The 144,179-nt window shown below is 42.1% G+C and overlaps 2 protein-coding genes, 1 long non-coding RNA gene and 1 pseudogene across 8 annotated transcripts in view; all 4 read left to right on the top strand.

Annotated features, from left to right (window-relative positions):
* The window catches only part of LOC119243780 (uncharacterized), a 6,297-nt gene extending 6,136 nt beyond the window's left edge, over window positions 1-161 (top strand). For both annotated transcript variants that reach the window (XR_008551349.1, XR_005124817.1), the window contains one exon: window positions 1-161. This exon is cut by the window's left edge and continues 429 nt beyond it. This is a non-coding gene — a long non-coding RNA (uncharacterized LOC119243780).
* Window positions 162-3,419: 3,258 nt separating this feature from the next.
* ELAC1 (elaC ribonuclease Z 1) lies at window positions 3,420-27,320 on the top strand. Of its 2 annotated transcripts, none has more exons than XM_037508500.2 (4): window positions 3,420-3,482; window positions 8,690-8,854; window positions 13,042-13,509; window positions 15,623-27,320. In XM_037508500.2, exons 2-4 carry the CDS (start codon window positions 8,698-8,700, stop codon window positions 16,087-16,089), a joined length of 1,092 nt encoding a protein of 363 aa, XP_037364397.1. In that variant the 5' UTR covers window positions 3,420-3,482; window positions 8,690-8,697; the 3' UTR covers window positions 16,090-27,320. The 2 variants fall into 2 exon arrangements, with proteins under 2 accessions (XP_037364397.1, XP_037364396.1); XM_037508499.2 differs by lacking the exon at window positions 3,420-3,482 and adding an exon at window positions 3,848-4,042.
* Window positions 27,321-56,706: 29,386 nt separating this feature from the next.
* On the top strand, window positions 56,707-107,644 carry SMAD4 (SMAD family member 4). 3 transcript variants are annotated; one of them, XR_005124617.2, is made up of 13 exons: window positions 56,707-57,079; window positions 70,343-70,721; window positions 71,850-72,024; window positions 72,437-72,466; window positions 77,368-77,580; window positions 80,511-80,630; window positions 80,727-80,846; window positions 82,234-82,284; window positions 91,113-91,296; window positions 92,673-92,841; window positions 98,519-98,657; window positions 99,186-99,298; window positions 100,125-100,143. XR_005124617.2 is itself a non-coding variant. In XM_037508497.2 (12 exons), exons 2-12 carry the CDS (start codon window positions 70,473-70,475, stop codon window positions 100,334-100,336), a joined length of 1,662 nt encoding a protein of 553 aa, XP_037364394.1. In that variant the 5' UTR covers window positions 56,707-57,079; window positions 70,343-70,472; the 3' UTR covers window positions 100,337-107,644. The 3 variants fall into 3 exon arrangements, 2 of the variants coding, with proteins under 2 accessions (XP_037364394.1, XP_037364395.1); XM_037508497.2 differs by lacking the exon at window positions 99,186-99,298 and having other exon boundaries at window positions 100,125-107,644; XM_037508498.2 differs by lacking the exons at window positions 56,707-57,079; window positions 99,186-99,298 and adding an exon at window positions 57,647-57,700 and having other exon boundaries at window positions 100,125-107,644.
* A 9,205-nt stretch (window positions 107,645-116,849) lies between these two features.
* Window positions 116,850-117,456, top strand: LOC119243779 (60S ribosomal protein L12-like; annotated as a pseudogene). Its single transcript, XR_005124816.2, has one exon. The product of XR_005124816.2 is annotated as a 60S ribosomal protein L12-like (transcript).
* Window positions 117,457-144,179: the final 26,723 nt, after the last annotated feature.

Genomic DNA, 144,179 nt, shown 5'->3' with positions numbered 1-144,179 from the left:
AAAGTGTGTGGAAATAAAACAGGAAGATAAGTTCCTAATGATTAAAAAAGACTTAAGGAGCAAATCAACCAAATACAGTGTGTGAACATTATTTGCATCCTGATTTGTACAAACCAACTATAAGAAGGTGTTTTTTGAGGAATCCTGAGAAAGCCAAATATGGACTGGATATTGAAATATGTTATTATTGTTTATTCTTCTATATTTGATAATGGCATTGTGGTAAGACTTTTTAAATGATCAATATCAAAAAATTAAAATGTATTCATAATGCAACAAAGAAACAAATCTTAATGGTTACTCCTGATAAATAAAGACAAACAAACTTGATATATTAAAAAATTATTGCTAGCTTTTTCAAGTGAAACAGTAGTTAAGTGTTTAAAGAGACATTGTTTTCATTTTTTTAGTTTTCTGATTGAAGAAATCAGTTTCAAAAATTATGAAGGGACCAGGAAAATTTGAAAAATGTGAACAGTGACTGCATATATGAAAATGTTAAGGAATTATTGTCTTCACCATTATTTTATGGTTGCATATTTTTTAGTACTTATCTTTCATATTTGTATACTGAACTGAACTACCCACCATACCACGTTATGGGTATATGCAAAATGAGAGTTTTAAAAAGAAAGAATCCTTAAATACTTATATAAGTATGAATAAAAAGAAATTGTGCCTTGAATTTGATTTGAAATAACCCAGGGTTTTGTTGCTGCTTTTCGGAGAGAATAAGATTATAAGTGAAACAAGATGAACCAGATGTTGCTAACTATTGAAGGTGAGTGATAATTATACACAAAGGATCATGAAACATGTTCTCAACTTTTGCATAAATTTAAAAATTCTCATAAGGGAAAAAATTTTATATGAACAGAAAGTTATATCCACACTTCTTTAAAGATGTAACTGCCTCTGAGAAAAGAAGTTATAGGAAACTCTCTGATGGGTGGGGAAGAACAAGCCATGAAATTCTGGAGGGGATGGGTCTTTCTGACTGCAACAGCATTGTTAATTTAGCCCCTGAACCACCACAGGTTCTTGTCCCAGGAAGCGGTCAAAAGGAATTTGCAGACATTTTAGATAAGTAAGCAGAGAGAAACAAACTTCGTTTAAGAAAATAAAGAAAATTTTATTTAAAGGAAGAAAGTAAGGACTCCCAAGTACAGGGCAAGGAAGCCATTGTGGGCCTGTGTCTAGGGGTATTTAAACATTTTCTCCCCCTCTATTCTAAAATCTCATCACATTGTTTTGTGATTGGCTCTTTGTCCCAGTGGCTATACTCCTCCAGGCAGACGTGCCCATTTTCCCAGCCCTCTTTTTTTTTTTAGAGTTTCTCTTTTTCTTCCTGTCCAAGGTCTCCTAAAATTTACTGTTCCAATTAACCTCAAATTTCTCTATTCCTATCTTAGAAGCCCTCTCTTAACTCTCCCAAAGTCCCTGACGGCACTGTCCCTGACACTGCCTAATTAACCCTAACTTGCCTGAGACTCATTTGGAGGGTATAATGGGGGTTGGGGGGCAGAGAAGGGAGGATTCCTGTAAGGGCAGGAATGGACCAGTGCAGGTTTTCTGATCCCATGCAGACCGAGTAAAGGAGGAGTCAGAGTCCTCAGTGGCTTTTTGCAGGCTTTTATTGGGGTTTACCAGGTACACAGCAGGCAGGGGTACTGGGGGGCCAGAAGGCTGGCAGGCCTCCCAGCCCTCAGCAAGTCTTCACTCTATCTGGGCTCTCCGGCGTTCTCTCTCTCTGCTTCTGCTGCTGCTTTCTCAGCTTCTCTTTTGACTTCTGCTGGCATCCCCGTGATGCTGCCCTTTAAAAAAGCCCAGTCTTAGCCCAGGTGAATCCCATCTACCTATGCCCACACCCTATACCAGGTGCCCGCCATCAGGCATGCATTCAGGACCGCAAGGATCCATCATCTATCCCGATGGTGGGAGGGCAGAAAAGCCTGACATTTTTTCCTTACCCTACAATTCCTTTGCTGAGCTGTGCCCCAGATCTAGCTGTAGGTCAGTATGTGTCTTCATAAGCAGGCAAATGTCAGGATAAATACAGTTCAAGTTCTAGTGTTTAATACTTTGCCAAATCAGACTCCGCTTGACCAAATCCACTGTATTTTCCTAAGTCTAAGTCTCAACTATCCTACAAGACCCAGCCCAACTCCTGCAGTTCTTGCTTTATCTCAGGGCTAGTGATTCCCCCTGCTTCCCATGTTCTTATCATTCACCTTGCCTTCCCAATTGCTCCCTCCTCTGTTATCTGATCCATTTTTTTCTGCTCCTTAAAACCAGAAACCAAACATATTTTAAAAATTCTCTTAGCATCAAAAATAATACGAACCACAGAGTTGGAGATCAATTAATATTTCAATAAATAAAGTCTTCGCAGAGGCCCCAAAGTAGAGTATTTCATGCTATATTGAACAAAGGGGTGGAGCTGGGTGGCATGGGAAGCGTTCTTCGTTGGTTCTCCTGGTGCTTGCGAACCACCCTCCTACCCACAGCTCATCAATCCCTGTTGCGAAGCTGCAGGATACTTGACCACCTCAAGAGAAAATCAGGGCACCTGGCACTGCATAGGAGCTTGAAATTCTTTTTTTTTTCCCAGTTGCAATTTATTTTTTAAGATTTATTTATACAAGAGCTGGGGTACAGGCCAGAGGCGCGGGAGGGTAAGAGGATTCACCAGAGTGGGGAAAAGAACAGACTGACTGAAACACACTGCTGAGGGGAGCAGCGGGCGAGCCAGGAGAGGTCTGCCGCGCCATGTGGGTATCTCCCTGGCCTGCCGGGAATCGAACCCGCGCTGCAGCGGCAGCGGACAGCTTCACAGTGCTGCCCTGCTGTTGCAATTTAAACGGAATGAATCCTCTCCCTCGGGTTAGTGAGAACCACGTGCATCTTCTGCAGGCAGCAGCGGGCCTGGGCTCCGGGTCCGGTGGGCCGCGCGGTGCCCTGAGCGTGGACCTAGGGGGCTCGAAGCCCAATCCCTAAATGGAAAGTGGGTCTGGAAAGACACTCCTGCTGTACAGCAGCAGCGATGCGGACGCTGATGAAAGGCACAGGGCACAGCATCCTTTTCCCCTTAAGACACCGCAAGGTTGAACAGGTCAAAGCCTCCTCCAGAAAGACTAGAAAGGACACAAATCTGTGCAAGAGCCAAGCAGCCCTCTCCCTGGAAAGCAGCGCAAGGAAAACAAGAAACAGAGCCGTAAACGCGGGCCCTCCGGGCGTTCCGCGCCTCGCGGGGTCCCGTCCCCCAGTGCCCCAGCGAGGCGGCGCGGGCGGTGGAAGGGAAGGTGCGGGCGGCCGGGAGGTGGCTCCGCGGGCCACCGAGCGCGGCCTCCGGGCGTCCTAGAGCGGCCACGGCGGCCACGCCGGCGGCTCACTTCCGCCCGCGCCCGGCGCCGCCCGCAGACGGCTGGGCCTCGGCGCCGGCCTGCGCCTCGCTCGGCTCCTGCCGCGGGCTCGGGGAGTGGGTGAGTGGGGCCGGGCGCGCCGGCGGGGCGGGCCGGGCTGGCCGCCGCGGCCTGAGTCGCGCGGGCGGGCGCCGCGGACCCAGGCCCGGACGGCGAGCGGGAGCGAGGACGCGCGAGTCCCAGGCCCGGCGCCGGCCGCGGCCCCCCGCCCTTCGGGAGACCCGCGCGGCCTGGCGGGAGCGGGGCTCGCCGCGGCCCGGAGACCCGGAGACCCGGCCCTCGGGGAGCTGCCTGACCGCGCCCCGGCCCCTCCCGGGCTGCAGTCAGCCCTGGAATGGAGGGTGCTCGCAGCTGCCCCTCCTGCCCCGCTGGGTGCTCGCAGGGGCTGCTCGGCCCCGCAGCCTCAGTCCTCGGGAACCCCCCAGTGCAGGCCCCGGGCTTGCCAGGGAGTTGGGGTGCCCGGCCAGGACCGAGAACCGCCGGCCCGGGGTGTCAGTGATGCGCTGCGATCCTGTGCTGTGCTGTGTTCTCCACCGAAATGTGCACTTTGACCAGGGCGGAGCACAGCCCAAGGAAAGCCAGCAGAGGTCTTTGCCCAAGAAGAGGGACGACCGAATCTGGTTTGGTCATTTTTAATTCCTAGTGTCTACAACGGTGCATGGCATCCGACTTGCGCCATTGGTTTCATAAATTAACTCGGGATGGCTTCCTGACCCAGTGAAGGGTTTTGATTATTCGGCTTCTTTTTAAACATAAAATAGGGTCGTGTGCTGAGTTCCCAACTCATGAGCAGTCTGTTTCATCTGTTACCCCCACCAGCACTGCATTGTTTTAGAGCAAATCTGAAATGTGCCATTTCATCCCTTGAATACTTTTTTTATGTTTGTAAAACACAAGATGAAGCCATTACCGATGTAATAAGCTTTTCATCTATCCAGGCATTGTTTACATTTCCCCAGTTGTCTTTTTCAGATTCCAAACAAGCCACACATTACATTTGGTTGACCTCTCTTTTTTAAATCTCCTTTAACCTCCTTATCTCTTCCAACTTTATTTTTTCCCCCTTGTTATACTTGTTCAAGACACCAAGTCATTTGTTCTGTAAGTTTCTGGCAATACTGGATTTTACTGTTTTCATCCCTGTGGTGTCTTTTAATAAACTAGTATTTAGATTATAGCCTTTTCCAAATTAGTTTCTACTTTTGGGCAAAAAAAAACCTCCCAGGACTTCATGTTGCATCACATTGGGAGATAGATAAGATCTTGTCTCCGTGGTGTTAAGATTGATCAGTAGACCTTTCATAGATTGCACAGCAGGAAAGTAAAATAATTGACCTGGGAATTGCAGAAGGATGCCAGCTAATAACTGCAGATGGAATGAAAGACTATCACCTTCTGGCAACCCTTAATGAAGTAATGGATCCTGGCAATGATCATTAGCAACTGTTAACATCAGAAAAAGAGAGACAGCCAGGCAGCATGTACTTCCTGATAGAAGTATCCAATACCACTTACCAAGTATTCTTGGATCAATACTTAACAAGTATTCTCTGGTAGTGGGTGGAGGACATCGATGAAAACAGATGGGCCTTGAGTTGATAATTGTTGCAGCTTGGTGATGGGTATGTGACAATGTGTTGCACCAGTCTCAACTTTTGTATGGTTTGAAATTTTTTTTTTCTTTTTAAGATTGGCTAGTTAACTAGTAAATTCTGGTCAGCCTGATCCATCCATTAGCCTTTCACTAAGTGGTTCTCATGTTAGAGTCACAGGGGAAGAATTTTTTCTTTATATAAAACACATGTCTCACTTGCAGAACTTCCTGTTTAATTCTTCTGGGAAGGAGCCCAATAATTTTTTAAAAACTCTCCAGGTGACTCTAATGTGTTCCAGGGTTATGTACCCCTCACCCAGATCCATTATTTGTTAGGGATTGCAAAGTGGTCATATTCTACTATTCCTTCTGTATTTATTAGCTAATTTAAAAAAAAAAAACAACTTTCCACATTCTCACTGCTCTTATAAACTTCAATTGAATAGGAAGACCTCTGCAAACTAAACTGCTTATCAAAAGAAGGCTTGATCTTGAAAGTGAAAATGTGTAGTAACACACAGGACACTAGCAGTAAGCTCAAGGCTTGTGCTTGGGTGGAGAGGTAGCCGTCTTAGGTATGTATGAGGCGTGTGAGGCCATGGGGACAGGGGACAAACATCCAAATGGAAAAGAAGAGCTGGATGATTGTGTCATTAGAAAAGCATGCTGAGCCTTATGACACTTAAAAAATAAATTAACTGTAAAATCGATAAATGCTGCTCATTGACACCAAAAGCAAGCCAAGTGTTTAAAAGTTCATAGTTCCCCTACCATCACCGTTTTAATCACCTCTGAGATAAACCACTTTGAACAGTATGGTGTGTGTCCTTTCTACTGGCCTTTCTCTATCTTACGTATATGTAGGGGTTTACAGTATTGCTAGAAAAATGAGATTTATGCCATAGTGATGGATAACTTTTCTCATTATCATCCCTCCAGGACAAGAGTCTTAGCTGCAGACAATAAACATTCAGCTATTTCCCTATTGACATATTTTCATATTGTTTCCATATTTAGCCACAATAGAAGTACCATGATAAACATTGTAACATAGATCCTTTATTTCCTAGATTCCCAAAGATGGGTTTGCTGGGATGAAGTTTCCTCTAACTACCTTAGACATTGGCTACTTTTCTTGCTTATTGGCTGTTTGAATTTCTTCTCTAAATTTTCTGTATTTTTCCACTGCTTATTGGTCTATCAGATTTTTTCCTTTGCTTTTTCTGGTGCACCTGCATGAACTTTTTCTTAGAGGCATTGACTATCATATAGTACAAACAGTTCACTCCACTTTGTTTTCGTTCTTTGACTTTGAGTTTTTGATATGTATAAGTTTGTAGAAGAAAAACTGTAGAAGAAAAAATGTCTTTTTATAATTCCTGGGTTCCCTATCTTGCCAATAAGGACTTTCCCATCCCCAGTTATATATATTCTCCTAATTTTTTAATATATTTGATTGGATCTTCTACAATTAAATTTCTAGCATTTACAGAATAAATTTTTATGTATAATGCATAGTGAGAATGCTTTACTTTTTTTCTACACGAGTAGCCAGTTATGTCAGTGTTGTTCATTAAATAAGCCACACTTTTTTTTAAAGATTTATTTATTTATTTATTTATTTATTTATTCATTTATTTATTTATTTATTTATTTATTTATACAAGTACTGGGTACAGTCAGAAGTGCGGGAGGGTGAGAGAATTCCCCAGAGCCAGAGCCGGAGCAGAGCAGGCAGAAGGACCGAAGTACACTGCTGAAGGGAGCAGCGGGCGGCAGGAGAGGTCTGAGCGCCATGCGGGACCCTCCTCTGGTGGCTGGGGAGCAGCCGGGGATCGAACCGGCGCCACGGAGGCTTGGGGCAGCTTCGCAACCCAGTGCTCAACTGCTGCGCCACCGGGGAGGCCCATAAGCCATGCTTTTTATACTTTTGTTTTATCTTCGTTTCTATATATACTTGGGTTTATTGCTGGGCTGTTCATTCTCCACATCTATTTTTGTGCCAGTATTGTTCTCTTTTAATTATATCTGATTATTATAGTAGTAATACCTAGAAATACAAATCACTACTCACTACTTTGCATACTTTTCTTGTCCATTCTCAGACATTTTTTCCCCGCCATGTGATCTTTGGATTTTTTTGTTTCAAGATAAATCCTATTAGAAATCTGATAGCATTTGCAGTAGATATACCTATATTATGTAAAGAGTAACATTTCTGTGGTAGAGACTCTTCCTCTCAGGGAACATAATGTGTCTCCCCATTTATTTGGGTCTTTCAGGGTCTATTTCCTGTCAAATTTACTTCTAGTTATTTTTAAGGTGATTTTTCTTTTTTTGCTTTTGTGAATGAAATCCCCCCCCCCATTTCTATTTTTATTTGGTTATGCTTGAATTGAGAAGTTATTGATGGCTTTGTGTGTTTATCCGGCTGTCTAGTTTTCATATTTTAGCAGTTGTTGTTAAAATTACTTATATGTTTGTTTTTCCTCCCTGCCATCAATGTGGGTAATTTGTAACTGGTTATAAGTTTAAGTTCATTCTAATTCTATTTGCTGCACATCTCCTATGACAGAAGTTTTCAGAGATGGCAGGTACCCAGAAATAGTGAAAGGATAAGGAGAGATGCCAGGAGTTGGCAGAAATCTACACATCCAATAGGTTATTGCTGATAACTTATAATAGCAGAAACCCAAGTCCTAACCATTCACGCCCCTTGCCATTTTGAGGAGTTAGACATCCACTCAGCATTAACTTGCGGTATCAGCACTACTGTAAAGTGTTTTAGAGCATTGGTATTATTTATGGTCACTAAGGGAAAGGGCAGCTCACCTTGAGCCCCAGAGATGTCATTTAACAGCATAATTACATCCCATCTCTTTTTTGTTGTTGTTGAAGTTTTTTTTATATATATATTTTTTACATCATTTTTCATTTTTGCACAGTGTATACATTTTCATCTTGGTTATATTCCCCATACAATTCCCACCCCCTTTATTTTGACCCTAATCCCTCCTCTCTTCCTCCCTCCTCCCCAGTGTGTCTCTGGTTTACAGTTGCTTGTTACAGCCCATCTCTTGCCCAGAACCTCAGCTAGAAATTTTTCATTTATTAGAATTTTTTTAATTAATAAAAAGTACAGAGACTACTCAACCCCCACTTTCCCCTGTTATTAACATCTCACATTAGTTATTAACTAAAGTTTACATTAGGGCTCGTGCACCCTTTGTGTTTTACATTCTAGGCATTTTGACCAATGTATAATGAATTATGTCTGTCCTTACTGTAGCATACAGAATGGTTTCACTGCCCCCAAAATCCTGTGTTCCACCGATTCGTCCTTTGCCCCTTCACCCCAAACCTGGCAACCACTGATCTTTGCCTTTTTCGGAAAGTCATAGGTTGGAATTCAACTATAGTTTTTAATTTACTGGGTTTGGCTGTTTGTTTTTTTTGTATGTGAGCAATCATAGAAGGTTTGATGACTTGTGGTTTTAACTGATTAAGAATTAGTAGAATCTTATTTTGGATTCCTGTGGAAAATTATTGATAACAGGAATCCAGACTGTTCTGAATAACTAAAGACATAAATGGCAGTAAATCTCACAGCAACCTGTTTTTGGTGATTTTGAACAGTGATGGGTAATAATCTCTGGTGATCTTTCCATTGCAGGGTGGAAGATGTCAATGGATGTGACATTTCTGGGGACTGGCGCAGCATACCCATCCCCAACCCGGGGGGCCTCTGCTCTGGTCCTTCGGTGTGAGGGCGAGTGCTGGCTCTTTGACTGTGGAGAGGGGACTCAGACACAGCTTATGAAAAGCCAACTTAAAGCAGGTCAGTTTACATTCAACTGCCTCATTAAGACTCTCTAGTGCAGCTTCATTTTCTTGGCTTGCCTTGGGCCTTTGCTCAGGTGTCTTGCACTTTAATGCAGAGCCTTGGCAAGACTTGGAACACCCTCAGTCAAATGGCCATGCCCACGGGACTTCATTTATCTATTTACTTTTCACTCTTGTAAATGTTGATAGTAAGGAGTTCTGTTGCCGTAGGGGTGGTGGATGGAGCCGTGTGTATCGGCTTGCCAGATGGACACTGCCCAAGCAAAGGCATGCACACATGCTTACTTCCACCAGAAGGCGTTTGTATCATGAGAGGATACAGAGAGCAGCAGATGCTGGAAGAGGGAGACAGCCCTTCCTACTGGCGGTTATCAGAGTGAACATCTCAGAAAAAGTGACCTGTGGTTTGTGGAAGGAGGAGAAGGAATTCTCTGGTCTGGGGTGAAGGGCATTCCAGCCAGAGGACATGAGCAGCAAAGGCCCCAGCACCAGAGAGACTGAGGAGAATAGTGGTGAAAAACCTTAATGCAAATCTTTTACAGCTTGAGGTAGCAGCCTGACTAAAAGAGAAACTATTGAGTATGGATTCTAGAAATTTGGGTTAGGGCTGTCTACTTTGTATTGAACACCTGTTATTCGTTATCTAAAGCTATATAATAGATTACAAATATTGTGATATTTTCATTTTTTTCTCTCATAGTTTATCTTACAGTTCATAGCTCAGGATGTTCGGGCCTGGCTTACCTGGTTTTCCCACTTCAGGGTCTTACTAGTATGCAATCCCGTTATTAGCATCAGAGGTTCAACTTGAGAAGAATCTGCTTTGGAGCTCACTCAGGATGTTGGCAAATCCTACAGTTGTTGGATTGAGGCCTCCCATGGTGCCTAGTCACATGTGTTTCTGCTTAGTGATAGTTTCCTTACTGCCAGAGAGGGAAAAAGAGACTCACTGGTAAGTCAGCTAGCAAGCAGGAGTGTTAGAACGTAACATAATTACACTGACCCCTGCTGCCCTATTATACTGGTTAGAAGCAGGTCAGAGTCCTACCCAAGCTCAAGGGGAGAGAGTTACAGAAGAATGTGAATGCGAGAGGCAGTGACTGTGGATACCACCTTGAGTCTTATCTACCACAGTACATTTCTCTACTATATCTTATAGCTATTTTACATATGTAAGTAAACAGTTTGTAAAACTAAGCCTGGCCTAAAAGAAAAAAAACAACAAAACAAGTAAGGTAAAATCTAAGGGAACCTTTAGCTTACTAAATTTATACTGATATAAACAAAAAATTCCTGGCCTCAGAACGGAGGATGAGATGATGATCCTGGAACCTGGTGACACTGTCACACTTCAAACTCCCCCAGTGTCAACTTCAGTACACCTTGGAGTCTCTCAGCCTAGTGTGACCTACCATTATTTGATTCATTGAGACCTTTTCATTTTGTGTTACCTTCCGGGGTAATAATATGTTTTGTTTTCATAAGGAAATACTTTTTGATTATCCAAAATATACTGCTTTCAAGTTTCCATGGACCTAACATGCAAGCATCTGATTAACAAGTATAAATTTGCCGTGTTCATTTCTTCAAAAAAATTTTTTAAAAGATTTATTTATTTTTTTGCACAGAGGAACTGAGGTGTAGGCCAGAGGTGTGGAGGTGAAAGGATTCACCAGAGACAGAATTGGGAGCAGAACAGTTAAATTTACTGAAATACACTGCCAAGGGGAGCAGCAGGTGAGATAGGAGAGGCCTGCTGAGGTGCCAGATGTGGGTCAGCTTCCTGGCTGGGGATAAAACTCAGGCCGTAGTGGTGATGGCACTGAGCCTTAACCTACAGGCCACCAGGGAGGCCCCATTTCTTCAAATTTTGAAGATGATCTTTAGTCTTCTCAAGTCTTTTTTTCTGTGAAAAAATTACTTAAAATGTATCACCAAAATATAATTTAAAAAATGATTATAAAATGTATACAAGCTGGGCCTCCCCTGGTGGCACAGGCGATTGAGCGCAGTGAGTGAAGCTGTCTGCAGCCTCTGCAGCACCGGTTTGATCCCTGCTGGCCAGCGAGGGTCCCACATGGTGCACCAGACCTTTCCTGTCTCGCCCGCTGTGCCCCTCAGCAGTGTATTTCGTCAGTCTGCCTGTCCTGTTCCCCACCTCTGTCTCTGGTGAATCCTCTCACCCACCCACGCATCTGGTCTGTACCCTGGTTCTTATATAAATAAATAAATAAATCTTAAAAAACAAATAAAAAAACTTAAAAAAATTTATACAAGGTCTCTGTAAAAATTTAAATAAAGCAGAAAATATAAGAAAAGCCTAAAAAAGCCTAAATATCCTGCCTCATATGTAAATTTTCTGTATGGTAAGGGTGTGTGTGTAGCATAAATGGAATCACACTATACTTAGTGTAACTGTTTTTTCTGACTGCACAATATACATGAGCAATATATTACAGACCTTTTCCTATGACTATAAACAGAACTGCATCATTGTTTACAGGATACTTGATTTTCCACTTTTGTCAAGTGAATGAGAACGCATGCATTTTTCTTTCTTCATCCCATACCGTCCTCTTACCTTTGATGACAGTGGCTGTCATTCCTTTCATTCTGAAATCAAGTTTCTTGAAAAATGAAATGTCTGTTTCCCCGAAGCTGTGATAACTGTGGAAGCAAGTTTTTACCTACTCAATTTGTCTCACTTCTTTGAGCTCACAGGTTGTTTTGATGTTAGGTTTTGGCTTTGTTTTGTAGTAGAAAGGGAGGAGGCTTAGAAAGACTGATTTGGCAGTTTTGAGGTCAACAGGAGATGTGCTCTGCAACCACCTTGTAGTTTTTTTATCTGCAGTGGCCTTGAGTCACTCTCGGGGGTGCCGTGGCAGCCCAGACAAAAGGAAGAAGGAAATAAAGGATTCTAGGAATTTTTAAAAAATGATAAAAAAACAAGTATCAAAAAGAGAAAACAAAAAAGCACATATTGAAGAAACTTCTATAGTGCCTGCTGGGAATCTCAAGGTCTAATATCAGTCTCTTTCCTATCGTCTTCTGCTACAGGGACAAAGGTTTTGTGTAGGACAAAGGTTTAGTTGTAGGACAAAGGAAGACTCCCTTGGAGAACACTTTTGCCTTGATGTCATAGGATAAATCATATTATAATAAACTACTTGTTCTTTTATGGTATCATTAAATGCTTCCTGTTCTTTCATGGTATCAGATGTTTGAAATAGGTGGGCCATGACCTAGTATTGAAAGCCTCTGTTACACTAAAAGTGTGTTCATTGTGATTGTTACTTTAAAAACGCCTTATGGTACATCTTAGAAAAATGCTGATGTGGCTTCCTGCCACATATCATCAGTAAATTCCGTTTACCGTTGGCTAAATCAAGTTACAAGCTAAACCAGTATGTGCTGAATACTCTGGCGTGTTAGTCCAGACTGAAAGGAAGAGATGGGCTTGGGTAATATTACCCATCATCAGAGGGATCCACCCTCTGATCTGCATCCTGGCGCCTAGCGCTCACCTCAGCCCTCTCAGTTCTTGACCTCCGTCCCCCCCTACCTCCCTTTCCTGCCCTATTCTCATTTCTCTTTTTCTCCTCTCTTTCCTCTCCCTCACGCATCCCTCTTTCTTCACCTCCTCTCCCTTCAAACTTCCCCAGACATGCAGCCTCTGACTTGGCTAGTTAATCTCTGTTCAGAGTAGAGAGTCCTTAAAAGGCAGTGTTAGGTTCAGGCACAGGTCCAATCTGTTGGAGTCAGGGGAACTTTTGTTTTGTTGGAATTTCTTATTTGCTATTCTCAGAAGGAGCAGTAGGGGGCAGTGTAGGAGCCAGATGCTTTTGACATTTGAGGGGTCTCCAGTTACCTAAGTGAATTATTTTGGTATGCTTTGTGTGTGTGTGTAAGAGGATCTGTAGGAAAATATTCTCAAAACTGTAACAAGGTAATTTGAAGCTGTTTTATGAAAAAGGTTGTGTCTTTTTAAAACTAGTAAAATAAAGCCTGTCTTTTAGGAATCATGTAGAAAAATGTAAAGAAATAAGCTTAGGATAATAAGTAGAACTCCTAAATGCTTTAAACTGCTTTCTATGTAAACTATTGCGTAATGTTTTAGGTACCTCTGTGTGGGCTTTTCTTTCTGAAAAATTCCCAATTTTATTTCTCTGCCTCAATCAAAAGGGAGAATTACCAAGATCTTCATCACACATCTTCATGGAGACCATTTCTTTGGCCTCCCTGGCCTCCTCTGCACAATTAGCCTGCAGAGTGGCTCCACGGTCACCAAACAGCCTATCGAAATCTTTGGCCCTGCAGGGCTTCGGGACTTTATCTGGCGAACCATGGAACTCTCTCACACAGAGCTGGTCTTCCCTTACGTGGTCCACGAGCTGGTGCCCACAGCAGATCAGTGTCCTCCAGAAGAACTGAAAGAATGCGCACATGTGAATAGAGCGGACAGCTCTCCCAAAGAGGGACAAGGAAGAACCATCCTATTAGACTCAGAAGAAAACTCCTACCTTCTGGTTGATGATGAACAGTTCATTGTAAAAGCATTTCGCCTCTTTCACCGGATTCCCTCCTTTGGGTTTTCAGTCGTCGAAAAGAAACGCCCAGGCAAACTCAATGCACAGAAACTGAAAGACCTTGGTAAGTGGGTTTTTTCCCCTTCTTTCCAATCTAGCTGTTGTTATCGTAATAATTTTCCTGCCTCCCGTGTTTAAAAGTGACATTCTCTTCACTAATTTGCTTTGCCCAAAGTTTGCCTAGGAAAGGAACTTCTTAGGAGCAAAAGATGGTCTTCAGAGTAAAATCCAGTTGTATATTTGAATCCTTCTCCATCTCCCTGCATACACATTCTTAGTCTGTATTTTTGGGTGGGTTTTTTTTTCTTCCTTTTGAAGTATGTTTTCATTAATACCTTTTGACTGAGAATTTTTGCCCTAATTCTTCACCTTGCAACTGCTACTATTTCCTTTAGGGTTTTCCTTCTCTATCGAGGTTGCCTACTTGTTCAACCTTGATTAATTTGGTGTTCAGAACACTGTGCCAGTTTTACATGCCTGGTTAATCACACTTGGAAGTAAGCACAAGAAGATGGGCTGGGGGGCCTCCCCGGTGGCGCAGCGGTTGAGCGCTGGGTTGCGAAGCTGCCCGCGGCCTCTGCGGCTCCGGTTCGATCCCCGGCTGCTCCCCGGCCACCAGAGGAGGGTCCCACATGGCGCGCAGACCTCTCCTGCCGCCCGCTGCTCCCCTCAGCAGTGTACTTCGGTCCTTCTGCCTGCTCTGCTCCCCGCTCTGGCTCTGGTGAATTCTCTCACCCTCCGGCGCTTCTGACTGTGCCCAGTGCTTGTATAAACAAATAAATAAATCTTTAAAAAAAAAAAAAAAAAAGAGGAAAAAAAAAAAAGAAGAAGATGGGCTGGGGGCCCACCCAAGGCTATATACCTCCTCTGTGCCAGGCCGTTGTACGTAAGGGGTCTTTAGTATCTCTAAAGTCGCTGCCCAGATCCATTGTACCTCCAGCATCACCACCTTGCTTGGCATGGTGTCGTGGCAGGATGGCCACAGAACAGGTTTTCTCTGATCCTATGCAGATGGGGTAAAGGAGAGTCCTGGAGCCCTTGGTGGGTTTCTCAGGTTTTTATTGAACTTTTACATGTACAGCAGCAACCAGGTACACCGCAGGCAGGGGTGCCATGGGGCCGGGAGTAAGTAAGGCCTCCAAGCCCCCGGCAGGACTCCAACCCCTGGCAAGTCTTCACCCTGGGCTTCTTTTTCCCCTTCTCTCTCCTGCCTCTGCTTCTCTTGGCCAGCATCTCACTAGGGAGCCATGGCCCAGAAGTAAATAACACATCTTACAACAATGTAACAATTGCAGGTACCCATCAGGCAGGGCAATCCTAATGGTGGGAGGCCAGAAAAGCCTGAAAACCATTTACCCTACCCATGGCTGTGGCAGAGCCTGTAAAAAGCACATGGTATTCTTTGCATGTGTGTTTCTCTGTGGAGTCTCTTTTTTGCTGCTTCAATGAATACGAAATGCTAAATAATGAGGGAAAGTGACTTAAGCCAAAGTTTTTTTTAATTATTGAAAAACTTGTGGAAATACTGTTACATTTGGAAACTTAAACACAATCTGTGTTGGAATTAGTGCTCACACCATATTGTCCAGGTATTTGCAAGTGTTGTCCAAAGTGGTGATCAGGCATTATTCTAGATTTACATGCAATTTAAGCCAGTTTGGTAAATATGGAACTGTCCCCATCTACTAGGAAGATTGATTATGTATAATTACCTGAGATTCTTCATGATCTTGTGATCCAGACAATCCCTTCCAACAGTTTTTTACTGTTTATAGGTAACTAGTCATTATTTAAAGACTCTTTAATTTTACATAAAGATGAGCTTGTTAAATAAAGCAGCTCAGAAAACAGTGTTTCCATGCACAGCAGAGAGTCAAGACTGTTATCCTGACTATAATAAGGTCTTAGTGAGATATAGGAGACATAGCATTTAAATCCCATCTGATACGTGTACTTGTGAAATGTAGTGCTAGGGTATTGCTAATATTAATAGCCAACAATGGACTTTTAAAAATGTATAAATATTCTAATTTTCCACAAGTAGTAAAATATTTATAACAATTCTGAAAAGAATTGACTGCCTTTTCCATTTGCTATTTGCTGTACTATTAAAACAGACTCTCTGAAAGTCATAAATTCCATCCACATGATGTGGTGTTATCTGCCTCCATCATTAGGTGTTCCGCCAGGTCCTGCCTATGGGAAGCTGAAAAATGGAATTTCTGTTGTTCTGGAAAATGGAGTTACAATTTCTCCCCAAGATGTCTTAAAAAAGCCTATTGTTGGAAGGAAAATCTGCATTTTGGGGGACTGTTCCGGGATCGTGGGTGATGGAGGAATGAAGCTGTGCTCTGAAGCAGACCTGTTGATCCATGAAGCGACCTTGGATGACACCCAGATGGACAAAGCCAAGGAGCACGGCCACAGCACACCACAGATGGCTGCAGCGTTTGCAAAGTTGTGCCAAGCAAAGAGGCTGGTTCTGACTCACTTCAGTCAGAGGTACAAACCAATTGCCTTGGCCAAAGAAGGAGAAACAGATGGGACTGTAGAACTGAAAAGGCAAGCTGAATCGGTGTTAGATCTGCAGGAAGTAACTCTAGCAGAAGATTTTATGGTGATTGGCATCCCAATCAAGAAATGAAACCAGAATTCCTGACTGTGTACTGATCTATCGGTGAATATGTTTCTGAACCAACAGTCCAGTTTGTTGTTATTTTGGATCTAAAATTATTGGGGCCTAATAATCCTAAATCGGATGGAGCTGCACTGTTGAAGTGGCTCATTAGTGAGAGGGAGCAAGCTTTTTGATAATAAATCATATTTTAAAAAACCCAGCATCCTTCTTAAAATTCAAATTTGACAAAATGATAGCTTATTCAGGTATACTTCTTGATTTGTGGCTGCTGCTTCAGATATAAGCCAAAGCCAATACCCGATGAGATTCTGGACTTAGCTTCTGCCCGGTATTGTTGCTGTTCTTGGCAAAGTACACAGGGCTTGGCCCTCTTGGCTAAAAGTGGTATTTTGGCAGTTTGTGTTAAATCTGTTCATGTTATTAACAGGATGGGGAGAAATGTAATGAGACATCAGACATGCAGGATTGAAACTGGCATGTTAAATCTTGAATTTTTGCTGGAATATTGAATGCAAGGTTGAGCTAGGTATTTTATCTTTTAATATTTTATTGAACTTTATTGTTTACTTTAAATCTGTCACTATCAGCTGCTGCCACTCCCCTAGAGTAAGTTTTGGAATTGTGGGTATGTTTTCTTGTCACAGTGATGGGGGTTGGGAGCATGCTGGTCTTTAGTCAGCAGGGGCCAGGAATGCTAGATCCTACAAGGTCTGGGTCCTTCCTGTAAAATGAAGAGTTGTCTCATCCCAAGGTGCACAGTCCAGGTCTGTTGAGAAACACAGCAAGTTAAAAGTTAATTGCCCAATGTGAGTTTACTTTTATAAAAATTAGTGACATAATGAGTTCAACTACTAGATAAGTCAAATTCCACAAATCCTAAAGAACTAGTTAAGTGAATATATTGGAATTGGAATGTCATATCAAGTATGTTATTTGACAGAAATGACCCATGAGCTGGAGCTTGTGAATCTACAGGCGTAAAGAAATACCTGTTAAACTGAGCTCTAGTTTACATGTCCCTATTAATAATTCTTTGAGTACACTTATTAAATGTTCCTTCTCAAATACCTGTTCCTTCTCAGCTGCCTTTCACTTCCATTCTGTCTGCCATGGGGTATCTCTGACTCATTTGCCCCATGATATTCCTCAAAATGCATTGCATGGAACTAGTTCAAGTTCTGATTCCTTCCAAAGGGTTTCCTAATCAAGGCAATTTGGGAACCCCTGAATACTGTGTGTTCCTCTGGGAACATTCTAGTGCCGTCAACACTATAAACAGTGCTGATTGAATGGTCATAACTCAGCTCTTGGTGCCAGAAAGACCTTTCAGAGCCCTATTCTGTACTTTATGATGGTACCTGTGTGGTCGGGAACAGATTACTTACTCTCTCTGAGCTTCAGCTTGCTCATCTCTAAAATGGACTGTTGTGAAGATGAGATGAGACAATACCTGCAAGGAGCAAGTTCATTGCTTAAAGGCATTGAGAAGCCCTACAGCACAGAGACCTTTGACTCCCTTTCTTGGTCCTATTTATTAATATCTGAAGAACTTATAGAGTTTTATAGGACACATATTTAGAAACATCGTTATGGTGTATACTATTAAATTCCTTTGGATTCTGAGACTTTTCTGGTAAATAATTTTAATACCTAGATGATTCTAGAGTCTAGCGGTGGTCAAGATGGCTCCTGTCACTCAAGATATCAGTTGTTCTGAAGCCGTTCTAGAATGGTCTGATGCTGCCTGCTGTGTTCTAGGATCTTGGTCCCCAAAGTACCAAAGTTTAACCAGACCTAGCGTATGTATTTTGATTTCAATTCAATCAGACAATGATTAAATATCTATTTTATGCCCAAACTGTATAAGAGACTGGTAAGTATTAGTACTTATGCATGTTAAGGATAAAGACTTCATCTTAATAACATCTACATTTTTGGAAATGCCCCCATAGTAAGTGCTCAGAATGTTAATCGAACAAAATGAGCCTTTGATATTGTGAAACTTTAGGACCTAAAGTTTAAGATCTAAAAAATTTAAACTACCTAGTTGGTGGTGCTCCATTCACTGAGTGCCAACTAAAGTGCCATCCTTTATTGTGTTGGGATATGTAAATAAATATAAGACAAAATTCCAGGCACAAGCACAGTCTGAGTGGTAGAGACCAATAAGTAAATACACAGTTGCTTTGAATGTTACTTTAATTGTATAGCATGGTACAAAGTTTTCCTTTCCCTGAGCATTGCTGGTAGCTGCCTTGAGCTGTGCCCTTAGATTCAGGCTCTATTAATATATGTGGACTAAGCCCTCAGAGACGATGGGAATGTGGGAACAAATTGATACGTTGGATCAAGTGTGCTGTATCGGTCCTTGGTGACATTCTTTCTTGGACTCGCTTCTGACCTAGAATTTGTTCTTAATGGCAGGACACTCTAAGAATTTGTAGAGCTAAAATTAAGAATGAAGCTTATGTTGGACTTCCCAGAGCTTATAATCTGCTCGTGGTTGTATGAATCAGAGGAGATTAGAATATGTGTTACTTGATTACTGAATTCTCTTTTTGCCAAGGAATATCTTGGAACACTAAGAAATGATATTCCTTAGCACATCTCAAAATGATTGTATTTTTTACCGGCACAAGTTATTAAGGTAATGAATTCCATAGCTGCACTTGTTACCTAGTATCTTCTTTGTCCTAAACTGATTCATTTGTCAGGCATCCAAAGATACCTACTTATTTTAAATAAAATATTAGGACTTTCCACTTCTCAAAAAGATGTTTAGACTTGCTCAAATAGACCCTAAATCATCCTCTGTTTTCTAATATTTATGCTTTAGTAATATACTTTCAAATGAAATTTTAATCATAAAATTAGTGTGTGCTTCTTAGAGAATTTTCTTTAAAGATTCAAGACAATTAGAGCTACTGATCCAGTGGCCCTCTATTTTGACGTGTGAGTCAATAATGCTCAAGGTAGTGCGTAAGTGGACAAGAGTGCTTATGGAGACAGATGTCCAGGCTCTGCTTCCAAGGACTCTGAGTCTGTCTCCAGTGGAACCCAAGGATTTGCATCTTAACACGTTATCAAGGCTATTCAGAAGTATGAGTGCTGGATCACGCTGGGAGTTCGTTCATGTACCTAAAACAATGGGATGTGTATAGATATTTTATATATGTTTAAACATGTCTAATGTCAGTGTATATTGTACTCAAGCAGACATGCCTATTTTTACATAGAGGTTAACCTCCTCAACTGTTTTTCTCATTCATTTTTCCATGGCATTAAATGTTCTTCATGTATTTTAATGATCTTCTTATTACTTCATTCTAGGAGGTGATAATATTTAACCATTTTCCTACTTTCAGGGGCATTTTCAATTATTGTGAATAATACTATGATGAATAATCATGGATGTTAAACTTTGTATTTGAGTCTATTTCCTTAGGATTGATTTATCTGAAAGTCAAATATCTGATTTTTTTTTTTTTTACACTTGACTGGAATTGCCCATGTGTTTTCTAGCTCACACTCTGCAGCAGGAGGTAGGCCCCTTCTGCTGCCCCATCCAGCCAAAGACCTTTCTAACACTTTACTTTCAAGGCACTTCTTTTGCAAAGATTATTTTTGCCTCCTACTGCAAATAATTCTATTGTGTCTTTTAATTTGCATAGATAATTAAACTGTGATTTCCCTGAATACTCCCAGACCAGCTTTAAAACCTGGCAGTTTTTTTCTTTTAATGGGGTAAAAATCCGTACTGTTTCAAGTATGCTCATGACAGATATGCAGTGAAGGTTCTTTTGTCTTCACAAAGGCATGAATTTATAGTGAAATGTACTGGTTCTGTCCTTATTGATTGATGGATTTTTCGGGTACTGAATGAGTCAGAGCATTTTTTTATATATATATGGGAAGGATAAAGAAGAAACGCTGGCAGTTCTTTGAATGTTCACTCTTTGTAGGATAAGAATAAAGTTTAAGGGGGTGGGGTGGGATGTGAGGCAAAAATCAAGAAATACCTGCTTTCCAAAGTAGAAAGTAATATTTAAAACTGAAAAATAATAGTGCTTTAGGCATATTGTGTTTGAAAAAAAAGTGGAAGCCGTAGGGAGTGAACACCAGGGAGAGTTACCAGTGGAGGAGGGGACCCTAGTGGAAGGGGCGAAGAGAAAGGAGAGGGATGGCCGGGGGATTCTGCTTGGAACCCTCATCTGCTGGACATATTTGATATTTTTAACGGTGTGTTTTTCTTCTTAGTTAAAAACTGAAAGCAGGTGAGCACCTGTTCTGGACCATCCTGTCCATTGCTGTCTACACGTGGGCACTCCAGGCAGATGACAATTCCTCTCATGGCTTCTTAACTTTCCCCACTGTTCTCCATACAGCAAGGTGATTTTTTACAAAATGCACATTTTTTTCAAAATGCACTACTTGAACATTTTTTTTCAAGATTTATTCATTTATTTATAAAGAACTGGGGTACGGGCCAGATGCGCGGGAGGGTGAGAGCATTCACCAGAGACAGAGTGGGGAACAGAACAGGCAGACTGACAAATTACACTGCTGAGGGGAGCAGCGGGCGAGACAGGAGAGGTCTGTCGTGCCATGTGGGACCCTCGCTGCCTGGCCGGGATCAAGGGGGCACTGCAGAGGCCGCAGACAGCTTCACAGCGCTGTGCTCAACCGCCTGCGCCACCAGGGGAGGCCCTACTTGAACATTTTTAATGACCATGCCTAACCCACCTTTCCAACCTAATCTTACTCCACAATGCCACTCATTTTGGGGACCCAGCCACATGGGCCTTCTTTTCATCCTTTGTCAGGTTTCCATTGCAGCAGCCATTGCTCCCTTGGCCTGGAATGTGCTTTCTCCTTTCCCCTGCTGAGCCAGATCACAACTCTGGAGTTACATCCTCATGATGCCTTCCTAAATATTCCCACTAGGTCACTCCTGTGCTTGTTACTTCATGTTTTCACTTGCTTGTGTGAGCGTGTGATCGTTGCTTCTCATTTCTTCTAACACTGTAAGCTGCATAAGAGCAGAGCTGGGCCTGCTTTTATTTCCCTTTGTACCTGGCTCCTAGCTCAGTGCCTGAAACATACCAGACACTTGATAAATAGTGGTGACTGGCTTAATTTTCCTTGCCATCTTGCTATTATGCTAAGATCCCTTCTTCTTCTAAGGATTGTTCTGATTAATATTATAAACAAACAAAAATCCCCACCCTTGATTATAAACTAAAACTAAGGGAGGAAAAAGAAAACGGTTGCCTGTGAATTTAATGAGGCAAATTCTTAGACATGCAGACAGATACCCAGAGTCAGGTAAAGGACAGGGAAAAGGGTTTCTCTGCCTAAGAAATCAGGACATTGGCTTTTGTTAAGGTCAGAACAAACTTAATAAAAAATAAGGGGAGAAGGCCAAGCCCATGCAGGAGTCTGGAGTCCCATGCAAGGTGGGGAAATAGTGGGAAAATCTTAAGAACACCAATAGTGGATATTTTTTATTGTTGCTTTATTGCTTGGAAATAAATCCCCCCAATGCCCCCAGACTTTCTTTGAAGTATGCTAGACACAGAGGATTTGGGGATCCCTCCTCTAACCTGCATACCACCAAATGAGACCAAGTTCCAAGAGAACAAATTCTGTGACAGGGTTGTCCTAGATAGAAAGAGGGCAGGAAGGCGGAAAAGTGAGACAACCTGAGACTAATACAGTTGACAAGAGCTGGAATCAGAGGTGACAAGGAATTTTCAGAAAGTTGTAAATAGAGCATTGACCTTTACATTATTCGCTGAGTGGAGAGGTAGGAGAAGGGTGAAGCTACTTCATGTATATCTTAAAGGACGTGGTAACTCTAGTTGACATCTGGACACAGGTATTTCTGCATCCTCAGCAGACATAGACGAAGGTTTAAAAAGCTGTCATATGCAGAATAATAAGGAAGTTGAGGAGAGTGCCTAAGTTTATCCAAAGTAAAAAATATTTCCACTCCTAAATAAAGGTGGCAGAGAAACACTGTTGCTCAGATGTCAGCATGCTAATTATATACTCAGCAGACATGGCAGGTACAAAGATCAAATTCACCCACGAAAAAGAAGTAAAAGGGGAAAGGCGAGGGATCAAGTTTCCCAGCTGTATAAATCCCACTGTAACTGCCAGAAACTGTTCAGGCAGCCTCTGGGAGAATTAAGCAACATTTAGTTCACTGTCACCAAGGGAAGCCAAGGTTATTTTGTCTAGGTTATTCTCTACATTGCTGTGGCTGCCAATGATCACAGGCTTATCCCAATGAGACCATATCTCTCTCAAACATCCTGGACTGGAGCTGACCTTGTAGAAGTACCCATGTCTGAGTCAGCACCTCAGATGCTGATCCTAACTTGCTTACAGAGGGCTTTGCCATTGAATACATCTTCACATAGTTAGTAGATACTGCAACGTGATTGATTTCCTCCTCCACATGCCTATCTAAGAGGCCTACTTACCGCAGTACTCTTCAAACTAGGGTATTTGTGCCACCAGGAATATGCCATGACTTTTCTAACAGTAAATAGGCATACTTTCATATAACATATCCTTTTATATAAAATATTTCCTAAAATTGATTTTCTAGACAACTAGTTTAGGCAATGTGTCTGTACAATGCTCCAGGGTGAAATTTTGGGGGAACCAAAGTAAGGGATAGTTGAAATATTGCTGGGGATTGAAATATTTGGTAACATTGTTTTACAAGTTAGGTAGTTTCCAATTTGTTACTTTGAAAAAAATTAAATCCAGAATCTAATCTGTGCAATGACAGGTTTTTAGAAGTTTTGAGATATAACTCACATACCATAAAATTCAATTTGGTTTTGGTCTTTTTTTACATTTGTTTGAACTTTGCCCTATTCTTAGTCAAGAAGGAGAGGTTCAGGACATGGGAATAAACTGCTTACAGTGAGAAGTCATAGAGGACTATACCCCAAAACTCTTTTTTTGGAACCAGAAAGAGCTTATCTTTGGCCACCTTCACACGGACACTCACTGCATCTAGGTACACAGCCACTCCTTCATTCAGCTAGAGAGGTGGTTCCCAGCCACAGGACCCAGATTCCATTAGATTTCACTTTATGGGTAATGAAGGTCTGATCTTCCCTGAATAGTTCAGATGTGAGGGGAAGTTTTGACTGAGCCATTAGGTGAGAAAGACATAGGCATTGATAGTAGTTTGAATTCTATCCCTCTTGGGTCTTCTAGGCAGATCTCAGAGAGATATAATTCTCCAAAATGTAATAAAGTATCCTGCAGGTAAAGGTTTACAATAAAGTGACCCAACATGCAAAAAATAAAAATTCATTTGTCTTCATATATTCACAGAGCTGTGTGACCATCACTGCTGTCAATTTTAGAACATTTTCATTATCTCCATAACCCTTTGGCAATCATGCCCACTTTCTTCCCAAATTCCCTAATCCTAAATTGTAATCTACCACTCATTTACTCTCTAACCACTAATCTACTTTCTGATTGTATAGATTTACCTATTCTAGATATTTTAGATAAACTGAATTGCACAATATGTGGTCCTTTGGGACTGCCTCCTTTCATTTTGCATAGTATTTTGAGATCTATCCATGTTATAACTTATATCAGTACTTCATCCCTTTGTATGGCAAAATAGTATTCCCATGTGTGGACACCACATTTGTTGCCATTCAACAGTTGGCCCAAAGATATATTAAAAATAGGTTTTATGATAGACCTATAATAGCAATGAAAAGGAGATCTCCCTACAGATCTCACAAATATTAAAAAGTTAAAGAAGATATTATAAATAACTTTAATTTTGAATAAAATTACTAAATTCCCTTCCTTTAGAAAACATCATTTTCCAGAATGGACATGAGAAGAAGTACTGGACTGTTCAGACTTCCTATTTATTAAAGAAGTTGAGTTTGTGATTAAAAGCCTTCTTATAAAAATATCTTCAAGCCCACATGGTTTTGCTAGTGATTCATTCTAAACAATTAAGGAATACACTTTCCTTTCACAAATACTTCCAAAAAAAACAATTAAAAAAAAAAAGAGGGAACACTTCCCAACCTTATGAGGTCAGCATAACCTTGATGCCAAAACTTAAGTACATTAAAAGAAAGGAAAATTACAGGCAAATCCCTCTCCTAAAAACCCTAAAGAGAATAATTGGCTAATTGAATTCAGTGACATATAAAAAGAATAAGACATCTTGATAGGGGGAGTTTGCTCTAGGAATGGAAGGCTTGTTTAATATTTGAAAATCAATATTACCACATTAACAAAATAAATGGGAGAAAAGTGTAAGATGATCTCTATAGATACAAACTTTTTTTTGATAACATTTAATACTCATTTTGTGACAAGAACTCTTAGCATACTAAGAGTAGGATGGAAAGCCCTTAAATAATATCTGCAAAAAAATACAGTATTACCCTTAGTAATAAAATATTGAAAGCTTTCCCCCTTGGATGAGAAACAGGCAAAGATGCTCACTTCATACCATTTCTATACATTACTGCTTTGAAGGTCTTGGCCACAACAAGGCAAGAAAAATGAATGAAATGTTTAAAAATTGGAAGGAAGAAATAAAACTGTCACTGCTAGCAGATATGATAATGTACATAGGAAATCCAAAAGAATAAGCAGAAAAACCTGTTAGATTACTAAGTAAATTAGGAAGACACTGATATTAATCAATATAAAGAAAATTTGCTTCTATATTCTAACAACAGACTAAAATTTTTTAAATAACAATTTACGGGATCATCAGAAAACTAGGAATTAATTTAATGAAAGGTGTGCAAAACCTCTCCGCTGAAAACCACAAACCATTATTGAGATATGGTAAAGAAGACTCAAGGATACAGAAAAGTTACATTTCATGTTAATGAATTGAAGATTCACTACAGCAATTTATCTGTGGTTTCAAAGCAATGCTAATTGAAAACTCTGAAGGTTTATGTAGATACAAGGAAATTGAGAAGCTATTTTAAAGTTTATGCAGTCATGCAAAGGACCAAGAATCACCAGGAGAGCCTTAAAACAGAGCAAACTAGAAGATTTACACTACTAGATATCAACACTAATAGGAAAACTGCAATCATTAAACTACCATATGATATTGTTGCAAGGAGGGCAAATAAATAGAGTAGAACAGTCTGGGAAGAAGCCCACACACATATATAACTTTATTTATGACAAATGTGAAATTCCTATGCAATGGGAAAAGGACAGTCTTTTCAATAAATGGAGGGCCAAACAGACATCCATAATGAAAAATAATTATTTTGGTTCCTATCTTAAAAAATACACAAAAATAAATTTCAGATGGATTTTATATGTAAATGTGAAGATAACATAGAATAGCTCCTTAACTTGGGGTAGGCAAAGATTTCTTATACAGAATAAACAGACAAGCTATAAGGGAAAGACTGTTAAATTATGTATTGAAATTAGGAACTTTTTTACATAAAAGATAGTGCCAAGTGTAAAAAGGCAAACCACAGAGTGGTAGAATGTCTATGTAATACCTGTAGCTGATAAAGGGTTTGGATCCAGAATTTAACAGTAGCTATCTATTGCTATTTAAAAAATTGCCCCCAAACATTATGATTTATGATCTCAGTCTTGGTAGGTAAGGGTTCTGGATACACCTTAGCTAGGTACTTCTGATTCTCATAAGGTTGAAGTCAGGATGCCAGCTAGGGTTGTGGATTCATCTGATGTTTCAACTGAGGGGTCTATGTCAAGTTTTCGTATTGTTGCCAGACTTTGGACCCTTGCCACAGAGACCTCTGTCCTGGGCTGCCTCAATGACATGGCAGCTGGTTTATGACAGAGCAAGCAAATTGTGAGAAAGTGAGCACCCAAAACAGGAGTCAGTCTTTCTGTATCTTACCCTTGAAGGTGACATCCCATTGATTTTTCTACTTTCTATTCAAAGCAAATCAATAAATCCAGCTCATAATCAAGGGAAAGAGGTTATACAAGGAATAAATACCGGGAGGCAGGGGTCCTTGGGGATCCTATTCTCTTTATCCTGCTTTACTTCTCTCCCAAAATGTGTATCCCTTGCTGACTTAGTATACATTTACATTCATTTGTTGATTCTCTGTGCCCCTCTTTGAGAATGGAAAATTCAGGAGAACGGGGACTTTGTTTTGTTTCCGATAGGTGTCCCCAGCGTCTGGGCCAGTGCCTGGACCCTATTACACTCACAAAATAGTTGTAGAATGAATATCAGTGGAATTTTGGAGAAATCTTGTCATTTTTCAACATGGGTCAATTTACTTGACACCTCCAATCAGTATCCTCAATCACCATTACTTAGGACCTTGTGGATGTGTGGTGGCTATTGTTTTTGACTACCTGGCATGCTTATGCATCATCCCCTCTCTCACTCCCACATTTAGCTTCTGCTCAGAGGCTCACTTCCCAGACTCCAGGTACAAGCACACATTAAGCTTGGCCAGTGCAAGTGCTCCAGTGACTGGATAGAGTGAGCCCGTGACCTAAACTCTGCCAATTCATGCTTCCCTCATGATCATTCTCACTGGAGATGGCGAGGAGGCAGTGCCTGGACTGTTGTGTGACATAGGTCAGCCTGAAGGCTGTGAATTTAGGGTGCTAGGGCAGAGGAAGAGATGGGTTGAAAGAAAGGGAGTACCAGCGTGATAGAGCCTCAGATCCAGCCTCCAGAGTTCTGCTGCTTCTATAGCTCTTGTTCTTCCTCTTCCTCCAACCCAGGGCTCCTCCAGCATCCTTCCGACTCATCTCTTTCTGCTGTAACAAATGCCAGTTGGGCTTCTGTCACTTGCAATTAAATCTCCTCGCAGACACTGGCTGGTTGCTGAGGATGCAAAGATGATTTGGACACTATCCTTGATTTTAAGGAGCTTATAGTCTGCAGGAAAAGACAAAGAGGAAAAAATACTTGCAAGGCAGTAATGAACTAATGTAATGGGCCTGGGACTGGTCAGAATTCAAGGTTCTGATATATCATTCACAGTATTAGTGAGTTTCTTTAAGTTCTTCTGAGGATTTTATAGTCACAGTACCCAAAATAACATTGCCCTTGATAAAATCAATAAACACGAACTGTGCACCTACTATGTGCAGGCCTTAGTGTTCAACACTACAATACAGACCTATAGAGCATTCTCAGAGGGGTAGATTTACTTAAAAAATAATAAATATATGGCACATATGAAATGAAGTCAAAGGACAGTCTGTTTCTTCCTGTTTGTATCTTACTAGAAGAGCAGTTTAGTGTGGTGGCTGAGAGCATGGGCTTTAGAATCTCAGCTCTCTCACTAACCAGGTGGCCTTGGGTCGTTACTTAATCTCTGTGAGATTCAGTGCCCTCTTCTGTAAACTGGATAATGGAACACTAACAATCTCACAGGGTTGTTGTGAAGATTAAATGAATTGGTATGAGTAAAACACTTAGAACAGTGTGTGATGCATAGTAAATCCTCGATAAATGCTAGCACAAAATACCATGTCTAGATTCTTTAGATTATAAATTCCCCCATTAACAGGAGATCTTGATTTCTCTGTAGTGCAGCTGACATGTAGAGACCACTCTAGGTTTTCACTTGCTTGGCTTGGCTGTATTAATTTATTAGCAGATGCAGGCATTGTCTTACTTGCTGGTTTCTCCATCTGCTCTAAATTTAGTACTAAATAAAGACAGTTGTGGGGGTGGAGGAGGTTTTAGCAATCTCTGGTTCAAATCCATTTGGTTTTTTGTTTTGTTTGAAAGCTGTAATCTAGAAAGAGCTTGGAAGCATCTGCTGAAGACCATTTTTAGGCATGTTTTGCAGAAATTCGTAGCGTTTATTTACATTGTTATGTGTCAACCATTTGCATATAGTAACTGATGTTCCAAATATGATGCTACTCTATATGTGAGCATGAATAATTTCTAACTCATTATAATGTATAGATATTAAATAAATTGATTTATGAGAATAAATTTACCTTTTCAATCTTGATAAGTAGACCAGTCACAACCCCAGAGTCCCAGGTTTGAATAAAGATATATGAATAGGGTATCATGGTTATACCTTACATTTGTGCAAGGCATACTAGTATCTTACATTTGTATACTTTGCTTAATGCTTATAACCACTGAGTGAAGTAGGTAGCTAAGGAGTATCATGAGTTCTATTTTATAGATGAAGAAATTAGAATCAAATGCTAACTGATTTGCTTAATTACTCTAAATGGTAGTAATTGGCAGAGTCATATATTCAGGTTTCAGACTACTTAGCCAGTGCTCTCTCCACTCCATTAGAGAAGAGGAAAATTAGGAATTCCTATATTCTTCCACCAAGGCCCTGAGGGTACTTGCCAATGATGGTCTATGTGTGAGCTCTCAGCAATGGCCAGGACTACTTTGGTCAATCCCACTTTGTAAATACTCTTGGCCCAAACTCCTGGTCATGGTGAATCATACCAGGGAAATATTGTAGATAATAGTATTTAACTGCACTTATATCTAGAACTGAGAAACTTTGGAATAGAAAGATCACAAACAACTGTTGATGAAATAACTTGAATAATGGGAGGGAGAATTTTCTAGTTAACACTCAACTTCTTTGCTCCTCACTTCAATCTAAAGATGCCTCTAAAATTCCACATAATGTGGAAGCAGAAGGTATTTTGTAAATTGAATTTTAAACAAAAACAATCATTTCTTATAGAGTTTTCAGAGTTTGTTTTCACTGGAAGAGAGCAACCATCCCAGAATTTCTTGAAGGATGGAGAAGGATTAAAAAGTAGGTCTCACTCATAGCAGGAACCTAGAGAACTTAAATAAGGGACCAGGAAAATGAATAACTATAAGAAAGTGAAAATCAAAATCAACAAAAAACTATGAACCAGAGACAGTTTTGGGGGAGTGGGGGGCGGGAGGGGAGGGATTGGGGTCAGAATGGGGGGGTTGTAAATGTATGGGGAATAAAAAATAAAATTATTTAAAAAAAAAAGTAGAAGCTTGAACTGGAACTTTTAGTTGTTGAGGACTGACTCTATGGCTGAGACATAAAACATTTACAAATACATATATGTTTATACAGGAGTTAACATGAATGGTAGAGAGAGAATTACTAAAATCTCTATGTAATATGTATATAAATTCTGTCCAGACAAGTGTAAACTGACATAGACAAGTATAAAGCATTTGGTGCTGGACATAGAAATAGGTGAGGAGAAAGTCAGACAATGTAAAGGACTCATTCCACATATCACCTCAGTATGATAGTTAGGAGTTTATATTTCAAGGGACTGAAAACCAGTTGAATGAGCTTGAACAATAATAGAACTGGTTGATTTCCCTTAAGTCAAAAGAACAGGAAGGATGCCAATAGCATATGCAACTGGAACCAGATTTCAAAGGATATCAGGCTTTCCTCCCTTCTCCTTCAGACTTGTAACTCTGTCCCACTCTGTTTATTCTCCTCTTTTCCGCTGTTGATGGACTTCCTTCATGCAGTGAGAGAAGATAGCTACTCGCAATGGCAGGCTGATGCCCCATGCTTACATAATAATCCTGGCCCCCCAAAACAACTTGGCTTCCATGTGTAAATGCCCAGAGAATTGTGATAAGCCAATGTGATTCCTATGTTCAGCTATGGACCAGTTTCAATCTCTGGAGCAAATGTGTGCCAGGATTGGTCACTCCTGGGTGACCACATTCAAAGTCAAAGCAGATGGAGTCTGTTAACAGAAAAGTAATGTTGACTGGGCTATCACAGTCCATGACAGTGATAGTTCCCAAATCTATCTGAAGACAAAAATCTCCTAGACACTTATTAAAAAAAAAAAAACAAGATTTCTGGGCTCTCCACTTAAACCTACGGAATCAGAATTTAAGGGGGAAAGGATGGTGATTTGTATGTTTAACAAACACATCAAGTGTATTAGTGTCCCATTGCTGCTATAACAAATTACTAACAACTTGGGCCTCCCCGGTGGCGCAGCGGTTGAGCGCTGGGCTGCAAAGCTACCCACAGCCTCTGCAGCACGGGTTCAATCCCCGGCTGCTCCCCGGCCAACGGAGGAGGGTCCCACATGGCGCGCAGACTTCTCCTGCCGCCCGCTGCTCCCCTCAGCAGTGTACCTCAGTCTGCCTGCTTTGCTCCCCGCTCTGGCTCTGGTGAATTCTCTCACCCTCCCGCGCTTCTGACTGTATCCAGTGCTTGTGTAAATAAATAAAAATAAATCTTTAAAAAAAAAATTACTAACAACTTGACATGAATTTGTTATAGTTCTAGGAAACAGAAGTCCAAATTCACTTTCACTGGGCTGATGACAGGACTGATTTCTTCTTGAAACTGTCAGGGAAGGGCCTTCCTGGTGGTGTAAGGGGTTAAGCACCGCACTATGAAGCAATCTGCAGCCTCTGCAGCATGAGTTCAATCCCCAGCCAGCCAGGGAGCAAACCACACGGCACAGCAGACCTCTCTCTCCTGTCTTGCCTGCTGCTCCCCTCAGCAGTGTATTTCGGTCAATCTGCCTGTTCTGTTTCCCACTCTGTCTCTGGTGAGTCCTCTCACCCTCCGCACCTCTGGCGTGTACCCCAGCACTTGTGTGCATAAATAAATAAATCTTTGAGAAAAAAGGAGAAACTGTCAGGGAAGAATTCATTTATTTGCCCTTTCCAGCTACCAGTGGCTGCCTGTATTCTTTGTGTTGTGACTCCTTCCTCCACCTTCAAAGTGCATCACTCCAATCTCTGCTTCCAATATCACATAATTTTCTCATCTATCTCTGACTTCTCCTGTGTCCCTCTCATGACCACCGTGATTACATCAGGCCCACGCAGAAAGTCCAGTATCCCTTCCTTAACATCTACAATTTGATCAGTTGGGGTATAAGCCAGAGGTGCAGTGGGAGTGAGAGGAGTCCCCAGAGACAGAGTGGGGAGCAGAACAGGCAGATCTGCTACAATACAGCGGGTGAGTCAGAAGAGGTGTGCTGCGCCATGTGGGTCAACTCCCTGGCTAGGGATTGAACTTGTGCTGCAGTGGCTGCTGATAGCTTCATAGTGCTAAGACTTAACCCCTTGCGCCACCAGGAAGGCCCTTAAACCATTTTAGTATATAATATTTACAAGTTCCAGCTACTGGGTCATGGACATATTCAACCATTAGTCAGCCTCCCACACCGGGTAATTCTTAACAGGCGATTTTGAGAAACACCATTCAGAATGGTAAGTTCTCTCTAGAATTGCAACATAAATATTCCAAACTCTGAATATTATTTTACCCATTTATAGATGCCCAAAGTGGATGGCCCTACCACTATGTTTTTGTAGATATCAACAATTGAGTCCATTGTATTGTTGTGTGATATACTAACACAACCTGTTAATATATTCACATACTAACACTAACCTGTTAATATGTTAGTATAACATTTGGGTTATTTCCAGTATTTGGTTTTTCTGAATGAACATTTGTGTACAAGTCTTGGTGAAGACATCTGTTTTCACTTTCAGGGGGTTCTCAAAATGATTGTACCATTTAACACTCCTACTAGTATTCCAGGTGCTCCACATTCTTGCCAACATTTGTACAGCCAATCTCTTCTAGAAGGCACAAAAAAGTTATGGTTTTAATTTGCATGTCACCAAATGACTGTTGCTATTGAACCTCTTTTTACATGTGTGTTCAGCCATTTCTATGTCTTCTTCAGGCATTTCTTTTTCTTTTTACTATTTCACTCCATCATGTATTTGTGATTTTATTTATTTATTTTTTTTTTTTGGAGATCCCACTAATAATGCAAATGCCCTTGAAACAGCAGTGGCAGCTTCATTCCTGGTGGTTTCTGCTAAGTGGGGCCTGAGAAAGGAGAGATGACGGTAGAAGAGATTGGGGAAGCAAGGGTGGGGCAGGAGGGGGCGGTTAATGCGCAGGGCAGTGTGAGATGGAGCAAGGAAATACTGCAAATCAGAAAAAGTCATGACAAGAGCAGTTGTAATTTGATAGAAATGAAAGCCTTCCCCACCGCCTCTGGCTTTCCTCCCATCTTAGTTGCTCTGTTGAAGTTTTATTATTTGTAACTACAAAGGAGTAATAATTACTATAACCTAACAAGTCACTGTGCTCCCTAACCACTTGGTCAGATATCAACTCTGACAATCCTGGGTAGTGCTGTAAGACTTCTTTGGATTTTTATCTTCCGAATTTCTATCTGGTATAAAAATTAGTTAATGTCACTTTCCTCACTATTTAAGATTTCTTAGGTGGCTGAAATGAGGTCACACATGCAAACATGCTTATTAACCAATTGTTTTGGGACCCCAAGGGTGTAAAATGTAGTTGCTCTTTAATTGTTAACCTGGAAGTGATTGATAACAGGGATAGCACTGGTAACTCGTCAGCTGTGAAACAGTATTCCATTTCTAGATCCCTTTTGTCAATGTCTCTATTTCCATGTGAGAAAGTCTGAGAGTCACTTGGAAATAAGTTTGCCAAGAAAGGGATTTTATGTAAGGACTAGGATTGACTGATTGCTGAATATAATCCATTTGATTCACAAAACCCGATTTTTCTTTTGAGGATAAGTTCAGGAGTGGAGCTGATTGGTTTTAGGGCTACTGTTTCGTGAAACAATGCTGACTGCTGTCCTAAGTGGCTGCCAGGTTATATTTCCATCAACAGAGTGCATCTTAGCCATCCTCCCACCCTGGGGCACTGCCAGCAGTTAATGGTGTCTGATTTTCTTTCCTCCAATCTGCGAGGTGTAAAATGGCATTTAGTTTTAGTTTACATTTCACTGATTACTAATGACGTTAAACATCTCTTCATAGACTTAGCAGTCATCCAGGTTTCTCCTTACGTGAATTGCCTCATCATATCCTATGCTCATTTTGTTTTGTTAGATTTCCTGTCTTAGTTAACTTGAAGCTTTTGAATATTACAAACTTTTGTGTTGATTTTGAATGTTACAAATAAATTTTCCCATTTTATTACCTGTTAATTCTGTTTATGATGGCCTCCATAGGACAGAAATACTGACTTTATGACTTTTTCGCCCCTTAAAACTTGCACACTTTGGGTCTTTTCAAAAAAAATTCCCACCCACACACAACAATATTATCCTACGTTTCCTTCTAATGGCTTCATAATTTTGCTTTTCAAATTTAGGGTTTTCATGTGCTTCAAGTTTTTTTTTTTTTCCCTATGTTGTAAGAGTCAACTTAATTTCTCCCCTGAGAATGAAACAATTTTCTTGACCATTTACTAAATAATTCATCCATTTCCCACTGATGAGTGATGTCTTTCTATTCCAAGTTCACCATTTTAACAAGGGCTTGCTTCTGACCTCCTTTGTTTCGCTGCTCTGCTGTTTTTTATTTATTTATTTATTTATTTATTTATTTATTTTTAAGATTTATTTATTTATACAAGCACTGGGTACAGTCAGAAGCGTGGGAGGGTGAGAGAATTCACCAGAGCCAGAGCGGAAAACAGAACAGGCAGACCAACAAAGCACACTGCTGAGGGGAGCAGCGAGGAGCAGGAGAGGTCTGTAGCGCCATATTGGACCCCCACCAGCTTCGAACCGGCGCTGCAAAGGCTGAGGCTACCTTCGCAGCCCAGCACTCAACCCGCTGCGCCACCAGGGAGGCCCTCTGCTGTTTTTTATGCTAGTGGCATATTCTGATTTTTCTAGGCTTGCAACATGTCTTATCATTGTAGGGTGTATTCCCCCATCTTGTTCTCCTTTTGAGAATTGTCTTAACTATTTGTGGATGTATTATTCCATATACGTTTTAGAATCAAATTATCTCTAACTATGCTTTTGAGGCAATTACATTCAACTTATAAATTAATATTAGGAGAATTGCTATTTTTATAATATTCAGCTCTTTTACAAATGAACATGGAATGTTCTCATTTATTCAGGCTTTCTTTTATGCCTCTTAATAGAGTTTTACATTTTTATCCAGATAGTTTCTGTGCCTTCTATGATAAGTTAATTTGTTTACATTTTATAGTTTAATGATTACCGTAAGTGGTATCTTATTTACTGGGCTTTAATGGTGTAGAGAACTACTATTAATTTTTGTGTGTTGCCCTTCTTTATGGCAATGTTTCTGAACTTGTATTAGATCTAATGATGTGTTCATTCTCTTGGGTTTTCATGTAAATGCCAATAAGAAGTTTATCTCTTCCCCTTCAATCCTTCATCTCTTTCCTTCTCAGGGTATGACACTGGTTGGTCCTCTGTTAAGTAGCAGAGGTAGTGGCAAGTCTCTTGGTTTTGCTTCTGAATTCGAAGAGATCACACCTAAGAGTTCACCTGAATCTCTGACTTCTAGAACCTTTTTTTAAAGATCCACCTGATTAGGATAGTCGCCCTTTTGATTAACGTAAAACCAACTGATTAGGAAATTTAATTATATCTGCAAAATCCTTTCATATCCCCTTACCACATAATGTGACCCTAACCACAAGAGTGACATCTCATCAAATTCACAGGTTCAGCCCACACTCAAGGGCAGGAGATTGACTCAATGGATTTGACACAATGGGAATCATCTTAGAATCCTGCCTACCATACAGTTTTAACTCGTATTAGGACCTGTAACCTCATCTATCTGACATCTTATCTCTTTTTTGTCACTTCAAAAAAATCTCACTTCTCAATAATACCAAGACAATTACTTATTTGCTTTATCCTGCAAAAACACTAACAGTTTCAGAATAATAATACCATGACTCCGCCACCAATGTGATTATAAAAAATAGTTTTAAAGATTTTATATGAAAGTATGTGTATGCATTGCAGTTCCTTTGTCCTTAGGGTATGTCCCAGAGGGATGTAAATTCAAATAATTTGTTCTAAGCTACTTGGAATAGTCTCTCTGTGTGTCACTTACCTGATAGGGAGATAGGTTCATTTATTTCATTTTCGTTCCACTTTTTAGGCATTGCTTTTTAATTTTTGCTCCATAATTATGTTACTTATATCATTTTACAGTAAAATCCCCAGAACAAGGCATATTTAGAGAATTCTGGTTCCTCTATTCTTGCCTCTTACCTCTTTATAAGTAGCTTTTCAAAGTTTATGATTTAGTTTCCCTTTTTTTTTTTAAAAGGCATGTATATTTATTTATTTATTTTTTGTTTATTTGTTTGTTTATACATGCACTGGGTACAGTCAGAAGTGCGGGAGGGTGAGAAAATTCACCAGAGCCAGAGCAGGGAGCAGAGCAGGCAGAAGGACCGAAGTACACTGCTGAGGGGAGCAGCGTGCGGCAGGAGAGGTCTGCGCGCCATGTGGGACCCTCCTCTGGTGGCCGGGGAGCAGCCGGGGATCGAACCGGAGCGGCAGAGGCCGCGGGCAGCTTTGCAACCCAGCGCTCAACCGCTGCGCCACTGGGGAGGCCCCCATTGTTTTTTAATATAAGCAAACATGGTAGTATCTGATGGGGTAAGGGGATCTCATTTCTATTTCAAAAATTTTAATCGTTGTATTTGAAATTTGTTTCTTCTGTGTCATTAGGTGTTTTATATTTTTCTATGTGTTACTTTCATCTAGGTTTTCAACTGTACTGGCATAGAGTAGTTCATAAATGTTTTAAAATGCGTATTTTAATCTAAAAAATATTTCCTGGGCCTCCCTGGTGGCTCAGGGGTTAAGACGAAACCTATGGGGCAATCCGCAGCCACTGCGAGCCAGAGAGAAACCCACATGGCAGGACAGACCTCTCCTGTCTCGCCCACTGCTCCCCTCAGCAGTGTATTTCAGTCAGTCTGCCTGTTCTGTTCCCTGCTCTGTCTCTGGTGAATCCTCTCACCCCCTACATCTCTGGCCTGTACCCCAATTCTTGTATAAAAATGTATAAAAATTTTTTATTTTAAAAAAATAAAAAATATTTCCTCTCTTTTATTTTGTGTTGTGTGTATCTGCCTATCTTCCTTTTACTTGCCAGTGGTTGGTCAATTTCAGCAGTCTTCTCAACACTCATCTTTGATTTTGTTATTCATATTTATTGCTTTCTTCCCTCTCCCCCCACCTCCCACCACCTCATGTCAATGATTTTTACCCTAATCTTGATTATTTCCTGCCAGTTTATTTCTTCAGAGTTTTTGCTCTTAGCTCATTTTGTTCGGATATTTTTCATCTGTGAACACATGATATACATGGGTCAAGTACTACCTTATATACATTCTGACACATGGCGCTTTCATTGTCTCTTAATTTCCCTTATAATGTCTCTTTCCTAGTATTTAATAGTTGTGTGGTTTGTTTGTTTTTACATTCCTAGACCTTTAGGAATTTTCAGCTATTCTGTTGTAGATTTCCAAGTTTTCTGTATTGTGGTCAGAGAATAAGCTAAATGATACTGATGCTTTGGAATTTATTGAGGCACACGACTAGGGCATGATTGAGCTTTGTGACTGTTAAAGCCATCCTTGAAAAGTGTTTATATTCTTGTATTCTTTATTTGTTGGGTATAAAGCTCTCAGACTGAGCATTCTAATTGAGTCATTCAAATATATTTTATCTTTACTAAAAAAACTGACATCAGTTTCTCTATAATATTACAGTTGTTGATTTTTCTGTGAGTTTATATATATATTTTTAGAGATTTATTCATTTATACATACAAGAGCTAGGGTACAGGCCAGAGATGAAGGGGGTGAGAGGATCCACCAGAGACAGAGTGAGGAACAGAACAGGTAGACTGACTGAAACACACTGCTGAGGGGAGCAGCAGGCGAGACAGGAGAGGTCTGCTGTGCCATGTGGGTTGCTCCCTGGCCGGGGATCAAACTTGTGCTGTAGAGGCTTCAGATTACTTCATAGTGCTGTGCTTAACCCCTTGTGCCACCAGGGAGGCCAATATTTTGACGTTATATTGTTAAGTACAGATCATTTATAATCTCTATAATTTTCAGATCTTTACACCAACTTTTCCTAGATTTTTTATACAGCTTATCCTGTATATATAAAGTCCTTTTTATTCCTTAGGGTGTTTCCCACCATAAGGCTTATTTTGTGTATATTTAAATTGCTGCTCTGGTTTTGGTTCTATTTGATTAGTATCTTTTAATATTCAAATAGTGATTTACTGGCTCTTTCCCCGGAAGTGTTGTTCAATAGCATGGCAGGGGGCAGATACCCACGAACCTCTATCCACACCTCAGGTTGCAGTAGGTGGTCTCAGCTATCTGATCCTGTCACTACAGCTTGCTCATTTTCTTGTCCCCACAACGAAGTCCTATTTCAATCTTGTTCATTATGTTATTATGGCCCCACCTTGTAGCACAGCCTGTGGTAGGCACTTGGTAACTTCCTCAGCAGATGGATGTGCTTTTTTTTTAAAAGATTTATTTATTTTTATACAAGTGCTAGGGTACAGACCAGAGGCATGGGAGGGTGAGAGGATTCACCAGAGACAGATCAAGGAGCAGAACAGGCAGACGACAGAAACACACTGCTGAGGGCAGCAGCGGGCACGACAGGAGAGGTCTGCCACACCATGTGGGATTCTCGCCAGCCGGCGGGGATCGAACCGGCACTGCAGAGGCTGTGGACAGCTTCATAGTGCAGCGCTCAACCTGCTGGGCCACCAGGGAGGCTCAAATGTATGTGCTTAAAGAGCATGTGGTTAGGAAAATGACACCTTTTTAATAATAGTTATCATCTGGAGTGCTTACGCCACACTAAGTCCCTGCCACACATGTCACCTGATCTTATCTCTTACCCTGCCCCAGCTGTACTCCTCTCACTCCTGCATGTGCACACTCTAAGCTCATTTTTCTTCAGTTTTGCTTCAGGGGCTTAACACTAACGGTCTCCAAGTTTTTGCTAAGCTCACTCTTGCTAATTCTACTTCTCTTGATATTCTCACCACATCTGCAGTTACTTCCTCCACTGGCCTGGACTCTTCACGCCATTTATGAGGGTTGGAATGACCTGCTTCTCAGCTCCTGTTAATGGTGATTATTTTGACCCCTTCCATGAATCACAATGTTCTTTTTTTTTTTTTTTTTTCTTCATCAAGGTCAGACTTTATTTTTTTTTTTCCTGTTCTTTTTTTTTTTTTTTAATCTTAAATTTTATTTTTATATTCCCCCATACAATTGCAAACGCCCCATTCTGACCCCAATCCTTCCCCTCCCACCCCCCACCCCCCAAAAAGTGTCTCTGGTTCATAGTTTTTTGTTGATTTTGATTTTCACTTTCTTATATTCATTTTCCTGGTCCCTTATTTAAGTTTTCTAGATTCCTGCTATGAGTGAGACCATCCGGTATTTTTTTTTTCTTTTTGGCTTATTTCGCTGAGCATGATCCCTTCCAGCGCCATCCATGTTGCTGCAAATTGCATGTGTTTATCTTTTTTGAATGCTGAGTAATATTCCATGGTATATATGTACCACATCTTCTTGATCCAGTCATCTACTTTTGGGCATTTGGGTGTTTCCAAAGCTTAGCTATTGTAAACAGTGCTGCTATAAACATAGGGGTGCAGGTGCTCTTTGGAATTGATGTTTCTGTGTCCTTTGGGTAAATACCTAGGAGTGGAATTGCTGGATCATATGGAAGCTCTATGTTTAGTAGGTCCAGAAATCTCCACACAGCTCTCCATAGTGTTGGACCAGTTTGCACTCCCACCAACAGTGCAGAAGAGTTCCTTTTTCTCCACATCCTCGCCAACATTTGTTGTTGCTAGTTTTTTTAATATGTGCCATTCTCACTGGTGTGAGATGGTATCTCATGGTAGTTTTGATTTGCATTTCCCTGATTGCAAGTGATGTTGAACATTTTTCATATGTCTGTTGGCCATTTGCATTTCCTCTTCAGAGAAGTTTCTTTTTAGCTCTTCTGCCCATTTTTTGACTGGATTATTTTCTTTGTTGTTGCTGAGTCTCATCAGCTCTTTGCAGATTTTTGTGATCAGTCCTTTATCATTAGTGTTGGGTGCAAAAATGTTCTCCCAGTTGGTGGGGTTTCTCTTTGTTTTTGTTATTGTCTCTTTTGCTGTGCAGAAGCTCTTTAATTTGATGTAGTCCCAGCTGTTTATCTTTGCCTTCACTATCACTGCTTTGGGTGATGTGTCTGTAAAGATGTCTTTGATGTGCAAATCCCGTAGTGTTTCGCCTATATTTCCTTCTATGTATTTTATGGTTTCAGGTCTTATGTCTAGTTCTTTAATCCATTTTGAGTTTGATTTTGTGTATGGTGAGGTAGTGGTCAAGCTTCATTCTTTTGCATGTAGCGACCAATTTTCCCAGCACCATTTATTGAACAAACTTCTTTGCTCCAATGCATAGTCTTTGCTCCTTTGTCAAAGATTAGTTGACCATAAATCTGTGGGTTATTTTCTGGATTTTCTATTCAATTCCATTGTTCTGTGTGTCTGTTTTTGTACCAATACCATGCAGTTTTGATGATTATGGCTTTTGTAGTATAGTTTGAAGTGGGAGTTGTTTGCCTCCATTTCCTTTTTTTTTTCAGTAGAGCTTTGGCTATTCGCGGTTTTTGGTGATTCCATATGAATTTCATCAATAATTGTTCTATTTCTTTGAAGAATGCCATTGAGATTTTGATTGGAATAGCATTGAATCTGTATATTGCTTTGGTAGGATGGCCATTTAAATAATGTTTATTCTTCCAATCCATGAGCAGGGGATGTCTTTCCATTTCTTGTGTCTTCTTCTATTTCTTTTAACAGTGTTTTATAGTTTTCTTTGTATAGGTCCTTTACCTCTTTTGTTAGATTTATCCCAAATATTTGATTTTTTTTGTTTCAATAATAAAAGGTGGTTTTTTTGATTTCTTCTTCTTCAGATTTATTGTTTGTGTATAGGAAGGCTACTGACTTTTGCATGTTGATTTTGTATCCTGCCACTTTACTGAACTGACCGATGAGTTGAATTAGTTTTCTGTGGAGATTTTGGGGTTCTCTATGTATATATCATATCATCTGCAAAATAGTGATAGTTTGACTTCTTCTTTTCTATTTGGATTCCTTGGATGTCTTTCTCTTGTCTTATTACTCTGGCTAGGACTTCCAGTATTATATTGAAAAGCAGTGGTGAGAGTGGACATCCTTGTCTTGTTCCAGATCTTAATGGAATTGCTTTCAGCTTTTCACCATTGAGAATGATACTGGCTGTTGGCTTGTCATAGATGGCCTTTATGATGTTGAGGTATGTTCCTTGTATCCCAAGAATTCAAGGGCTTTTATCATGAATGGGTGTTGCACTTTGTCGAAAGCTTTCTCAGCATCTATTGATATTATCATATGGTTTTTATATTTCTTTTTGTTGATGTGTTGGATAACGTTGTTGATTTCGGATGTTAAACCATCCTTGTGCCCCTGGAATGAATCCAACTTGGTCGTGGTGAATTATCTTATGGATACATTGTTGGATTCTGATAGCTAAAATTTTATTGAGGATTTTTGCATCAGTGTTCATTAGGGAGATTGGCCTATAGTTTTCCCTTTTTGTGTTGTCCTTATTCGGTTTTGGTATTAGTGTAATATTGGCTTCATAGAACGTGTTTGGTATTGTCCCTCCTTCTCAATTTTTGGAAGAGTTTGTGAAGGATAGGCACTAATTCGTCTCTGAATGTTTGGTAGAATTCATTTGTAAATCCATCAGGTCCTGGGCTTTTGTTTTTGGGGAGGTTTTTGATTACCATTTCAATTTCGCTGCTTGTAATTGGTCTGTTTAGGTGTTCTATTTCTTCTTTATCTAGCTTTGGGTGATTGTAGAGTTGTAGGAATTTGTCCATCTCCTCTAGATTGTTGAACTTGTTTCCATATAACTGTTCATAGTAGTTACTGATTATTCTTTTGATTTCTGCTGTGTCCGTTGTGATTTCTCCTCTTTCATTTATGATCCTGTGTATTTGTGCTTTCTCCCTTTTTTCCTTTGTGAGCCTGGCTAGGGGTTTGTCTATTTTATTTATTTTTTCAAAGAACCAGCTCTTGGTTTCATTGATCTTTTGGATGTTTTTTAGTTTCAATTTCATTTATTTCTGCTTTGTTTTTATTATTTCTTTTCTTCTACTGGATTTGGGGTTTTTTTGTTGTTCTTTTTCTAGATCTTTGAGCTTCGAGATTAGGTTGTTTCTTTGAGTTCTTTCTTGTTTTTTGATGTGAGCTTCTATTGCTATATATTTTCCTCTTATTACTGCTTTTGCTGCATCCCATACATTTAGGATATTGGTGTCCTCCTTGTCATTCAATTCAAAGAATTTTTAATTTCTTCTTTGATCTCCTCGTTAGTCCAGTGGTCTTCCAGTAGTGTGGCTTTTAATCTCCATGAGGTAGGATAGTTCCTTGCCTTCTTTTTATGATTTATTTCTAGTTTGATGCCTTCGTGGTCAGAAAAGATGGTTGGTATGATTTCAATCTTGGTGTATCTGTTGATGTTTGTCTTGTGCCCCAGTATGTGATCGATCCTGGAGAATGATCGTGTGCGCTTGAGAAAAATGTGTACTCCGTTTTTTTTGGGTTTAGTGTTCTATAGATGTCTGTTAAGCCCAAATGCTCTAGGTCCTTATTTAGAGCTTTAGTTTCTTTACTTATTTTTGTCTTGTTGATCTATCCATTGTTGATAGTGGTGTGTTGAAGTCTCTCCACTATGTATGTGTTTCTCTGATGTCTGTTTTCAGAGAGGACAACAGTTGTCTGATATATTTTGGTGCTCTTTCGTTTGGTGAGTATATGTTAATGAGTGTTATTTCTTCTTGAAGTATTGTCCCCTTAATCATAATGTAGTGACCATTGGGGTCTCTTTTTATTTTTTTGAGTTTGAAGTCTGTTTTATCTGATATAAGTATAGCTGTTCCTGCTTTCTTTTTTGGCCCATTTGCTTGTAGGATTGTTTTCCATCCTTTGACTTTGAGCCTATTTTTATCTTTTGTAGCTAAATGTGTTTCCTGGAGACAGCAGAAGGTTGGGTTTTGTTTCTTAATCCAGGCTGCAACTCTGTGTCTTTTTATTGAAGAGTTTAGTCCATTTACATTTAGAGTTAATATTGTGAATCACAATGTTCTTAATGGCATCTAGAATGGCGACTCCTTTCCTGGAGGTTTTTAATTGACTTTGCCCAGATCCATCAGCAGAATCACTGTATATGGCAGCTAGAGCCTTACAAATGATATTTCTTAAATAAATAATAAAACTTAGAAGTCAAAATCACTCCTTGATCCACTGCAGAATGGATGTTGTGTTGGCAGGCTTGAAGGCAACATTAGTCTCCTGGTACACCTCCACCAGTGCTCTTGGATGATCAGGTACATTGTCCATGCAATATTTTGGAAAGATTTTTTTTCCCCGAACAGTGGGTCTTAACAGTGGGATTAAAATATTCAGTAAACCATGTTGTCAAGAGAGATGTTGTTCCATTTATAGAGTACAAGCAGAGTAGATTTATCGTAATTCTCAAGGGTCCTAAGATTTTTGAAATGGTAAAAGAAAAAAGGCTTCAACTTAAAGTCACCAGCTGCAGTAGTCCATAACAAGGCTCAGCCTGTCCTTTGAAACTTTGCGGCCAGGCATTGACTTCTCTCTAGCTGTAGAGATTCTAGATGGCATCTTCTCCCAATATAAACTATTTCATTTACACTGAAAATCTGTTGCATTGTATAGCCACTTTTATCAATGATTTTAGACCTTCTGGATAATTTACTGCAGCTTCTACATCAGTGCTTGCTGCTTCACCTTGCACTTTTACGTTCTGGAAAAAGCTTTCCTTAAGCCTCATGAGCCAACCTCTGCTAGCACGAAACTTTTCGTCTCTACCTTCCTTTCCTCTCCCAGCTTTCTTAGAATTGAAGAGAGCTAGGACCTTGGTCTGAATTAGGCTTTGGCTGAAGGGAATGTTGTGGCTGGTTTGATCTTCTACCCAGACCACTCAAATTGTCTCCATTATCAACAATAAATCTATTTCTCAGCAATAAATCCGTTTCACTTGCCTATAAATGGTGAGCTCACTGGAGTAGCACTTGCCATTTCCGTTAAGAATTTTTCCTTTGTAAAATAATCCAGTCAAAACATGGGCAGAAGAGCTAAAAAGAAACTTCTCCAGAGAGGAAATGCAAATGGCCAACAGGCATATGAAAAAATGTTCAACATCACTTGTAATCAGGGAAATGCAAATCAAAACTACAATGAGATGCCATCTCACAGCAGTGAGAATAACTAGCAACAACAAACGTTGGAGAGGTTGTGGAGAAAAAGGAATTCTCTCGCACTGCTGGTGGGAGTACAAACTGGTCCAACCACTATGGAGAGGAGTGTGGCGATTCCTCAACCTGCTAAAGATAGAGCTTCCATATGATCCAGCAATTCCACTTCTAGGTATTTACACAAAGAACACAGAAACATTAATTCCAAAGGGCAACTGCATCCCTATGTTTATAGCAGCACTATTTACAATAGCTAAGCTTTGGAAACAGCCCAAATGCCCAAAAATAGATGACTGGATCAAGAAGATGTGGTACATATACACCATGGAATATTACTCAGCATTCAAAAAAGATAAACACATGCAGTTTACAGCAACATGGATGGAGCTAGAAGGGATCATGCTCAGCGAAATAAGTCAGAAAGAAAAAGAAAAATACCGGATGGTCTCATGCATAGCAGGAATTTAGAAAACCTAAATAAGGGACCAGGAAAAAGACTAATTAATACAAAGTAAAAATCAAAATCAACAAACAACTATAAACCAGAGACACACTACTTGGGAGGGGGAGGGTGGAAGGATTAGGGTCAAAATAAGGGGGGGGTTGCAATTGTATGGGGAATATAACCAAAATGAAAATGCATACATTGTGCAAAAATGAAAAATGATGTAATAGTTATATAAAATAAAATATATTAAAAAAAGAATTTTTCCTTTGTATTCACAACCTGGCTAACTGTTTGGTACAAGAGGTCTGGTTTTCAGCCTTAGTTTTCAATATGCCTTCCTCACTAAGTTTAATCATTTTTAGCTTTTGAGTTAAAGTGAGAGATGCTCAACTCTCCCTTCTACCTGAATACTTAAGAGGCCTTTACAGGAATATTCATCGGCCTAATCTCAATATTGTTATGTCTCAGGGAGTAGAGAGGACCAAAGAGAGGGAGAGCAGTTGGGGGAACAGCAATTGATAGAACTGTCATAATACCTACATTTATCAATTAAGTTCTCACCTACTGAGGCATGATTGTGGCACCCCTAAACAATTATGACAGTAACATCAAAGATCACAGACCACGGGTTACCTGTATGGGGAGTACATGCTACTGGAAAAATGATACCACCACACTTGCCCTATTCAGGGTTGCCACTAGCTTCAGTCTGTACAAAACACAGTATCTATGAAGTGCATAAAGGGAAGCAGAATAGAAATGAGACACACCTCATTCCCCTCAGGGAAAGAATTTTTAAACAATCGTGAGGAGACCTACTTTTATAGATGAAGTTACTTAAACCAAGAAGGATTTGGTAAGTAGCCCAGGTGCACACAGAGATGGCGAGAGGATTTGAACACTCATCCGTGTGCTCCAGAGCCCCTCTATCATCTCCATCTTTTTGCAACTGCCTCCTAATAAATTCCAGTGTGAGACACAAGATGGGTAAACAAGGGCCAGAGGACGACCTGTGGCTTCCTGGATAAGATCAATGAGATGGAGTCTCTCGTAAGAGAAGGGCTGGACCTCACAGATGAGGGCCACTTGGAAAGATGGGGGCGGGGTGGGGTGCACACCTTGAGCCTGGGCCTGGGATTGTGTACTGTGGCCTTTTCCCTGGCTCAAGAATCTGTTCCTTTGCCCCTGGGGGAACAATGTGAGAATGGAGAGCAGGCTGCAGGGGAGGATGGCTGTAAGCCTGCATTCCTGGGAACTTTGGGTCAAACCCTCTAACAAAGAACCCTTTCCAAAAAGCCTTTGTGGACTGTGGTCCTAACCAGGAGTCAGGATCCGCATTGTAACGAGTCAGGGTAGTCGCAGGCAAGTTCAGACTAGCTCTGTGTGCTGAGGAAGGACCTCCAGGCTAGAGAGGAGCTTCTGAGCCAGGGCATCTTTCTGAGGGAGGATGGTCTTCTCAGCACTAGCAGTTGAGGTGGGAATCAGCCTCTTGGAGGAGGAGGGAGGGAAAAGGCTACTGCCTTCAGGGGCCTCCAGGCTGTTGAGTTCTCATTTCCTTTCTGATAAAAGATGTGAGCCTGGATGCCCAAGTGGGGACCCTGGCTTCCCTCCCCCACTGGGATCAGAGTGCAGCAGGAGCTCTGAAATAGGAAGGGCGCCTGAAGGGCAGGAAGGATGGGGACAGTTAAAAGGCAGCAGCTTGGTGCAGCCTATTAGAAGTGCCTGGGAAGTGAAAGTCACTGAGGGGCAGGAAAGGGGAAGAAGCAAAAGCAGAGAGGCAGTAGCAGTCACTGGGAGAAAGGGTGAGAAAAACCTCAGAGGGACATGAGTTCTGGAAGCCTCAGAGAGGCAAGGGTGCTGCTGGCTGCCTTTCCCTGCAGGCTGGGAGGGGAGGTTGGGAGAGGGAGTGGGGGCGGGGGCGGTGGTTGTGGGGGATTGGTGCTGAAAGACTGAGTCTTGGAACCAGTCAACGTTCTCCTTCACTCCTTCCTGAGGAGCAAGCGTGAGGTGTGCACTACAGAGCCTCCTCCACAAAACCTCATTCATCCTTTAAAAGGTGGCACTTGATTATCTCTGAGGCTTTCAAAATAAATCAATGGTCATTTTGATCCAAAGTAAAGTTAGTTATTTCCTCAAGTTTATCTCCTTAGAAAAACACTTTTAAAAATAAGAAGATTTTGGGCCTCCCCTGGTGGCGCAGCGGTTGAGTGCTGGGCTGTGAAGCTGTCCCGCAGCCTCTGCAGCGCCAGTTCGATCCCCAGCCACCTGCGAGAGTCCCACATGGCCCGCAGACCCCTCCTGCCGCCCGCTGCTCCCCTCAGCAGTGTACTTCGTCAGTCTGCCGGTTCTGCTCCCCGCTCTGGCTCAGATGAATTCTCTCACCCTCCCGTGCTTCTGACTGTACCCAGTGCTTGTATAAATAAATAAATAAATCTTTAAAAAAAAAATAAGAAAAGATTTTGGCAATATTAAGGTTAGATATTTTCTCTCAGACTTGAAAGCTAAAAACCCATCTCACAAATACTCATTTTAAGATTTTTTTTTTTTTTTTTTACTAAAATGATGCCACAGCACAAATATAAACTCTTCTTTAAAAAAAGGTTTTGTTTTTGCTTGGGATGAAATCATTCTCAGCACTCCCTGCCTGCAAGATTCTATCTTGTGCCTGTGACCCTGAGACTGTTAGATGCCAAGTTTACTTTTCAGACTAAAAACTGTGTTGGAGTCTCCTAAGTAAACTGTAGCTGTTTCAGTGACTGTTAGCACCATTCAATTCCTCTGTCTAAAGGATGCCGGCCAGGTGGCCCTCCTCTGCCTGGCTGCAGGTAACAGCTGTCTGGCTCACAGGACAATGCACACTGGGGAGACAGCACAGGGTTCAGATTCCACCTCTCCTGCTAAAGGAGCTTCATCAAATGGACAAGTAACTTGCAGATTTAAAAAAAAAAAATCAGTCTTACAGAAACTTGCAAAAATAGTCCAAATAAGTTCTGAATAAATACCCTTTACCCAGACTCACCAATTCTTTACATTTTGCCACATGTGCTTTGCCATTTTCTTGATGTATATATTATAGTTATTTCCAAACGATCAGAGCCTTAGTTGCATAATAGATATGCCTTTCCCCTTAACACTTCAGTGTGCACATCCTACAAAAAAGGACTTTCTCTCTTTCACCACACCTCCAGAGCAGATCAGGGGGAGGTGAGCGAGGCCTTGAGAGTGAGTGAAACTCAGAAAGTCACCTTACGTTCTGTACCCTGGCAGCTGTGCTTGCTGAGCACTACTGCTGGAGGTTGTCAAACTGCAGTTTAATAACTGCAGTTATCAAAATCTGGAAATCTAATACCAACTCAATACTATTATCTAATCTATAGTCCACATACCAATTTTGCGAATTATCCCAATAATTATATATATTTTCCATGCCCATTTCAGGATCATGCATCCCCTATAATTGGCAAGTCTATCGAGACAAATTCCTTCAGTCTGGAACAATATGTCAGTCTTTCATGACACTGACATTTTTGAAAAACAGAACAGTTATTTTGTAGAATTTCTCTCACCATGGGGGCAAGTTATTTTTAATTCTCCACCTATAGATTGAGAATAGTTCCTGCTTCATGTTGTTCATGTTCCTGCTTCATCAAATAAGTTAAGACACCTCTCAGGTTTGACATATGGTAGGTGTAGGTGAATTAAACAAGCAACAAATACAGATTAGTCTTGCATTAGTACTTGTGCTTTACATGCATTATATCATGTGGTACTCCCCACAGCTCTGTGACAGGAACTCTATTTTTTTTTTATCCCATTTCACAATTTCACAGATGAAAAAATGGAGACTTTAAACAATGTGTCCAAGGTCTCATAGGGTGTAAGGAATGAAACGGGGCAGACTAAATCAGTCTGCCTCCAAAGATAATTCACTTAGTAACCACACCACTGATGTTTACCTAAACTTTAACATAAAATTCACCATTTTAACTATTTTATTGGATCATTTAATACAATTATATATTGCAAAATGATTTTTGCAATAATGTTAGCTGACCCCGCCATCACCTCAGATAATTACAATAATTTTTGTGAGGTGAGAACAGTTCAGCAATTTTCAAATGTATGACACTCTATCGTCATCATGCTGTAGGTCAGGCCCCAGCACTTAGTCATCTTATAAAAGTGGGAATGTGTACCCTATGAACAACATCTCCCATTTCCCCCAAACCTCAGCCTTTAGCAGCAACCATTCTATTCTCTGACTATGAGTTTTAGCCATTTAAAAGTATATAATTCAGTGTCTTTTAGTATGCTGACAATGTGGTACAGCCATCAGCACTATCTAAATTCCAGAACATTTCCATCACACCCAAGAGACTCCATATCTACCAATTGCCTCTTCCTGTCCCCCAACAACCTTTAGCCTATTTATCTCCTTTCTGTCTTTATGGATTGATATATAGTAGACAATGAAATAGTACCGAATAATAAAAAGGAACCAAATATGGATACTTAAAAAAGCATTTCTGGATTTCAAAAATATGCTGAGTGGAGGAATCCAGATTAAAAAAAAAATTGTATACTGTAAGAATTCCATTTGTATGAAATTCTAGAAAAAGAAAAACCTTGGCATCAGGGAGCAAGTCAGTGTTTTCCTGGAATTAGGAGTACAGGAGTGGGGGTTGACCACAGGGGCACAGGGAACACTAGGAGTGATGGGAGTGCTGTAAAACCTGATATTGGTTGTGGTTACATGACATATACTTTGCCCAAATTCCTCAAAATCCTGAACCTTTAAAAATTTATACATGTAAATTAGACCTCAATATAATTGTATATAAAAAGGCAAACCAAATATCCCTGCCCCCTAATGAGTTCAACTCATCAGATGTCTTCCTTCATAGTCTGGCCCCACCTCTGTCTTCCCGGGCTCACCTCCTGCCGCTCTCCTCTGTGCTTTCACTCAACTAACATACTCTGATACTTGCTGTGTGGAAGTGCCTAGGACTAGGTGCTCTGAGAAAATAAGGAAAAAGAAACTGTCTACAGGAAACTCACCTGGGAAGAGAAAGAATAGGCACCCAAACTTGACAAAGATCCTGCATGATCACCCAGCCTTTTTTTAGTAAATATTTATTTATGTATGCATACAAGAGCTGGGGCACAGGCCAGAGGCTGGGGTGTGGAGGGGGGTGTGGGTTTGAGACCATTCACCAGAGACAGAGCGGGGAACAGAACAGGCAGATTGACCAAAGTACACTGCTGAGGGGAGCAGTGGGTGAGTCAGGAGAGGTCTGCTGTGCCATGTGGGTTGCTCCCTGGCTGGCCCGGAATCGAACTCGTGCTGCAGTGGCTGCAGACAGCTTCATAGATTGCGTCTTAACCCTTGCGCCACCAGGGAGACTGATCACCCAGTCTTAAAGGAGAGAAAAAGGTATTTATATTCCAGTCATTTTGAACGTCAAGTTGGAATCAAATTTCAATTTAATCTTTCCCTATAGATACAGTGAAAATTTTACCCTATTTTACAGTTGTGACAGTCACCTATTGCTAAGCATCTGAGTTATTTCCAAAGGTCTCATTTGATAAGCAATGCAGTAAGGGGTAACTTCTTCTAAGTGATGTTTTATGTTTTGTTTTGTTTTGTATGTGGCAAACATATCTGTAGATACATATTGAAAAATTTTAAAACTTCCACAAACACACCAAACCACTTTCATGTCTCAAGGCTATTTTCTCTGCCTTGAAAGACCCTATTCCTTTTATATTGACAAGCTCCTACTTGATCTCAAGATCCAGTTCAAATGCATTTACTTATGATGTCTTCTGAACCCCCTCATGCAAGATTAGGTTGCTACTTCTGGTTTCTTTCTCATATCATCAGAAATGTCTATTAACACTCACTCTTCCCTGATGAGACTGGGAGCTATTCAAGGGTATGTGCTACTGTATATTTATCTCTGGATCCCTTAGGACTTGGACCTGAGAGATATTGCATGAACTGTTCTTTGTGGGAGTGGTTTAGGGCTGATCAATTTGCAAAGGACTGCTCTTGCCCGCACTTTCAGCTGCCTGCCAATGTCTGTTAATACATAGACCACCGGGCCTCCCCGGTGGCGCAGCGGTTGAGCGCTGGGTTGCGAAGCTGCCCGCAGCCTCTGCGGCGCCGGTTCGATCCCCGGCTGCTCCCCGGCCACCGGAGGAGGGTCCCACATGGCGCGCAGACCTCTCCTGCCGCCCGCTGCTCCCCTCAGCAGTGTACTTCGGTCCTTCTGCCTGCTCTGCTCCCTGCTCTGGCTCTGGTGAATTCTCTCACCCTCCTGCGCTTCTGACTATACCCAGTGCTTGTCTAAATAAATAAATAAATAAAATCTTGAAAAAAAAAAAAATACAAGAAAAAAAAAAAATACATAGACCACCACCAAAGGTGGGTTGAAATTTCCCTTCCCTTCCTACTAATTCCTCTCACCTACCTCTGTTACCGCCCTCCTTTGAGACTCTATCCACAGCTGCCCTTGTGGCCCTCGCTGAATCCAACATGGATAAAAGTTATTACAGTTTTTTGAAAACAAACAGATCGTTGGTTATATCAGTCTTCACTTTCCTCAACTCTTCAGTCCCCCCTAAAACAAAAAGAACAAATCACTTCATAGTCAAGTGTACATCAGTCACCCTCAAACATAACTTCTTATGTTTTAAACAGAATGAGATGACTGATTTTACTATAAGTGTCTTTGGATTGTGAGAGACACAGTGTTTGGGTTAATCAATAATAAGTGATTTTCAAGGGCAACTTGGATTTTTTTTTTTTTTTGAAAGATTTATTTATTTATTTATACATGTGAGAAGCGCGGGAGGGTGAGAGAACTTACCAGAGCCAGTTCGGGAAGCAGAACAGGCAGACTGACGAAGTACACTGCTGAGGGGAGCAGCGGGCGGCAGGAGAGGTCTGTGCACCATGTGGGGCCCTCCCCGGTGCCCGGGCATCAAACTAGCGCTGCAGAGGCTGTGGGCACCTTCACACCCCAGCGCTCAACCGTTGCACCACGGGGGAGGCCCGGATTATTTTTCTTAAAACACTGAGTTAACTCTAAAGTGTTATGATGCTAATGGATGCTTGGAGTTATTAACTGCTAGGTCATTTTCACGTTAATATTTCATTAAATTCTTTTCTAGGTGTGCAGAGCTGGAGGTAAGAGCTCTCTGTCTTCCTGGAGGTGAAGGGCTGAAAGCTCTGTATTCTCATGCTTGGGAAGCTCTAATTCATAGGTGGTAGAGACATCAAAGAAAACAAAAGGAAAAGAAAGCTTTCAAGCTTTTGCCTGCTCAGATCAGAGAAGGGTAAGGGAACTGAGATATTTCACCTAGAGAAATCTCAGGAAAGGTGGTGCTTTGGGGTTGTGGCTTTCAAAATTTCTTGCTTGCTCACCTACTAAAGGAAATTTGAGAAATGATGCTTCTCTTTGTACTTTTAAAGGTCATATCTAAAATGTTTCATCTTAAGGTTAAATAGTGGCAAAGTTTGTTATTTCTGGCATACTATACGTATTGGAATTTTAAAATAAGATTGTTACATCATTCTTTAAGTGTATCCAAGGGAATCTAAATATCATAATGCAACTATCATCCATTTAAAAATACATGAACAAGCTTTTTTTTTTAAAGATTTATTTATTTATACAAGAACTGGGGTACAGGCCAGATGTGCAGGAGGTGAGAGGATTCACCAGAGACAGAGCAGGGAGCAGGAGAACAGGCAGATGACGGAAACACACTGCTGAGGGGAACAGTGGGCGCGGCAGGAGAGGTCTGCTGCACCGAGTGGGATTTTCGCTGGCCAGCCTGGATCGAACCTGCGCTGTAGAGGCTGTGGACAGCTTCACAGTGAGGCGCTCAACTGCCTGTGTCACCAGGGAGGCCCAACAAGCTTTTTTTAAAAAGTAATTTTATAGCACTCTTTTTATCTTTTTTTAAAAATAAACTTGTGCTAGAACATTTTAAGATAATATTTTAGCTTGGAAAGTGTATTTCATTGATCAGTCTTTCATATTTCCATACAAAATATTTTCAAAAGCTTTCACTGAGTCTCTAAGTTTAAAAAATATTATCTTGATTGTATTATTAGTACAATGCCTAATTGATCTAACAACATACAATATTGCAGATTTTGATAAACTACTAAAAGTAATGTTGGGATTTTTTTTTTGCAGAATGAAATAGGGTTTAGAGTCTACTCTTCCTAGTTTTCATTTTTATGCATAGAAGCATGAGACATGTTATTCATGCATTCAACAAATCCTTATTGAACAGCTCTATGTGTCAGTAGCTACTCTAGGCACTTGGAACACATTAATAAACACCTTGGATAAATCTCTGCTCTCGTGGAGCTTACATTCTAGTGGAGTTGATAGATAATAAGCAATAAACTTAACACATAAGTAAATTATACAAAATGTTGTATGAGCTATAGGAAACTAGAACAAGGTAAGGAAGTTGGGGTATAGAGTAAGGGCTCAGAATGGTTGCAATTTTTACAAAGTGTGTGTGTGTGGGGCTCACTGAGATGATATTTGACTAAAGTAAGTGAGGAAATTAGTGATGCAGGTATCTGGGGGCAATGTGAAATAGGCAGAGGGAATAGCCAGTACAAAGTCCTAACTTAAGAACAAAAGTGTCATAGCTACAATAAAGTCCAGGAGGAGAATAGCAGGAGATGAGATTAGAGAGGTAATGGTCAGGTTTGGGATGGTGGTGCAGAACTTATAGAACTTTGTAGACTACTGTATATAGCCTTCAAGGACAAGTATATAGCCTTCAAGGACAATGAAGAGTTACTGCAGAGATTTAAGCAAAGGAGTGACGTGATCTGATTTATGTTTAGAATGATCACTCTAGCTATTATATTGAGAATAAATTATCAGGAGAGCATGAGAGCAGGGAGAACTTTTAAAGGATGAATGGTGAGATGATGGTGGCTCTGACCACATGGTAGTAGGGAAGAAGGCAGGAGATTCTTTGGATTAAACGTGGGAGGTAGAAAAAAGAGGGGAACCCGGCATGATTTGGGTTTTCAGTCTGAGCAACTTGAAGGAAACACTTATAAGCAACTGAGATTGAAAAGTTGGTAGGTTGAATAGGTTTGAAGCAGAATACTTATTCAGGTTGTAGCATGTTAAATTTGTGAATGCAGTAGACTGCTGAGTATCAGAATCTGGAGTTCAGAGAAGACATCTGAGCTGAAGATATAAATTTGGGAGTTGTCATCATATATGATGATATCATAAACATTGAAAGTCAGGAGACTTGGTGAGATCATCAATGAAAGGAACAAGAAATCCAAGGAGTCAGCCTCGTCCTATTGCAAGATTATGAGATCTGGGAGAAGAAATAGAATCAACAAAGAACAGAGACAGGGATGGAGGGATCAGCGATGAAAGAGGAAAACTGTGGCTAAAAAGGAACAGTGAATCAGAGATTAGTTGTGTCAGTTGTCCCAGATGGGTCATTTAAGATGAGAACTGAAAATAGATCATCAGACTTAGGCAAAGCGAAGGCGATTGCTGACCTTTGATAGAGTAATAAGGATGCATGGAGTGAGTTTAAGAGAGGTTGGGAGACCCTCTTGGGTGAAAACCTGAAATATGCCACATATGTAATCTCACGTGTTCTATTATAGATGTATGTAGTCTTAATATACACAAGGTATTTGACATGTTTTGACACTTATTTAAATTGTATCATATGGCACATATTCTACTGCTAAAAATGGGAGAACAGCTAGAGACCAAAGGATAGAAAAGTTTTTTAGAAGTTTTGTTGCAAAGGAAGCAAGAAATGGGACAGTAGCTGACAGTGGAAGTGGGTCAAAGAGAAGAGTCTCTATGAAATAATAGCTGCTTATAAAATTGTAGGAATGACCCAGTAGAGAGGGAGCATTGATAACAGAGAGAAGGGGGTAATTGGTGGAGTGATGGTGGTGATCTTGATTGGGAAAGGTGAGATTGGGGCTTATTGCCCCAGCAGGACCGGCTTTCGCTAGAAGCATGGAAAATTCATCTATGTGAATTGGAAAGATGGTTACAAATGTTGGTATGTAGCTATAGGTATGGAGCTAGTGGGAGTCTGCGGAAGTTTTCTCAGTGAGACAGGATACAAGGTTATTAAAAGAGGATGAAGAGGCTAGTGAGGGAGATATTTGTTAGAGGACAGAGAAGGTATGGCATTTAGGAGAGCGGAGGAGGTAAGTAAGATTTTTCTGCAACACAAAGGGCCCATGTAAGGTTCATGGTGATGGAATTAAAGTGAACTAGTCAGTATAATTGTGTTTTTCCCTCGCTACCTTCAGATGGTGGGTGCTGGCATGGAGCAGGTGGCGATCTGGCTTGAATCGCATTGTAGTTTTACCTAGTAAGTATAACAAAAGAGAAGTGTAAGAGGTTGAGGAGTGAATGTAAAGACTGTCCATGGTTAAACTGGGTAAGGATGGGAGAGAGCAGACTTGTGGGTTGAAGAATTGTTGGAGATAGAGCACTCGCAGGGAAATAAGTGGTGTTCAGTGTGAGATGTTTGTACTTTTGGTTATGAAGTTGCAGGATTTGACAAGGACCCACAATTATACCCATGGGAGTGAATGGTTGAGTTAGGATAGGACAAGACCCTTTGAGGTGATGTCAAGAGAGTTCAGGGTGCTGGAAAGATCATCTGAGTACATATTATAACCACTTGGGATCAAGACAAAAGTTGTACTGGAGAGACTGACAGGAGCAAATGGTGACAGGGGGAATGAAGGGCAAAGAGGGTAACAATGAGGGGTAACAAAATTTAAAGCTGCAAGTTAATTGGGAGGAGAGAGGGGAATGCTCTTGACACAGTGTTGAGGAGCAAGGATACTACCTCACCCTCAGGCACAATCTAAGAGGTTAGTGGTTGAGAGGGGCAATGGGAAGACCAGGAGAAAGTCAGGTTTCCCTCATGCAAGAAATTGAAGGGAACATGAAGAGAAGTTCTGAGGAGGTTGAGATTATAGAGATTGTCATTTGCATAAATAGATGGTATGAGCCCATATGATTCTTGCCTGGTGTTCATGCCATTATGTGGTTTCCTTCCCTACAGTAGGGGTGGTTCTTGTGTTTTTTTTTCTAGCCAATAATGTATGGCTAATGTGAAAGGATGTATGTGATTTATGTGTAAACGATTATAACCAATGTTTTCCTGGCTCCTCCTTGCTGGCTTTGAAAAGGCAAACTGCCATATTGTGAGTTTCCCTATGGAGAAGGCCACAGGTCAGGAACTGAGAGGGCCGCCAGTGGACAGCTAGCAAGAGACAAAGGCATTTTTTAGTCTACAGGAAACTGAATGATGCCTACAGCCACAGGAGCTTGGAAGCAGATCCTTTCCCAGTCAAGTCTCACATTGCCATCTTGCTGAGGACCCAGATAAGCCATGGCTAGACTCCTGACCCGTTAAAACTGTGAGCCAGTAAGTTACTTCAAACTGCTAAATTGTGGTAACATTTTATATAGCAGTAGCTAACAAATACAGATGGCAATGGAAGTTTAGTTACAGCAAAGTTTCCAATTCTTTCAGCTCCTTCTTAAGTATATTACCTAAGAATCACAGATTGAACTATGATCAAATCACCTCCTTAGCATTTCCCTCAATTTTGTTGATAGCAAAAAACTAGAAACCACTTGACTTGCAAAAGAATTTATGACCCATTCACTTGGCTCACTTTCTCAGCACAGCCCCCAGTTTCTGAATTATCCATTTGAATTGCCCTGGAGGTTTTTACATCTTGTGTCGATGCACCTTAGTAATGGGTAAGAGTTTTGACTTTCTATTGCAAGATGTTTTGAAAGGGGATGCTGTGTCCCCAGGTGCTTTCTCATGCTGAGCACTTTTAGATAAAAGTACATGTGGCAGAGGAAGATCTGGAAATGAATTCCCTTAAAACCAGTTTTGGAACGTCTTCATGTGCAACGGTAAGTTGAACACCAGCTTAACGCCAGCACTTGTAGAGGGTTTCTGATAAAATTGGGGAGAGTCCAGTCGGTGGTGACTACCAGAAGGTCTACATGGGATTCTGGGCTGGGACACTGTGTGAAAGGTAAGGGACTGGTGAGTTTCTGGGCCACACGACTTAACCAGTAACTTCAGGACTTTCTTAAAATTAATTCTGGTGGGACCCCAAGTGGAAATATTTCCCAATTGGTGAAAAAAAAAAAAAGGGCATACAATTGTTTTCTGAAACTTCTTTAATTATAAAAGCAATCTGTCTTACATTTTCAAATAAAAGAAGTATAAATTCAAGGTTTATACTTCCCTCCCCAACAGGTAACCTCGCCAGCAGGTGCGTGGTGGGACCTGTAAGTCCCGGGACCTCTGCGGCTCAATGAGACCCTCCCCCGGCACACCGGGCCGGGCTCGCAACGTGGGATTCCCGGGCAGGGCGCGCACCCCTCCACCCACGGGGCAGCCTCGCGAGTTAAACACCCGCGGATCTGGTGGCCCGGGGCCGGCGGGAAGGGAAGGGGGCGCGGCCCCTGTCAGCTTCTTCCCAGGAAAACCGCTACGACGCTCTGCCCGGAGCCAGCTCTGCGGTCTGAGTCCTGTGCCCACCAGGTCCTCGGACCCCGGCGACGGGCCAGGGGCTTCGCCCCTCCTCCCCCGCGCTCTCCCGCGAGGCTCGGGTGTTTTCCGCCGCGGGGCGCCAGCTCCTCGGACGACCACACCCTCCGCGCAGCGCCCGCCCGCCGCGGGGCCGCGTCCTCCGCCGGGGCCGGACCCAGCCGGGCGCCCGGCCGCGGCCGCCGCGGGCCCCGGTAGCGCCTGCGCAGAGCGCCCCCGGCGCACGGGCGGGAGGCGGGGCCGCGGGCGAGCGGCGAGCTGCGTGCCGGGGGTGTGTGCGGGGGCGGGGTGGGGGGGGTGTTTGGGGGCGGAAAAGGGCCAAACCCTGAAATTACCCGGATGTGGTCTCGCGCGCGCATGCTCAGTGGCCTCCCGACAAGTTGGCAGCAACAACACGGCCCTGGTCGTCGCCGCCGCTGCGGTAACGGAGCGGCTCGGGCGGCGGAGCCCGCGCGCCCCCGGCGCCCCCCCCCCCCGCCCGTCGCCTCCGCGGCCGCCCGGGGGGCGGGAGCCGGCGAGGGGAGCCGGGCGCCCCGCGAGAGAGGCCCCGCGGCGGGGCGACCCGGAGCTCGAGGCGCCGGCCCGCGCGGGAGCGGCGCGCGAGGAGGGGCGGCCGGGCCCGGGCGCCGCGGGCCGGTCGGAGGAGCGCCCCGGCCCCGGGGGGCGCGGCCCGGCGCCCCGGCAGCCGCGGCGGGAGAGCGGGCTCCCCTCGCCACCGCCCGAGCCCAGGTAACGCGCCATGTCCCTCCCCTTCGGCCCGGGCCGCGCGCCCCGCCCGCGGCTTCCCCGCCCCGGGGCGGGCTCGGCGGGGCGGGCGGGGGCCGGCGGGGCCGCCCGCGGGGAGCGCGGCCGGGACGGGCCCGGCCGGGCCGCGGGGCCCGGCATCCCCCGGCCCGGACGCCCCGCGGGGCGAGTCGGGGGTCCGGGCGGCGTCGGGGCCCCGCGGCCGGCTCCCCTTTGTTGCCCCGGGGAGGCCCCGGCCCGGCCGGGCGCGCGCGGCGCTCGCGTCAAAGTTGTGGCTGCCCCGTCCTCGCGGCTCCTCCCGAGCGGATTTTTGTTTTCTCTTTGTTTCTTCCCGGTCGTGCGTCCCGGCCGCGCCTCTCGCTGGGGTCCGTGGACTCGCAGAGCCCCGCGAGCGCCGGCGGCGGGGGGGACGCGCCCCCCGGACCTGCCGCCCCCCGCCCCGCCCCGCCCGGCGCCGCGCGGGAGCAGGCGAGGGGGTCCCGGCGAGGGGGTCCCGGCGCCCGGGCCGCGAGTGCGGGGGCAACACGGATGCACGGTGGAGGGCGGCGGCTCCATCACATGCCCGGCTGCTGTTAGGATTTCTCAAGCTAGATTTTCGAAGAATGGGTGTGTTTAGTTAACTTGAAGGGTTTCTTTTCGGGTATAGAGACTAAAAAAAAAGGAAAAAAAAAACCCTATTGAAGAATAATGGCTGTTTATGAAAGCCCCACTAGAATTAAAAGCACGAACACACTCCCAATTTATTTATTTTGAAATTCTTCATACCTTTAGTTTTTGCATTGTAGTTTGAGGTGAAACGACTGGTTTTTTTTTTCCTTTTTTTTAAGGAATGGGAAAATCATGGGGCATCATTTTAATTAGTTTGAATTGATTTTCTAAAGGCATGGCGTCTTGGCTGATACTTGTTAACAGTATTTGACTTTTGCCAGAATTGACATCCGTTTAGTCTCAGTAGCAGCTTGATTATTTGGGTGTTTATAAAGCAAGTAGGTTCAGTACTTTTTCCTGGCAGAAACCACTTAGTCTTTCTAACAGAAAATTCAGAAATGCATCCTTCATAAAGCAGTTAGATTTAGAACATTGTATATGAATAATTTTTAGTGCAGATTTCACAAGTTTCATTTGCTTTGTTGTTCTGCGTGTAATTGATGTCAGTTGAAATATAACACAGGAAGTTGTAAAGTGTAACTTCTTTTTGGTCTAAAGACTCATTCTCTGTATTGGAAGGTTCTGATACGGTTAGTACGTGTAATCTCGAGTTGTAAATGGTTGCTGTAATTAATATTTTAAAGTACAATTTCTCATTAATGTTTCTTCCATAACGTCGTGATTTTGTTCCTTTAAGTGTGTTTGTTATAGCTATAATATAGACAGGCCCAAGCATTTCAGATTTGGCGTATCTTTAGGTGAGTGGATTATGTAGGTTTAAGTTGTTGGACTTAAAACTAAAAACTTCTCTAGAAAAAATTGATTTTGTGAGTCTTAATGGAAGTGGCTTTTTATTTGCTTTTCAGGTTTTTGGGTGAGACTGCTTTAAGGAAGTATAGCATGTTAATTTTATTTTTGCAGCAGGAGTGCCTAAGGAGAAATTTCTCTGTCCAAGTAACTTCATTGTAAATCTTGAGCTTAGGGAAAAACTGCGGAATGAAGTTTGTGTTGAGAAAGTCACTTTGAAATTTTTCTGAATGTTTCATATGGGTCATTGACATTTTCTGATGACTGTGCTGCTTGAAGCATTTCTGCTTATATTAGGAAGGAGCAAATCTTATTTCTAAAAAACTATGCTTCCCTGAAACTACATTTTTATTCGGTTATTTCTGTTTGTATTCTTTTTTCTGTATTCTTTAGAATTTTCCCCCCTCAAATTTAAGAGCAAGTATTAGACTAATTTATGCTGCCCAGTCACACTACAGCTCTCCAACTTGGAAACTGTTTTTATCTGATTGAGCCGGTGTTATAGTAACATCATTAGACACTATTCTAATTGAGCTGTGAATTGCTGAGGCCTCTGCTTGAGCAGTTAACCCTCTGTGATCTGCCTCATTCGGTCCATTTAAGATGCGTGTTTGTTGTGTCTGTTTTGCCTATTTTGGTGAGTACATAATCATTTTTCTTACATTATGCTTAAACTTACTTCACTTATACTTGGCTCCCCTCTAGTACATACCTAACTTTTTTTTTCATTTATCATTTCATTTTTAATTTGTCATTCAGTCATTTAAGAGTGGATGGTTCTGGGCCTCCCCGGTGGCGCAGCGGTTGAGCGCTGGGTTGCGAAGCTGCCCGCAGCCTCTGCAGCACCGGTTCCATCCCTGGCTGCTCCCCGGCCACCAGAGGAGGGTCCCGCATGGGCATGGCGCGCAGAGACCTCTCCTGCCGCCCCGCTGCTCCCCTAGGCAGTGTACTTCAGTCCTTCTGCCTGCTCTGCTCCCCGCTCTGGCTCTGGTGAATTCTCTCACCCTCCCCCGCTTCTGACTGTACCCAGTGCTAGTATAAATAAATAAATAAATAAAGAGTGGATGGTTCTTTAAACATATGAACCATTTTAATGGTCATTGTACATACTTTCCTCTTTTTCTAAAAGTTTGTTTAATTATTGTGTAAAAATATTCTTTTGTTTAAGTGATGAGTAAAGGTGACTTCTGAGATGATGCTTAATGTATAAAACTAAGTTCCTGACTAAAACGCTTCATTGATTTCACTGTTTTCTACATTAAATGAGAGTTACGGGAGTTAGATCAACATAACATAGAATTTAGTACAGTTTTGTTAAATTATCAAATTTTGGGCTTTCTGCTCAATAATTGATAAAATTTTAATTTTAATTTTTAAAATGAGAAATTCAGAGCAACTACAAATCTGTCTAGGTATCATTCACTTGAGCCACTTTCAGTGTGATACTGTCTGCATCATTGTATGCCAAAACATATACTTGATAATGAGTCATATTTGTTAGAACTTTTGGATTTTTTTCTCATTATGAAATGTGTAATTTTGGTGATGGGAAATGTGGCTCAATTCCAGTTTCTCAGGAACAAGGTATTTTAAGTTGTGTCATCTTAACACTATTATATGGTGTGATTGGCATCTGGGAAAACATTTTAGCCATGAGAGAGGATAAAACACTAGGGTGGTGCTTACCTGTATAAAACTAAGACGATGGTTAGAATCTAATAATGTAAGTCCTGATTATTTGGTACTGCAAATTATATGATAGGTCAGCTAGATACCTACTAGAGACAGATTATTATTACACCTTACTCAATTTAAAGTTGGTGATAATTGTAAATACTTTTAAGTTCAAGGTCTGTACGTCATTATTTACATTTTAATGAGTTTTTTTGTAATTTGGAAAACATAACTTTCGGGGATCATCTTTTTATTGCCTTTTTGCTACCAAGGTTAAGGGCAATGATTCTCAACTGTGGCTGCACTTTGAAATCTCTCTGGGAGCTTTACAAAATTCCTATGACTGATCCCACCCCCCAGAAACTGGTTTACTTGTTCTGGTTTGTAGCCAGATTGGAGTTCTGAAGTGGTTGAGCTGCTTGGGTCCTCTAATTTATTTTAGAACTCTTTCACTTGTGTCAACTTTGCATTCTTTACTATGGCCTATGCAGGAGCACAATATAATCACCTTACATCTAACTTAACGGGCCCATTGACGCACTCTCCTCCTCGCCCCCTTTCTGTCCTCTTCTCTTTGTTTTAAATTCATTTGAACTATCTGGTAGCACATTTTGGGAAGCTGTATTTCCAGTGCTCTGTTGGTATATTATCACCTTCTAAATAGGAAGTTGACCTTTCAGAGTACTCTACTATGATTACTTTAAGAGACTGACTTTGTTTAGGTGCCAAAATTAGCACCTAAACTTCTGTGGAATTTGGTCTTATGAGGGGTTAATCTGTTTGGACACTATAACGTTTTGTAGCTACTATTATTAACTGGTCCCTTCTTTTATTCCTGAGGGGCTGGTTTCACTGATTTCACTTTTACTGTCAGGTGTTAACTTACACAATGAGATTGTGGCTCACTAAGTCCAACTAGTTAGCAGTTCTCTAGATATTGTGTAGGAGATGCCGTCAGTCTCTCACTTACAACACCTGTAGTATAACAGTTCTCCCATGCTGGTTGAAAAGTAATGGTATCTCTGGGGCCTCCCCTGGTGGCGCAGTAGCTGAGCGCTGGGCTGAGAGGGCCCCCGCAGCCTCTGCAGCGCCGTTCGGCCGCTGGCGAGGGTCCCACCCAAAAAAAAAAAAAAAACAACAAAAACCCAAAATATTCTTTCTTGTCCTCTTGGCCTACACACACACACACTCCACTTCAGAATGGGAAGGGAGAGAGGATGCATGGAAATGATAATAAAAGTACCTCTTGATTTTAAAGACTTCGTATATTTAAGAATTCTTATCCTTATCTCTTCATTTGTTTTAACACAGCATAGGCTTTACTTTGCAATCATTGAGCTGTGGAGTAATTTACTTAAAATCTGTCAAATCCTAATTTGCATGTTTAGAATTCAAACCTTAAGATTTTTTTTTAAAAAAAGACTGCTACTGAATACTTGTCTTTTCAAGTCAAAATGTATTTCTAAATGTCAAACTGAATTAAAGGTATTTATCAGTTATATTCACTGGTGAATTCCAGAGCATTTGATATCAGTAGATGACCAGTCATTGTAATAGTTGAATCATTTGGTAAAAGAATGACCAGAAGTACTATGTAGTTAGTAGGGTAAGATAAGCCAGGAATCATAATGCATAAACACACTAGATCTATCTGTAGCACAGATATCTCCCACTGGAATTAGTTGAATGAAGCATTTTATGTGTATAGATGTTAAAATTAAGCAGCTGGCTAATAGCAAAGAAAACTGATGTAACTTCTACGCAATTAGTTTTTTTAATTAGTTGCATATTTTCATGATATTGCAGTTTGTTTCACTGTCTTCTTGGTAATTTATAAAGGGAAGCATGCAGATGAGGTCAGTACTTTGTAAAATTGCTAACACTTCTGACTTTAGAATGCCTTTTATTTTTTTAAAAAGATTTATTTATTTATTTATTTATACAAGTACTGGGTACAGTCAGAAGCGTGGGAGGGTGAGAGAATTCACCAGAGCCAGAGTGGGGAACAGAACAAGCAGACTGATGAAATACATTGCCGAGGGGAGCAGCGGGTGCGGCAGGAGAGGTCTGTGCGCTATGTGGGACCCTCGCTGGCGGCCGGGGATCGAACCCGCGGGCAGCCTCGCAGCCCAGCGCTCAACCGTTGTGCCACCAGGGGAGGCCCTTTTTTTTTTTCTTTAAAGATTTATTTATTTTTATACAAGAACTGGGGTACTGGGGTACAAGCCAGATGCACGGGAGGGTGAGAGGATTCACTGGAGACAGAGTGGGGAACAGAACAGGCAGACTGAAGAAATACACTGCTGAGGGGAGCAACAGGCGAGACAGGAGAAGTCTGCTTCACCATGTGGGACCCTCACCGGCCGGCTGGGATCGAACCCACGCTGCAGAGGCTGCGGGCAGCTTCACAGTGCGGCGCTCAACTGCCTGAGCCACCAGGGAGGCCCTCGAATGCCTTTTAAAACTAGGGCCTCACTCTTGATATCAGGGGATCCTGATATATCCCCTTTGGAAAGAATTAACTAGAAGACTTGAGAGTTGCCTTCATTTAAAAGGTTTCAAGAAATTAATTTTCAGTTATCAGTTATTAAAATTCACCTTAGTTTTCAATCTTTTAAAACAGCGTTTACCAAACAGATTCCTGGGAGTCCCCAAACCTTTTTCTTTTAGGGGGTTCATAAAGTCAAAATTATTTTTTCTCACTTAAAAAATAATTATTTAAAATTATTGAATATCTGGGCATGTTTACATTTTCCCAATTTTCTTATAACTGGTTCTCTAAACAGTTTGTTTAAGTTTGGATCCAAATAAGGTTCATACAATATGGTTGGTTGATATATCTTAAATCTCAAAGTCATAGTAAAACTCAGACATTATTTGCCCTATAATTGTGTTGACATTTGCACTTTGCAAATATAAATATTTGTTATATATTTTATGTTCATAATTTTTTGCATCTTATATAATAGATATTATGTATTAACTGTTTATAAATACCTATTTACAGAATATAAGGAAATGTGTCAGCATTTGGGAGATCTGTATAACTCATTGAGCCAATATTTTTTGCAAATGACCAGTGTGTCATATTATAAGATCTTTCATGGGTAGGAGAGCCACACAAAATATACAGACCAATGGATTTTTTAAAAACAGAGCCAAAAAGTTTATTGATAATGGTTTCAGATTTCACATTGCAGTTAACCTTTAAAAATTGCCATTTGTTGAGTTTTGGTATTCAATAAAAGATGCATATATACTATTATCTAAGGAGGCTATTGGGCTATTAAAACACTCCTTTTCCAATAACTTACCTGTGTGAGGCACATTTCTTCATATACTTAATCCAGAATAACATATCACAATATATTCAATACAGAAGCAGTGGCCTCCCTGGTGGCGCAAAGGGTTAAGCACTGCACTATGAAGCAATCCACAACCTCTGCAGCACCAGTTCCATCCCTGGCCGGCCAGAGAGAAAAGCACATGGCGAAGCAGACCTATCCTGTCTCGCCCACTGCTCCCCTCAGCAGTGTATTTCAGTCAGTCTGCCTGTTCTGTTCCTCACTTCCTCTCTGGTGAATTCTCTCACCCCCTGCATCTCTGGCATACACTACCCAGCTCTTGTATGCATAAATAAATAAATCTTCAAAAAAAATGAATACAGAAGCAGATATGAGAATCCAGCTGTTTTCTGTTAAACTAGACACTGAAGACATTTGCAGAAATGGAAACAATGTTGTTCTGATACTGACTTTTTATGTTATGAAAAAGTTATTTTTGTAAACAGTTATGTTAATGCAGAATGGGTTTATTATTATTTTAAAAGAATTTAATAAAACAAATATTAAACATTTCTTAGTTTTAATTTATAATATATTCAGTGTCAATAGATTAACATATCCGGATGCTATTTGGAATTCTCAGTATTTAAGAATGTAAGTAGAAGACTTGATGCCAGAGAGTTTAATAGGCTTTTTCAAAATTGCTAGTTATTTGTGTTATTGACTAGATTACGGATTGGTTCCATTGTTTATGTGGTTCATATTGTATCCCTGCTATTTCGGAGAAATTAATTCAATTTTTGTTCAGTTATTATATACAGGGAAACATACAGTGGTCAAACTTAACGTTAAAAGGACAATTCATTGACTTGTTCTGGAAATAGAGCTGACTTCACAGTGCTGTCTCTGGAGTTACAACTTTTGTCATTGCTATTCCAGCTCTTGATTTTGCTTTCCTTCATTAGTTTTAGTCTCAGGTAGCTTAACTAATCTCAGCTTTAAGTCACTCAGAGACCTTTTTTTCCTCTGCAGTTCCAGCAGAAATCCTGGAGCTGTGTCATGGACTTGACTGGGGTTTTTGCTTATCTTTGAAACAACTGGTATGGCTAGTTAGGCTGGCTGCTGTATCACCTCCCCAGATGGAGAGATTCTCATTGCAGAGCCAGAGTGATGTTACAGAGGGGGAAGTACATTCTGGCAGGCAAACACCAGGTGTGAATTAGAGGATTTTGCTGATTTTTCTAACAACCTCTATTCATCCGAACGAACGTTAACTATGTTCTAAATAAGATTACTTAAGGAGAAGCTGGTGTACTAATATGACAGCTACATTTAAGGTGAATTCAGTATTCATCTTTATTGATGAAGTCAGTAATTAATGAATTCAGTATTCATTAACTAAAGTTTATGAATTTCCATGAAATCTTCTCAGGAAAGAGAATCTTAATTAATCAGTGGTTATCTGGTGTTGATAGTTCACAGATGTGCTGTTAGATCCGTGGTCAGCATCAGGTGATAGCTTGTGATTAATATTGCAAGACTGGAGACAAAGACACAATAGAACAAACCTTTGGTGACTTAACCCTGTTACCATGGGATGGTTGGTTCTATTACAGTGATTTCATTTAACACCTATATTAAAGACTTTCACATAGGCCTGACTTCTCTGCTGCACCCTTCAAATGCAAATAAAATTGAATTTGTTACTTAATTACTTTTAAATCTTTTATATATTTTTCAGCATTTAGATAACCTGTGTAGGAAATGTGTCATGTTTTGATTGTCTCTTTTTTTCACTACATGTGTTTAATTGGTTAAAAAGTCCAGTCTGTTTTATCTAGAAATATCTTATGGTTCACTCTCCATTTCTATAATCTAGGCCTTTATCAGTCTCCTAACTAGTTTTCTCTTTCCATCCCAGTGCTTTTCTTCATGCTCTCACTGTAGTGTTCTTTCTAACAAACATTTAATGGTGTTATTTCTTCTCTTCTTTCCTATCATGAACCTGCTCTAGATAAAACATCTGTACTTTTATGCCTTTGCACTCATGCCTTTGCTTTTCCCTGTGATTTTCTTCAACTGGCAATTCTAGTTACATGTGGTAGTCATTAGTGCTATTCACCAATACTCTGATGACTCTTCCCTGGCACATGGCATTATTGCACTTCTGTCTCTTTCCCCCAGCTTGAAATTAAGCATGACCCAGGATTCCTCACCCTCAGAACTATTGACATTTTGCTAGATACTTTTTTTTTTTTTTTGGTGGGACCCTCTCCTGCAGCGGGGGAACGAACCGGTGCTGCAGAGGCTGCGGGCAACCTCGCAGCCCAGCGCTCAACTGCTGCGCAACCAGGGGAGGCCCTGCTAAATAAATTTTTGTTGTGGGGGATTGTCCTGTGCTTTACAGAATATTTGGCAGCAGTCTTGGCCTTTACCCACCAGATACCCAGTGGTGCTCTTTCCACTTCTCCATTCCTATGTGACAATCAAAAATGTCTCTGGATATTGACAAATGTCCCTGGGGGCACAGTTGTCTTAGTTCAGAACAGTGCCATGGCCATATGACTTTGGTCAATCAGAGGAGAGCAGAAGTGATAGTTAGCCTTTAAAGAACAGTGCATGAGTGTCCTGTCGCTTCGCCTTTCTTTTAAGGGTGTATGTGCTACGGAGCCTTTGTTATCATAATCTCTGTGAGGTAACAGTGAAAGTGCTCCCATTTTGTCTATATTGGACATATAATTTAAGCAGGAAATAAGCTGTTTTAAGCTACTGATATCTAGGAGGGTGGTTGTCCCTGCACCGTCACCTAATCTATCCTGACTAATACATTGTGTTAAGATTTAGCTTACCTGTTGACTTTCTATACTTTCTCAGTTGCAGAACCAAGTCACTTATTAATACCTACTTTTTTTCTTTTTTAAATAAAGCGCAAGAGGACAAAGCCATTCTTATTGGCTTTTCAGTAAGTTTAAATCCTTGAAGGTATTTAAAACTTACTGCATCATGTGGATTAAACTTACTGCATCATGTGGATTCTGTGTCCAGTGACACAGAATTTAAAAAAAAACTTATACTAAATAATATATTTGGCTTTTCTAGATCAGTGATTCTCAATGGAGTAAGTACTGCTTTTTATTATTTATTTATTTATAAAGATTTATTTATTTATTTATATAAGCACTGGGTACAGTCAGAAGCACGGGAGGGTGAGAGAATTCACCAGACACAGAGCGGAGAGCAGAAGAGGCAGACTGACGAAATACACTGCTGAGGGGAGCAGCGGGCGCAGGAGTGGTCTGCGCGCCATGTGGGACCCTGGGGATCGAACTGGAGCTGCAGTGGTTGCGGGCAGCTTCGCAACCCAGCACTCACTGCTGCACCATCGGGGAGGCCCAATACTGCTTTTTAAAGGATATTGTGAAATTAGTGGGAAGCTCATTGTTGAATGGGATCCCAAGGGTGCCATCTTGCAAAATGAGGGACTGATGCCATCTTACATCCCACACACCTTCAAATTCACCAGAAATTTATGTAGAAGGAAAACCTGTAATTAGCCCAGAACCTAGTTCTATCGTTATGTATACTCAATTTTTCAGCAGTTAGTTTCTTTTAATTCAGTTTCTTTCTTTTTAAAAAAAATTATTTTTGTGTAGGAGAGCTGGGGTGTAGGCCAGCTGGTGGTGGTGGTGGTGAGAGGATTCACCAGAGACAGAGCTGGGAGCATAGCAGGTAGATTTACTGAAATACACTGCCAAGGGGAGCAGTGGGCCAGACAGGAGAGGTTTGCTGTGCAGATCTGTGGGTTAGGTCCCTGGCTGGGAACTAAGGCCATCGTGGTTATAGCGCTGAGACTTAACCCTTAGGCCACCAGGGAGACCCTTAATCCAGTTTCCTAATTGAAGTTGTCATGTTTGAAATTTTATCATGTGTTCACCATTTTGCCATCATGTTCTTTGAGTTACCAAGCAACACACCTGCCTTGGAAGGTCTGAATTTGTGGTCATCATATTTATGATGATTCTGCATATAAGTGCAAGCATCTAACTACTGTACTTTCTAAATTTGTTGATGTGTCTGAGCACTCTTATTGAAATATACATTTTTTATGTTAATCTTTTGTATTATGTTAATCTTTTTTAATTAGGGCATTAAAACTTTTAAGTTTATAGGTAGGTTGGAACTTTGCTTCAGGATACTTAATATAAATTATTACAAAATAGGATGTGCTCTGATAGCATTGAGAAGCACTTTCTGATTATGTACTACTTGTCTTCCTATCTGGAATACTTGTACATATTTGATACAGTGTTTGTTAAATTAGTCAATTTATGGCTTTTCTGTTGCCTTTATGTACACTGTTGCATTTGGTTACCACAGTAAGTTTGTAAAGTTGGCAAGGCAGATGTTGTTGCCACTTTATAGATGGGAGAATTGGAAGAGACATTAACTTGCCCAGTTACTCTGCTGGAGCTTTAATTAGAACATGATTTTTTTTTCCGTGAGTTTGATGTCTTTGTCTGCTACCATTCCCATACCACTCTTTAAAAAAATTGTAATCTAGGGCCTCCTCTGGTGGCGCAGTGGTTGAGTGCTAGGCTGCGAAGCTGCCTGCAGCCTCTGCAGCGCTGGTTTGATCCCTAGCTGCCAGCAAGGTTCCCACATGGCGCACAGACCTCTCCTGCCGAGCCCGCTGCTCCTGTCAGCAGTGTACTTCGTCAGTCTGCCTGTTCTGTTGCCCACTCTGGCTCTGGTGAATTCTCTCACCCTCCCACTCTTCTGACTGTACCTAGTGCTTGTATAATAAATAAATAAATTGAAAAAAATTGTAATCTAGAACTATTTAGCATAGGAGAACATTTAAATACCCCTGCTGATACTATATTTATATACAAGGAATTTTAAAATTCCTTTTCAGGTATTTGTAGTCATAGGAATAAAACTGACAAGTTATGAGAAAATGGTGCTTTAAAAAAACAAGGGCATTATCATTAGTTTTCAAAAAAATTTGCAATTGAAACAACTGAGATAACAATGGACTCAAAAAAAGCTTAAATTTTAGAATTGATAATATCTGGTGGTGAGATTGTGTTGAAGTAGTTATATTCAAACACTTAATTACATTTTAAATTGGTGCAGATCTTTTTTGTAACACAAGAAATTAGTTTAGACACAAAAATATATATTTACATGTTTCAAAATTGCAAGGAAATCCCATAGAATAAAAAAAGCTATAGTCATTTTACAGGCATTGCTTGTATATGTCAAAAACTGCATGGTAATGGGAACTTCTAAGATGAGAAAGTGTTATTTTCTGGAACTTCTAGATTTGTGGCTACAGAGTGTGTGACAAATACATAATCAAATAACTATAATATAATGTGTTGACTTGTAATGGGGTGTGTTTTAATTTTGGGGGGAGATGTCAAGTAACATACCAGAGAATCCACAGTATAGAAGGGAAGTAATTTACCTTCAGGATGAACGAAGGAGAACAGTGAGGTGGGGGAAACTTTTGGTGAATTGAGCATTTTAGATGTACTTTGAAACATCACTAGGACTTTACTGGCTGAATAAAATGGGACTGGTTGTTTTACACAAAAGTCCTAGCAGCATGAATCTGAAAGTATATACAAAAACTTGTTCATTTGACAACAAGGAGTGTTTACATGCCCAAGGAATAGGACATTTAATGATAAGTACAACCATGTTCACTTACAGTATTTAGTTTAAAAATTAAAATTGTGAGCTTTGCCTTCAGAGACTTCAAAGTGGTGGTTCTATTAGACTAGATTTGAATTGAAGGTGTGTCTTATTTTGGTACACACAGTGATTTCTCCCTCTTCTTTCCTATTCCCACAAATAAGTTGCCAGTACTTAAAAAAAGCGATTTCACATGTAAACAGTGGACCAGCATTCTCAAAGTGCAGTTTTCACCAGCAGTGAGTAGTGACTGTTTACTGTAGCCGGGCTTGCACTTGTTCTCCTCAGTTCTTTTCTTTTCCCTGACTCCTGTAGAATATGCCTTTGAGTTACGAGTCTTGGGTGAATGATTTGTTTCTGTCCCATGCCTTATTTTTTTTTGGGGGGGGGGGCAAATTTCAAAAGGAGAAAATGCACTAAAGTACATAATGTCTTTTAGGAAAATCTTCTCTTAAAAAACAACTAAAACAAAAATTTTAATGTTAAGATAAATGACTGAGGTAAAGCATCAAGTGACTTTGTGAGAGAATAAGGGACTAGTGAGAGAATGGGATGTCAAAGTTAATTTACCAAATTCTCCAGTTTTGTAATTGGATGAAAGCTGTATTCCTGAAATTTAAAAATACTATAAACCAATAAGTCACTAAACAGACTGATTGACTGAAATACACTGCTGAGGGGAGCAGTGTGCCAGACAGAAGAGGTCTTCTACACCATGTGGGCTAGCTCCCTGCAGCGGCTGCTGGCTTCACAGTGCTGAGATTTAACCCCTTGCGCCACCAGGGAGGCCCTGCTGGTGAATTTTTCATGTGTGTTAGTGATAGACATGAAAGTATTAGCTATTTTAGAGTAATTGTCTTTAAGTATTAGCTTACATATTTGTTATTGTAAAGTGAGTGTCTTCCTAAGAAATCTTTAACAGTACCATTACTGATACTTGATTGAGCATAGTGATCAGAAGGCTTAACTTTACTAGTTTTGGAATGTTAAGGACAGCAGCATTTTAATTAAGTCATTTTAAACTCTTAGTGCTAAATTTGAATTCTGTGCATTGGATCTTTGACTTAACTGGAACAGTTCCATCTTCAAAGTAAATGTTTTCTAATATCTCCCTCTCTCTCTCTCTCTTTCTCAGGTTATCCTGAATACCACATGTCTAACATTTTGCCTTGCAACATTAGCCATTGTTTTCTACTGCCTCCAAAAAATCAAAATTGCTCTGGAAATTGGAGACACACTTGATTTAAAAGAAATAACTTTAGCAAATGGACAATATGTCTATTACGAATACACCAACCAGTAATGATGCCTGTCTGAGCATTGTACATAGTTTGATGTGCCATAGACAAGGTGGAGAGAGTGAAACATTTGCAAAAAGAGCAATTGAAAGTTTGGTAAAGAAGCTGAAGGAGAAAAAAGATGAATTGGATTCTTTAATAACAGCTATAACTACAAATGGAGCTCATCCTAGCAAATGTGTTACCATACAGAGAACATTGGATGGAAGGCTTCAGGTTAGTCCTGTACTGGTTCTGTCACTATAGATTAAATCCAATTCTTGTTTCCTCTTAAGTTATGATGGTGTAATTTAATGTTTGCCTTCTCTCTTCAGATATGATAGATCCTGTACTAGTATGCATGATGTGAATATATGGAAGACTGTGTTATGAAGATATATATTAATTTTTTTAATATTTTGCCTTTAAAAAGTTCAATGTAGAAAAAAACAAAAAACCTCACACCTTTGGTGCTTTAGCATTTAGTATTTTTTTTTTTTTTTTAATTTTCTAGAGGCATGTCTTATTTATTTATTTATTTATTGTTTGTTTGTTTGATACATGCACTGGGTACAGTCAGAAGCGTGGGAGGGTGAGAGAATTCACCAGAGCCAGAGCGGGGAGCAGAGCAGGCAGAAGGACCGAAGTACACTGCTGAGGGGGGCAGCGGGCGGCAGGAGGGGTCTGCGCGTCATGTGGGACCCTCCTCTGGTGGCCGGGGAGCAGCTGGGGATCGAACCGGCTGCAGAGGCTGCAGGCAGCTTCGCAACCCAGCGCTCAACCGCTGCGCCACCGGGGAGGCCCCTAGCATTTAGTATTTATTTAGTATTTAGTGCTTGTTGCCACATTATTTCTCTTTTGGTATTGCGTGCTCATTAAAAAGCTGAGTTGTACCTGATTCTTTTACAATTGAAGAATCAGATATTGTATGTTTGATAATTTTTTTATATGAAAAACAATTTAAAAGAATTCAAATTTTAAAGTTAAAGCTTATACTTAACAGTTTTTCTTTTCATTCTCACTGATCACATTTTGCATGTAGAACTAATTAGGACATCTCCAGTGCTTAATATTTTTAAAGAAAAGTATGGGAATCTGTGTCATTGTATTTAAAATTTTTATTTCTAGATTTTAAGCATGGTATTTGCATTTTTACAATCTGAGTACTGGCCTTGAATTTGTACCTAGTTTCACTGCTTTGTGGCCATGGCCAAGTAAGTTATTTTGAACTTTAGTTTCCTCATTTATGAAATGGGAATTTTAATACTTGTAGGGTTGTGAGTATTAAATGAGGACACAGAACAATGCCTTGTATTATGTGTGATGCATAACTGATGCTCATGAATAGTCATTCATTTTTCCTAGGTGGCTGGTCGAAAAGGATTTCCTCATGTGATCTATGCCCGTCTCTGGAGGTGGCCTGATCTTCACAAAAATGAACTAAAACATGTTAAATATTGTCAGTATGCGTTTGACTTAAAATGTGATAGTGTCTGTGTGAATCCATATCACTATGAGCGAGTTGTATCACCTGGAATTGGTAAGTAGTCTTTGCTTTTATCCTAGGAACACAAAGGAAAAATATCTCAATTTTAATTTTTCTAAGTTGTAAATTTGCAGATAGCCCAGGATTTCAAATAAGGTTAGAGAATTAGACATTTGTAATAAAATAGAACTTTTAAAATTTGAACTTGGGCGCAAACATGTATTTTGACTGCTAAAACTAAGTGTCGTTAGTTTTTGCTGATGATATTTTGCTTAGAACATTGCTTTTGAAAAATAAGATGGAAAGCATTATAGACTTGAATACTTTGTATATTATCAGATATGAAATAATTTATGAAGTTTTGAATCTCTGGCTTAAATTTACATTCTAAAATTTTAAATATAATGGAAAATCTTTTCCTGGTAATGATTAATGTTTCATTTTCTTTTCCCTTTTAAAATTTAAGATCTCTCAGGATTAACACTGCAAAGTAATGGTAGGTAATCTGTTTCTTTTAACTTTATTTTATCCTGTTCTCTCCATTTTTTTTAATTGACCTAGAGTTAGTATGGGTACTGGTAACATTAACAGGGAAAAAACCTGCTTTGGAATTGTAGAGTCTCTCTCTTTTCTTTTTTTGGATATTCATTAGCATTTAAAACTGAATTTAGATAGCCTGCCAGCTCTTTGGATTTGAATTGCTATTGTAAACCAAAGTAGTCTAAAAAATATGTTAGGGAAATATACCAGAACTATAGAATATATAAAGGAGGAATATTTTCAAAATGATAAATCATCAGCTTTTGGGGAAGAAAATCTAACAGAACCAGATAAAATGGGCACAAATTGCTGTAATGTTTGGTAATTTAGAATCACATATAACTTATTCTTTAAAATCAGTATTCTCATTTTTCTTCATTTCAGCCTAACTGACATTTATGAACGATAGATAATTTTAGTAGTAGTTTAAAACTACATGTATCAGTTTTTTTCAGACTTGTTATATTTTGAATATAACAAAGCTGCTTTAAAGTATATGCTGATCACAGTTGATCCAGTCCTATATTTAAGCGGAACTACTGTTTGAAGTAGGGAAATGAAACATAGTTGGGGGAGGGGGGGATGTGTTTTTGTTTCTTTTTTTTTTAGTGTAATATTTCAGAACAGATCTACTAAAATACTGACTTTGTTACTTAGAACATGTTAATGAACTAAAATTTCTGTAAGAACTAATTTATCTCCAGAGAAATAAGTGCCATTATTACTTAGAAAGGTGTACACTTGTTTTGGAGGGAATTCAGTGGCTTAGCATCTCTTTTGAATCCTAGAGGTGGGTCAAAAATACCACCTGATCTTAATCAAAATTTAGGGTAAGTGTAAACGTCTACCTGTTTTTTGTTTTTTTTTTTTAAAGATTTATTCAATCATCCATACAAGCACTGGGCACAGTCAGAAGCGCGGGAGGGTGAGAGGATTCACCAGAGCCATAGCGGGGGAACAGAACAGGCAGACTGACGAAATACACTGCTGAGGGGAGCAGCGGGTGCGGCAGGAGAGGTCTGCGCCAGTCCGGGGGCTGGAGGCTGGGGATTGAACCGGCGCTGCAGAGGCTGTGGGCAGCATCGCAGCCCAGCGCTCAACTGCTGCACCACCAGGGGAGGCCCTACGTCTACCTGTTTTTATTCTCTACCTTTCTTCCAAGTTACTAATACTAGAGAAAGACTAGTGCCTTGTGGTACTTGTTGATTAATGGTTAGTAGGTTTCTGAGAATAGTGGGTTGGTAATGGGAGCTGTTGTGGTGGTCTGGGAAGGTAGTTTTAAAACCCTGCCTCTTTACCATACCAACATTGGTATCGTGTCATTTTTCTTTGAAAGTAAGGAAACACCCTTTAGATCTTTAGCCCTGTTTCTGGAGTGAAAGCATTTAACTCAGTAGGAGTTATGGGTTGGGAGACTTCAGAGACAACCTTATCAGAATCTCAAGGGAAGTTGGTATGAGGAGGTTCAATTCTGAAGACTCGTCACACTCCTCCCCTATCTCAGAGTACTGCTGTTCTAAACAACTGTTGTTGATGGGGTTGTGTGGTTAACAGCCACTTTTTCATGACTCTAGGGCTGTATTCAGCCTTGTGGATCCCCCTAGTGGTGGTTATATAAGGCCCCTTTCAGAAACTCGTATTCTCAGAAAACAGGTGTTCTCACAGCTCCTTCTAGATTTGGACAAAGCAATAATACAAGGCCAGATAATTAAAGATTTTAAAAAATGGGATAATTCTTTCACCTCTAAGTTGTGATTTTGGTGGTAATCATTTCCAGCCTTTCTCATCTCTTTCACAAAACTTTCCAAGACCACATCAATCTGTATTCATTTTAGCAAATATTTAATGAACATGTATTGCCTGGTACTGTGTTGTGTTCCAGGGATGATAAAATAAATAAGGTATGTTTTCTCCACCCCTGGGGAACTTAGTTTACTTGAGGAAAGAAAAGGTAAATAAGACAGTGACAGTACAGTCAGACAGTGCCGTGGGCCTAAAGAGTGCAGACCTTGGATGACTGAACTGTGGCTTCTGCTTTTCTGTCCCTTGTACTTTTCTTAACTATCATACAATAGTTTCCAATCACTATGACATGCATGATCACTGTAAGAGTATGGTGTTTTGTGTAAGGCACTGGGCTAGATGATTTACAAGTACTGTATATTTATTCTTGTAATACCTCTGCATGGTATGTGACATTATCCACACTTTATTGGTCAGGAACCTGCCTGAGATTAGATAGCAAGGAAGAGCTAGAGTAATGTGTGCTCACAATTGGATATTTAAACAGTAGAAAAATATAAAAGACAGTGAACTCTATCTGGGCAGAAGTCTTTCTTTTGTTTGTTGATGTATTCCAAAGCGCTAGAACAGTACCTGGAACATAGGTGCTCAATAAATATTTTTCAGTGAGTAAATTTATTGAATGTTAGTCCATAGAGAGAAATACTTAGCAGTTTAGTATATGTTTTCTGGACTTTCATTTTATTTTTTTTGAATAGGCAATACATGGTCCATAAATCACAATACTATGAAAAGGTATACAGAGAAAGGAGTGCTCCCACCCCTGTCCCTATTCCCCCCCCCCCCCAGTTACAGGTAATCACTTCTATTAGTTTCTGGTGTTTCCTTCTAGGGATTCTTTGTGCAAGAATACATATATTATTTCCCTCCTTTCTAACACAAAAAGGCAAATTGTGCTCTCTTCTGCACCTTGCTTTTAATTTTTTTACACTTTATGATTTTTTAAACATACATGCAATCAATGTATAATTTCTTTTCTAATATGCCTTTTTTCCCTTGACAAAAATATATAGTAGACACCTATTTTTGTTAATACTTAAAATTTTACCCATGATACATACATGTTTTAAATTATTTGGTTAAAGAGATCTGTAGACTGGTAAGAGTCCTAAACTAATTTTTGGGAAGGTTTAACCAACGTATTAGACAAGATAAAGTTGTAAGGTGTAACTAAGAGCAGAATTCACTTGTTACGATTACCAGTTGAGCCGAGGAGTCAATAAAACGCAGAAGCAATGAGTATTAGGTTGATGTGCTGTAGCCTAAGCTCAATAACTTTATCCTTATATAGACTTTTATGTACTAGCAATACCTATGTAGTAGTAAAAAGATCCCACTCACTCTAAGAAAATCCTAAAATGTTCAATAATTAAATGGAAATGTCAAGATTTATATGAAGAAAATCAGAACTTTGTTGAAGAATGTGATAAAAAAATTGAATATATATGGTCATGTTTTTTATGCACAATGTTTACTTTATATTTTAATAAGTTGGCTAACATTAGTGATGAAAGGTTGGGTCCAATTTTTTACTGATTTATACTGATGTTAAGCATCCTTTGGTTAGCTTCCCCCCTCCCCCCCATAAAATTTTCTAAAGAGAAACTCCTCAGAATAGAATTGGTGGGTCTTAAAAATATCGCTATCTTCATGACTTTAGAGATTATACATAGAAATTTGAACATTGAATGATTCTTATCATTTTGAAATGTTATCAATTTAATAAGAAATACTCTTGTACCTAATTGGTTTTTGTATGTAATAGTTTTTTATTTTTATTTATTTATTTACACAAAAACTGTGGTACAGGCCAGATTTGCGGGAGGGTGAGAGGATTCACCAGAGACAGAGCAGGGAACAGAACAGGCAGACTGACTGAAATACACTGCTGAAGGGAGCAGCAGGCGAGACTGGAGAGGTCTGCCACACCATGTGGGACCCTCGCCTGCCGGCCGGGATCAAACTCACACTACAGAGGCTGTGGGCAGCTTCACAGTGTGGCATTCAATCGCCTGCACCACGAAGGGAGGCCCTGTAATAGATTTTTTCAGAGATTGACATTAGGAAAGATAGGGAACACTGTTTGCTGATTCTCACTGAGAGAGAGTGTCTTTGTGGACTATTAATTAACTGTTCTAAGAAGAGAAGCTATTATTAGAGCTCACTGGATTGTAAAATTCTGGGATAGTGTTAGTTCAGAAGCAGTGAAGTGTTGTTTGCTAAAGATAAAAAGCAAACCCTGAAACAGTCACCCCAAAACAAATGGTCAGGTTTTGGACAGAGAACTCTTGACGTTATAAATGTAGTTTCAGTTTTGTTTTTTTCTCACAACAAAGCAAATTGTTCCCTGATTTGTTAAAGGAAAGGTATTATATTGTATCAGTTAGTGTTTAACTATGTTTATTAAGGTGTAACCACATAGGTGAAATATGTTGCTTATTGAGTTTTTCATACCACTTATTTATCAAACATCTCTTTGGATTGCATATCTAGAAGGAAATTTGACAACCATTTAGGATCTTTCTGTTTTGCATTAACCCTTGCAATATAAACTTCACTTTCAAAGTATATGTTACTTGATAATTCTTGATCCTGGAATTGGGTAGTATCAGACTACTCATTTCTCTATCGTATGAAAAAAAAAAAAAAGTAGTGTATTTCAAATTGGACTAAACAATTGGTCTTCTCAGGATAAACCTTCTCCCTAGCCATATGGTCTTCATCTACCTCATATATTTCAGGTGATTATTACTTCTTTGTTAATCAAGAAACTAAGGAATACCTCTTTAGGACCATTACTGGAGGTTGTTAGAATATAGTCTAGCTTCAGATTTCAAGGAGTCAGTCAGATTGATTGATAAAATATATCTTATGCATTATCAATAAGTAAATAGCTTTTACTGAAAAAGTAGTATGTTTTCAGAATTATAGGGGAAAAATATGAATGAGTTAGGTATACTGTAGTTGAATTTAGGTATTGTTACAATACTTAAAAGATTTTTTTCTTGGGAATAAAAACTTACAAGATTTTAAAATGTTTAATTTTCTATACAGCTCCACCAAGTATGTTGGTGAAGGATGAATATGTTCATGACTTTGAGGGACAGTCATCGTTATCCACTGAGGGGCATTCAATTCAAACCATTCAGCATCCACCAAGTAATCGGGCATCTACGGAGACATACAGCACCCCAGCTCTGTTAGCGCCATCTGAGTCTAATGCTACCAGCACCACCAACTTTCCCAACATTCCTGTGGCTTCCACAAGTGAGTTACAGAATCAGATGTAGTCAACAAGTTGAATTTCCCTAACCATTGTATGCCACTAGGCAAAAACTCCAAGTAAATAAAGTATTGAAAGTACTATAGAATCTTTCATAGGTAAATAAGTATAAATAGGTTTTTGGGTTGGTCCTGGAAAAAATGGTGTTTGTAATTTATTTAAGGTTCTTATATTGATGCTTAGTTGCTGGAATTTAAGTAATGACTTCGATTATAATAATATTAATTTAAATAATGACCTGATTTGTCCTTTACTATTACATGCAGAAGTAAGAAACCTCTTTAGCTTTCAGATATATTTAGAGAAATACATAAGTAGTAGTTTTGAATTAAGATGTTTGTCAAAATTTGTGTTCATGGATTTACAAACCTTCCTTTAATCAATGTTCTTACATGTTGTACCTGGCAGAATATTACTTTATATTATTCATTCAGTTTCCCATTATGCAAACTTAGAAAAGGGGATCTTAACAAAAGTGTTTCTAAGTCCTTCAAGATAGATACTGAGTATTTTAGTCAATTTTGATATAAAGCTATGTTCTTTTACCTGACTATTTTTAAATAAGAAGTCTTCCAAAAACCATTCATGATGTTGGTACCACATTCTCTTGTCATGTCATGGAATAGAGAGCTGCTAAGTTCACCTTTTCTTTGGTTTTGATCGAGACATTGACATACTGCTTTTTATTTTCACCAAAGGTTGAACAGTATACTGCTTGGCAAGTAGAGTAGCTTCCTTTTTTATTAATCACAGAGCTGGCATGTGTATGGTGTTATTTGTACCTCCTTGCTAACAGGAATATATCTAAGCACACCATTTAGCTTGTTGATAGATCAGAACTGATACTTTGTTAACTGCTACCAAAGGGGGCCTTATTCTCTAACATCAGATCACATTTGCTCTTTGGAATATATGAAGGATTGTTTTCTGTAATTTGAGTTTTTAAGCATAGTATAGCAAATTTCCTTTTCTTTAGTTCATTTTATCTCTTCAAAGCAGTATCTTTTGCATTTGGTACATGAAATAAGTATTTCACCATGTAAGCATATTTTAACTGGGTTGTACGGATTAAGCATATACTTTAGGGCCTGGACTCTTAGTCAGTGTTTCTGTTTTCTGAATATTATTTATGTACCACTTTGGAAATGTTGACAAATAGAATGGGTAGTGATGGAGACTAAAGAAGATATGTAATGGCCAGTTGAGTATAAATTAGTGCTAGAGCACAGTGAGTTACCTCTGTTTATATTATCTGGAGATGGAAAATTTATATGCCTTTGTTGATGCCTACTAAAGTGACTTCATTTGAACTTCTGGAGACTGAGTCCCATTTGAAGAGCAAAAATGTGAAATAAATTAAATGCAGATAATTTTGTCTTGGTATTTTTGGGGTATACTCTCACAACTGAATGGGTTTTAGAACTTAAAATGTTTTCATGAGAGCTCAAAAAAGTATGATATAATTAAAAGAAAATGAAGTAGGGGAATTATAAGACTTATACATGAACTGACTTAGATTGTTTGATTTCATCTCACTTACTGGAAGTATTCAGTAAAGATAACTACAGTGGGCTGCCTTACAGTTTATGTTCATTTGGCACCTCATATCTTCTGGTATTTTTCTAAATATCTGTAAACAAAAATCATTATTTTCTCCTGTTTGGTGACCATGTTTGTAAGTAAAACGAGTACATAGCATGTACAATAGCAAAAGTAAGAGTATAATTGTAATTAACCTTTAAAGTTAATTTGTGAAAAATTCTGGGAAAGAATAGGAAAAGAGGTTGCTAAAAACATATTTAAAAATAAATAATTTGGGCAGTATTGAAATTTTCTTTAGCTTTAAATTTTACAGTTTTGCAGGAAATGTGGTATGTAGAGAGGAGAAAAATGCTCCCTTTCTTAAATGTAGAAAAATGTTCCTTTTCTACATTTGTAAGGGGGAGAAAAATGTTCCTTTTCGTAATACATTGAGTATTATTTACTATCTTCTGTCTGATTATGTTTCCATTGAAATGAGAAAAGAATGAGCTGATAAATAACAATTATGAAATTTCAGTGCTTTCCAAATGAGATAAAAAAGTGACTTAATTAAAAGCTTGCTTTAAGAAATCAAGCTTTTTCCACTTAAAGCCTTAACAATATAAACCAGTAAACAATATCATCGGATGGTTTCAAATAGAATAGAAGCCAAAGGAAGCTTAGTTCTTCCCATTATATTACATATAGAGAGGGCAACTAATTTCCTATAAATCCAGGAATAAGAAATAATCTTAAAAAGAAGTGATACTTGGTCTCTAAAGTACATGGAAAATATTTTAAGTAGTCTGATAGTTTTTTTGTTTTTTATTAGCTAATGCTATGATGATTGGACAGTGGAGCTATATCTTTTTTTAACTTCCTCACCTTACCCATCACATTCCATTTAAATTATTTGCCTGCTCTGCTTTTCTTTTATCAAACCCTAGCATTCTGCCATTACCAGTACCCATGCTGATAATAATGAACTTTTCGGTTTTCAACATTTTCTTGAGCCTGGACTTTTGGAGTCCTAATCAGAAAGGTCCAGAGCTGGATGGAGTGGCCAGGGGTGAGCTAATGTACTTCTGAAGAAGTTGTAATATGCTAGACATAGAGTGGGATTTTGCTGACATTTTTGTAGACTATTTGCGATACAAGAGGCCACTAAAATGAGCTAGATATAACTTAAGGTAGAATGAATTTGAACTTCAAGTTAAGGTTTGTCTCTAATGGATGACTTTAGGTTTTTTAATTGATAGACCATGGGTGAGGTCCACTTTTTGTACATCTTTAGAGTTTCGATGATCAGATAAAATTGGTCCTTCATTTGCTGTATAAAACTATAGGATTGCATCTGTAAATGTACCATATTAATGTCTTCTTGTTCCTCTAGGTCAGCCTGCCAGTATATTGGCAGGCAGCCATAGTGAAGGATTGTTGCAGATAGCTTCAGGGCCTCAGCCAGGACAGCAGCAGAATGGATTTACTGGTCAGCCAGCTACTTACCATCATAGTATGTACATACTTTTTAAAATCTTTTAAGTAGTTGAGAAAAAATAGGCAGACTTTATATAAAAGCAAATTAATCCATGTGGGCCTTAATTTTTAGACAGCACTACCACCTGGACTGGAAGTAGGACCGCACCATACACACCTAATTTGCCTCACCACCAAAACGGCCATCTTCAGCACCACCCGCCTATGCCGCCCCCACATCCCGGACATTACTGTAAGCTCTTGGTTTTGTTGTAAGGGCCTTTTCTTTTTGAGGACTTTGTTTTTTATTTTTCAAAAAGCACTTTTTTCATCTTTAGTCATCTTACAATTTAGTTTCATTAAATGATGAGTGCTTGTCACTTTTTTTGGTAAATGTTAGTATCTTTCATAGTCATCATACCTTTGTTTTAGAGGAGTGATATTTATTAAATGCATTTATTTCTCTGTTGCTAATGTTTCACTACATCACATTGATTTCCATTCATTTGTTTGTTTGCTTTATATATGTTTTTAGAACTCATATTTCTGTATATCCACCCAAAGTGGATTGAAACCCCTTGAGTGTCAAAATCTCAAGGTTTCCCTCACCATATTACTCAGCATCCTGTAGACACTCAAATGTTGAATCTCTAATACTCTGTGCAGCCTGATTGGGAGGGATAACCATACTGATAACCATAGCTTATAGTTTCAGGCAGAATAGGAACCTTGCTCCTTTGGCTTAGTAAAATCAGGAGTATAAAATCTTGCATAGATACTAAATTCCTTTTCCTTTGCTATAAGATTAATAGTACTAAAGAAAACTTGGAAAATATAGAAAACTTTAAATAAGACAATGAAAATTATCCAGAATCCTACTACTCATAGATATCCAGTTCTAATACTTTGTCATATTTTTCCTTCCAGTCATATATAAATGAATATATAAAACTTTGGTGGGGGGGGAGTGTGAAAGGAATCATACTGTGTATATATTGTTGTATCCTGCTTTTTTCCAGCTACGTTACTATTTTTCTGTGTCTTAAGAGAATATAATTGTTAATGCCTGCCAAGGCCAGCATAGTGGTTAAGGGTACTGAGTTGGGACACTTCACTGGTTTTGTAGCCATTGGCAAGTTATTTAACCATCCTGTTTTAAGGGTAGTGAAGTAAATGTAATAATTTAGGTGTTTAGCACAATGTCTTAACACGTAATAATTTCAATTATGTTAGCTATTCTTCCATTATGTAAATATCCTGAATTTAATAAACCATAAACTTAATTTTAGAATGAGCCTAACAATTTTAATTATTTTCATATGTTGCATTGTAAATTGTACTGTATGATGTTATGTGAATAATACACATAATTTACATTAAATTGTGTGTGTACAACTGTTGTAAATTGATTAACAGCACTTGGCACATTGCACTGAAGTGTTAGCTGTTAAATAGCTAGTAGGAAAATAAATGAGTTTTTACTTGCTATAATTATAATCTAAATTAAGCTTTTAAGTTCTTAGACATTGCATAACAACTCCAAAGGTACAATAGTTAAATTTAAGTAAGGCTTATTAAAAGTTTTAGCATTAGAAAACTTTTAATAAATAAAAATGGGATTTTTATTGTTTTTTCTTTAGGGCCAGTTCACAATGAACTTGCATTCCAGCCTCCCATTTCCAATCATCCTGGTAAGTGTATTTTAGAATTGATTCCCTGTATTAGATTTTTCTTTATGGAAGTTGAAACATCTTTCTCTTTCTTCTTACACAAACACACACACACACACACACACACACACGCATACGCGCGCGCGCATGCATGCACACACAGGTTTTAATAAAATAGAGAGTAACTTAGCTTTTCAGATAGGTACAATATTCTATTTTGGCATTAGTTAATTATCAGTTTACATGTAGCTCATATAGTCACACATAAACTGTATTTGATTATTTTCAAGTGTTTCCAAGAGAAAAGACAAGAACTGTGTTTTACACAGCAGCAGAAAACTGGGTTTCAAAATAGAGCAGCTATAAGGCTATAGCTTTGAAAGCCAGGGAAGAATCTTAAGTAGATGCTGAAAAGAAAAATAACTTACTGTGTCTGTCTTCAAAGTGTGATTCAGGAACCTCTGGCTAACTGGAATTTTAAAAATATTTGATTAAACTATGTTGAAAGGAGTAATTAGCTAAGTAGAGTTCATCAATGCAAAATTTGAATATAATTTGAAACTCTAAGGATAAAAGCAAAAAAATTGGAAATAAAAAATACCAAAGACTTTTTAAACATAGGATTTTGTTTTTTTCCCCTTTCCCTCCATCCCTTTGTATCAGTTTTTGTTAACTTTTCATGACATATTTTTTCTGTTTTTCAAGCAAAAATACAACATGACTTTTTCAACAACCCAGTACATAATTCAACTAATCACCTTAATTTTTCCCCCAATTAAACAATTTTATTTTGAAGAATCTCAAATCCCAAAACAGCATAGGAACCCCACTCATTGTACTCAGTCCTCACTGATGGCCAATCTTACTTCATTCACACCATCCTCTACTTGTTTCATTCATAACCTCACCTCACCTATTATTTTGAAGGAAATCCTATATAATTTTTTTATATGTAAATATCTCAGTATACATTTCTAGTAAAGATTTTTTAAAATACTGGTAACTACAGTAACTATGATATCAATTTTAACGGATAACGTACAGTTCATCAAACTGGTCTACCTAATTTTCTTAGTGTTCTCATTTTTGATTGTTTATGTTGATTCTAGTTTTTCTTTTTTTTTTTTTTAAAGATTTATTTTATTTATACAAGCATTGGGTACATTCAGAAGCGCGGGAGGGTGAGAGAATTCACCAGAGCCAGAGAGGGGAACAGAACAGGCAGACTGATGAAATACACCGCTGAGGGGAGCAGTGGGCAGCAGGAGAGGTCTGCATGCCGTGTGGGACCCTCGCCGGCGGCCGGTGATCAAACCGCTGCTGCAGAGGGTGTGGGCAGCTTTGCAGCCCAGCGCTCAACCGCTGCGCCACCACAGGAGGCCCGATTCTAGTTTTTCTTTTAGCTGTTAAAAAAACATTGAAGGGGGCCTCCCCTGGTGGCGCAGCAGTTGAGCGCTGGGCTGTGAAGCTGCCCACAGCCTCTGCAGCGCCGGTTCGATCCCTGGCCACCAGCGAGAGTCCCACATGGCGTGGAGACCTCTCCTGTTGCGCCCACTGCTCCTCTCAGCAGTGTATTTCGTCACGCTGCCTGTTCTGTTCCCTGCTCTGGCTCTGGTGAATCCTCTCACCCTTCCGCGCTTCTGACTGTACCCAGTGCTTATATAAATAAATAAATTAATTAAATTAATAAATGAATCTTTAAAAAAAAACACTGAAGGGAAGGTCTTTATGAGAAGATCTTCTCATGTTTTAGTATAAGAGATTTAAAGTGTTTTTGGACCTAGAGCCAAATTGCTTTACAGTGATCACATTAGAGTAAGAGAACCAGTTTTCTAGTAAAAGACATGATAATTTAACCTTTTGCTGATTTAGGAGGTAAATAATTGTTTGATTAGGAGAAAAATGCTGCTGGGGAGAGAAAGGTATCTTTTTTTTTAAAGATTTATTTATTTATTTATGCATACAAGAGCTGGGGTACAGGCCAGAGATGCAGGGGTGGGTGAGAGGATTCACCAGAGACAGAATGGGGAACAGAACAGGCAGACTGATTAAAATACACTGCTGAGGGGAGCAGCAGGTGAGACAGGAGAGATCTGCGCCATGTGGGTTTCTCTCTGGCCGGCCAGGGATCAAACTTGTGCTGCAGAGGCTGCGGATTGCTTCATAGTGCTTCTGCTTAACCCCTTGAGCCACCAGGGAAGCCCGAGAAAGGTATTTTTTAGTTATACATACTTGCTAGTTATTCTCTTTCATGTGTTTCCTGTGTTATTTATGTATTGTGATTTTAAACATTTTTGTGGGTCAAAGGGTCTTGCCTTTTTAGAAATTTTTTTTTGAGAAATGTGATATACAGAAAAATACACAAAACAAATACACATCAGTCTAATGAATAGCATTAAATACTAACACCTGTGTAACTATCACCTAGATTGAGACCTAAAACATTGCAGCACCCCTAGAAACCTTCCTAGTCCATGTATTTTTTTTTTTTAAGATTTATTTATGCATACAAGAACTGGGGTATAGGCCAGAGGTGCAGGAGGATGAGAGGATTCACCAGAGACAGAGTGGGGAACAGAACTAGGCAGACTGACTGAAATACACTGCTGAGGGGAGCAGTGGTAGAGACAGAAGTCTGCTGGGCCATGTGGGTAGCTCCCTTGCTGGCTGGGGATTGAACTCATGCTGCAGAGGCTGCAGAGGTTGCAGATAGCTGTGCTTAACCCTTTGTGCCACTAGGGAGGCCCCTACTCCATGTATTTTGTCTCAGTCAAACTTTTCTCCTCCAGGGAACCAATTGTCCCACATTTTAGGGACATTATTTTTTGCTCCTTGAAAGTGACTAATGAAGCCCCAAACATCTAGTTTAGTAGTTTGGTTATACTTATTTTCGAAATTATATAAAGGAATTCATGAAATCATTTTTCATTTGTATGTGAATTAATATATTCAGGTAAGAACTGGAAAATCTAGAGTCCCAAAAATGGTAGTGCTTGCTGACCCAGGTCAGCACCTTGTGTGTTAGTAGTGGCCCCTGGCAACTTGGGTCTCAGTATTCTTATAGCTTAGTGGAAGGTGGCCTGCAGAGTGATCATAGTCAGGGCTCAGGAAAGGTCTACCCTGGATGGAATGATGGCGTGGGCATGGGAGTGGTGGCATTTAGCTAGTCATTTGGACTCAGTTTTGGATTCAGCAGTTGCTTTTGGCCTCTTGATAGTTTTACTTCATTTTTATCATTGATATTGAGGCCCAACAGCAGCTGGTGGTTTTGGAAATAGCATTAACTAGTTATGAGGATGTGCATGTATGGCACTGTACATTGGCATTGAGGTCTGTCTTTGAGTAGAACAGAAGTGACTTAATGGTAAGGATGATCCTGAAAATGGCTTTGTCTTAGCACTTGCAGGAGGAGTTCGCTCTATGCATACACCTCTAATGGAAATCACTTGATCAGACCCAGATGACTGAACTCTTTGGCTGTGAATATGAATGGGCCTCAGAGGAGTATTCTCTCACAATTGTTCATTTCTCCTCTTTTACTTCTAAAAGAATATTCTAACTGGTCTCCCTGTTAGGAGAGTTTTTAGTCATAGTGCCCTTTTCCCCATCATTTACTTTCTGCTGCTACTCAATATTTCTTTTAAAACTTTGTAATTATTTCTCTGCTGAAGAATTTGCATTGATTCCTCTGTTCATTGCTTGCTCCTAGAAGAAAGTCCAAATTCCTTAGCTAGGTGCAAGAGAGTCTCTAATCCTGGTCTCTACAAACTTACCTAGCTTCATCTTCTTATACTTTATTCATCGTGAACTGCTTACTCAAGTTTCTAGACTGTTTCATCCCTCTGTGCTTTTTTGGTATATGTTATTCTCAGTCTGATTTGTTTGATACTCAGGCTTAGTCAAAGTACTCCAAAACTTAGCACATTGAAATAGCAATAGCATTTTGTTATCTTTCTTAGTTTCTATGGACCAGGGATCCATGAATGGCTTAGCAAGGTTTGATTGACTTTGTCTCATGAGGGTGTTGTCAGGTTGTTGGATCAGGCATAATTTGAAAGCTTTCCTGAGACTGGAGGATTCACTTTCAGGATGGTTTGCCTACATACCTGGCCAGTTAATGTTATTGTCAAGAAACCCGTTTCCCTTTGCGTGGATCTCTCTACTGAGCTCTTGGGAGTCTTCATCTGACAGCTAACTTCCCCCAGAGATATTGATCAGGAAAGAGCAAGATGGAGCTTCAAAATTTTTAAGGACTTGGCCTCCAAGTTGTTTTTAATTTTTTTTTTTTTTTTTTTAAATAGAGGCATGCTTTTATTTATTTATTTATTTATTTTATTTGTTTGTTTGTTTTTGTTTATACACGCACTGGGTACAGTCAGAAGCGCGGGAGGGTGAGAGAATTCACCAGAGCCAGAGCGGGGAGCAGAGCAGGCAGAAGGACCAAAGTACACTGCTGAGGGGAGCAGCGGGCGGCAGGAGAGGTCTGCGCGCCATGTGGGACCCTCCTCCGGTGGCCGGGAAGCAGCCGGGCATCGAACCGGCACCGCAGAGGCTGCGGGCAGCTTCGCAACCCAGCGCTCAACCGCTGCGCCACCGGGGAGGCCCTCCAAGTTGTTTTTATAAGAAGTCTTTGGCCACATTGTTTTTATAAGATCCTATTTAGTGGGGAGGGGGTTACACGGGATATGATTATCAGGAGGCAAGATTCACAGGGCATAATCTTGATTCCCATACCACATATCCCTAGCCTCCTGAATGTGGCATACTCTTAAGATCCAGGGCAAGTACAACACTGTTGGAAAACATTCCCATTCACTTACTAGTTGAGTACTTTCTGATCCTACTCAATTACAGTTACTAGTTTACATGTCTGTTATCATTGATAGAAAAGTAAAATTTTATGTTAAGCGTATGGTTAATGGAGCCCCTTAATGTTTGATTAAGAAATGTTAAACTATCATACCACAGACTTAGTATCATTTGGTCAGGAAATATGCATGAGTGCATTTTTAAGAAATTAAAATCAATAATATATAATGAATCTATTTTGAAAGATTGTTTTTGAAGTAATTGCACAAGTGTTTTAGGAAATATAGGTGAATTATAAATTATAGAAAATTAAAATAATTAGTATTTGTCATTACCTTGGTGTTAAAGATTTCAGACAGTCCATATGTTTGGTGATTTCTATGCTTTGACTTAGATAACTAAGCTGAGAAAGTGTATTTGGAAAAGACTGAACCTGTCATTGTTTTCATGGACTTAGTCTGTTTTTGCTTTTTCTTAAAGCTGAGATCTATTCATCAAGTTAAATATTGTTTGCAAATTAGAGTGAAGAGTGTCTTGGGTCTTTTGAGCTTTCTTTAGTAATTTACAGAATCAAAAATTGACAAATTTCCAAATTCTGGTTCTATCTTACTCCTTTGAAACTACCACCATCCAAGAGATTACCTTTATGTGTCAAAAGAGTCTCATAGGACTCTCCTTCAGATCTGAATCATAAAAGAAATAATTCATGAGGTGCTTTAACTAATTTTTTAACCTTTTCTTTGATGACTTTTATTTCAGAAAAATGAAGATAATGCCTTGGATATTTGCATTTTCCAATGTAGTTGGATAACATTTGTTTGCTAAAACAGCTTTATAATTCATTTCCCCATTACAAAAATTATTGAGTTCTTAGGAAAAAAAATTGTGTTCTTAATTCAGTCTTTCAGGACTTTTTTTTTTTTCCTTAGTGCTAGCCGCACAGGCTTCATGAAACCTGCTCAACTTTACTAACTTTGGAACAAGCACATCACAATCTACTGCCTTTCAAATGAGTTGGGACTTTAGGAAAGTTCTCTCTGAACTGAGTAGTCTGTCTTGCTGCTGATGCTACTTTTGAGCTGCAGACATGTCACTTATATGGCATTTAGTTTTCGGAGCAAAAGAGGAAACAATGATCCAGAAAGGCTTAATGAAGGTGTTTTCTATTGTCCTCCCCTGTTGTTAAAAAAAAAAAAAAAAGATTCCTCCTGGTTGTTTAGTAAAGTTAGAGTGGAGCAGAAAAAATTTTCACATAATATTTTGTATCTCAACATTGTCAGGTTCTCTGGGACCCACATACATTACCTCTAGTCTAGCCCTCTCTGTCCTCACAGATGGTAAGACCCTTCCTCCCCCACCTTCCTGCTTTCCTAGACCTTAAGAATCTCTTAATAAATAGCTGTTTTTCATCCTTGGTCCATGGTGCAATTTTGATGCCAGTGTCTTTTTATCTAAAACTCTTTTAGAACCCTTTTGTTCCCAGTACTAGCAAGTCAACCCATATTAAACCTGTTCAGGGACACGGCTTTATATAACCATTGCTGTTGTATGGTGTCTGAAATATTAGGCAATCAAACTCTTTGATGACTGGAAAATAATAAGATTTAAGTACATTTGCAAATGTAGCACTTTATGATGATAAAAGTATAATTTTCTTATTTTAACTTGGAGATTGTACAGTCTCCTTTTCCCTCTCTAAATTGACTCTCTTAGAAAGAAGGTTGCTTACCATGAAACTTCTAGGTGGCATCTTTTCTGTATGAAGTAGGAAATGCATGTACTTGGACCTCATTTATTTATTAGCCAGATTGTAAACATTCTTGACTTGTTTGTAACAAAATCATTTGAACAAATTGTTTAAGATCTCTAACTGAGGGCCTCCCCGGTGGCTCAGTGGTTGAGCGCTGGGTTGTGAAGCTGCCCGCAGCCTCTGCAACGCCGGTTCGATCCCCGGCTGCTCCCCGGCCACCAGAGGAGGGTCCCACATGGCGCGCAGACCTCTCCTGCCACCCGCTGCTCCCCTCAGCAGTGTGCTTCGGTCCTTCTGCCTGCTCTGCTCCCTGCTCTGGCTCTGGTGAATTCTCTCACCCTTCCGCGCTTCTGACTGTACCCAGTGCTTGTATAAATAAAATAATAAATAAATCTTAAAAAAAAACAAAAACAAAAAACATGACTTACAGCATGATATTCTGTAGGATAGTTAAAAAAAAAAAAAAAAAACCTCTAACTGAGATTACTGTTGATTGCAACCAAACCTTTGGGTTGCTGTTATCTTGTCTTAGCCTCCTTAGTGTTAGCTTGTCAGTACCTGCCAGTTAGGTTTCCTCAGGTTTCTTGTCTAGAGCGTAACGTGATGTTTCAAAGAATTTAACAATAACTTCATAAATATTTCATTGTGGTTTTTGAAGGTATTTTGTATATCACTAGTTCTCATGTTGTAATTATCAGTATTTAAAGGAATATTTCTATTTTTGATTACTTGATTCAATCTGTATGACAGACTGCATTTTTAAGGTTTTGAATTGCCCAGTCTTCATGTTTTATTAATTCTTTGTTGGAAAGTACTTTCTTCTTCCTTGACAGTATTTTGAAAACAGTTAGATACAGAGACTTTGCAGGTTTTTTAAAAACACGTTTTAAGCATCATAATTCTTTATAACGTGTTTTGGGGGTTTGAAAAAATCTATTTTTTGGCACTTCAAGTCTCTCTTCAAATTGTTAAAAGTCTTGTTGCTTCAAATTCTAGATTAGTGTTGCATTCACAGATGGCATGTTGAGATACAGACAAATAATTGGTTTGTCTATAGAAAGTCATTCCCCTCTCTCATTCATACTCTGATAAAAGGCACTAATTTTTTTTTCCCTTCAGTATGTCAAACCCATTTCTACTCTAGGGTCTTTGCATTTGCCTCCCTCTGTTCTTTTCGCAGCCTTCACATGGATAGGAGGCTTCAGTCTTACTGTCTCAGACACCATGTATCCCTACCGTAGAGTGTGAAGTAGTTTTCCCAGGCATCTTCTGTCCCATCCCTGTCTTTTTTTCACAGTGTTATTCATTATCTCAGTTGTCTTATACATTTGTTTCCTTATTTGTCTGCCTCTGCACCTCCATGAGAATAGGGACAGTAGCTATTTTGTTTACAACTGTGTGTGGTGCTAATTATGATTCCTCGGTACCCTGCAAGTATCTGTTAAATTAGTTTAAGAAGGAAAACACATAATTTCCTGTATGTGGACTACATAAATAATTGTTGTATTTAAACAAAAATGAGAAATGCTTGATTAACTTGTATTTGTAAACCAAGCCAAGCAATGCCTCTTTTTCCCCAGCATTTAAAATTATTTTATATCATTCGCTGTTACTCAAATGACTCCACTAAATATATTTTCAAAGTTAAAACTATTGTAGTTAATATGAATTGCTTTTACTAAAGTTACAGATGGGACAAATAACCTTTCATCCTGGAAATAATTGAGACTTCCTGCTCAGAGCAACTATGTTGTCAGAGTGTAATTAACCTTGACTTTGGTCTGGGATGACTGACTGACTTATGCCCTTTCTCTTAATTAGGGATGTATACAAACATGCCATGCATTGGCGTTAGTCAGGAGCACATTCCGGGAATATGTCTTAGAGTCAGTGGGTTTTAAAATAATAAAAGTTTAGACTGTAGAACATACTATGTTCTGTCAAATGAAGCATCATGGTAAAATAATCTTTTAGATTCTAATTACTTCCATTCTTTAAATTCTCAATTGACTGGGTCTTTTGAGTCAAGAACCAAATTCTAGATTTTGGAAATGACTAGTTTCAAAAACAGTACTGGATTCTGAGCTGAGAAAAGACATGGAAATGCCTACTTTTTTTTTTTTTTTTTTAATGCTTTGTGTCTTTTTAATCAATTTCTTTTGGGTGCTTTTCAGATACCTCTCCCTTCCTCACCCTTTTTTTTTTTTTTTTTTAGGAGAAACATTTTCTTATGGAGTGAAAATACATACCTTCTTTCACATGAGTGTGTGTTCTCATTTATCTTCTATAGCTCCTGAGTACTGGTGTTCCATCGCTTATTTTGAAATGGACGTTCAGGTAGGAGAGACATTTAAGGTTCCTTCAAGCTGCCCTATTGTCACCGTTGATGGATACGTGGATCCTTCTGGAGGAGATCGCTTTTGCTTGGGTCAACTCTCCAATGTCCACAGGACAGAAGCCATTGAGAGAGCAAGGTATTCATTGTATAGCCTATAGATAGTTACTTTAAAAATTGAACATAGTAGCATTGTCTTTTATTTGAAGTTACATTTTTCAGTGATAGTGTAAGTTTTTGAATAATTCAGGATTTGTAAGTATTCCATTTTCATTGTAGATGTTTGTTATTTAAAACATTTTTCTAGGGCCTCCCCGATGGCGCAGCGGTTGAGCGCTGGGTTGCGACGCTGCCCGCAGCCTCTGCTGCGCGTTCAATCCCCGGCTGCTCCCCGGCCACCGGAGGAGGGTCCCACATGGCGCGCAGACCTCTCCTGCCGCCCGCTGCTCCCCTCAGCAGTGTATTTCGGTCCTTCTGCCTGCTCTGCTCCCCGCTCTGGCTCTGGTGAATTCTCTCACCCTCCCGCGCTTCCGACTGTACCCAGTGCTTGTATAAACAAAACAAACAAACAAATAAATAAATAAAACATGCCTCTATAAAAAAAAATCTTTAAAAAAAAAAAATAAAACATTTTTCTAAGTGAGGTATAGTTCTATGTATTCAGTAGTAGCTTGATCTTACGGAATCCAGTTTGAAAATAATTTTTATATCTGCTGATTGTAAATTATTTCTAAAAATCTACCGAAAGGAAATAATGTAAAATGAAGACAGATGTCTCTGGAAGTTTTATTTATTGAAAAACTACTAGTAAGAGGGAAACGGTTAAGTTAATTTTGATGAACTTTCTTTTTTTATATAATTGTTAAAATGTTAAGTTTATATAATGAAATTTAAAAACTAAAAATATTAGAGGAAAACGTACAATATGTACTCTGATTTTAACTCTTTAAGGAAATACGTGTGTGTATAAGTACAAAATCTTGGGTTCTGTCATTTGTGTGATTTTGGGAAATTATATACCCTTTAAGCCAGTGCTGTTGACTAGAATTTTTGTGAAGGAAATGGTTTCTATCAAAGTAGCCACAACATCATGTAGCTATTGAGCCTTTAAAATATGGCCCATGTGATTAAATTAATTTTAATTTAATTTTAATTAATTTAAATAGTAAATGTAGCATGTGGCTATGATTTGGACAGTGTGACTATAAGCCTTAGTTTCCTGATCTGTAATATGGGAATAACAGTATTTACCTCATTGGATTGAAAAAGTTAAATGAGAACTTTTGTTAAATGTTCCTATTGTGTCGTATGCATTAGATAGATGTTTATCAGTATATGTAAGGTATTACAAAAAGAAAGAAGATAGAATAGCAATGCTGTCTCTTGGTTATGGTGTTGTATGATGTCCTTTTTCTATTTTTAATTTTTCACTATTCAGTATTTTATATAATCTAAATTAAAATTTATTTCTAAATACTTATCAAAATGGAATATAATTCTCTTTTTCTTCCTAAGGTTGCATATAGGCAAAGGTGTACAGTTGGAATGTAAAGGAGAAGGTGATGTTTGGGTCAGGTGCCTTAGCGACCATGCGGTCTTTGTACAGAGTTACTACTTAGACAGAGAAGCTGGGCGTGCACCTGGAGATGCTGTTCATAAGATCTACCCAAGTGCATATATAAAGGTTAGTTACACTTTTGCTTGAATATTTTTGCAGGCTTGGAAAGCTGTTTGTTTTTTAAAGAAATGAGATGGAGGTGGAGGAGTGGATAAATGTCTTACCTATTTAGCAGTCAGAAATTACATTTGTGTAGGGCCTCCCCTGGTGGCGCAGCGGTTGAGCGCTGGGCTGCAAAGCTGCCCGCAGCCTCTGCAGCGCCGGTTCGATCCCCGCCCCTGGAGAGGGTCCCACATGGCGTGACAGACCTCTCCTGCCGCGCCCGCTGCTCCCCTCAGCAGTGTATTTCGTCAGTCTGCCTGTTCTGTTCCCCGCTTTGGCTCTGGTGAATTCTCTCACCCTCCTGCGCTTCTGACTGTACCCAGTGCTTGTATAAATAAATAAAGAAATCTTTAAAAAAAAAAAAAAAAAAAGAAATTACATTTGTGTATAATACACATTTCCTGGAGGCATTTATTAACATGATGAGTTGTTTAGTTTTAAGTTTGAATTTGGTAGTGTTCTCTTAGCAAATTTTCTAGATGCTTTAAAGTAATAATATGCTCTTGAAAATATTGAGTGAAGCCTCCAAACTTACATACCTTTGACATATAAAATTCTTAAAAATTAGACTTTAGAAATTTATCTAATTTTCAAAACTTTATGGAGGGGAATTCTAAAATGAATAGCTTTTCAAATTTAGAACCTAAGAGGTGACAAGTTCAATCCCAGATTTTTAAAGCTTAATTATTTTGTGCATTAAATGAGTTTTATTTACTATAAAGATTTTGTAAACTAAGCCTGAGTTACTTTTCATTAATCATTATATATTTAACCCATTTCAATATTAGTTTTATCACATAAACTGTTTCTAAAGGAAAGATAATTGTAATTAGATATCCTGAATACATTTTTAGTTTCACATTTTTCACAGTCATTTTAAGAATCTTTTACTGTTAGCTATTATAGATAAATGGAATTAACTTTACCTCATAACTTATTCCCAGAAAATTGTTTAGCATACAAAAAATATAACCAAAATGGAATTGCTTGATTGTCTCAGAATGAATCCATTTATTGTCTTCAGTCACTATCGTTCAGTTAAAGGATATAGGAATCTTTTTTAAATGAAACTTTCAAATATACTAAGTATTCAGCAAACAGCAAACCTTTGTGAACCTGTCATCCAGCTTCAACCATTATGAGTATTTTGCCAAACTTAAATGTGTTTCTTTCTCTTTGTTTTTCCCTGTTAAAGCTAATTCCAAAATTATATTAGTTCACTCATAAAATACTTCAGTATGAATCACTGTTAAAGACAACTAAGAATCAGTTATCAAATCTAAAAAAATTAACAATTCCCTGTTAAAATTTATAATAGAGAATCATTTAAAGTTTTGATCTGTAAAAATAGAATAAAATATACCTATTAAAAAAAAGTCATGGACATTTGTATATGTTTATATACCCACAAGGCTAGAACGATTGGTACAACGTTGTATCAGGTACTGTCTCTGCAAGATAAATTATCTTACTTGTATTTTTATGCTTTTCCACAAGGAATTTTAGTTTCTGCGCTTTGTAATTTTAAGTGATGTTGGATTACTTCGTTTTGTAATCTGTGTGTTGGCAAGTTTTTCTTGAGAGAATTAAATTCATTTTATTTTTAATTTTTTCCTCCTAGCCATCACTTGTCCCTATAAGGCAGTCTTGCTTTTGTCTGGCACCCTGGGATCCACATCTCAATTTTTATATATAAGAGGTAGAGAGATTTTGTCTCTTGGGGAAATTGAGTTCCAATCCCAGGGTATACTAAGGGCCTAATTCCTGCTGCATAGGTTTCTCTGATGCTTATCTCTGCCTTGGGCAAGAATTTTATTCCTAAGTGTACTTCGGAACTGTCTGTCAAAGTATTTACCTGCCTTTTTATGGGCATGTGCCCAGTTGGTAGCCCTTAGAGAGTTTCAGAAAGTTTAAATATTACTTTAAGAAATTGAATTCATACTCTCTTGTTTTTGGTCTTGGTACTCCAAGTACTTTCTGTCTGTCGTGACTCTCCTCCACTGTGGATCTTATTTGTCTGTTTTCAGTTGATGGACATACAGTTTGCTTCTACTTTTTGGCGATTATGAATAACATTCATATACAAGTTTTTAGGTAGATTTATGTTTTCATTTTCTTGGATATACCTTGAAGTGGAATTGCTGGATCATGAGGTTGACTTTATGTTTAACTTTTTAAGGGATGGCCAGACTGTTTTCCAACGTACTTTTCTACCAGCAAGATATGTATATCAGGATTTTAGTTTCTCAGTAGTCTTACCAATACTTTTTATTGTCTGTCATTCTGATTTTAGCCATCTTAGTGAATGGGAAATGATACCTCATTGTGGTTTTGATTTGCGTCTATCTAATGGTTATTAATGTTGAACGTTGAACGTATTTTCATGCGTTTTTGGGCCACTAATGTATCTTCTATGGAGAAATATCTGTTCAGACTTTGTACATTTTTAATTGGGTTTTGTCTTTTTTATTATTGAGTTGCAAAAGTTGTATTTTAGATATCAATACCTTATCAAATACATGGTTTGAAATTTTTATTCTTTGGCTTGTCTTTCATTTGTTTGATGGTAGAATTTACAGCTTTTCTAAAACTTTAAAATTTTGATACAGTCTGACTTATTCTTTGTTTAATTGAGGTTTTGGTATTATGTCTAAGAAACCTGCCTAATCCATGGTCATTGAAGATTTACTTCTATATTTTCTCCCAGGGCTTTTTTTTTTTTTTTTTTTAAAGATTTATTTGTTTACAATACAAGAACTGGGTGTAAGCCAGAGATCCGGTGGGTGAGAGGATTCACCAGAGAGCATGAGAGCAGAGCAGGCAGATGTACTGAAACACGCTGCTGAGGGGAGCAGCGGGTGAGGCAGGAGAAGTTTGTGATACCTTGTTGAAAATCAGTTGACCTTAAATGTAAAGGTTTATTTCTGGGCTGTCAGTTCTATTTTATTGATTTGTAGAGCTATACTGTGGCAGTACTACTTGAACTTGAGTACTATAGCTTTGTAGTAACTTTTGAAATTGGGAAGTATGAGTTCTCCAACTTTGTTCTTTTTCAAGATTGTTTTGGCTATTGACAATCATGTTAAGTATGTACTGTGTGCCTGGTAGTATTTATGAATTGATTAGATATGAAGTAGAGTAGTATTTAAAACAATTGAGTTTTTAAAAATATACATTCTTGGTAATCAATTTCTTAGATGGTTAAATTAATGTAGCTTATTTCTATTTTGGTATAAATGACCTTTAATGACCCTTAAGAAGCCCTCCAAGGTGTGAAAGAAGTTATCACTTGATAAAACGATGGATAGATTTTTATAATCTCAGGTTTTTGTCCTGAAAAATAGTTATTTTATGGGACATTTTAGTGAAATAAAGACATAACATTTTGTCATATTGTCTGAGAGTGAAAAAGAATTATTTCTGTTTACCAAGAATAATAATATTATTATTATTATTATTATTATTATTATTATTTTTTAGGAGAGCATTTTTATTAGCCAGAAAGAGATGCCAGGTATATCCTAAAACTGACCACTGACATGTTCTTCATTTGCTAATTTTTTGGGCAGTAGTAATTAGAGGATCTGTATATACTGGCTAGGTTGTCTGATAGTGTCTCACCAGAGATGATATTACTAGGGTGAATTGTAGGTAGATGACATGAACCCTGGGGGTTGTGCCCCCACATTGGGTATTTGCATAAATACAAAAGTATTTTTCCCTATTTTAATTAAAATGAGGAAACAAGTTTGAAGAGCCATTCTTTCATTTTATGAACCAAGAAGCTAGAACTGTATTGCGTGTGTTTTTTAACAGCTTTATTGAGATAATTCATATACCATATAATTTACCCATTTAAAGTATATAATTCAGTGATTGTTAGTAATGTTGGTTTATTGATTCTAACAAGTCTGCCAGTGTGGTAAGCTATAGTGGGGGAGGTTTTACTTGAGACAGAGAACTCTCTACTTTCTGCTTAGTTTCATCAGGAACCTAAAACTGATCTTAAAAAGCTTATTTATTTCCTTCTTAAAAAAGTGTGTGTAGACTTACTTGCTTTTTTCCAGATACTTGATTTCCTTCTTTGTGTTATGGTAGCTAGTGTATTCCAGGAGATTACATAGAACCCAGTGGAAAAGTTCAGAATCTAAAAGATTCTTGGGAAATTTTGAGAAAATAATGGTTTCTGGTGGGCATTGTAGGATTTCTGATTTCCAGGTCTGTCATGTAGTCTGTCCTGATGTCTTTTAGGACTAAAAATTTGGCTGGGTAATACATCCATATATATTTGACAGTTGTATATCTTTGGAGAATTGGGATAGTCTAATTTTGTCCTTTGTTGATGCTAATCTGGATAGACTTGAGAAGTTAGACACTGAATAGAAAAATAAGTAAATAGGATTGTGATTTGCTATTCAGAAAGAATTGTTTTGGTTATCATTGGTATATACCCTTATGGTTTGTATAAATACCATGGCTAAATTACCACCAGAATTTTTTTTATTATTTTAATTTCATTAGCTTGAAAATTAATAGTTTGGGTTCCAAATGTGTTGTTTATCTGACAGAATAGTAAGCTGTGCAATTTTAGATTTCTCATATTGTCAGTGGTGCTCATATTTGGGTTTTGTGTATTCTAAGAGGAGTTTTTTTAAATTTCAATTTACTTCTTGAATAAAATGTGGTCACATGATTCAGAAATTTTAAGGATTGTAAAAGAGGTTTCATTGAGTTAGAACACTTTGCTGTCTTTGTCCTTGTCTTCTTCGTACAACTTCTACAGATGACCACACTTCTGTTTAATCTTCCAGTGTTTTTAAAAATGAAATATAAGCAATTATTTAGGAAGTTGTTTTTTTTTTCTAGAAATAAAGCAATGTGATTTATCATCTGTAATGTGTTCTAGCACTTCATGAGGATAAGGATAAAGTCTTGAGCCATTTGAAATAAAAAGAAAAGTACAGAGAAATTAAGTTAGAGAAAAGCTTTATATTCATCATATTTAGTAGTCTAAGATTTTACCTTTGCTTGATCTATTTTTTCTTAGTTTCTTACATATTTTAAAACAAGTTTCAGATATGTTGTTTTGCTTCTGTGTATAAAGTACACATCTCTAAAATAAATCACTTAAAAGTAACAATGCCCCTTATGACATTTCTCCAGATAGCTAGAATGATAAAGAAGTTGACCATATAACCAAGGCTGTCCCCTTGCCTAAATAAAATTCTCAACAAACTGATTGTGAAAGGGTAGAGATGACTTTTTAACTGCTCATTTTATACAGATGGGCGGATTTTTAAAGGAAAGGACTACAGTGGCTGCTAAAGCTGTCCTGAGAATGAAATGGGCATCTGGGTGAGCTCCAGGCCACCGTCCTGACTTTCAAATACAATCAAGTTTTACTGAAAAAATTTTTTCCCATGGGAGTTTTAGGTTTGTTTTTTTTCCCCTCAAATTTTTATTTTCTATTTGTATACAAAATATGTAAGTTTTGGGGTACAAACTTCACACCTCAACCATGTCCATATTCTTCCTCTAAGAGCTAATTTTGAAGCTATGAATGTTTAAATAAATTGGGCGTTAGTTTTTGATATATGCAATCTTCTGATAGACTCATCTCATTAAACTTACCTTTTTTAAGGTCTTTGATTTGCGTCAGTGTCATCGTCAGATGCAGCAGCAAGCGGCCACGGCACAAGCTGCAGCAGCTGCTCAGGCAGCAGCCGTGGCAGGAAACATCCCTGGCCCAGGATCAGTAGGTGGAATAGCTCCAGCTATTAGTAAGTACGCTTTTGATTTTTTTTAGGTGTAATTTTTTAAGTTGTTGTTTTATCTTTGAATCACTCAGTTGGTTTGTTTAAGCAATAGTAGAAAGTAAAGTTCTTTTTAACTGGGATTTTAGCATTTTTGAATTTGTAAAAAACTGTTCTCCTGTAATAGTTTCCCTTTGTCTTGGACCCTGTTTTTATTCTCTTTTTGTATCAAAAAAGGGAGTATGGGATAAAGCAGAAAGGGGGTTATTGTTATATTGATCAATCTCCCCTTTTTTTTGTTGATACTTTCAACTCCTGCCTCACCAGCCAGGGTGGGTTGTAATCACCTCTGTGCTTGACTTTATTCTAGAAAGAAAGCGTATTTCAGAATCAGGCACCTCTCCAGTTTTTTGGTTTTTGTTTTTTATGTATGCTAAGCATGGAGAGAAAACTAAGTGAGGGTGGTATTTGATAACTTGTAGACTTTTTTTTAATTTTAGGGTAAAATTGAACTGTGTGCCAGGTTTCACACTGATGGGGAATTTTTTACTGCAGAGTTAAACTCCTGACTATAGACTTTTATGATGGAAACACGTGGCACCCATCTTCCACGTCTGAAGGCATAACTAGTGATTCATTCAACCCCTGTTCTTAACCTCTTCAGTGTGGTAAGCAAATCACACTGGCTAAGAAAACTGCAGTGGCCCTGCAGGTTTCTCTACAGTACATGCAAATTCCTCCCATTAGTTTCATTGTAATATTGATGAATGCAGATTGACTGTATGTTCTGACTGGAAAATTAGATGCAGAATCTCCTTTGTGACTTGTGTTCAGGAGTTTACAATTTAGAGATAGATAAGGCATACCCATGTAGTTAATTTGATTTTTTTTTTTAAATTTGGGCATTTAAACTATTCATTTGCTAGTTTTGACATTACAAATATGTTTTGATTAAAGAATCCAGAACTATTATTAAATTTCTCATTCTCATCTGTTGCCCCCATTGAATATAGTTGCATATTATGTCTATTATACTGTGAAATTGAGAGGCAGACATCATCTGGGTCATCCAAGAAGCCTTAGAGGAATCAGGACTCTTAGCTATCTCATCATTAGTCATGTCTTCCTCTGAACTAGAGTGTTTAGACAGACAGTAAAATGCTGAGAACCAGCCTGTGAACATGCATTACTTAAAAACTAGTTGTTTCTTATCCCATTGCCTCTATTTCTAAAGAGAAAAGAGAGATGGGGTTTTGGTGGGTTGTACGGATGTAATCTCTAATGGTGCTAGCTAGAAGACCTGTGTGGAATATAAACTGTATTAACCAAAAGTCCCTTTGACAAAATTTAGATCTATACTTACTTCTTGGCACTTTTGACAGAGAAGTTATATGCTGAGGAGATGAATAAAGAAAGCTGGGCACTAATAAGATGTAGGGAGGATGGGAAGAGATCAGCCTGTCACTCTGACATCTTCCAAATCTTTTCTGTTAGGTTTGTCAGCTGCTGCTGGAATTGGTGTTGATGACCTTCGTCGCTTATGCATACTCAGGATGAGTTTTGTGAAAGGATGGGGACCAGATTACCCAAGACAGAGCATCAAAGAAACACCTTGCTGGATTGAGATTCACTTACACCGGGCCCTCCAACTCCTCGACGAAGTACTTCACACCATGCCTATTGCCGACCCACAACCTTTAGACTGAGGTCTTTTATTCTTGGGCCCCGTAACATTATCAGGATGGTGGACTATAAAATATAATCCTGTTTATAATCTGAAGATATATTTCACTTTTGTTCTGCTTTATCTTTTCATAAAGGGTTGAAAAATGTGTTTGCTGCCTTGCTCCTAGCAGACAGAAACTGGATTAAAACAAATTTTTTTTTTCCTATTTAGAACTTTTCAGGCATGGCTCAGAGCTTGAAGATCAGGAAAAACACATTCTTATTAAATCTTCACCAGTTATGTATGAAGGATTCATTCCATTGCTGGAAAATTTAACCCTTTAAAGCCTCCTAGAGCCTTTTATATGCAGAACATTGATATATGTGTTATTCTACAGAAAAATTCAATATTGCTGATTTTAAAGGCAGAGAAGTTCTCAAAGTTAATTCACCAATGTTATTTTGTGTGCAAGTTGTTATTGTTGAACATACTTTACTCCAAACTGTTGTGCCATGTGGGTGAGTTAATTATCCCAAGAGCAACTTTACTCTGTGTTTAAAAAATAAGATAGGTAATGTATTATAACCTTTTATCTAAAATATTTTTTGCAAGTTAACTAGTGAAAATGATTTTAATTCAGATTATCTTGCAACTTCATTTTTGCCAAGGCAAAACACTAATCTCTGTGTATATTGAGAATTCCTTAAACTTACCTGACAAAGAAATATCATTTAAAATTACACTTGTTATCCCTGTTGGGTAACTTTCAGAAAGTATACTTTTGCCCTGTAAACAGTAGATGTATTCTTCTCTATTTCTAGGCACAGGTTGGGTTACTAAGAAACCTAGAAAAGAATTTCTTTCCTTCATTAAATCATAAGGAAAGGCTTTGTATTTTTAAAAACACTAAAAGCAGTGTCACTCTACCTAATCTCACTGTTCTGCAAAGGTGGCAACGCTTAAACTAAATAATGAGTATTTTGGAAACTGCAAAATTCTATGTTAAATACTGTGCAGAATAATGGAACCATTACAGTTCATAATAGGTAGTTTGGATATTTTTGTACTTGATTTGATGTGTGACTTTTTTTCATATACTGTTTAAATCATGTATGTTATGATATTGTTTAAAATTCAGTTTTTGTATCTTGGGGCAAGACTGCAAACTTTTTTATACCTTTTGGTTTTTCTAAGCCCTTTGCCATCAATGGTCATATCAATTGGCAGTGACTTTGTATAGAGAATTTAAGTAGAAAAGTTGCAAATGTATTGACTGTACCACAGACACAATATGTATGCTTTTTACTTAGCTAGTAGCATAAATAAAACCGAATCTCAACATACAAAGTTGAATTCTAGGTTTGATTTTTAAGTTTTTTTTTCCATTTGCACTTTTGAGTCCAACCTCAGTGGCAAGACACCTTCTACTAATGACAGGCAGTAGCCGGTACTAGTGGGCAGCTTTGGTTTTTCCCTCACACTCTACCAGGACTTTCCCATGGACATTACATATCAAGGGTAGAGTTGGTTGTTTTTTGGACTTTTATTTTTCTGTGGCAAAAATAGTCCTGATTGTCTATGAGATAAACAGGTTGTCTACAGGATAGCGTGAAGTAAAATTAAGGTTATCTTTCAGATACTTACACTTTTTGCTTGGAGGGCCTTTTCTGATTATAGTAAAGTTCTCTAAAATGTGATACGTTTATGATATAAGAAACACTTAACGTGTGATAGATATCCTTATAAATTCAATTTAAATGAACAAGTCTTCTACTTCCTAGCTTGGAAGGTTTTAATTAGACCATCCTAGAAACAACTGAATTTGTTTATTGCTATGATTTAAACACATAGATATTGAGCCAAACTACCTGTTTTTGTTGTTAAAATAACTTCCCTGCCAACTCATTTGTTTTCTTGAGTACTTACAAATACTTTTGTTACAGTCCTAATTTTAATCTGTAAACGTTTGGTGGTTTAAGTTCTACTGGCAGATTTTAAAAGAAAAGTTATTCTCTAGAAATTAGTGACTGAAATACTTTTAAGGTCCATTTTACTGTGAATGAAGAATAGAGTGGGAAGGAAGAGTTAGAATAGGTTTTTAAAATCCATATTATTTGGTTAGATCCATAAGCATGCTATAATATAATCCATTTCTCCTTTGCTGTGTTAAAGAAGGTTTTCATTTTTAGTCATCTGGGGTTAATTAAGCATGTGGAAAATATTTGCTAAGAAGTCTCTCTTTGAGGCCAAGCCACTTCTCTTGGTTTCTTTCTGCTAAGAGCCATGAAAGTATTATAAATATATGGAAGTGCTTCCATTTATTAATTGCTTTGTAATTTGTATCTAAATTCAGTCACCAGTTTTTGGGAAAAAAAAAAATCTAGAATGTTACGATCAGTTATTCCTGAGACCGTAGTTGTTAAACGGTATTTCTGTTTCTTAGAAGTGGTCATCTTTGATGAGTAAGGCTAGAGTCATTAGGTTTAAAGTGTTACGGCTACTTTAAGGTAGAATAGATCTGCGGTTCTCAGAATCTGATTATTATGAGGATATGATTGTGGGTGGGTTTCTCTAGCTAGTTCATATCTCAAAGACTCAGAATGTTGAACTTTAGTGAAAGCTGATAGATGAACCAAATACATACCTTTATCATCCATTATGAGACCTATCCCACATCTGTCAGTGCCTTTCAGTGCGTTATCAAAGGGGATCCTTAATGGTGTTGCCTTTATTTTCCAGGGAGTAGATTCTTTGTGGGATATAGTCTATCTCATTTTTTATAATATTCTACCCCTGGTATGCAAAGAAAATATTAATAAATTACTGCCATATAACCTTGTTTTTCCAGAAGCATGGCTCATTTGTATTGATCTAACCAATAAATAGGTCACCTGTCCCATTCCCCTTGTGAACACTATAGATTCATTACAAGTTGGGTGGTCTGGCTTAAGAATAGCTGTAACTTGAAACATCCAGGCAAACTGCAAGGTTACTTGCTGCGTTGTATTTCAAAGTTAAAAGTCCATTTTTGTGGGGAGAGAGGTGGTGTAAAGGGAGGTATATATTACAGAACTTTTGAAGGCAAAATAAAATGTCATTTTCTTCCAGATAATAAATTCCTTATTTTAAATAGTCTACTGCAGCTATCTTTTTGAGCATGCCTGTCTGGAGAGGAAAAATGTACATTTCCCCCATGATTTTCCTGAAGTAACTGTAGAGATTCAAGAAGAATAAGGTGATATGTTTTACTCTTTGTTTGGTAATAGTTACTGGTTTTTATGTAAAGTCAGATTAGTTTAGATCCCTTTTTGAGAGCTTTTTTGAAGAAACAGTTTTATTCTGAGTAGAGCAGAATCCTTTTTGTTGATCGTTTGCTCCCTTAAGCATTAAGTCAGTTTCCTGGCATTTTATTTAGTGAAATCAGATTGGAAAAGATGAATTTGAGGTCATTATGGTAATTGAGTATGTGAACATAATTACCTATAAAGTTAGTTAACAACTCTATATGGGTGGGGCTTGGCTAAGATTAGCAGATGGGAGCATAAAGAAATGCTTTATTTTCTTTCTAAAGGCAGAGCTCATCTTGTGGGCAGATTGCTATCTGTAAATAATCTCCTAACTCCTCCTTTTCAAGATTAGAGAGAGTAAGCTATGAGAATCTTTTGTGCAAGCCTTTTTTATTTTTTTCTGACAACTAGATAATTTCTTTTCTTCTAAGGTAATCAGGAAGGGTGTAAAAAGTTAGAGGCTTTTTTATGGCAGCATCCTGGGCCCAGCCTTGGCCCTAGCACTCACTTGTCCCAGTGTTGCAGGTGGTTTATCTTGGATCACCGTGGTGTGCGATTCTCCCAATAATCCAAACTTGCCTTATTTAAGCAGTAGCATTTTTTATGTTGGTGATTTTGGGGAATGAAATTACCTAGTAAGTTTATCGGAGATTATACTAGATATTGCATTTCTTTTTGTGCCTGTTTTTTTCTGTGGACTTCAGGGTCACCAAAACAGGCAGGACTGTTTTGCCTTTGCTGAATGCTCCCCAAATTCTGTGGCTTTGAATGTGCAGTTTTTTCACACTCCCAGTCTCCTCCCCTTCTGAAGCCACCACTTCCTGTGTATTGTGAATGCCCCTTCCCTTACTCTTTTCTTTTCCCCTTTTTGACTCATTTTTTCTTACTGCTTGGGCAAGGAAACCAGATAAACAAACTTGTTAGAACTTCCCTTACAACACAAAGACAAACTGGGACAGGACTCAAGAAATTTTCCTATAAAGTGTTGAAAAGGACTTAAGTGCTTTGGCTTTTGACATTGGTTTGACTCTGAGCTCTTCCTGATTTTTGCTGAGTGTGAGGTAGTCGAGGTAGAGAGAAATGAGTCAAATACCTATTTTCCCCCTTTGAAAGAGTTTTGAAAGGTTTGGTGGCTTCCACTTGAATGCTGCTTGTCAAAACTGGGGTTACAAGGGTTACTAAATTAGTATCAGTAGCCATGGCGCTACTGTTGCCTAGAGGACACCAGCAAAAAATACAAATGAACAATTAACAGAAAACAAAAGCAAACCTTAGGAAATAAGAGGGTCATTTTTACTTGCTTTTGCTGTCCCCTTTTGAGCCTTCCTCCTGTAACGGATATTTTTGATCTCTAGGTGCCTTTAAGAGAATTGAGGATCTGATATCCTGCCCCAAGGAGTAGCAAAAGTAATTGCTGATGTTTTCAGGGATTTTAACATCAGATTGAATGAATGAATGAAGCTTTCCTCCCTTTTTTTTTTATATGCAGGAAGGACTGAGAAGAAAACTGGTGAAGACAATCATTTTTCCCTATTGGTATGGACAGTTTTCACAATTTAAGATGCTTTGTCAGTAGGTCTCAGACCAGTGTTCTTGTTTAACCTGAAACTAGTGACGCTGGGTGGGGCCAGATATTTGCACTCTCTCATGTGTGCTCTGCCACTGGTTTGATGTTTGACCTTGGGCAAGTCATTTACTTTCTCTGGGCCTCAGTTGCCTCATCTGTAAAATGAGGGAGTTGGACTTGCTGAGTTCTTCCAACTCTGAAATTCTAAGTGACCTTGCCTACCTTGCAGCAGTTTTTGATTTTTTTCCTTACCTTTTGCTCTGCTGTTTGAGGGGGCTTTTTACTTATTTCCTCATTATTCATATGAGACTAGGCTTGATATTTTATTATCTCCTATGGACAAGAAGTTACATAATATTTCCTTAAGACTTAAATTTACCAAAGGCCTAGCACCATCTTGGGGGCTGCAATAAATACTTAAAACTGAGAGGGGAAGCCTTCATTTTATTTTCCCATTATTTCTGTTCACAGTTTATTAAGGCTCTTTTTGAGTCATGACAGTCTACCGTTGGGGTTGATAAGTGTTTGACACCATCCTCCTAAGTACTGTGATGATGGTAATTTTTTTTTTTTTCAGCTGAAATGGATATAAAACAATGCCTAATGATTTTAGAGGTCATTAATTTGGCTTTTGGTTTCTTAACTCCTCTATGTTTGAAACAGGGAAAATCCTCTGAACTATGTCAGTTAAAATAGTTTCTATGACTCAAGAAAACTATCAGTGAATGATTATTCACTTTATTCTTGGTTCTTTTTTGGTCCGTTTTGATTAGAAATCTTTTGGCTGGAGCATTCTTTTAGAGTTCTCTTCCAGTCTGTCCTTGGATCAATATAATTCATAAACTTGGCTATTTCAAGGACCATGAGAGCCTTCTTAGGGGTGGGTTGAGGGTGGGGGGGTCAGAGTCCTGGTAGAGGCCAGCTCTGTGGTAGCTGGAGAGGATGGGATGAAACCAGCTGCTGTTGCTATGGCTGCTTGTCACTGATAGAAGGACTCATAGTTTGGATTAGTGAAAAGGCTAAACATGGAGTTGGCAAACTTCCTCCAAGTTTTGGGTTCTGGCCAATGCTGTGGACATGTGATTTAAGGGAGAAGTATGAATGCTTGTAGATGATGCAAAACTAGTGAGCTGCAGAGCCTTTGGAGGAAGTAATTGGAGGTTGGGGACAGATTTGGTGGTGGTATTTCCCAACTCTGTCTCATCTGAAGTCAGGAATGCAGCTATGCCAAAACTCAGAAAAGAGCTATACTTAGTGTCTGCTTTTGGGAAAACTGTTCAACTAAAGCTCCAGTAGTTCCTTTGTGTCTTCCTGTATACTTTTTGCCTGTTTGAAGTCTGTGGCTAAAAATAGTCGAACCTTTCCTGAGAACTCTGTAACAAAGTATGTTTTTGATTAAAAGAGAAAGCCAATTAAATCATCATGTGCTCATTCTTTTTCTTTGTCTTGGATCTGGAAAGGGCTCCTAATCACTTAGAGAATTCGCAAATTTGAGATCAACATTTTCCTTGTTGCTTTGTGGCCATTAAAATGGGAAGTGGGTTTTCCAATAGGACCTGGGAAGAATAGTCCCCATACTTTTGTCATTTCTAGAAAGACAGGATGGAGAAAAGGAGGGTACTAGGGGATTATGAGAACCAGGATGCTTAAAAGAGACAAAAATGGGAAATTAGAGACCTTGTTATTGCCTATTGAAGAATTAAGGGAAGCTATCCCCCCCTAACTTCCTCCTCTGTAACATAGGGTCAATCTGAGGATTAAGAGGGTAAGGTGATTCTATGGTGATGGCTTGTTAATAGCATGAACAAATTAATATTGTTTTTCTGATGTTGCTGATATGAGTTCCAGAGATGTTTAGTTAGGCCAAGGGACTCATTCTTACCTGACCTAAAGTTTACAGTATCACAGGCTAGCAGTTGGAAGAGGATAGAAGATTGGCAAAAAAACATTCCTATGTGAAGCACTTGAAGAGAATGAGCAGTTGTTTGGAGTCTTCCATCTTACTGCCCTCTGCTCCAGACCCTTGATTCTTTGTGCTTGACTCTTCTGCCTCGTCAAAATCCCCACAGATGGCAATCTCAAAAGTTAGAACTTTCTCAACCCCCCTTCAAACCTTTTCCTCCCCTATCATCTGACTGATAAATGGCAGCACTCTTTTGCCCCTCATCTTTTCTGTCCTAAAAGAACTACATTTTATTTGACACAGTGCTGAAAGTTCTAGTCAGTGAAATAATGCAAGAGAAGAAAACATATAGATTGGAAAGGAAGAAATAAAATGGCACCAATTTGCCAATGACATGATTGCCTACATAAATAATTCCAAGAAATGTATTTTAAAAAACTACCAAAAAGGGCCTCCCTGGTGGCGCAAGGGGTTAAGCACCGTACTCTGAAGCAATCCACAGCCTCTGCAGCATGAGTTCAATCCCCAGCCAGCCAGGGAGCAATCCACATGGTGCAGCAGACCTCTCCTGACTCACCCGCTGCTCCCCTCAGCAGTGTATTTCAGTCAGTCTGCCTGTTCTGCTCCCCACTCTGTCTCTGGTGAGTCCTCTCACCCCCTGCATCTCTGGCCTGTATCCCAGCTCTTGTATGTATAAATAAATAAATCTTTAAAAAAAAAAAACTACCAAAACTAGTAAGTGAACCCAGTAAGATCTGAGATTTTTATAGGCATTGCATTGAACCTATTTATCAATCTAGGAAGAGCTGACATCTTTGTAATGAGTGTTCCAATCCATGAACATTTAAATTTTATCTCATCAGCATTTGTAATTTTCTGCACACAAGACCTATACATTTATACATTCTGTTAGGGTTACACCTCAGAAATTCTTCTGTCGTGCTTATTAAGTAGTAGTGTGTTTCAACCACACATGTGTGACACATGCTCACTGTTTTTAACGAAACCACTATTGAGTTTTGCATGTTAATACCAGGTTTTTTTGTAGCTATAGAAAAAATTATTCTAAAGTTTCTGTGGGAAAGCAAACTACAATAGCTAAGACAATTTTGAAAAGAATGAAGTAGAAGAATCAGTTAATTATGCATATTCAAAATACATCAACAGCTACAGTAAATCAAGACTGGTATTGAGCAGACAGACACACAGATCAATGGAACGGGGTAGAGAACCCAGAAACGGACCTGACCAAATATGCACAATTGACTTTTGACAAAGGTTCAAAAGCAATTCAATGAAGAAAAGATCTTTTTTTTTCACCAAATGGTGATGGAGAAACTGGACCTACACTGACCAAAAAAAAAAAAAAAAAAAAAAAAAAGCAAGATGTTTTCAGCCGCAATGTCAAAAGCATGATCCATAAATGGAAAATTTAATCAATTGGATTTCATCAAAATTAAAAGTATTTGCTATGGGGAAGCCCCTGCTAAGAGGATGAAACTGTTGGGGAGAAAACATTTGCAACCCACATATCTGATAAGAACTAATACCTCAAATTTATCAAGAATTCTCAAAACAGCAGTAAGAAAATACCCAATCAATCCAACTAGAGAATGGGCAAAGGACACAGCGCCTCACTGAGGAACAACATATGAAAAGATGTTCAGCTTCACTTTTCATTAGAAAAACTAAACTACTGAGGAGAATGTGACGACACACCAGAACTGGTCAAAGAAAAGTGACGTCATATGCTAGTGGAGATGAGAAAACGGGCTGTAAAATGGTGCGTTTTAGAAGACACTGTTTAAAAAAAAGCATGCAACTACCAACAGGCCATCCGTGGTGCTCCTGGGCACTTACTCCAGAGAACTGAAACTTAATGGGGCAGCTCAGGGCAGGGTAGGGGGTGCCCGTGACCCCTATGATCCCCTCTGGTGGTCCACAGCACAGACCCCCGCCCGTTCTGTGTGAAGCAGCCTGCAGCCTGCTCAGAGCCCCCTTCCTTACCTCATTCATCTGCCGTGTTGCACTGTTGCTTGTTGAGCCCCGGCGGGATATGGGGTGTCTACACTGCATGATCCATACAAGACATCTAGCCCCTGGTGCCGTCTTGGGGATCCCCAGTCAGATGTGTTGAGTGAGCTGGTTTCCCTCTCAGTTCTGTGCTGCTTTCTTACCACACTGGTCTGTAAGCTTCAGACACATCTGGGGAGAACATGCTCTGTGGGGCTGTTGCTCCAGGTGTGGGCCCCAGGGAACAGGTCTCCTTGAGGCTGCGAGTCTCCTCGAGGCTGAGGGAAGGGGCAGCGCACGCTTCCTACTAGGTGACCGCTCTCCGGTGCCAGGCCTCTTCTCAGAAGTCCCTGGATGACGGAGGACCCCTCTTGCTTCTGAGCTTCTGGCTTCATCAACCCAGTCTAGCGCCTGTGTGATACTCTCTCTCTTGTTACCTCTTGTTTCAGGGAGCCCGCACAAGCATTATGTTCAGAGTATGAATTCCTTGAGGAGGAGGTTTCTCTAGGAAGCAAAGAAACCAACTCTGGCTCACTGAAGCAGAGAAGGAATGCACTAAAAGGACAGCAAGGAGTAGTGCAATTACAGGGCGAGATGCGCTGGACGGGAGAGTCACCTGGCAGGTGTGGTCGCTGGGTTTGGCAGGGCGGGCTCTGCCCACGCTGGGCTCTGATGTGGTTGCTGCCTCTGGAACCTTGAGGCCACTGCCCCTCCCACAGCCCACGTCTTCTCTCAGTAGCCTGCAAAGAAAACCCTGGGTCAGGTGTAGGGTGACTAGGTGCTGTGTCCTGGCTGTGAGAGGCTGTGAGAGCCCAGATAGGCCCCTGTGGTGTGGAAGTGCTGGGTGGGGGTGGGCGCTGCCTGCTAGCGCAGGTGCCAAACAAGGCCGGGTGTTGAATGGGATTTCCTGGGTGTAATCAGTGGGTTGCTCCCAACTTGTGATGGAGCTGTGACTCAGCCAAACTCTTGACCAGGAATAACCCACAAAATAATAGTTGGTGCATGTATCTCTGTCACACTTTCTACTTTTCAATGTAATTGGTTCTTTATGGAACCAGCCTACCCAGAGACACTTATGAATGTCCGAACCTGGTATTTTGGTAAAACATCAACTCCAGTGAACTGTGACAATTGAAATGTATCAATACGTTAATGTTTTTCATTTTTGTAACTTATTTTATTCAACCAGTGTTGTTGAGTTTGCCTAATTAATGCGTATTTTCACCTTTTTCTGGATAAAGTTCTGTATCAGTATTACCTGTTGAGCAATTTTTCTCCCGGTCTGCCTTTTATGTTCTTAATAATATTTTTCACATGTGCTGTCTGTGTTCTAGGAAGTCTTTGCCGATCTCATCATCATAAAGATGTTCTCCTTTGTTTTCTTTTAGAACTTTTATAGTTTGAATTTTTACCTGTAGGTGGAGGATACATGTCAAGTGAAGTTTGATGTGTGCTGGGAGGTCAAGGTCAAGGTCAAGGTTTTTTGCGTAAGAAAGAATTTTTTCTTTGTTAATTTAAAAAAAAAATTTTTTTGAGATAACATTGCTTTACAATACTGTGTATTTTTCAAGGTAGGCTCACAGACTTAAAGATGTGTTCAATTACTTAGGCGCCATTTATTGAAAAGTCTTTGTGTTTCATCCATTAAATTACTCCGGAATTTATCTCCAAAATGAATTGCCTGAGTCACTTTCCAGTGAGAAACCTGACAACGTGACCTCAGCCAGTGAACAAGGCTCACATCAACAGCCACGAGGCGCATCGCTGCTCTGCATGGATAGGTGATGAAATTGGCACTTCAAGTCTTAAATCTTCCTCCCAGTCCTATTCCCAGATGAGGCTCATCCTTCAAACTACCAGTGCTCCTCAAAATTGCCAGAGAAAGTCTTAGAAACAGCCAAGAGGCACGTAAAGGGACATGGTGTTCTGGACAGGCTCCTGGAACAGAAAAGTGACATTGAATAAAGACTAAGGACATTTGAATAAAATATGGACTTTAGTTAATAATAATGTATCGATATCATTTCATTAATTGTAACGAATGTACCATGCTGATGTTAAAAGCCCTCCATTGCTTTGTTGTGATTATTGTTCTGCCAATTATCTTTTAAGAAATTGAAAAAAAATCCTGTATTATAATCTACACTTAACCATTTCTAGTGGTTTTCCCTTATACCTGAAGAATATCCTTAACATTGCTTATAACACTGGCCTGCTGGTGATATGATCTTGGCTTTTATTTGTTTGAAGAAGTTTTGCCTTTATTTCTGAAAATTCTACTCAGTAAAGAATTCTGGACTGACAGATTTCTTCTGTCAACACTTTAGTGAAGAGGTCATTCCATTGTTTTGTGAGTATAGAGGAACTTCGGTGTGAGCAGAGAGAATTTATCACTAAGATAAGTAGGACCTGGACTGTGGTCTGCAGAGCATGGGTTCACCTCTCCTAAGCAAAACAAAACCAAAAAATTTCGGGCTGGACGTGGCCTTTTTAATTCCTGTCTTAGGAACTGGAATAGGAAACTCAATCTTCATTGCCAAGCTATAAATATGACCTCCAAAAACAACTTTCCCTCTAAGCAGGACCACCTTCCAAAGGATCATAAGACCCAGCCAGAGAAACCACCTGCCCATCTGTACGCTAGTAATCCAGGATCCCCAGGGAATAACGAGGGCCAGAGGCCACAAGGAGAAACTAGAATTCTTGCCATCGCCAGCACATCATGGTTCAGGCATCACACTTGGCGCCTCAATCATAGGTAGGGTCGCCTTTCTAAATTCCCTCTTAGACTTGAACCTTGCAACTATTCCCATTTGGAACTATTTCTGGATTATTTGGAACTATTTCTGGTACTATTCAGTGCCATTGGACTATCTGCATATTCCTTTGCTATTACCCCAGTATTAAATTTCAGTAGCTTTATGGATTAATGTATATTATGATTTAATATATAGTATAGTAATAATATAAGATAATATATTAAAAAATCTCTGAATATTTAATAATATATTTTAAATCTTATAGGGTAGTTCATTTTTACTTTAAAAGCTCCAAACACACAAAGTATAACATTAGAGCCCTCTTTGCTGTGCCCCTCCCACCTCATTCTCCTCCCCAAAGTTAACTCTTCAGAGATATTTTAGATTCTTCTTTCTGTTCTTTTCTCAATGCATCCACTATGATATGTTCATGCTTGTACGTGTCATTTATTTTCTGTTCACAAAGGTGGAGTCATAATACAGCATTTCATCAGTTGTAAGATGCCATGAAAAATAACAAGCGCCACATACTTAACCAAGAGGAGAATATACCAACAGGTAAGTGATGATGGAATGCATTCTTTTTTTAAAAAAAAGATTATTTATTTATGCATACATGAACTGGGGTACAGGCCAGAGGTGTAAGGGGTGAGAAGATTCACCAGAGACAGAGTGGGGAACAGAACAGGCAGACTGACTGAAATACACTGCTGAGGGGAGCAGAGGGCGAGACAGGTGAGGTCTGCTGTGCCATGTGGTTTAGCTCCCTGGCCCAGGATCGAACTCATGTCACAGTGGCTGGTGATAGCTTGATAGCACTGAGATTTTAACCCCTGAGCCACCAGGGAGGCCCAGCAATGCATTCTTATTAAATTTTTATTTTACATTTATTGAAAAAATTGGCTTAGTCTTATTTATACAGTCTTTTTTGGGTATTTCATGTTCTTACATTAAAAGGGTTAATAAAATAAGTTGGCTCAGGGTGTTTGCTAAAGTCTTTGAATATACAGAATCTGACTCTTCTGCACCCCTGCTGACCCCAGAGAGGGTTTCACCCACCGGATCCTTCCCATCACCACAAACCTGGAGACTCAACATGTCTTAAAAGACTCCTTCATGACTGCCTCAGGGGGTTTCTTTCAAGTTGCTAACACCCATTCTGCAGTTTTTGATGCCAGCACTTTCTTGATCTTACCAGAAGTTCAGAGAAAAACTTCAGACAAAAAATAGGATTCATGTTTCCTTGTGAACTAGTCTTTGGATGGTGCGCTCTCTGAAATGTTAAGGGTTCACACCTACTCAGTCAGAGTAGTTATGTCTTGATTGGCACAGGGTCAGAGGCTTTTCAAACATGCCATTGATTCTAAGATGACATTTGATTTTCAGGGATGTTAAATGTAACAAGATGTGTATCTCAGGATCTATTGAAAAGTCTATGTTAATACCGTTCTGCAACTTCCTATTCTCATCTAGTGTTATGTGTGGAGATCGCTTCATATTAGTCTGTACAGGCCTGCCGTGGTTTTTTAAGTATTATTATTTGTTTTAGACCTGCTTTATTTTAAATATGAAAGCTGCATATTCTTCAGTATGGATCTACCACTAATTCTGTAACCACTGTTCTATTACAGTTATCTAACATGTCTGTAAATAGCATAAAAATGCTACAATAGCTCTTTCATGGACCTATAAATATTTCTTTAGGATAGATATGCAGCAGTGAATTGTTGGAATGAAAAGTGTAAGTGAAATTATATAGAAGTTGCTGGAGATGCAACAATGAGTAACCTCAGGGCTGACTGGTGCCAACACCCCTGAGCCAGGACACACAGGCCTCTGGGTGTCCGCAGGTGCTGATCTAGCAAACCCACCGAGATTTCTAGTGCAGCAGAGTTTCCATCTTGGGCAGTGGGGGTGGGAATTTCTTGCCTTGCTCCCCCTCCTGTCTGACTGGTCCTTTTTACTTGTCCTCAATGTCGGTATCAGGAAAGTCCTGGGAGGTGACTGGCTAACTCCTCCTGCCCTGACCTGTCCTGGCTGGATGCGCAGATTCGCCCTCATCCTGCCCCTCAGCCCCTCAGGCAGCTCTTTGCATATGGGCGCTCTGGCTCAGTGAGTCCTTGAGGACAGGGGTCCTGGCCTGGCCCAGAACTCACATCTCCCTGGAGAAACCAGCTTGCCAGGGCACAGTCAGCCCCTTCCACTCCCGGCGGGCCGCCAACCTCAACCCATGGACAGCCAGCCCGAGTCTGCCAGCACAGAGCCCGGCTCCTGGGCACACATTACATGTCTGAAATGAATGAATGAAAAAGCACAAGCACAAACAAGGTGAGTCAGAAGAGCAGAAACTTATTCTCACAGTTGTGGAGGCCAGAAGTTCAAATTCAAGCTGCAGGCGCAACCGTGCTCCCTCTGCAAGCTGTAGGGAAGGGTCACCTTTTCTGCTCTGCCCATTTAAACATGTTAAGTGTCCCTGGGAAGGCCTTCCTGCTTTGCAGTCCCAGCAAATGTGTCCATCGTCCCTCACCTTTGCCCTCAGTGGATGTTGAACTGAACTGTGGAGGCCAGAAGTTCTCATTCAAGCTGCAAGCTGAGCCGTGCTCCCTCTGAAACCTGTAGGGAAGGGTCCTCCCCCGCCTCTTCCAGCATCTGCCAAAATCCCGGTGGTCCTTGCTTGTGGGTGCCTCGCTCCCACCTGTTTCCCCATGGCCTCTCCCTGTGTCACCTTGGATTAGGGGCCCCCCCTACCTTAACCACAGCTGCAAGACCCTATTTTCAAATAGGTCACATGGACAGGTACCAGGGGTTAAGACTAGCACATGTTTTGGGGGGACACAATTCAGTCTTAACAACTGTTAAGGAAAATTGACTTGTGGTCTGACTTTCAATTAAAATGAAAAACCCTGGGTTGTCACTGCAAGCAAAAGGTCAGCTACGTTTATGGGGCGGTGTTGCCTTACACACTACGAAGATGGACTTGTCTCACCCGTGACGTCTTTTTATTAGCCCATTGGTGACGCTTTTGTGGTCATGGAAACGACTGTTTACTCCAGGCTTAAGTACTTGCATTTCTCTCTTTTTCAAGTTAGGCGTTAAAATGGACTATTAACTTGGAATAGAGCCTCTCCCTCCCGGGCTGTGGCAAGAAGCATTCTAATGTCAAAATAAGTTAAGCTGACTTCGCATTTTTCCTGAAGTCCAGACTCCTTTCCTTAGTCCCTAAGCTCTGTCACAGTCCAGCCACTACTCTCTTGTCCTGCCCCTCCTCTGTCACACACTCGTGGGGCTCTCTGTGTCGTTGCTGCCCTTCCCACAAAAGCCCCTTGGACTGCCACATCCACATCTGTGTGGTGTCATTGCTGGCCTGCCCATCCCATGTCTAGTTCTTCCTGTGGAATTTCCCCACCCCATCTTCAGTTCAAGTTCAAAGATCACCTCCCCTGGAAGCCTTCCCTGATCTAGCTTCTTTGTCAGGAGGCTGGGATTCCTGGTTGGCCTTCAGGTTGAGGCACTTTGACCTGAAGTAAATGTATGTCTCTCTGTCCCCTGACCCCACTGCTACTAACAGAAATGGAGATACTGTAGAAGTCATTTCATAAAGAGATAGTTGGCGAGGTTTACTTGGGAGAGAGACTTCCAGGCAGTCCTGTGCCTAAAGCTTCCTTCAACTGCTAAGATTCAGTCAGATTATAAACTGTTTGTAGAAACTATACCTGGGTTTCTTTGGAGGCCCCCCACACATACATAACCTGTGCCTAGCACAGACCAGTGCTCAGATACAACCTCCTGTCAGTGTGAGGGGTCTCTTTTTTGCACCCTTTTCAGGTGGTGTGGTAGACAGAATTCCAAGGTGGCCCCTAAGATTTCCTGCACCCATGTATCCCTGCCCTGAATAATCCCTAAGACTGAAGATGAGGCACTTGCAGCTGTGATTAGGCTGTGTCATACAGCAGAGTTGACCTTAATGCAGGGAGCTTTTCTGGGCCCTTTTTTTTTTGTGTGTGTGGGATCCTCGCCGGTGGCCGGGAACGAACTGGCGCTGCAGAGGCCATGGGCAGCCCCGCAGCCCAGCACTCAACCGCTGCACCACGAGGGGAGGCCCCGGCCCTTTTTTAAGCTGGTCAGAGAAGAAGTTCAAGAGTTCAAAGAGTGAGAGGCATTTCTTGCAGGTTCTTCCAGAGCCGAGATGGAGGGGCCACATGACAAGGACCTGAGAGAGGCCTGTGGGTGCTGAGAGGAGTCCCCAGCCAACAGCTCACAAGATGATGGGGACCTCAGCCCCACAAGCACGAGGAGCAGCTCATTCCCACCCCTGAGCAAGCGTAGAGCAGCTCTGCCCTGGCCCGGCCTCAGGAGATGTAACTGGCCACACATGTCCCACAGCCTCCTGGGACGCTGAGCAGGGGAGCCACCAAGACAGGACTCCTGGCCCACAGAAACCGAGCTAGTGAACGTGTGTTACTTGAACCTGCTCTGCGTGTGGAGAACTGTCACACAACAGGAAAAACTAACACAGGTGGTCATCACCTGGCGCCTCCCTGGACAGGGAGCTCCGTGCTAAGAGACTGGACACACCTTCTCACCAACTGGAGTAGAAAAGCAGTGAGGAGAAAGTTGCCTGAAGCCAGAAGATTGGAAATTGCTGGTATTGGCTCAGAGATGCAGATATTTCCCAGTGATGAACCACAGTAATGAGCCCAGAAGTAAACATACATGTATGAAATTTTTACTGTTGATAAAAGAGGCACAATGTAAGAAAAAAAATAGATTAATTAAAAAAGGGCACATCACAAAATAAACTCGAGCATTAATGATGGTTTATGTAATCAGTGGCACTGAATCCATTAGATAACCCTCTGGAAAAATTAAAGTTAGATGACTCCACCTCATACCATCTATAAATTACAGCTAGATTGTGTGACTAAAATAAGTAGCTACAGAACCATACACTCTGTAAAACATTACCATGTTACACAACTGGAGAACAATTCTGAGTAATCTCTGAATGGGGAAGGTTTTCTTTAGCAAAACAGAAAGCACACTTTTCGGCTTTCAGCTCGGAGGAGGCCAAGGTGCAACTTTCTTCGGTCGTCCCGAATCCGGGTTCATCTGACACCAGCCGCCTCCACCATGCCGCCTAAGTTCGATCCCAACGAAGTCAAAGTCATATACCTGCGGTGCACCGGTGGGGAAGTCGGTGCCACGTCTGCCCTGGCCCCCAAGATTGGACCCCCGGGTCTGTCTCCAAAAAAAGTTGGTGATGACATTGCCAAGGCAGCTGGTGATTGGAAGGGGCTGAGGATAACTGTGAAACTCACCATTCAAAACAGACAGGCCCAGATTGAGGTGGTACCTTCAGCCTCTGCCCTCATCATCAAAGCTCTCAAGGAACCAGCGAGGGACCGGAAGAAGCAGAAGAACATTAAGCACAGAGGGAATATCATGTTCGACAAGATTGTCAGCATAGCCCGGCAGATGCGGCACCGATCTTAAGCTAGAGAACTCTCTGGCACCATTAAAGAGATCCTCGGTACCGCCCAGTCCGTGGGCAGCAACGTTGATGGCCACCACCCTCACGACATCATCGATGACATCAACAGCAGCGCAGTGGAGTGCCCTGCCAGTTAAGGAAAATCACAATAAAGGATCATTTGCCAGTGGAAAAAAAAAAACAAACAGAAAGCACAGAAGCTGTAAAGGAAATTACTGAGCAATTTTTGACTACATATGTTCAAAACTTCAATTAGACATCGCCACTAATGACAAAATGAAAAGCAAGAATCTGGTTGGGAGAATTTGTTTACACATACATCACAGGCAAAGGATACATCTCCAGGGTATATGGAAATCTGGGAAATGTAAAAATTACAAACAACTAGATGAGAGGCAGGCAATTTACGAGAACGTGAGTGGATCATCAACACGTGAAAATCTTACCTCGCTAGTAACTAGAGTCACTGTGAGACAGAATTCTTACTCCGGCGGCGTCAGCCCCCTTCTAAATTGACAACATCCACTGAGGGCAAAGGTGAGGGACGATGGACACATTTGCCGGGACTGCAAAGCAGGAAGGCCTTCCCAGGGACACTTAACATGTTTAAATGGGCAGAGCAGAAAAGGTGACCCTTCCCTACAGCTTGCAGAGGGAGCACGGTTGCGCCTGCAGCTTGAATTTGAACTTCTGGCCTCCACAACTGTGAGAATAAGTTTCTGCTCTTCTGACTCACCTTGTTTGTGCTTGTGCTTTTTCATTCATTCATTTCAGACATGTAATGTGTGCCCAGGAGCCGGGCTCTGCGCTGGCAGACTTGGGCTGGCTGTCCATGGGTTGAGGTTGGCGGCCCGCCAGGAGTGGAAGGGGCTGACTGTGCCCTGGCAAGCTGGTTTCTCCAGGGAGATGTGAGTTCTGGGCCAGGCCAGGACCCCTGTCCTCAAGGACTCACTGAGCCAGAGCGCCCATATGCAAAGAGCTGCCTGAGGGGCTGAGGGGCAGGATGAGGGCGAATCTGCGCATCCAGCCAGGACAGGTCAGGGCAGGAGGAGTTAGCCAGTCACCTCCCAGGACTTCCCTGATACCGACATTGAGGACAAGTAAAAAGGACCAGTCAGACAGGAGGGGGAGCAAGGCAGGAAATTCCTGCCCCCACAGCCCAAGATGGAAACTCTGCTGCACTAGAAATCTCGGTGGGTTTGCTAGATCAGCACCTGCGGACACCCAGAGTGTCCTGGCTCAGGTGAGTTGGCACCAGTCAGGCCTGAGGTTACTCACTGTTGCATCTCTGGGAACTTCTATAACTTCCGAGAACGTCTATAACTTACTTAGTTTTCAGTTTCTTTATCTGTCAACTCTTAACAAACAGGTTTAATGTGAGGAACATGTGGCAAAGCTGTAGATAAAGCATCTGACTGTGCTCAGCTCTTATCACATTCATGATCACCACCCCGTAGTGCCTGTTCTCACTGTCATTAGCGGGGCGTCAGTGGCAAGTGAGGGGCCCTCCCCTGGCTGCTGGGCCCCTGGGCCCCAGCAGACTTGCCTCCAGCCTGGGCAGGCTTGTCCCCAAGCTGAAGGGGGTGGGGGAGCGCTGTCCCGGAGCAAGGGGGCGCTGAGGGGGCGCCCGGAGGCCCCTGGGCAGCACCGGGATGCTGAGTCAGGAGCCCCACGGAGCAGAGACGGGCCCGGAGGCGTCTGTCCGTGGCTGGCTTCGGGGCTGACCACCAGGTGTCGCCATTGCCCCGCGAAGGCGGCGGGATGTTGGGTCCTTGCCTGGCCGGGTCCAGGCCTGGCTCCCCCGGCGCGCCCCGAATCAGGCCGGGCCGGCTGGGGTCGTCTCGGTGGTCGGGCAGCGCGAGGGCGGAGGCCTGTGCAGAGAGCGCCTGCAGCGCCTGCGGCCCGACCAGACCCTCAGCGAGGCTTCCTGACACCTGCATTTCAGCAGATGCAGGGACTTGACTGAGGTGGTGCAGGGCCTGCTGGAGGGGTGCCCGTGGCAGCCGCCTGTGTCTGAAAGGTCGCGGAGTCCGAGTGCCCTGCGGGCCCCGGGCCAAGCTCGCTGGGCGCCTGCAACTTGCAGGGACTGGGCTCAGCGTCAGAAGGGTAGTTGTACTCCCCACCCAGCAGGCGCTCTCAGAGAACCCCTGTTATGAAAGGGGTGGGGGAACCCCCAGCATAGAGACTTTCAGTTCACAGAGGAGATTAAAGAGCCATGCCCAGGAGGCATGGAACTAACAGCAGCAGCAGCAGCAGCAGCCAACACTGAGCGAGCAGTGCCAAGTGTCAGTGCTGTTCTGCGCACAGTTCCCGTTATGACTCATTTAATCGTCACAAAAAACGGTAGACGGTGACAACACTTTTACAGATAAGGAAAGGGAGGCGCAGAGAACTTAAGTCTCCCCAGTCTCATTTTCCTGAAAATTCAACAGTGGTAAAATGCCTCACTGTACATTATTTCATGGAAATAGCAGGCAATTTTATGATATTTAAATTAGGGGTGAGACCAGGGAAAAACAAATTTTTTTTAAAGATTTATTTATTTATGCATACAAGAACGGGGTTACAGGCCAGAGGTGTGGGGGGGGGGGTGAGAGGATTCACCAGAAACAGAGTGGGGAGCAGAACAGGCGGACTGACTGAAGTACACTGCTGAGGGGAGCAGCGGGTGAGTCAGGAGAGGTCTGCTGCACCATGCGGTAGCTCCCTGGCCGGGGATTGAACTCGTGCTGCAGAGGCTGCTGATAGCTTCATAGTGCTGAGACTTAACCCCTTGCACCACCAGTGAGACCCCTGTCTCAAAAGATTTAGATGCTGGAGCCTGGGAAGGAAAAGACTGAGGAAATGACTGTAGGGAGAGAGTCAGGATTCAGGTGAGGCCACAGGCTGTGGATGAAAACCTGGGCAGAAGGTGGAGGGCAGGAGAGCAGGACTTCAGGCCCAGGGGAATGCTGGGGCCCAGTGCTGGCTCTTCCACCTAAAAGCATGGCCTTTGTCCATCTGTCCATCTGTGCCTCAGCTTCCCCATCTGTACATGGGGGTAGTCAGAACCCTGAGCCCTCTGTCCTGAGGGTTAAAGGAGTTAGTGAATATGAATCACTCAGCCCAGCGCTGCTCTGTTGTCAGGGTCTGGAAGCCGACTTAGTATTTGCCTTTTGCGATGCAAACTTAGAGAATTAGGGAATACAAGCAGGCAGGGCCTACGGGGACAAGCAGCTGAATGTCTCTTCGTGAGGAAATGTGTCTGGAGAGCTGCTCCTCTGCTGCACCTGAGTGGAGGCCCCAGTCTGGGCCCCGTGCCCACCACCTGCCAGCGCCTTTCATTGCCAGGTGCAGCTAAGGAAGACCTGTTTCCATGGCATTCCTTGGAGTCTGAGTCTTGCTCACAGCACAGCACCTGGGTGGGGCCATTTGGCTGGCCTCTGCATCAGTGAGGCCAATTCAAAACAGCTTAAGCAAAATAACAATAAGCGCCTGGTGCTTTCCAGGCACGAGTGAGTGGGGCCTGATTCCAGGACACCGTCTCTCCTGGCATTTCTTCCGGGGACTTCATTCTCCGCCAGGCTGTCTTCATGGGCGCTGAGAGTGAACACCAGCAACCGTAAGCTCGCCTTCTCCTCAAGTTTTAAAATATAGGCTTTGTTATTATTCAGATACAGTGGGCAACTATGCTGCTGACATTCCCAGCAGGACGGACAGGTTGTGCCAGGCAGGGCCAGCAGGGAAGCACCAGGGCCCCTCAGGAGGCAGAGGGGGCAGGAGGAAAGCTGGAGCAAGGACTTTTATGAAGGTGTTCATGAGAAGGAATGGGTGGGCATCATAAGCAGGTGTAGAATTGGCTATTTTGGATGCTCTTAGTTGTCTGATCCCTGGACCTGGGGTCATTGGGGCCGGGGGTAGTGGCTCAGAGGGTAAAGAGCTAATAAAGAAGGTGGGTTGGGGGGGAGGGTGTGAACACTGATCCCTTAGTTTGCATTTGAAAGGCGCTGTTGCTGGAAGATCGTTTGCTACCTCTAGGAACTGCCTAGGTGGGGAGGGCAGTCCCTCCAGCGTCAGATTTCAAAGCATCAGAAATACAGGAAATAAAAAACAAGGCTCTGATTGGCCCCCTTATTTCATCTGCTCAACACCTAATGCTCACTAGAGGCAGGGAGACCGGATCTCTCCTGCCAAGGTCTTTCATCGCTGGTGGGAATGTAAAATGGCACCGACTCTGAACATGGTTTTTAGTTTTACAAAACCCTAAGCAGACTCGCGCCATGTGATCCAGCAAGGACACAGAGATCGGAGCCGTGGCCACACAGAAACTTGCACGGGAGTGTTCCTAACAGCTTTATTTATAACAGTTTCCAAAAGCCAATCTCAAAATGTCACACATACTATGATTCCATTTATATGACAATCTTGAAATGCCAAATGAGAAAGATGGAGAAGAGGTGACTGGTGAGGGGGTTCAGGGGCTGGTAGTGGGAGGTGCTGGCAGCTCTGTCTTGCCTGGGGAGGTCTCTGGGGAGGCTGCCCATGTGAAATAGCATGGCTCCCACGTGGACTCTGCCAAGGTCAGTTTCCTAGCTTTGGCGTGGTACCACAGTGATGTAGGATGCAACCTGGGGCGGCAGGGGTACTGGGTGAAGGGTACCTGGGATTTCTCTGTTCTATTTTTGCAACTTCCTGTGGGTCTATAATGACTCTGAACAAAAAGTAAACAGGTCTTAACACTTAGCTCTGAGGGGAAAACCAAAAATCTGGGGGCTCAGGCAGTGTTATGTTACAGTTTTGGCGGAGATGTGCTGCTGCTGGGGTCTCCATTCGTTTGCGTTTTGGGAGGAGAAATGTTTTGTTCTCTGCTTTGATCTCTGTTTTGTTCTCTGCTCAACCCCAGATGCAGCCATGATTGTGTTGAGTGTTACCTTTTGGGGGAACCGAGCTGGGGAGGCAGGTGGAGCCCACCTCTTTTTCCTGTGGCGAGGAGACCGCGCGCCTGTGTCTCTAGAAATGAGAAAGTTGGTGGGACTTTGTGCTTCTGACCAAAATGAATCCTACCTGGGGAATGTTATGATGATCAGTGAAACAACTGGGAGACAATTTCATGTGCCTGTTGATTGTGTCCGTATATAAACACGGAAAGCAGAGGAACAGAAATTGGGGAAATAAACACAAACGGATCTATCTAGGCTTTTATAGCAGCTTTTCAACTATTCGTGATGTTGTGATATTTTATGTATTTTAAATTTCATTTTATTTTTTAAATACTTGCTTTGAGACAGCTCTTGCACCTTGACCCCCGGCAAGCACTTTTGTTAGCTGCTGTGCATCCTTCCATGCTTGCTCGATGTAAATCCAAGTAAGCTTGAATAATATTCTTATTTTCTTTAGTCCAGCCTAAAAGTTGTGTACTAGGGCCTCCCCGATGGTACAAGGGATAAGTCTCAGCACTATCAAGCTTTCGGAAGCCACTGCAACATGACTTCGATCCCCGGCCAGGGAGCTACCCACATGGCACGGCAGACCTCTCCTGACTTGCCCGCTGCTCTCCTCAGCAGTGTACTTCAGTCAGTCTGCCTGTTCTGCTCCCCACTCTGTCTCTGGTGAATCCTCTCACCCCCAAACCTCTAGCCTGGACCCCAGCTCTTGTATGCATAAATAAATAAATCTTTAAAAAGAAAAAAAGTTGTGTACTAAATACAGTTTCTGCTCCTTTTTTCCACTCAGCAATTGTTCCCAATCCATGCAGGGTACCTTTTCTTTTCCTAAACAAATAAGTAAAAAGGTGGAAAAAACAAGCAAACTGCAGCGTGAGTGCTGTGCTGGCCAAGGAGCTCACAGACCGAATCCTGCCCTTTGGGCACCTGGTGAAATGGATGATCCTGTCCTTTGCCATTTACCCAGCATGCCTTGCTCCCTGTCCAGGCGATCAGACGAGCATGATGCGGTTTCCACGTTGGCTCATTTTTGGAGGGACAGATAGGATGGGTTTCTGCCAGCTGCCAGGGCACCTACCTGTTGTGCTTTGTCACTTACTGTCCTGCTCCCCCCACCTCCACCAAAAGAGATTACTTTTAACAATCTAACAGCCTTGCTTATAACTAAAGCTCACTGCCCTCTTTCCCGCCCCGCCTGTCTGCTCATTTTGTACAAGAAGCAACCCAGAGTTCTCCTGGACAATAGAACTTCCAAGCTCTTCATTTGGGGAACTGAGAGGTGCTCCTGGCTCCGGGGTAGGGGGCCTGCCTGTTCGCCAGGGCACGGGGCCCACACAGCAGGCCTTGCTGGGACTCTGCCTGCTCCAGAGCTGGAGGTGTCTGTGTGGCTGGCCCCACACACTGAGAGACAGGATGGGGTTCCCTGGCAATCAGGGACTGTGGGTGGGCTGATGGCGGGGCAGGCCACAACATGCAGGCTGGATGTGTGCTCGGCGGTTGTTTCCTGCCCCAGGAAGCTGCATCTTTCTCCTTCCTCATCCTGGATGTGGTTCCCCAGGACAAACCACGGGGCGGCTGAGCCTGCTGGATCTAGGTACCCCTCGCTGCCTGCCAGAGGTGCGTTATCTGTCCTCGGGGGCAGATGCGCTGCAATGAATCCTGGCGACGTGGTCCTGGCATGGTAGAGCTGGAAAGAAGCCCCAGACCTCAGGATGCCCAGCCCAGGCCCAGCTCCTTGTATCCAGGGGACAGCCGCCTCTTAGCCTCTCACTTTCTTCATGGAAAATGGTGAAAACACTAACTTCCCTTGGGTCATGGGATGAAGCAGAAACAAGTGATAACAGACAGCAAAAAGTCCATGGTGAGTAGGGAGATGATGAGATGGGAGAGCACCTGGGTTAAAAAAAAAATTATTGAAGCACGAATCCTCTCTGCCTAGCTTTTATTTCTTCACCTTTTGATAGAGGGAGGTATGAAAACCTCTTCACTTTCCCCTTAACGCTGCTCTGAGAAAAACTGGAGATCAAGTGGGTTACAGCTGTCAGCTGGCCCTGGTCCCCCCCCCCCCCGGGGAGGGCAGCAGGGCGGGGGCCCTGGGCTGAGGGGGCGACGCAGCGTCCAGGCGTGGAGGGAGGCGGCAGGGCTGCTGTCCGGCGGGAAGACAAGACTCGTGCCTCCACATCTTTTCAGGACAAGTCGGAACCTCTATTTTTATTGATGTTTCCTGATGTTGAAATGTTGGCAAATGATTCAAAAATTGTAAAAGAGCACGGGCCAATCAAAACAGGTCTGAGGGCCAGATGCAGGCCTCGGGCTGCCAGTCCGCTGACCTCAGCCCCAGACCTCTTCAGGGCGCCTGCCGGCCGCTGGCACACACCCAGCCTGTCCCAAGGACCTGCTCCCCAGCTGTCACTGACACGCTGAAATATTCTTTTTGAGGCATGAACACATGAAGAATTTTCTGGAAGTTTTAGTGTCCTTCTTTTCCACTGTTTCACAAGAGCAGCTTGAAATAGCTCACGTGCTTGATGGGACCTCCAGCTACGCCAGTCACTTGTCTCCTGGCCTCGGTCTCATCGTCTGGAAAATGAATGGGTCCAACTAGACACTCATCTAGATCACACACTGGCTCTAGGACTCGTTATTTTGGAAAGGGATTGGAGCGGGAGTTTTTGTAACATGGTATTAAAATGTAATTTTAGGGCCTCCCTGGTTGCACAAGGGGTTAAGCACAGCACTATGAAGCTGTTCGCAGCCTCTGCAGTAGGAGTTGGATCCCCAGCCGGCCAGGGAGCTACCCACACGGCGCAGCAGACCTCTCCTGTCTCGCCCATTGCTCCCCTCAGCAGTGTATTTCTGTCAGTCTGCCTGTTCTGTTCCCCACTCTGTCTCTGGTGAATCCTCTCACCCCCCGCACCTCTGGCCTGTACCCCAGCTCTTGTATACATAAATAAATCTTAAAATAAAATGTAATTTTAATTTCATTGCATGGTTTTAGCAGAGTCTAAAGGCCAGAGTCCAGCAGGAATAGCATGTGAGCTTCAGATGGAGTTTTTTAAATTTTATTTTAGTTTTTTAAAATTGAAGTTATGTTGCTATAACGTTTTACACATTTCAGGTGTGCGTCACTGAAAATCAGCATGTGTACATATTACATTGCATTTAATTCCACTTAAAGTCCCACTCCAGCCTTCACCATACTGGAAGCAGAGCTCTGCAGCACAGGGTGTGGGGCAAGACCAGTTTATTTTGTGCCCAGCCCTAGAAGCTGCTTGTGGGCAGTGAAAGCGGCCGCGGGCGGAGGGTGTTTTACTGCCTGCCACCAGTGGCCCGGCTGGGACTCAGGCTGCAGAGGCAGCAGAGATGACAGTGCTGATGGTGTTTTATTGTGTCAGTCCCGGCCTAGCAGTGGTTCCCCTACCACGCTGCCCCGGGGCCAGCTTCCCCAGGCGCTGGAGGCAACAGCTAGCTGGGCAGCCCCTGGTTCAGAGCTGCGGGGTGGAGCAGGGGGCCCCACTGGGCCAGTTCCAATGCTGTGGCGCCCTCCAGCTGCAGGCAGTAAAGAGGCCTGTGGGACTGATCAGGTGCGACCTATGAGCTGATTGGGGAACGGTCCAATCAGCCATCGGATTGAAAACGGCCCAATGAGACTTGTAGGTGGGCGACCCTGAAAGAAGATATAGGGCTGGCCTGGTGCCATCTTGGAGCTTGCTCGGCTCTCAAAACTCTTGAAGGGAACGCTGTTCCTGGCCTCCAAAGACAGAAGAAAGAAGCAGCATCTGGTAGCCAACTCTGAAAGAAGAAGAGAAGCCTTAGAGCTTTGCAGAGGCCGGGATCCGCCGCCCTCCGGCCCTGCCGCTCCATTGCCTGAAAAGAGCAACACAAGCTCGGGCCTGGTGTCTCAATGAGCTGTTCTGTGTTGTCGGAGTGAGCCAGCAACTCCCATGAGCTGCACGCTGGCGCGTCTCACACCACTCTGGTGACCAGGTGATCTGCTCTATGCTTCCCAGTGCTGTGGACAGGTGACCAGTGTTCTGGGTCCGGGTCCCCTCTGAGAGCTGTTAACCACTCCTGGCTGTCCAGCACCACCTCCCGGTGCTGCTGCCGCCTGTTGCTGCCCACCCTGACTTTCAGACTGTGGCTGGGGCTGCTGTGGTGTCATCCCAGAGGCCCCACTGGTGAGCACCTGCAGCTGTGGCCAGTTGGAGCCTGGCCCGCTGCTTGCTGCTGTGAGCTCCAGGCCCTCGTTGATGGGACGGCGCCATCTTGGACGAGCCAGCTTTCGTTTGGGACTTCTGGACACTGTGGACATTATCTGGGGTAAGACAGCTGGCCACTCATGGCCTTAGAAATTCTTCATTTCCCGTTTGTTAAACCCCATTGTTGTTGTTCCCTGAGCCTGCGTGGTTTTGCAATTTTGCACACAGATGAGAACCCACAGACAGTGACCTGTCCTCTATTGGGCACTGTCCTTTTGATGATACTGCACCCCGATAGCCCCCCTACACCCACCTTTCGATCGCACTCTCTCCTTTGTCTTGGTTTACCACCCTCTGCCTTCTGGTGACTACGAACTGGTCTTCTAGCCTAAAAGTTTATTCTGTTTCACAGAGCTCACTGTTGTCTTTTATATGCCACATATGAGTGAAATCATGCGGGGTTTGTCTTTCTTGGTCTGACTCACTTCCCTGAGCGTCATCCCTGGCAGGCCATCCGTGTTGCTGCAAATGGCGGGATTTCATCCTTCTGTGGAGCTGATGGTGTTTTATTGTGTCAGTCCGGCCTTTTTTTTTTTAATTAATTAATTTATTTATTTATTTATTTTATTTATACAAGCACTGGGTACAGTCAGAAGCTTGGGAGGGTGAGAGAATCCACCAGAGCCAGAGTGGGGAGCAGAGCAGGCAGAAGGACCGAAGTACACTGCTGAGGGGAGCGGCGGGTGGCAGGAGAGGCCTGCGCTCCATGTGGGACCCTCCTCCGGTGGCCGGGGAGCAGCTGGGGATCGAACTGGCGCGCAGAGGCTGCGGGGAGCTTTGCAACCCAGCGCTCAATCGCTGCGCCACCAGGGAGACCCACCGGCCTTTTAGATTGTTTTCTGTTCCTGGCGATTGTAAATACTGCTGCAATAGCTTGGGGGTACACAGACCCCTTCAAATTAGTCTGTTTTCAGGTAAATGCACAGGTGGGATAACTGGACCATACTGAATTTCTGTCTTAACTTTTGGAGGGATTTTCATGCTGCTTTCCGGAACGGCTCCCCCTTTCATGTTCCCACCAACAGTGTACAGGTTCCCTTCTGTCCACAGCCCTTGTCCTCCGCACTGACTGCTGCTTCTCTTTTGCAAAATGGCTATTCTCACAGGTGGGAGGTAATTGCATATCGTTTTGATTTGCATATGTCTAGTAATAAGAGATAATGACTATCTTTTCATGTACCTCTTGGCCATCTGTATATTTTCTGTGGGATGAATCTATTCAGATCTTTTTTTTTTCGATTTTTGAATTGAGTGGTTTTTTTTCATTGTTGAGTTTTATGAATTCTTTGTATATTTGGATAAGAACCTCTTTTCAAATATGTGTTGTGTAAATATCTTCTCCCATTCAGCAGATGTCTTTCATTTTGATGGAAGTTTCTTTCACTGTGCAGAAGTTTTTAGTTTGATATAGGCCCATTTGTTTGTTTCCCTTGCTGTTGTAGTTGAATCTCCAAAACGATCTCTAAGATTGATGTCCAGGGGGGCGTGTTACTTATGCTTTCTTGTAAGTATTTTATAGTTTCGGATCTTACATCCAAGTCTTTAATCCATATTGAGTTGATTTTTGTGTGTGGTGTGAGATGATGAACTAGTTCACTCTCTGTATGTGGCTGTCCAGTTTTCCCAGCACCAGTTATCAAAGAGACTTTCCTTGCGCCACTGTAAGCTTTGGCTCCTTGGCTCAGATGTAGTTTTAAATTCCCTGATACCCACCCATGTTGATAGGTGACGTTAATTTTAATGATACATTAGATTTAATGCAATTTGTAAAAATATCAGCTCAACATGTGATCAATATAAAAACTATTAAGATATATTTCAGACATTTTCCAGGTCTTGGAAATTCAGTATATTTTGTACTCACAGCGTATCTCCGATGTCCGTATTGGATAGAGCAGCTACCAGGCAAGAAATGGCATTCTCTGAATTTTCAAATGAGTTCCTGGGTCACTTAAGTGGGAATGAGAATTCTGATTTGACAGAAGTGGGTGGGAGCAGTATATATGCTCACCTCTTCTCCCGTAAATTTTTGTTTCCACCAAAAAAAGTCTCCTTACTTTGAGACAATGTGGCATCTCTGTTTACCTGGCAGACACTGCTCTCTGACCCGTGTCAGACAGTGTCATTTCAACCGCATGCCCATCAGCTCTGGGACCAGGTCTGAGCAGGCCAGCCCTACAGAAGAGAGGCAGGGGTCCATTCTGGGACTGGTAGCTGACCAACACCTCTGGCTAGGGTAGGCAGGAACATCTTTCCTGCCCTCTAACCCACCCTGCCAACCCTGAAGGAGCCAGAGGCAGCTGTAAGCTGGAGAAGAAGCTTGAGGGGGTTGGGGGGGGAACAGAGAAAAGCCCCACCAGGACCAGGACCCCTTTAGGAGACAGGTGCCAGCCGCAGCAACCCTGGGTGTGGGGAGTAAACTTCAGCCTGTCATGAAGTTAGGAAGGCATAGATGATTCCACTGGCCTGGGCTTACTCGGCCTATTTTTGTTTCTAAAAGTAATCAGAGGATTTAAAATACTCCAGCAAAACGAATGTGTGTTGGGGGGTGGCTTGTGATGGGAAGATAAAACAGGCGTGTTGATAATTGTTGAAGTGGGTGGTTGGTGACACGGGGTTCGTTATACCGTTTTCTTTGCTGTCGGTCACGTGTGAAAATTTCCACAATGAAAATTTTAAAAGAGTGATCAGAGGACTTTCAAAAATTAGAAGTGAACAGGAGAGGCACAGAAGCTGGTGCCTTTTGGGAAGAGAAGTGAAATAAGAGCCAGCTCCACGGCGGACCTCAAAGGGCACATCATGGACAAAGCTATAAACTCAGGGGCTTGTTTTCCGAGCCCACCCCGGGAGACCACTGCTTGGACACACGGGCTATTTTTACGGGGTGGCTGAATTCTGTGTTCCGGTGGCTGAATTCTGTGTTCCCCTGCGCCAGCCGTCACCTTCCCCATTCCTGGGGACATGATTTTAGCTCCCTCCGCAGGATTCTCCCCACGGGTGCTGGGGCCGCTGTCTCTTTTGGGTGATGTGATGACACAGTAGCCCCAGCGACAGGCACCCAGATGGATGTTCCTGAAGTGCAGAGCCCGGGGCATGGAAGGATAAGCCGGGTGAAGCTATTTAGCACATCAAGGGCCATTAGTCACCAAGGATCATTTGACATTTTGAAATGAACTCATGGTCTCTCATAAATAAGCTGAACACTCAGTCAGGCCTGCGGCAGGATGGCTGAGGTTGAGGGTGGGAGGGGGATCCTTACACTTGTGCCTTGGGCCTGGGGGTCCCCTGGTATGATGTCCAGCCGTGTGTCTAAATGTGCAGGAGGCACGGGGCTGGGTTCCTCGCAGCCCCCCCCCCCCTTCGGAGCCCCAGCTCCTCCTCAGGCCCAGATCCAGCTCCTGTGGGTGGGGGCGTCAGTGACTGTGGCCCTCGGTGACCGACCTTGCCTGGATCCTCTGCATGAACTTAGCGCTCAAGCCCGAGGCTGGGCCCTGCTTATCCCTTTTCAGGGCCCAGAGGTGCTCAGGGGAGAAAAGCCATCGCTCCCGCTGAGTCCGTTTCTGGTGCACACGTTCACCGCGAGGCCTCCCTGAGCCACTCCGCCTCCTTGAGAAAAAGCCTTTCATTTAGTTTGACTTTGTTTTTTTTCTGGAGTGTAATAGCTGAGACTTTCCGAAGACGTCCTGTGAGCTCGGCATTGTTTGCTGTCCTGTGGGAATGAGTTAATCCTCACGGCAGCCCGCGAGGAGGCGATTATCCTTTCCCTGCTGTACAGATTAGCTGCGGGAGGCATGTGGAGGTGACTGCCAAGTGACTTGGCCAAGGACACACAGCGAGGGAGCTGTGCTCACGCGGGCCAGGCGGCGGTGCTGTCCCTCCTCCTGAGACATCTGGAAACAGGGCTCCTTGCAGATGTAAGTGAGAGGACCCTGGCAAGGCCGGGGGGGGGCGGGGGGGGTTCCCAGCAGAGGTTCTGGAAAAGCCCAGCAGCAGAGCTTTGCTTAAACAGCACATTTCAGTACATGCGTGGAGCAGCGTCCTGGCCAAACAGGGTTCTTGGTGACTTGGTGAAGAAATGACTAACTTGTGCTAAAACTTCTCTCCACCCTGGTGGTTGAGCCCTCATTTGTCTAGCAAATCCTTTCTTTGGTGGTCCTGTGGGATTATTGGAAGATGTGCACTAGTAAGGCCTAATGCTTTTGTGTTTACAAAGCACTTTCCTTGCAGGATTTTGCTTCTCTCTGTAACAGCAGTGGGTGTGGTAGACACTTCTGAATAGGAAGCAGCAGCCCACAGCCACCGAATCCTTGCTTGACAGCTCAGCCAGGACTAAATCACAAATTCCAAATTGGATTTTCCAATGAAAAAAAACCAGGAGGGCTTCCTGGTGGTGGAGGGGTTAAGTCTTAGCACTATCATCCCTGCGGCCTGAGTTCATTCCCGGCGAGGGAGCTAACCCACATAGGGCACAGCAGACCTCTCCTGTCTCCCTGCTGCTCCCTTCAGCAGCATATTTCAGTAGATCTGCCTGTTCTGCTCCCCACTCTGTCTCTGGTGAATCCTCTCACCCCCTGCACCTCTGGCCTGTACCCCAGTTCTTCTACACAATAAATAAATAAATAAATAAAAGTGGAAAAGGGAAAAAGAAATGCCAGGCTGGTGGGATTTTAGTACAGCACCTGTGTGTCTGAAGGATGTGAGCAGCTGGTTCTGGAGTAGGTTTTTGTCAAGCCCAGTTCCTCTGTCCTGTCTTGTCAGGCACCTATTTCTTCCTGACCCGCCTCTTACTGATAAGGACACAAGATCCTTTCTAGTCAAGCACTTTGGTCATGGGTGGCCCTAGAGCTCGGCTTGGCAGCCTGGCAAGCCTAGGTCTGGACAAGTAGACTCAGGGTCCTGAGCTCATTCAAGGTAGACCCTGCCAGGCTGGATGATGATTTAGGACCAATTAAACTCGAATTTTCGTCGGAGGCTTTCGCTCTATCACGGGCATTAAATTATGAAATACCTCTAATCAATAAACATTCATCACAGCAACAACATCAAGGAAACCCCGCCCCTCATGCTTCTGTCTAACCCACTTTGTCCTGATATTAAGATAACTGCTCCAACTTTCTTTCAGTTTTTGATTGTTCAATCCTTTTCCATACTTCAGCGTCTTACCCTCTGGGTCTGTTCCCGGCGCCCCTGGAAGCAGCTGTAATTGGCTTTTGTTGTTACTGTCGGGTCATCTTCCCTTGGGGCACGTCGTCATTTTACACTGAACGTGACTCACTTGAGCTTCTATAGTATCACTTGCTCTCTCTCTCCCAATTCATGTGCTTCCTTTCTTGCCTTTATTTTTAAAAAATCATGTTTTCCTTTCCTAGCTTGACAGTTACACTTTCTCAAAAGTATGTGCAGTGGGCGAACTCAGAGGGGGCCTTTTTGAGTTATCACATTCAAAAGGACATGAGTACTTTGCCCTCTTCTTAGGAAAACCATAGTTCCCCAGAATTCCTTAGAAAGACCGTGGTCCCCCTCTTCGGACGTCTGTGCCCGGGCCCAGCGGCCTGCGGCGCTCCCAGCTGCGATGCTCCTTCTCCCCCCGGCTCTCTGTGGAGCTCGCCGGGGCTCCCGAGCTTGGCGCGGGGCCTTCCCGACCTGAGCGCCTTCCTTCATGAGACCCTGGCGCAGTTCTGCTTCACTGTCATCTTAGCGCTCTGATGCCTTCGTTTTTATATTCAGTCCAGCTTCTCTCGCTGTCCTTGGTGAAACACTTGGTCTGACTTACCTCGTCTGTCATGGACGGCCACGGAGGCCGGTCCCGCAGCCAGACGCTCCTCGGTGGAGACCCACTGAGCAGGGAGGGAGGCAGGTGCTGCTGCTCGTGGAGTGCTGCTCCCCTAGCTCCTCTGGCTCTGTGGTGTCTGGGCAGGGTGACTCACAGGCCCAGCATGTGATGTTGTCGAGGGCGGGTGTGTGTCAGCCAGCCCGGGGAGCTGCACGTATTGCTTAACTGTCTGAGGAAACATGATCCAAGAGGGCACCTGAGGTGGCCTGTGCTGTCCTGAGCAGATTTTGGACTGGTGCCCAGGGCCATTGGGCCTACCTAGCCTCACAGGTCACTATGAAAACAATCCCTTTGTTCTACCTTCACAACAACGGATACAAGCCTCGGGGCTGGTTCATCAACCTGTGGTTCACAGGCAGGAGTCTGGACCCAGGGTTAGAATTGGTCCATCTTTGCCAGTGGCTGCAGAGAGGTGAGAGACAGGCCACTCCTGCAGCTCCTGCCTAAGCTATTCATGCGTCTGAAAAGTGTTGCCGTTGTCATCAGGCTCTGCAGAACCCTAACTAGCACCAACACGCAGGGCTAGAACTTCCACACCCCACAGAAAGCCATCTTCTTGGTGCTAAGGACTGAATTGTGCCCTACTAAATTTTTTTTTAAAGATTTATTTATGCATAGAAGAACTGGGGTACAGGCCAGAGATGTGGGGTGTGAGAGGATTCACCAGAGACAGAGTGGGGAGTAGTACAGGCAGACTGACTGAAATACACTGCTGAGGGGAACAGTGGGCGAGACAGGAGAGGTCTGCTGCGCCATGTGGGTAGCTCCCTGGCTGGCGATCGAACTCATGCTGCAGTGGCTGCAGACAGCTTCATAGTGCTGTGCTTAACCCCTTGTGCCACCAGGGAGGCCCTGTCCCACTAACTTAATGTGATGAAGCCCTAATTCCTCTGAATGTGACTGTTCCTGGAGATCCGGCTTTTAAAGAGGTAGCTAAAGTGAAACGAATTCATGTGGATAGTTTCTTATCTAACTGGACTGGCGTCCTTATAATGGAGGGACACCAGCAGTGCTCACACCCTCAGAGAAGAGGCCATGAGGGCACACAGGAGAGGCCAGCCCTGTGCAGGCCAAGGCAAGAGCTGCTTCTTTGTCTTGCACGTCTAATCTCTGGGACTGGGGAGAGGAAATTCCTGTTGTTTAAGCCCCAGCCCATGGTACTTGGTGTGGCAGCCCTAGCAAGTGACTACATTTGTGGGGGGAGGGGCTGGAGGAGAACTCCCAGGTGGCAGGGAGGTGATGGTGCAAACCTCTGTTCTCCCTGAAGCCCCCAGCCCACCTGGTCCAGAGGCACCTGGTGCTGGTGCTTCGTTGGCAGTCTCTGTCTGGCCTGGGTTGCCAAGCTTATTTCGCCTTCTTTACCAAACAACCCCTTCCAAGCGAGAAGATCCTGCCAGGTTCCTGACTCTGAAGGCTGAGAGCCCAGATCTCTGGGGTTTCTGTCCTAAGGGGACCTGGCGCCCCAGTCCCCAGCTCTGCTAGCTGCACCAGGACTGCTGGTTGAATGTGCCCCTTGGCGGGGTCCCCTCTCGTGGGGCACAGGAACACTTGCTTTCTGGGCTTGTTCACCCACCCGAGTGAACTTTCCATTTCTGACTGTAAGTGTCTTGCACGGTGGCACTTCTTGTTCTGCTCCTGTGCTCATGGGGGCTCCTGGGAAGCCTGGAAATGGCCCACACTAAGCTGCGGTCCTTGTCCTACTGGCTGCGACAACCCAGGCCCAATCCCAGCGATCCCCCAACCCACGGGGAAGGAGGCCCTTCAGCATGGAAGCTCCAGGTCCCCAGAGAGCAGGTGGCAGCAGATCCCACCCACCCCGGGGAGATGACCTCACTGGCGGCTCCCCGGGAGGCCGAGCCTGCAAACTCGACTTCATCTTGTTCATTAGGCGAGAGTTCCTACATGAAATTCACTTCTTACCTCCTGATGACAAAGTGCAGGAAACTAAGATTGTAGGCGCACGTCAGGATGCCGGCAACACAGTCCTGCTTCAACTCAGCTCCTAGTAAACATTCACATGGCACGTCCCTCCCTCGTGCCTCCTCTCTTTTCTCGTCCTAAAATCTAAGAGACGGCTCCGTAAACCTTCATTCTCGATAATTCTGGATATCTGACTCAACACCAGTGATGTTTTTGGGTTTGTTTTTTTTTTTTTAATCTGAGTCATGTACAAATCTCTTATAAACAAAGGAAATCAAAAGTCTTATGATCTCACGAGGTTGCCTTAACTTGCTTTGTTTATAACATTAAAAAAGCATGAACACACAATTATTTAAACTGTGTGTGTTTATTAGCTCTTACATAGGTTTAAAACCCAAACCAGTGTACAAATGAAATATAAAAGTCCCTACAACACTGTCAAAACTCATTTGCATAATTAAGTGCTTTTTAAAAATAATTTTGGTACAGTTGACATATAACATTGCACAAGTTTGATTGTTAAATGGTGATTCTCTCCCCCCACCCCATCCTACCCCAGCCTGTGCATTTGCATTTAATATTTTTTTTTTTGTTCTTGTTTTTCTTGTTTTTTAAAGGGATACAGTCTTTTTTTTTTTTTTTTTAAGATTTATTTATTTATTTATACAAGCACTGGGTACAGTCAGAAGCGCGGGAGGGTGAGAGAATTCACCAGAGCCAGAGCGGGGAGCAGAGCAGGCAGAAGGACCGAAGTACACTGCTGAGGGGCGCAGCGGGCGGCAGGAGAGGTCTGCGCGCCATGCGGGACCCTCCTCCGGTGGCCGGGGAGCAGCCGGGGTTTGAACCGGCGCTGCAGAGGCTGCGGGCAGCTTTGCAACCCAGCGCTCAACCGCTGCGCCACCGGGGAGGCCCCCTGTGCATTTAATATGATTGGTTATATTTTTCCGGATCCAAAGGTGGTGGTTGTCACGCTGGGGGACACCGCCCCATGTGGTGTCCTCTCCTCCACCAGAAAGTTGTCCCGTTTCACTTATGCTGAACCTTGGAATGAAATGCTCTGCTCCATTTTTTTTTCTTTTTCTTTTTAAAATTCAAATGAATACCAATTGGCCCTGAAATCTCTAGCAATACTTAGTTATGAGATGCTCTTTCATATAATGCAGAACTTGTGTTTACATTTATTAAAAAAAATCATCCTTGTTTATTTTTTCACAGTATAGGATTTCCCCCCTCAGGTGTGGTCACCCTAGTTTTCCCAACAACTTACATTAATTTTTTAAAGATTTTCATTCAAATGAATTGAAAATTCTCACAGAGGGGTCACCAGCCTCCAGGATGTATCTGATACTTCTCAGCTGTTCACAGATGACAGGTTTAAAATTCCTGGATTAGGGCCTCCCTGGTGGAGCAAGGGGTTAAGACACAACCTATGAGGCTGTCCACAGCCGCTGCAGCACGAGTTCGATCCCAGGCTGGCCAGGGAGCAACCCACATGGCACGGCAGACCTCTCCTGTCTTGCCCGCTGCTCCCCTCAGCAGTGTATTTCAGTGTATTCAGTTCTGCCTCTTCTGTTCCCCTCTCTGTCTCTGGTGAATTCTCTCACCCCCACACCTCTGGTCTGTACCCCAATTCTTGTATGCATAAATAAACAAATCTTACAAAATATAAAATTCCTGGATTGGAGGTTTGGGCTTTCTTTTTCATATGCCAAAAAAGCCCTCTGCCTCCCTCTGGCCAGAGTGTTTGCAGTCTCCCTGATGCCCCTGGGACTGAGGTACCCCGGAAGGTGTGTGGGTCTGGCTTGTTTTTGTTTTGATTTTCCTGGGTGGGGCCTGGCGCGCTTTACTTGTGCAGCTTAACCAAAACACCGAGAGCTGTTTAACAGCCGCCCAGGGAGTGCTCCCTGCACCCTGGGACGCCTGCTGTCTGTGGAGTGTCTCCCACGTCTCCACTGTGGCCGCCGGGGGAGGGGCCTCTCCCACACAACCTCCTGGCTGGGGGACTGGCTGCTAACTACGCTGCCACCAGAGGAAAAAATAGCAGCTTGGTCCCTTGGAAAAAACTAGCTTCTCACACGACCGGAATAGCAACTGGAGACATTTTAATAACAGAAACACCTGCCTCAGAATTGTGACAGGAAATGAGATTTCAGAAATGCCATAAGGAAGAGCCTGAAGCAGCAGCCCCTCCCTCATATTGCCCCTGCTTTTCAATGCCTGCACTGGCGGGTGGGGGGAGGGGGGCTGCCTTTAGGAAAGCTGGGCCCCCAAGCCCCGGGCCCAGCTAGTGGCCAAGCCGGGTGCACGGCCCTGAGGTCGAGGCGTGCGGTCTGCCTGGTGCTGTCCAGCAGCAGGTCCTGTCAGCTGGTCTCAGCGAGACTCCACATGCCCGTGGGCGAGCCTCTTGGGTGGTAACAGAAAAGCAGGGGGATCTGGTCATGGAGGGCAGGGGCCCATGTGGCCCGGGATCCACCACGATGGCGCTCTCCTGTGGTGGACTGGACAGCTGGAGGCAGGGCCTCCTGGTTTGCCTGGATTTCTCCAGGTGCCCTGGGGAAAGAGGAGGAATGCTGTGCTCAGTCTGCGGCAGGGGATCCCCAACGTGGGTGATGAAGGAAAGATAATCACACTCCATTAACATTAATTAGACTGATGTTTGACTTGGAAAGTGAAAGAGAAAGCCGGGCGACATCAGTGTGGAAGCTGATGGACTCTAGCGGTGCTGTGGGCGGGGCCTGGGCGAGGGACGGGGTATGTCAAGGTGTTGTGACATACAGGTGCCTCCTGAAGAGAGCTAAGAGATTCAGTTAGCCATTTTTTTTTTTAAAGATTTATTTATTTATTTATTTGTTTATACAAGCACTGGGTACAGTCAGAAGCGCGGGAGGGTGAGAGAATTCACCAGAGCCAGAGCGGGGAGCAGAGCAGGCAGAAGGACCGAAGTACACTGCTGAGGGGAGCAGCGGGCGGCAGGAGAGGTCTGCGCGCCATGTGGGACCCTCCTCCGGTGGCCGGGGAGCAGCCGGGGATCGAACCGGCACTGCAGAGGCAGCTTCGCAACCCAGCGCTCAACCGCTGCTCCACGAGGGAGGCCCTCTGTGAGCCATTTTTAAGTAAACCAGCGCTCACAAAAACAAGTGGCTTTTAGAAGTTGTTGACAGGAACCTTGGGCTGAAGATAACACAGTAATGTGGAAATCCCGGTAAACAGCCCCAAAGGGCAGAGCTGACCTTTCTCCCAGCCCTCAGGTGAGCTCTTATCAGCCAAGTGTCAGCAGGAAACAACAGGGCTTTAAGCAGATCGGACAGAGTTGGCCGAAACTGAAATTATCCAGAAGACTCAGTGAACAATGAACGGCCACTCACATCACAACCGCCACGCTGTGTTGCTGGCGGTGTCTGTGGTGTCACCTTAACGAGGACATTTAAAAATAGTGATTCCGGGTGGTTGACCGAGTGGTCTAAGGTGCTGGAGTAAAAATACTAAATCCATTTATTTCATCCTTTTAAATATTTTTTGGGATGCTTCACATCATACATCAGGTGATAGTAGGACATAGAAACTGACAAAATAAATCGTCAGAATTAGTGTGGACGCGAGAGTGGCTTTTTCTCTCCAGGTCAAGGATGCTGCTCTAGGGCAGGTTCTCAAGCCTAGGGGTGGAGGAGGCGGGTGTTGAAACCTGGTTCACGGGGCCCACCCCAGAGGCTCCATCCAGGCGGTCTGGGACGGGCTATGAGAATTGGTTGTCCTGATCTGGGCCGCAGATCTGTGGAAATGCCCGTGTGGAGGGAGAGCGAGCAGGAGGGGAGCACCACCCCACCACCCCCTCTGCGGACGAGAAGGCTCCCTCTGGAAGGGGAGGGAGCCCCTCCTTGCCAGAAAGTCACCTCAGGAGCACCCCTGCCCCTCTGCCGGAAAGTCACCCCAGGAGCACCCCTTAGCTTGAGGCCTGGCCTTGCCGCCACCTTAGAGAATGAGGACTAGACACCGTGCTGAGGTCTGCTCGGGCTGTGTGGGGGTGGGCCGGGGCTGATGAGAGGGGGCTTTTGGCCAACCCACTGGCCTCCCCCAAGGGCACAGGACTCCGATGCCCAGGGTGGGTGTCCCAGGAAAGGATCGGGTTCCCTGTGCTGACACGTTAGCTTTTGACCTCCGACTTCGACAAGATGATGTACATGCAACAGGAAGAAACATCCCGTTGCAGGGCAGGGAGAGGGCCACCCCAGAACCCCCAAACCTGCCCGCTCTAAATAGGTTCTGCCACCCACCACATAAGACAAAACATCTTTAGTGCAGAAGATCTTTAATGGAAAGGGACTTTAATACATTTAGTGTGCAATACAGGAAAGAGGAAGAATCAAGTTTCCAAATCAAGCGCCTGAAGTGTCCCGTCCCGTCCCGTCCCGCCGTGGGCAAATGCCCAGCCTAACAGGGCTGGCCCAAAGCAGGGCCACTAAAGCTGGAAGACTCGCCACATGTCTAAGGCACCTCCTGGAGGGGACCCACAGGGAAGGGCAGAAGGGGCCGGGCAAGTCTGGAAGAGAAGGAGCAAAACCAAGATAAAGGCTGCCATTGTCCCCTCCCCACGGGTCTCTCAACACATCTGTGTCACCCAGTCCAGGACCAAGAAGCAGGTGCAGCTTCTTCACGTGTCTCTCCGCTCCATGCGCCTCCTCCAGGTCCCCTCCTGGCTCCATCCTGCTTCCTTCCTTCCCAGTCTCCTCTCCAGCTTCTCCTCCCTGCTCAGCTCCACCCTCCCTTGGGTAGAGCAAGGAACCTGGAACCTCCCTTTTCACTGGGGACCCCCCTGTTAAACAATCCTATCCTCATTCCTTTGCTGCCTTCTAGAAGGGTGGGCTTGGCAGTTGAAGGCTCCTGTCCGCAGGGCTCAGGGGAGAGCGAATAAGCAAGGAGGTGCCAACTGCCCTTCCAGGGGAGGCCTTTAGGGGAGGCCGCTGGAGCTGGGGGCTGGAGCTGCTTAGAGAGGGGTGCAGGGGATGATGTGGTCAGCCCTGGGGAGACTCCAGAAGGAAGGTGTGAGCCATGGGAGGGGGGCACATTGCTCTTCTGCCCCATTTTTATCATCAGCATCTATAGCAACCAGCACCCCACATTTGGTGGCAAAGGTCGGGGGAGTACAGTCTCACCCCATCTCCCTCTGCCTTGTGGTTTCTCCTACTCACTTACACCCTTTTCTTCACCATGTGCATCTTCACAGGGGACTCTCCTGAGTCAGAAGCAGTAACAATAAGGGGTGTGGCTGCAATGGCAGGGTTTGCACCCCCAGGCCGTGGAGGAGCTGGGCCTGGTCCTGTCCATGTGCACACAGGGCACAGGGCTGCTCTTCTGCTGTACAACAGTTTTCTGCACCTGCCTACGTTGGCTGCCAATGGAAAATACTGGAATCCCAGTATATAGCAAGTGTAGCCCCTGTCTAGCCCCAGCAGCCTGTGCCCACCCGCAGTGTAGACCTAATCTGCACCGTAGAAGTGGGGGCCCTGCACACCCTCCTTTCTCAGCACTCCTTTTCCTGGGGCCTGAGTTAGTGTTTAATTAAGAAGCCTCCTTTACCTGCATGACTTAGGGTCCATAAAGGGGTGGTGAGACCCGTGTGGAGACAGGCTGTGGGGTCCGTGAGACCTGGGTCCAAACTGCGTCACCGCTGAGCCTCCATTCCTTGCTCGGTGAAATGGGGTGATGAGGTGCTGAGTGCAGGTGGTCAGGAGGATGAGGTGAATGTGTGTGATGTGCCCATAGTGCCCCCTTGCCAGCTTAATATGTGCTGATCCTGATTCCCCAAACCCCTTGGAGAATCTTATTCCTGGGGCATCTCAAGGTTACAAACATTAACTCAGTCAGCCATGCAACAAATAAATATTGAGTGCTGATCGCAAGTCACACAGTAAAGAAATAAATACATAAGAACAAATACAGAGGGACTCTGGGGTCGCTGGAGGCTGCCGTGCTGGGCGGGGTGAGGCCGAGGCAGCAGGCACAGCCGGGGCACCGAAGCCCGTTTCCGCTCAGGAGAACCCCGTGAGCCAATACGAGGACGTAATGGCGGTGATGGAAGCTTACCACGGAACATCGCGGAGGGAAGCTGGACGAGGCCAAAAGCTAGAGTCGGGTAGAAATGATGAACAGTTGCTGGCTCTGGAAAATCTGCAGGCACAGACCAGAGGTGGAGAGGGGGGAACTTCGGTCATTACAAGGAAACACCAGTTCTTACAGATGAACGCGACCAGACTACAGCAGTGAGAAGATTCCACAAAGGAATGACCGCCCCCCCCCCCCCCGCAACCAAAAAAAACCCACCTTCTAGGGATATCCCTTGCTCTGGCAAACGCAGATGCTGCTCTGAGACCGCTCGCCCGTGTCTACGCTGCCGGCTCTTTCCTAATAAACCTGCACTTTCAAATTGCAGCCTTCGCCTGTTTGTGTCTATGCACGTGTCTTTTTCCTTAGTGAATGGGCATGTGCCGCAGAACAGGAAACTGCAGAAACTTCTGTAGAAACTGCAGCAACTAAGGACCCCACTAACTGAACCTCATTATCTGAGCCCCATCGGTAAGCTAACAGCAAGGGCAAATACCTACCATGCGACCTCAAGGCACCCACGGACAGCAGCACCCTCCTCAAATGACCTTTTGTGTTGTAAAGGCAGCAAAGCGTCACAAAACTCCTCAAACCCAGCAGCAACCTGGAGTAACCTGATCTCTCAGCTTCTTGATGGGGAGGCACAGCTGGATGTGGGGGGTGGGGGAGAAGGCGCTGAATTCTGGTGCAGATGTGAGCTGAGGGGGAATAGCTGGCCGCCCTCAGCTGGCCAGAGGACACTGGCATTAGAAACGACTCTTGTGAGGTCTGAGTGGCCCCAGGGGGAGCCCCAGAGCCAGCCGGGGGTGCTCAGATGGCCCAGCAGTAGCCGCCCCCCAAGATGGGGGTGGTGTGGAGACAGCAATGATGAGACAGCAGATGGCCCGATGGCAGTGACCTATCTGCCTCCCCCACCTCCCTGACTGGGGCACTCGGGGGTCTCCTGCTTGGTTCCCCCCAATCCCTGCACGAGGATGGGGGGCGCTGCACCAGAGAAGCACTGATAGCAGAGTCTGGTCTTCTGCCTGGTTTCGTAAGGCCTGTGAGCAAGAATGGTTCTCGCACTTTTAAATGATGTGAAATCTTCTCAAAAGAAGAACAGAATGTTGTGACACAGGAAAATCACACGAAATTCAAAATCAGTGTCCATGATTGGTTTATTTGTGGTGGCGTCTCCGGCTGCTTTCGTGCCACAATGTGGAGAGCTGAGGAGTTGTGACAGAGGCGAATGGCCAGCAGACCTGAGGTGTGTGTTATCTGGCCCTTTGCAGGAAGAGCATGCAAACCCCTGGCTCAAGAGATACGTTCCCTCCAGGAGTATTTGCACTTTCACGCTCCGGCCTTCGAAGAGATTCCGAAGCTCAAATGGTGGAGTTTAGACATCCATTTATGACAGGTGGGCTGTCTCTGGCTGACCTTTCCCGGGAGGGTGTGAGCAAATTAGAGCTAGGTAACAAAGGGCCTGCAGGATGTAAAATAGACAAATTTCTAATTTCAGCTTCAACTACTAACAATTACGTGATTTTGAGCAAAAAAGGCTTTTCATGTCCTGGTGCTTTTCTCATCCAACCAAGATCTACTCCCTGGACCTCAAATAAGAAAACTGGTGTGAAGGGGCCTCCCTGGTGGCACAGGGGGTTAAGTCTCAGCACTATGAAGCTATCAGCAACCACTGCAGCACAAGTTCGATCTACGGCCAGGGAGCTACCCACATGGCGCAGCAGACCTCTTGTCTCGCCCGCTGCTCCCCTCAGCAGTGTATTTCAGTCAGTCTGCCAGTTCTGCTCCCACTTTGTCTCTGGTGAATCCTCTCAACTCTCTGTACCTCTGGCCTATACCCCAGCTGTTGTATGCATAAATAAATCTTAAAAAAAAAATAGCTGTGAAAAGCTTTGAGCCCACAAGTGTCACCCCAGTGCAAAGACTGGCCAGTTCTACAGCATCCTGAAAAGAAATGCACATTTCTTCCTTTCAAGGCAAGGGAAACAGAGCATCTATAGGTGCGGTGACCCTATTCTTATCCCAAATCAAGATCCTTGCTTTGACAACAAGACGAGTATAGGCCTGGACCTTTGTGCAATTGACATTTTAGTCATTCCCAAGTCTTGACCAACCTGTATGTCATTTTGCTGAGGCCCGGATCTGAGTTCCTGAGTTAGGCCCAGCACCCACATCCCAGGAAACTCACTGTTCTAACAGACATACTCATCAAAAAAGTGATTTAAAATGTCCCTTGTAAATAAATGTTCTGTATTCAGGACACTGGCCTAGCAAAAGTCTTGGGAGGGATTGTCCACGAGTGATGTATTAAAGTATTTACTTGCTATCAGGAGACTCTGACCTCTGATGGCCATTTAAGAACAACTCCAGGAAGTGGCTTCCTTTTATGGCAATCTGTTTCCACTTCCTAGAAATTGTTGATATCAAGAGCACCCAATGTTCACAAGTCACCAGAGGAGGCCTGGGGCCAGGAATGGGTGACAACCACATCTTTTCTGGACACCAAAGCACACTGCAGTCTGAAGTGCAATGGACCTAGAGCAAGCAACAGAATTGGCCCTTGTGTGTTTACTCCCCGCCCCACCAATTGCACATGTGTGCTCTGAAAAATGCAAACCCACACCCTAGGCCATGCCAGAGACAGTTGCAACACATTGCATCACCTGGATTTTTGTTGTTGTTTATAACAGCTGGGCCCATGTTGGCAGTGCAAATTGGCCAGTTTTATGCTATTTTAAACCCTTCCTGCTCTTTTTCTCATCTGTGCCAAGGGCACACAAAGCTGCCCAGAGGAAGGAATTCAATCAGCAATAGAAGAATGCACTCAAGTCCTGTTTCCTAAACCCCAGGGGAGATCTGAGTAGGAGGGGAGACCTAGCCACCCGAGGACAGAGTCCTTTCTTAAGTGTCTGTTTGCCCAGGCAGAATGCTGGGCTCTGCTGACAAGTGTCAGTGGGAGGGAACAGTAGAGGAAGGTGGCTGGGCAGCAAGGCTGGGTCTGGAAAGGGATGAGGGGACAGGAGGGGGTGGAAGCGCTTCCTGAGGATTGATCTTGGCCCAGAGGTTGCAGTTGCCAAACAGAGTTCCATCCCTCTGTCTAGCCAGGTCCAATTAGCCCTGGCAGAATGGGTTGCAGGCTGGATCGGCCACCACCTTGTCCCAGAAACTTCATCAAGCCAAGCTGCTCTCTTTACTGAGCCCTTCTGTCAGATACCTGGACTGCTGGACTGAAGGCCACTTTTCTTATTTCTGTGCCTCATCAATCCCTGGAAAAATATGTTTCCCACTCCTAGACTCTTCCTCTTTTCTGAAATAGGAAACAGACCCAACTCAACTCATGCAGGACTTGGCTGGCTGGGCGGGATGCCCTCAGGCTGACACCGCCAAGCAGCCAGCCCAGGGCCTGGGTTCATTTTGGAAGCCAAGGTCTCCGCCCACTGCCAGCCTGCTCCCAACTCTGAGTGCCACTCCTCATGCCCACTGGAGCATCGAGGGGGAATGCGGGTCCTCCTCTTCAGCCCCACATCCCTTGTAAGGCCTCGAGGCTGTCACAGTACAGGGTGTCTGGTGGAGCTGGCGAGAGGGAAGGCACCTGTGTGGGATCATGCACCCTAAAAGTCCTATGCTGCTTTGTATCTGCTAAGGGGGCCAGGCTGACCTTGCCTGTGTAACCACCCAAACTGTGCCTGCAGGTCAGGTGCTCAGTAATGTCAAATAACAGACACATGATGTCCAGGAGAGAGTGATTCCTGGGAACACTACACAGTAGACAGATTTTTTTTTTTTTTACAGGATTTATTTATTTATGCATACAAGAGCTGGGGTACAGG

The sequence above is a fragment of the Talpa occidentalis genome, unplaced genomic scaffold (assembly GCF_014898055.3).
Source record: "Talpa occidentalis isolate TD23 unplaced genomic scaffold, MPIMG_talOcc4v2.1 talOcc4.13, whole genome shotgun sequence".
Lineage (NCBI taxonomy): Eukaryota > Metazoa > Chordata > Mammalia > Eulipotyphla > Talpidae > Talpa > Talpa occidentalis.
Note: the sequence above shows the minus strand (reverse complement) of the source record. Positions and strands in the feature narration are given on the sequence as shown.

Excerpts from the sequence above, each read along its gene's own strand:
- ELAC1 (XM_037508499.2), top strand. The coding sequence starts at position 3,961 with ATGTGCACTTTGACCAGGGCGGAGCACAGCCCAAGGAAAGCCAGCAGA. Across the intron at positions 4,043-8,689 it reads AAGAGGGACGACCGAATCTG|GGTGGAAGATGTCAATGGAT; the intron begins GTTTGGTCATTT and ends TTTCCATTGCAG. Across the intron at positions 13,510-15,622 it reads ACAGAAACTGAAAGACCTTG|GTGTTCCGCCAGGTCCTGCC; the intron begins GTAAGTGGGTTT and ends CTCCATCATTAG.
- SMAD4 (XM_037508497.2), top strand. The coding sequence starts at position 70,473 with ATGGACAATATGTCTATTACGAATACACCAACCAGTAATGATGCCTGT. Across the intron at positions 72,025-72,436 it reads AGTTGTATCACCTGGAATTG|ATCTCTCAGGATTAACACTG; the intron begins GTAAGTAGTCTT and ends TTAAAATTTAAG. Across the intron at positions 72,467-77,367 it reads ATTAACACTGCAAAGTAATG|CTCCACCAAGTATGTTGGTG; the intron begins GTAGGTAATCTG and ends TTTTCTATACAG.